The sequence below is a fragment of the Oreochromis aureus genome, linkage group 7 (assembly GCF_013358895.1).
Source record: "Oreochromis aureus strain Israel breed Guangdong linkage group 7, ZZ_aureus, whole genome shotgun sequence".
Lineage (NCBI taxonomy): Eukaryota > Metazoa > Chordata > Actinopteri > Cichliformes > Cichlidae > Oreochromis > Oreochromis aureus.
Window position 1 is genome coordinate 11,738,734 of NC_052948.1, and position 144,179 is coordinate 11,882,912.

At 39.8% G+C, this 144,179-nt stretch overlaps 5 protein-coding genes across 12 annotated transcripts; 2 read left to right on the top strand and 3 right to left on the bottom strand.

The window, feature by feature from the left end:
- Positions 1–1,655: 1,655 nt before the first annotated feature.
- On the bottom strand, positions 1,656–29,259 carry chd2 (chromodomain helicase DNA binding protein 2). Of its 3 annotated transcripts, XM_031731232.2 has the most exons (42): positions 29,062–29,259; positions 27,569–27,635; positions 27,368–27,428; positions 25,221–25,279; positions 22,172–24,031; positions 18,331–18,565; positions 17,534–17,620; positions 16,242–16,303; positions 15,685–15,807; positions 15,153–15,326; positions 14,390–14,529; positions 14,073–14,298; positions 13,881–13,981; positions 13,592–13,633; positions 13,324–13,502; positions 11,855–11,979; positions 11,550–11,766; positions 11,376–11,465; positions 11,065–11,255; positions 10,773–10,961; positions 10,492–10,654; positions 10,190–10,342; positions 9,439–9,510; positions 8,936–9,085; positions 8,690–8,838; positions 8,508–8,604; positions 8,328–8,420; positions 8,016–8,189; positions 7,211–7,380; positions 7,053–7,094; positions 6,796–6,935; positions 6,538–6,676; positions 6,282–6,432; positions 5,883–6,005; positions 5,659–5,781; positions 5,380–5,520; positions 5,142–5,258; positions 4,853–5,031; positions 4,639–4,738; positions 4,370–4,559; positions 4,033–4,279; positions 1,656–3,486 (listed from the first exon to the last, which is right to left on the bottom strand). In XM_031731232.2, exons 5-42 carry the CDS (start codon positions 22,231–22,233, stop codon positions 3,201–3,203), a joined length of 5,442 nt encoding a protein of 1,813 aa, XP_031587092.1. In that variant the 5' UTR covers positions 22,234–24,031; positions 25,221–25,279; positions 27,368–27,428; positions 27,569–27,635; positions 29,062–29,259; the 3' UTR covers positions 1,656–3,200. The 3 variants fall into 3 exon arrangements, with proteins under 3 accessions (XP_031587092.1, XP_039470745.1, XP_031587093.1); XM_039614811.1 differs by lacking the exon at positions 18,331–18,565 and having other exon boundaries at positions 3,201–3,486; XM_031731233.2 differs by lacking the exon at positions 17,534–17,620 and having other exon boundaries at positions 3,201–3,486.
- A 4,447-nt stretch (positions 29,260–33,706) lies between these two features.
- Positions 33,707–38,086, top strand: fam174b (family with sequence similarity 174 member B). The gene is made up of 3 exons (XM_031731235.2): positions 33,707–34,338; positions 35,029–35,160; positions 35,938–38,086. Exons 1-3 carry the CDS (start codon positions 34,061–34,063, stop codon positions 35,939–35,941), a joined length of 414 nt encoding a protein of 137 aa, XP_031587095.1. The 5' UTR covers positions 33,707–34,060; the 3' UTR covers positions 35,942–38,086.
- A 136-nt stretch (positions 38,087–38,222) lies between these two features.
- st8sia2 (ST8 alpha-N-acetyl-neuraminide alpha-2,8-sialyltransferase 2) lies at positions 38,223–52,766 on the bottom strand. Its single transcript, XM_031731257.2, has 6 exons — positions 52,366–52,766; positions 50,887–50,943; positions 48,454–48,594; positions 48,102–48,359; positions 45,369–45,662; positions 38,223–41,421 (listed from the first exon to the last, which is right to left on the bottom strand). The coding sequence occupies exons 1-6, from the start codon at positions 52,461–52,463 to the stop codon at positions 41,109–41,111; spliced, it is 1,161 nt and encodes a 386-aa protein (XP_031587117.1). The 5' UTR covers positions 52,464–52,766; the 3' UTR covers positions 38,223–41,108.
- A 13,252-nt stretch (positions 52,767–66,018) lies between these two features.
- On the bottom strand, positions 66,019–102,217 carry slco3a1 (solute carrier organic anion transporter family, member 3A1). Of its 6 annotated transcripts, none has more exons than XM_039615367.1 (11): positions 102,070–102,217; positions 100,717–100,900; positions 95,220–95,676; positions 75,934–76,032; positions 75,570–75,842; positions 74,414–74,578; positions 74,117–74,315; positions 68,808–68,970; positions 68,194–68,366; positions 68,035–68,099; positions 66,019–67,644 (listed from the first exon to the last, which is right to left on the bottom strand). In XM_039615367.1, exons 2-11 carry the CDS (start codon positions 100,873–100,875, stop codon positions 67,292–67,294), a joined length of 2,106 nt encoding a protein of 701 aa, XP_039471301.1. In that variant the 5' UTR covers positions 100,876–100,900; positions 102,070–102,217; the 3' UTR covers positions 66,019–67,291. The 6 variants fall into 6 exon arrangements, with proteins under 6 accessions (XP_039471301.1, XP_031587097.1, XP_039471302.1 ...); XM_031731237.2 differs by having other exon boundaries at positions 101,969–102,080; XM_039615368.1 differs by lacking the exon at positions 102,070–102,217 and adding an exon at positions 101,910–101,933.
- A 24,262-nt stretch (positions 102,218–126,479) lies between these two features.
- On the top strand, positions 126,480–128,631 carry si:dkeyp-59c12.1. The gene is made up of 5 exons (XM_031731249.2): positions 126,480–126,582; positions 126,969–127,233; positions 127,321–127,374; positions 127,483–127,559; positions 127,995–128,631. The coding sequence occupies exons 2-5, from the start codon at positions 127,185–127,187 to the stop codon at positions 128,418–128,420; spliced, it is 606 nt and encodes a 201-aa protein (XP_031587109.1). The 5' UTR covers positions 126,480–126,582; positions 126,969–127,184; the 3' UTR covers positions 128,421–128,631.
- The last annotated feature ends 15,548 nt before the right edge of the window (positions 128,632–144,179 follow it).

Sequence of the window (144,179 nt, forward strand, 5' to 3'; positions counted from 1 at the left end):
TAAAATGCTCTTGAAATGCAGGCAGTTTGTTTTTATCATGTTTTTCATCATATAGAGAATACAGAGCCTTAAACAGTGCTTCTCAAAGGTTTGATGACTGTGTGCTATTATGAGCACCCAGCATGTGATTGAGGACCACACACGACAAATACAGAGATCCAGCATTTGTTGTTTGTGTTATATGTGTGATCAGAAGACGATGGTTTGTATCGGTAATTCACCTTTTTGCTTTTAACCACTTGTGAGATGGCCGTTATATTTCCTTACAGCAGTTTCATCACTGGTGAAGAGCAACTTCACAGAGCTCCGCTCCAAATGCTCCAAATGAATGTATGAGATAGGACAGGGACCCCCTGTGGGTGGTTATGGAGCAAGGTTATGAGCTTGTTATGAGCAGCCTGTTGCAAAACACATGATTTATTCCCATTTCTTTAGCTGAATCTATGACAAATATCAACAATAACACAGTTTGGCAGGCATAAAATAGTATTATTGCACCAACAAGGTGATTCTGAAAGAGCTATTACCCCAAAATTTGGCACATCTTGGCATGGTGTGCAGTGTGTCCTTAAAAGTTTGAAACTGGATAAATGGAGGTCGAAAGAAGTAGTGGCGGGCCTAAAAAATATCTGCTGGAAAAGGGTGAGGTATGCCTAATTACATGGTTTGGTAGTGACCAGATGCAGTGACCGCTACTCAGTAAAAGGCACATGAGGGCCCGCCTGGAGTTTGCTGAAAGGCACCTATAGGACTCTCAAACTATGAGAAACAAAATGCAAAAGGAGTGGTGAAACAAAGATTGAACTCATTGGCCTGAATGCCAAACATTTCATGCAGGAAACCAGGCACCAATAATCACCTGGCCAAAATCATTCCTACAGTGAAGCATGGTGGCGGCAGCATCATGCTGTGGGGATGCTTTTCAGCAGCAGGAAAGATGAACGCTCCAATGTACTTTATGTTAACCTGCCCCAGAGCGCTCTGGATCCTTAGACTGGAGCAAATGTTCATCTTCCGACACGATGACGACCCTAATCACACAAGAATACAAAGGAGTGTCCTTGAGTGGTCCAGCCAGAGCCCAGATCTTTGGTTATCTGAAAATGGCTGTACATCGATGCTCCCCATCCAACCTGATTGAGCTTGAGAGGTTCTGCAGAGAACAATGGGAAGAAGTGCTCAAAAATCGGCATGCCAAGCTCATAGCATCATACTCAGAAAGACCTGAAGCTGTAATTGCTGCCAAAAGTACTTCGACAAAGTATTAAGCAAAGGCTGTGAATACTTGTACACATCTATTTTGAAATGGCTGTAACGTGGCAAAATTTGGAACAAGTGTCCAGCTGCACTGCAGATGTGGTTCCTGTGAACATTTAGTTGAACTGATGCTGAAGCCACCGTGTCATGTTGGAGACGAGGTTAGGTATTAGGACAAACTTTGTATTCCTTTCACTCCTCTGACAGCATGATTAGCATTTTAGCTCCTGCCTCTCCTGCAGTGCTTTTACACTTTAGAAACTCAACACCTTCATATACACGAGCAGAGAAACTTCAGAGCATTTTGAGCACTTCTCATGTTTGTAGAGCAAAAGACGAAGCGGTTCTAATAGATCAGTTTCATCAGGCATAATTTTATGAAGACAGCGGAGATGAAAGTCATTGTGTAACAAAGTTTATTACATATGTCCAAACATATGTACAACACATTTCTCACTAAGAGTGGTTTTTTTTGTCACAAATATAAATTATTTAGACTTTCTTAAAGAACATATGATACAGGAACTGTAGCTTGCTTGATGTGGAAGAAAACATGGGCTGGCTGCTCACTGTAACAAATCGGTTAAGTACCCCTGGACAGAAGACGCTTGATTTTCCTTTATATTCTTGTTTAAATATTTCTCAAATCATTAACTCTTTTGGAAAAAGCACACAAATTACCAGAGTGGGTCCCTTCACCAGTTTGCAAAGAATTAAAAATGTGCCTGCGTGAGCTCTCCGTATTGTCATGAGCTGATATACAGTTTGATAATACAGACATAAATAAGGCACAAACGGAGAAGCAAAGAAAAAGGGAGGAAAAAACCAAAAATGGGGGTGGAGCAGGGTCAGATTTGGCACAGGAAGAGTGACTAAAGACAATAAACACAAGGAAATTTCAACAGCAACTTCCTGATTATACCTCAAGAACAAAAATATTGCCAAACGATTAAGTACAGAGAGGAGAAAAAAAGAAGAAGCTTATATCGCTTAATCCCCCCCCCAAGAAATAACTGAGGATTTAACCATTGTAATACTGATAATCAGGGATCGATTGAAGTCATAGTGTTATAAACTTTCGTACAAGTTGTTGCAATAAATACTGCTTCCAAAGCTTTCAATTCATCGGGCCTACTAACAGTAAAGTGGTTAAAGTCAACAGAGCAGGAGGATTTCAATGATTTATACTACTACACAATAATGATTTTTTTTTTCCTTTTTAAACACGTGAGAAGTGTGACTTTGTTAAAAACCATTGCTGCGCTTGTAGAAGAAACAACTTGGCTTGTTTCGTCATTTAAGTGTCAACAGATCTCGTTTTAACCCCCATGGTGAGACTCCCATGGTTCGGTTCGGCTACATGTTCGACACAAAACATTTTGAAGGTGCAGGTGAGAACACGGTACACATTCTATCGTACGGAAACCTTCTTATGACATCATTTGCACTTAACGCTAAACGCAAAAATAAAAGTTCATGTCATGGTTCCTTTGGGAATTTTCCCATACACTTACCATTCAAAAAGGCCAAAACACCTTCAGGCACTTTTAGGATGGAGATCAGGCTTTAGTTCGTGTATCCTAAATTTTCTTTATATAATAATAGTCCATGGGACTAAGCATCCATGAGCGCGCCACTCAGTCTTACCGTGATTAACTGATGAGTTCGTTTAAATAAAGTTGCATGTTTTAGGTTCTTTGTTTTTCCATCTTTATGACAGAAAACAAACTCCTTCCTTCACGGCACAAAGCCACAGTCACTCTCAGGGGTGGGGAAGAGCAAAAAATAGTTTGGTTTTGCTGGTAAAGAGGGTACGTGTTGATTCCCTTTTCAACTGTGAGCTTATGTTTTGGCCAGTCCAGACTTGTCCATCAGCAGCAGCATGTGGCTTTGACCCTGGACTAAACACTTAAATGAGTTTTTTCAGCCTGCTCTGGGCAGACTTAAGTTTTCCTGTTGTTCCAGTTCGGATCTGCCATGGCATTCAGCTCTCCGGGCCTCTCCAGTGGAGAGCGGGAGTCCTGTGGCGACTTCTGAGCCTGCGGGGAACGAGGGTCTAGAAGTGGAGGAGGTTTTTCAGGGTGGAACGGCCTGTTGTAATGATCTGGCCCTGAAGGACCTGCAGGTCTGTGGTCCGGCATCCTCCTGAAATCCTGAAGAGGACCGTCTCTTCCCTGGTGGTAGTTAGGGCGGAAGTCATCAGGACGTCTTCTTTTGGGGTCTGGATGCCTGAAATATAGTTGAAAGATCGTTAAACTAAAGAAACAATGGTTCTCCTTGCAGTGTAGTATTGTAGGGTCTTTACCTTAAAATATTAAGCACCTTGAGGCAACTGTGTTGTGATTTAGTATAGTATTAATCTAATTTATTTATCACTAAAAATAAATTTGTTCCGGTAATAATAATGGAGCTAACATCTCTGTAACTTGGGTGAGAAAAGAGCTTATTATGCACAGTGAACACACCTGCATTAAAACAGAGAACTCTCTCTAAAATGTTGCCCCATTATCTCCTAATGAGCCTAAATAGACATCCCTTCACAGATGTTGGTGTTACCATCGAGCCTGACGCTTTTTACATTTCCTCCTGTTGTCTGTTAATTATTCGGGTTTTTCCTGAATAGAGGAATTTTTGGTGCCACCTTATTTTTGTATTCAAAACCTGAAATAGCTACATAGTTTGACTTCTCGCAACAAAGTGAATTTTTTTTTACTTGAGTATAGTTTCCGGCTAATCTACTCGCCTCTGAAGGTCACCATGTTCGCGTTAACTCACCTGTCATAGTAGGGTCGGTGACCCCTGTGGTCCCGGTCGTTGCTGTACTGCTCGTATGGTCTTTTTCGAGGAGAGGAGTTGTTGCGGTAACCGCCCGAGCTGCGATAGGGGTCTCCGTGCGGCCGTCGATCACCGTAGTGGTCCTTATAGCGATGAGGGTCATAGGGATGATGCCGATCTCCCTGCCATGATGAGTTGCTGTTACCTGGGTAGCTGTATTTACGGTCCCTCTGCCAGTCCCCTCGATCTGTAAAAAAAAGAAAAAAACCCATTAACTGACATTAACTGATCGATGTCTGATTTTTTTTCCTTTTAATAATGATCAACACACACATACCGTCGTTGCTAAAGTGCCGCTTGTTAGCATTGTACGGTTCTCTGTGGTGTCCGTGGGGTCCTGGCTGAGTGGAGTGCGATGCAGGTCTGGAGGACGGCTGAGTCCCCGTGGAGTCTCGACTGGAACCAGACGGCTCTGGCCTGAATGACTTTACTCTCCCTGAAACGTCCTCCTTCTTCTTCTGCTCCTTCTGCAAATGTCACGGGATAATTTCAGCGCTGCTTAGCCACAGCATAACAGGTCAGGTTTAATCCCAAACAGTTCCTCACCTCTTCCTCGTGCGATCGCTTCTTCTGTGCCATTTTGTAAAGCTTGTGTAGCTTCCTCGCACCAAACTCTGTAAACTTGGACACGAAAATCCAGAGGTTTCTGTCCGACCCCCCCAAAAAAGTAACATAAATAAATAAATAAACGATCGGCAGAATTCAAGAGACAATCGTCACGTTCAGTTACACACAGAAAATTCCCATTTTAATTTCTCACCTTCGCCATATTTTGACGTGTTCGGGATCGCTGTAAGCTTTAAGGCACTCTGTGATGCGGTCTCCAATCTTCAGTAGGCATGTGCGTGTGTGCTGGAGCTGCTCCTGGTCGCTTAGACCCTCATCTGGTTTGTCCAGCTGCTTTAGGGCCTTTTTCACAGGCCTCATGCGTTCCTTACACTACAAACAAACACACACACAATGATTAATGCAATGCTTTGTTTTGGGGCATTCAAAAAAAAAAAATACATAAATGTGTTTTGTTCACAAGAGCTAATGAAGAAACTCACAATACTGAAAGTCTCCTGGTCAAGTTCATCGTCCTCCTTTTCTTCAATGGGAATTGGTTCAGATCCAGCTGTAATATGAACTGGACCTTGAGTCTTCTTCCCTTTGGCTCCTTTAGCCTGAAAGAGCAGACATCAAAATATCCTTCAGCTGCACGTTATAGCACAAATCCTGTCCAATTTAACCTGTGTAAATGTGAGGAAGGCACTTAAATTCAGGTTATCAGCATCTCTGAAATACCTTTTCTTTTCTGGGCTTGGCACCCTTCTTATCTTTGTCCCCATCTTTTTCCTTTTTGGGAGTTCCCTGTTTTTCTTTGTTCTCTTTGTTGTCCTTTTTCTTCTGTCTCTTCTTCACAGTGGACTTTTCTGTTCCATCCTCCTGATTAAAAACATATATAACAGCAGGTCATTAGTCATTATTTATTTACTTTTACTACCATTACATGTACTGTAGGTAGGGTTGCATCTATATGCAGCCTCTAACATCCATAAAGTAGTATGATTCAGTCTGACCGACCTTGACCTCGCCCTCTTCTGACGGGTTGTCTGACAGGCGGGGGGAGGAGATGTCGTTTCCCTGCTCGTCTTTAAGAATCTTGTTTTCCTTCTTCACCCGGGGCTTCCTCTTCTTCACTTTGACCTTGAAAGAAAAGACAACGAGTGAGGCCGAGGTACCGAAAGTCCCTTTGTGTACATGCAAATCCAAGTTAATGAGACACTCAGTGAGTAATAGTAGCATACCTCCTCCCCAGTTTTAGCCTGATCTGTGCTGTCTTGTTCTTTTTTAAGCAGCTTGAGAAGATACTCTGCCCTCGCCTGCAGCTGCTTGGCCTGAGGCTTCTTGCTTGGATCATCTGGAAGAATCTGTACAGACAGATTTTATTGTTAGACTCTTTAATTAATCTGTAAATTTTGTATATCCATAAGGAGTGCAGTGAATATGAAGACAGAAATAAAACTGGAAAGAACTTAAAACAGCATTTTCGAAAGCTTTTACAATAGCTCCATGAAGCCATTTTTCTTTAAATGCTTATAATAAAACAATTTCTTTAACATCGTGTGTTTTTGTCATTTTTGCTGTCTTCTACACTGAAGCTCTAGTTTTCAGCTTAGCAGTAAAAGTAAGCATGCAATGCTTGCCTTATCGGCGAGTTTAAGGTCAGAATCGGTCTTGATCAGATCCCAGTTGCCAAAGCCGTGCTCGTAGATGCCGAGCAAGAGCTGAATGTCATCCTGCAGATCCCAGTCTACATCAAAGTGAGCCACTTTCACCCTGCACGTCAGTTTAAACCTGGATGAAGCAAAGTGTTGCCAGTTTTAATCCACAACAGAACATCAAATCTTCAACATGATACAAGACACTGTGTTCCTTCTTATTTCTACAGTGATATCTTACTTATTTCTCTCAGCCGGGTTGGAGGGCACCACTTTGTGCAGCGGCTCGAACTCTTCCTCGTGCTGGATGATGGACTTTGCATTGACTTGCACTCCTGAGATCTTGATATTAATTCCTCGTCGCTTCCCAGGACCTTTAGCTGGAATAATAATAATAAAAATAAAAATAAAAATAATAACAATAATAATGATGCTGCCTCATTTTTTGCCACTCAAAAAACCGTTTTCTTTATTAGTTAAATGACTAAAAGCGACATACCTTCGACTGGGTTCTCTTTAAGGTGCTCCTCGTGCTCCTGCACTGCAGTCACGCAGCTAGAATGAATCAGTTCACCGAGCCTCTTCAGGTCTGCGATGGATTTGTCCACCAGTTCAGAGTCTCGGGCAATGGCTTCCAACCTGGACACACAAAAATAAATAAATAAATAAATAAATAAGCAGCATTTAAAAATAAATAAATACATTTAAAAAAAAATCAGCTTACTGCTACCCTAACGTCTCTGACAATAGGCTTACCTTTCAAGTGGACATCCAAACTTCTTGTATGCCTTGATGAACCTGTTGATGAGATTATGAATACGTTTTTATTGCACTGATGAAAAGATGCTTTCAAACAAAACCGAACGTCACTTTAACAACAATATAAGAGAAACAACACACGGGAGAAGTTTTACCTGCGAATCTCCGCATCAGTGAAACCCTCCACGTTGTTTTTGCGAGCTCTCGGCCTTCCTCGCTTCTTTGGCTTCTTGTCATCATCGCTATCATCAGTCTCACTTTCAGAGCCTGATGAACGGTGCTTCAGCTTGGAGCCCACATCACTGTCACTGTCATTGGCCTGAGCCTGAAAGCCAAAAGAGCCACATATTGAGCAGCTGCCTTTTTTTCAGTTTTCTGTAACTCTTATGTGTAATAGTGACATAATCCATAATATATACTCAGTCACGAGGCTATGGGTTCATACAATTAAGGGTGATGCAGGAAAAATAATGGAAATGGACAAAATAATGCAAAGAAAATGTCGACATAAAGCCAATCACTCAAATGAACATTTACATCAATTCCAGCTTTTCTTTTCAATCGATGCTACACTGGATCAGCTGGGAGGTACTCAGTGGGAAAAGCACTGTGCAAAGCCTGAAAGCTGGGAGCTTAACCTCCACCTCACATCAACACCCAGACGAGGAGCATCTTGCTCCAATAAACTTCAGCTGAACTTTTAATAAAACCAAACTGATGAGCTTTGTATGCTCACTATTCAGAGGCCCTCGTGGAGGCTGGATGAATAATGAGAGGGCTCTTCCATTTGGCCATGCAGTAAGGGAGATTAAATTGTCTTGTGGGAGTTAACAATTGCATAGTCTTGCAAGCTTTCAAGGCTTAAGCTTGTTAGGTAGATGCTGTCATTCATCTCTTTCTTGTGTATGTGTGCAACATGAAACAGAGACCAGTGCTGCTTTCACAAATAACCTTTCCTACCCGCTTATTAGAGCTTCTGCTTCGAGGCAGCATGAAGATGTCCTCCATCTCCCGCTGCTTCTCCTCCTCTTCAATTTTGCGACGTTGCTCCTCGGGAATTATGTCATCCCATTCTGGAATGGGCTTCTCCTCAAACTCTGGAGTGCTCTCTTCCATACTGGAGAAATTGGCCACCTGCATTGACACATCGATGAGAGAGAAAGAAAAGAGAGGGGGAGGGAAAAAAAAGAGAGACAATTTTGATCAGTATTTTATAAAAAAATTAAATAAATTGGGTTGGTCTTTGAGGATGCCGTAACAGCTTGCAGATACCTTAAACTGCGACAGAAGTTCATCTGTAGCACTTGAGCCTTGATCACTTTCTCTGGTTTCGGCCAACCTCAAAATCTCATCAATGTCCATTTCCTACAGAAACAAAGAACGTCTGTTTTAACTCCAAAATACGTGAAAACAATTTTTAGCACACACAAGCTTATTCACCCATTTTGGTACCTGTGGTTCAGACTCCTCGCCTTCAGCCTCTTTGAAAAGATCTTCTGCACCAAACTTGAGAATAGCGGTCAGTTCTTCTTTATTGAATGGGTTTGAACTGTTAAAACGAATTAAAAGTGTTAATCACACAAAGAACGTCCATATCCCCTAAAACCCTCACTACTAAATTCTCAAAGTCTTACTTTGTGTTTCCTGAGTTGCTGTCCAGAACAGTTCGACCAGTGGTGTCCATTCTCTGAATGACAAGATGGTCCAAAACCATCTTCTTCTTCGCCCTCTCGATGATGTCCTCCTCCACTGTTCCCTTCGTAACAAGTCGGTATATATTCACCTATGAGGGAAGAGCGCAGATACATTTTTATACAACAATCTCACTAGTTACAAAGCACACCTACAATTACAGGTGTGAACCTGAGCGTTAAGATTACCTGTTTCTTTTGACCAATCCTGTGAGCCCTCGCCTGCGCCTGCAGGTCGTTCTGAGGGTTCCAGTCAGAGTCAAAGATGACGACGGTGTCTGCCGAGGCCAAGTTAATACCTAAACCTCCAGCTCTGGTGGATAAAAGGAAGCAGAAGTCCTAGAAAACAAAGAAAAACAACAGAAACAATTATGTGAGCAACTGGAAACTAACTAATGGCGCTATTTGGGCCTTACTGCATAATTCATAAACTATATCCTTCACCAAATTTGCCATATTCTGTGTGTGCAATAAAGAGCAGCCCAGGAAACGTGAGGACATGCAGGCAACGGTCCAGCTGGCCAGGGTGCACTTGAGGACTCTGCTATTAAGGGCATTAGAGCCCACATGGCTTGTGCCCCAAACATTTGGTCATCGAAGAGCAATCGAGCCAATAATAAAGAAATTGCTCTAAGTGTATTCTATGTTGTTAAAATATTAGAATAAAAACTGAAACTCTTTTATTTACATACCTCTGAGCCTTCTGCGTTAAAGTGGTCAAGTGCTTGCTTTCGGATTTCTCCCTTTATGGAGCCGTCCAGCCGCTGAAGAGGAGACAAGCAAAGAGAGATTTACCCTTTGAAGATTTTCCCGCTAACCTCTGCATTACTCGTCCTTACATGCCACGCATTGCACTGACTCTATATGTTTAGACTGATCACAACAGCCTAAGACTAAGACCGTAAGCAAAAACAACCCGAGTCGAGTGACTTGCAGGAGTCCGGCTGGTCTTCGGTAGAAAATAACTTGTTGATATAAATAAACACATGAACTCTAAGGCCGGGAGAAGTATGCGTGCAACAACACTGACATCTGATGCCGAGTCTAATCTGCCCAGTGCAGCCATCCCCAAAGGCGCTTTCGCTGTAAACACCAATAAAAGCAACAGTCAAAGCCTGAGGCCTGCCTCTATTCACTGATGTTCCCATGATGGTGGCGTAGTTATCATGAACAGGAGGCAAGGCGACAGCACCAAATGTATGGTGAAGGTTATGACCAACAATTCTTCAGAAAATGCTAAATTCATTTCACTGTGTTTATATTCCATCAGGTCCTCCTGATCTCTAACAACTTATCAAGCAAGAAATTGCATCTCACAGGAGGTGCATCACCGCCCTCCTAACCCTGGAGAAATCACAAAACTGAACACCACAGCCTGAATAACCACACCAATTAATCCTTAGTGAAATCTAACATTAGCCTCCTATTTTTTTCAAATCTTACCTGAAACGGATATCGTTTCTTAGACAGGTATTCAGCCAGAATGTCCAACATCCTGACCATCTGGGAGAAGATTAGGACCCTGTTGCCTCTTTCTCTGAGCCTGGTCAGCAGCTTGTCCAACAGTACCAGCTTCCCACTGCCCCTCACCAGAGCCTAGAAGGCACAAAAGTCGATGCAAAATATCAGTGAGCAGGAAGAGCCGTGTTTTCTTTCTGTGTTAAGCTGCAGCTAGTCTCTTTTGCAGAGCAGAGCTATCCTGGGGTGACGCTCGGAGCTAAATCGGGTTCAAACTGAGACATTACCTGCAGGTGTTCCTGTTGCGTTTCAGCGTCTCCATCCTCGGGCTGTTTAATGAGGAAACTATGGTTGCAGCACTTTTTAAGCTCCATTACGATGTTCAGGAAGCCGGTGGAGCTGCCTCGGGTGCCTTTGGCAAGAGCTTTGTAATTCCTCGTTAAAATCCACCTGGAAATATTCAGGAACAAATCAAGTTAATGGAAAAGAGAAATGCAGCCGCTGCGAATGCCATTTATAAGAAAGACAGAAGCTATAAATGTTACAGAAGGAAGAAATAGAATCATACTTGTAAAATTGCTTCTGCTGTGCGGACATTTCTACACGGAGGATTTGCTCCACCTTGGCTGGGAGTGATTTTTCCACATCTTTTTTGACACGCCGGAGCAGGAAAGGCTCAAGGACTTTGTGAAGACTCTGATAGCCGTTTTCCCTTCCCTTCCCATGCTCATCCTCAAAATCCTCCCAGGAGTCAAACCTACGACGCACAGCAGATACAGCAAATGCCACTCGAGTCACACAGGATGCCATTTTCCCCGCTTTTGTTCAGTAAAATGCTAAAAGTGTGAATCGGGACGTACTTGTCAGGCATGAGGAAGTGTAAGAGTGACCAGAGCTCTTTGAGCGAGTTCTGTAGCGGCGTGCCGGTAATGAGGAGCCTGTGATTAGACCTGAACTCCATTAATGTTTTGTAGAGTAGGGAGTCATCATTCTTCAGCCTGTGAGCTTCATCAACGCCCAGGAATGCCCAGTTGATGTTTCCGAGCACCCCCTAAAGTTAAATTTTAAGTTGCCATCAGTGACTGACTAACCTCATGCACACAAGCACAATACAATAAAAGTATAAACGTTCATATATTTATTTTTTTTTTTTTAAAAAGAAGCAGCCTACCTTGTCTTTAAGTAGAATCTCATAAGTGGTTAGTAGTGCACTGAAACGGATTCTTTTGGTTTGATGGTTCACCCACTCATAATCACGGATCTGCACAACACAGAAGCACCAGTTTAAAGTACGCAACTATTTGTAGAGCCAGCAGGTAGACAGACGCATTCGAATTCAACCTACTATTTTCCTGCTCATGACGTCGCCAAGGTAGACCACCACATTCATGTCGGGGGCCCAGGTGTCGAACTCCCGCTGCCAGGAAGTGAGCGTGGACAGAGGCACCACCAGTAAAAAGGGACCATAGAGCTGATGCTGGTGAAACAGGTAAGACAGGAAGGAGATTGTCTGGATGGTTTTTCCCAGCCCCATCTCATCAGCGAGGATAACACTATTGCACCTACGGAGGGGGACAAAAAGATAGTTATGGAGGCTTTGTAAAATCATATTTGGAGGGGAAGGGGGCGGCCTTTGTTATATTTATTTACCTGCACCAGGAGTGAGCCAGCCAGTTCAACCCATCCAGCTGATAATCTCTCAGTTCAAGGTTGGAGTCGCCAATATATGACGGCTGCTTCTTCAGAGCAACAAATCTTGGCCTTTGCTTTAATACCTGAAATGATAGAAACACACTCCTTCACTCATGAGGAGCAAAACATGCTCACGTAAAATAAAAAAAAGACAAAACAAACAAAGAAACAGACCTGTAATTACTGGGCTTTTACAAGCAGTTACTCATAGCACTCAGTATGATCCACGTTCTTCTGTTAGATATGCATAATTGGGCTGCAGCTATTGATTATTTTAGCAATCAAGTAATCTATCGATTATTCCATCGATTAATTGGATAGGAAATACTTTTCCATTTCAGAAATTGCAGTGTTTTTATGCAAACATCTGTAAAAAAAAAAATAAAATAAAACTTAACTCTTTTTAAATTGTATTAAGATGCCATATTAAATTTCATTTTTAAAGAAAACATTAATTTTTTCTAAATTTTTTAAATGCAAAAATATATAAATAATCTCAAGTACAATCAAAAGGTCAAAGTCAATAAAATCAGATGTATATGAAATCATAAGGCATAAAAAAGTAACCCAAGTACATTTCTCTCGGCTTACGAAAAAAGCTTTTATTTTAATATTTTCAAATATTAACGCAGTTTAATTAATACAATATTTTATATTATTTCACTTTCAGTCTGAAAAATGTTCAATTTAATCTGATCTAGTACACCCCATGCCCCCCTTTAGACTCACCCCTGTTTGCTGGAGGCATCGCCTCCATGTAAAATAGGACAGCTGCCGTTAACTTATACAGCAAGTTGTATGATTTAAACGTGTCAGACTAAGTTGACAGATCATCTGCATGTTTTAAAAAACATGCACTTCTGGAGGCTTAGTGAAGATTTTCTTTGCGTAAAACAAACGGCGGTGGATAGAACAACTACAAAGTTCGCTTTTCTTCACATCAGAGTTTGTTGATCAGGTGCTTGATGAAGGATTCCTGCTAACTGCTTCCCACAAGGTTTTAATGGCGTTTACAGAAACAGCCGTTTTGGACGCTTGATACATGTTTTTTTTTTTTACTCTACCTGGGCTCAACGTTTCGGTAACGGCTCCGCCTCTGTGCTCTCCGGCTGTCACAGTTTAACAGCCCCGCGTTAAACTGTGACAGCGTTATCATCACTGCTGCTGTTGTGTTACGTGTTGTGTTAGTGTTGCGTGTGCTTAATGTCATCAGACTTTTTATTCGTACCTTTGCATTGCAGGTCTGTTTTTAGTCACAAATGTGGCTTGCAATTCCACATTGACAGTGGCTTGCTACAAAGCCATGTGTTAAACGACAAAGTGCTTGTCACATGAGTGGGAGTATCCTACGCTTTCCTTGAACTGTTTCGCCCTAATGCGTGGGGTCTGATTTAACTGTGCTTTGATTGGACTCCCTGCAGTCTTACCTTGCAGTCTTTAGAGGGAACTGTTTTGCTGGAGTTTCGGTTCATGAAGCTGTCTATGCAGTGCTGAAACTTCTTTCTAACCAAAGCTCCATCTTCCCAGCTGCACTCGGAATAGGGCAGACCCATCCACTTGCACAGGAACTCTGGTTCATTGGAGGATGGAGTCTTATGACTATGAGCTGTTCATTGAATGAGAAAAATATTAGAAAGATGATTGCACCAAGAACGGTTTTAACAGAGATGGTAGAAAAAAAAATTATCAACTTACAGGGGAAGTCAGAGGATCCTGGTGTCTTTCCTGTTTTTGTTGCTGTTAATAACAAAAATATTTTTATGGTAAATGAACTGGTTCTTATTCTTATATTCATACATCCACCCATGCACAAACACTTTCATACAAGCACCATCTATCTAACAGTCACACACCAAGACCGGAGCAGCCAGGGATTAAACCTCTAACTACCTCCTGAGCCACAGTCGCCCCTAAAATATAGTCTGCCCACAACTTACGTCGAAACTTTATTTTCTGCAAAAGGGAGAACATAATGATTTCTTACCGATGATACGCTCCACAATCTGAAACTGCTTGTTCAAGTCAGAGGTGAGCTCTTGTTGGCAGTTATGAAACTCAATGTCCTCAGGGGACGCCTTCCTCAACCTACAAACACGGACAAAATTGATGGTGAATTTCAGGGGTGGTGCACACTTGAAAAGAAATTCTGTCTAAATGCGAGGGCCAGGATTTTCACCATGAGTTTAGTTCATCATTTTTCTTCTTAAAGTTCTCCAGTTTCTTCATCCCCTTGACCTTCTGCTGTGTCAGAGAGTCCATGCTCTCCCACGTGTTGTGGATGTAGGACCAGCCCTTCCATTTAATCAGGTAATGAGTCTCCCCTTCATCCTTCTCGGGGTCAAAGCCTTCGCACGGGTCCCCATTTTCCTCCACGGCATACACGGTAGTGCAAGCCCCGGTGGCTACAAGAGACAACGCTGACCTTTAGACTCCACAGAAAGCATTTGAGTGAATATAGGTTTAAAAATAATGAGACGAGTGAAAAATTATCACCTCCTTTTTTGCCAGTCCTGGCGTCCATAACTTTCTCGATGGTTTCGCTGTCGTCGTCCTGCTGTTCCTCACATGCATCCCCCGTCATTTCAATGAGGTCATCGGAGTCCGTTTCAAAGTCATGTTGGTCCTCTTTATAACTAGAGCACAAGAGAAAGACGTGATGAAGATTAGGTGGTGCATGTGAGGTAAAAATGTTACTGCACTTGAACCCGCCAGAGTTTTAACGCCAGGCATGCTGCAGTACCATTTTTGGAGCATTTAAACTTGCTATAGGTCAATGAAAATAAAATGCATATATAGCTGTGATCGGACTTAGAGGAAGCGGGGGGGGGGGGGATGGGGGGATTCCCAGGAAAATGATGTCACTTCCTTCATAGCTCATACAGCAAGAGTGACGACACATATTCCATCCTTGGAAGTGCTAAGAACAGCTGATCATATCAATAAATAAAGCACCTGGGTATGGATTATAATTCTATTTGATTGTGTGCACTTTTTGTTGATATCTACAAACCCATTAGTGAAAGTAAAAGGTGCTCTGGGATATGTTGAATTCCTGATATGTAAGTGTAACTCATCTGGCTCTATATGCAAAAAAAAAAAAAAAAAAAAAATACTGCTTGATCTCATTTGGCTGAAATTTTACTGCCATTGAAAAACAGATACCCAAATGGGAGTGCGGACACTCATAAAGGGTTAATAACACCGGTCATAGCGAAAACTCAATATTACTGGTAAGCAAATATCCTCAGCAATTCACCTTTTGACTTTTGTGGCACCCCTTCGTCGCGTCTGCCTCTTTGGAGTGTCTTCCTCATCGTCATCATCGTCGTCATCATCATCGTCGTCCTCTTCTGCCGATGACTCCTGTTTCCGGGACTTCCTCGTCTTCTGAGAGAGCTGCTTTTTGGCTGCTGATGATTTACCCTGAGGCCTGTAAAATACAGAGTTAAACACAAAGACAAGAGAAAGACAAAAGCAACTTAGACACGCTAAACCAAAATTCCAGGCTCATTTGTTTCACACTTTTTTTTGGTTTCTGGTTGTTTCATACGTGAATCTAAAAGCCTGAAGCAGCCAATAGCATTTCACACAGACCACAGCTGTAGCCAATTTTAGCAAAAACAAATGAGATGTTCGGACATGTCACAGTTCTATCAGGCTGGAGTGTTAAAACATTTTTACTCAAACCAAAGAAAAGTCAAACCAATCAGCTCGCTCACACAGTATGAAATGATTTAGAGATGACCAGTGGGTAGCTGTCTGATGGCCAGGCTTCACTTCACTCTTACCTTCTAGCAGGAAGTCGTCTGGATCTAACTTTTTTCTCTTCCTGCTCACTGTCTGTACTGTCGGAAGCCTCCTCCTCCTCCTCCTCCTCTTCATCATTTGAGTCATCATCTTTCCAGATATTTCTTACAACAAAGAAATGCCACAAGTTCACCCTCAAGGCCCATGACTTTGCCATTTTACCGATTTTAATTGAAAAAATAATGGCCGTAGGGTGTTCATCACAGCCCAATTTTTTAAAACCAGGGTTAAGCCACTAATTGGATTTTAATGTAGAACAGCACCTGGCTGGCTAAAACTAACTGAGCCCATTCTGAGACAAACAGATACCCATTTTAAAATAAGCTTTAAATGATAAGGTTCACAATATGAACACAGGCTGGCAGCAGAATGACACAAACTGACATGAACTCTAAAAACATGGGTTGAGTTCAGTGCACGTGTCATGAAAATTCAAAAATATTGAAAACAATATTGTGCTGTACTGACAAATTATAAATAAATGAAATAATGGTGAGATTATAGTCCTCAATAAGGTATTGACAGTCTCTATACTTACTCCTTTTTCTTAGCCCGGGAGGTTTTCCTTTTGGGGCTTTCGCTCTCAGACTCACTGCTGCCCTGCAAGAACAGCCAGCAGAAAAACATTTCAATAACAAGAAGCACTTCGACAGCGCAAACCTCCACCAAGGCAGCTTATTCTCTCCCTCTCTTAACAATACTTTCTTTAAAGAAATAAAGCATTCTGGGGTCAACTTGAAAGAAAAGCAGATGTGAAATGTAGAAGTGAAATCAGAGGTCAAATGTTACATGATATTGGGATGAAAATTTGAAATGTGATATTTAGAATCCTCATTTACCAGAATCGCTTCATAAATGTTGCCAATACAAACAAAGGCAGCAGAATTTTAAGCATAGTTTTAAAGATAAGACATCTTATGCATGTTTCACCTTATTTGACCTTGAAGAAGAGGTCAAAGGTCCACAGCAAAATGACATTTACAATCCCCATAAAACATATTCTATGCCTTCATGATATAATCAATCATTTTGATTGGAACGAGACAAAATTGGGAACGGACAGTTTCAGAAAGACGGAAAGACGAGTTTTACAGGGATATTCGGTGTGTCGCGCTAACACAAGGCATTCACAAACTGCTGTGCTAGTGCTACCCATCAGCCTACTAGCTGATAGGTGTGTGGTATGAATTCTTCTTCGTTCTTGAGTTATGAAATTCACAAGATTTTCAGAAATCTTTATTTCTCTCCTCAAGTTCAAGGTCACTAAAATTCAAACTCGTCCAAAATTTTTAGCAGATCGACCTGTTGTATGTTGAATTTTAAAATCCAACATCGTCTTGTTCTCGAGTTGTCGGTTTCACAAACTTGGGTGTCCGCCTGCCCAGCTGGGCGATGACAATACCCACAAAAAACCCCGCTCGACCATGGATTTTATCAAGCGTTCTTCACATTACCAGAAGTTTTCAATAATTCTGGGCTAGAGAGGTAATTCAAATGCTGCCTGAAAGATGAGCCAAAATGACAATATAAGTTCATTAGGCCTGCATGCAACTTGGGTGATAAAGGGTTAAGTTGACCTTAAAGATCTTGGCGGATGTAAGGCAAATCTGTATGGATCGCTAACATGACGCCACTTTACAACTGTATAAAATGTTATCAGAATTCACTGCAATCTTTAAAGCTACAGGCAAACACGCTTGGCGGAGGGAATAAGTGTCAAACAGACCAACACTACAAAACATCCACTAGATGGCGTGCATGGCTTGTTTATAGCAGCTGATGTCAATGCAGATAACTGCAAACCAGTACTGCTCATTCACAACTGCTTACCCCAGCTCCAATGTTTAATCGAGCTGGCTCCTGCCTGCTCCGATTGGACCGCCGGACACCGTACACATCTGGATGTTCTTCCCACATCTTTGAAAGAAAACAATCAGATGCTATAAAAGAAGCCACGGGTTTTCTGTTTTTCTTTTTGTAAATGTAACATGTCGTCTTTTCTAAGCTTGCACTACAGGGCTGAAAGTAACGATGAGTGTGTCGATTTTTGCCTCCGCTCATTTCGTCATTACTGCAAACCATCCACATTTCTCAGCAAGCCACCGTGACACGTCAAAATGCATAGCTCTGTCAGACGAACGACGACTGTATAAATATATTCAGTTTACGATTAGCTGAGAAAAGAAAAGCAGCAAATCTTCACTCACGAGTTAAACATTAACTGTGATTTTTCAGAACATCAATTGTTCTGTTGACTCTTAATTGTTACTGTAACCTTTTATGGCCTTTATCAAGGATTTATATCATTAAAGAACAGCCTTTATCCAGCTCCACCTAAAATTCAAATAATCTTTGCGGCTGAGTGTCTGTATCACCTCTATGGGAGAGTAATGTGAGCACATTGCATAATCACGTTGACCTAGGACACAGCAAGAGCCTGACACAGATAGAAGGACAGTCTGGATAAAGAAAAGCTTTTACTGCAGAGAGCTAAAGTCCAGGTTTCCTGCACGTCACACCTTCATGATCAGATTACCACGCTCACGAATTAAGTCATTTCCATCACCACAGTGAGAGGGCAGGAAGTACAATCTGGTTCAACACAGAAAGTCTCCGATGACCTTTACCTTCTTCACATCAGCCAGGCGCTCCTTCTTTCTAACTGGCTTGTCTTTGACCTCTGCTGCGGTTTGCTGTGACTTGGACTCTGCAGATTCGCTCTCTGACTCTGAGTGACTCTCTGACTCTGAGGAGCTGTTTGACTCGGAGTTGTGCGATCTCCTCCTTTCACTGCCATGTTCGCTCTCTGACTGACTTCCCGACTCCGACGCAGAGTGGTTGGATTCCTCTGAAGCCGAAATGCTACAGGAAAAAGAATATGTTCATTTGACTTTGCGGTCAATGATGGGCTATTGCTCAAAGAGCTATGTGCAGCATCATGGCAGTAACAGGAGTTGTCGGTGGCAGCAATAAAAAGAATAAATATATATATATATATAAATAAAAAAGAAAATCTTAAATTTCAGAGCACACCCCCACATGAAGGGCACAGCGAAACTGCAAAAGCTGGATGGCATCAGTAATTCGTGACTTGGCCGAGAGGAAGCAGAAGCCTCATTACATCATGCTCCATGTTCCTTACTCAGCTAACCGTCTTATAATAACCTCTTTCTCTCCAAGGCTCACAAATCCTCTTACAGGCATTTTAAACAGGCCTGCAGTGAACAGACCTGGTTTCATACATTAAAACTGGGTCAAACACATTTAGCAGCATCAGTCTTTTCCACTCTGCTATCCTCTAAATGCTTGTGGCATAACGCAAGGCTATGAATTACCACAAGAAATATATAATCAGAAAATGCACTAAATAGGTGAATTTCATCCATAGAAAAGATTAAAAACAACCAAAGAATTTACAGAAGCACCGCACCCATCTGCAAGATTGGTCACTGTTCAGTGTTTATTGATCACTCACTCCTAATCTTTTAACTCAATCCCTTAAAACCACATGAAGGGCCACAAGGAAGGTCATTATAGTTGGGAAACCAACAAAAATACTAGTACTAGTTAATCTGGTAAGAATATGTTATCATGATATTGCTGATGAGCCTTTGATACTTTGGAATTCTACAAGACTTAAAGTCAACTGCTTCCAGAAAGTTGTCAGTTTTTATTGTAATGCGCTTACTCATTTTTTCCTCTGGCATGGGTCCTTCAAACAATGAAAGAGTAACTAACACTGAAACAAATCAAAACTAAACTGAAACAAGCAAAATTACTCTGGAAAGTAATTTAAATCATTTACAAAAAATCCAAAACTATAACTAATAAGCTCTGGCCACAAGTACACATTTCTTCAGTTTAAAATGTTTTAAGGGCAGCTTGGGCTGTGAGCAGTTTAATAAAGTTCTTCTATGCTGTACTTCATATGAAAGTTTTATAGAGGCCTGAAGAAGTATAAGGATTCAATGAAATTAAAAAAAAAGACATTTCATAAGCCAAAAGGAGATAAAACTATAATGCATAAAGCAATAAGAATTTTAACCATCTCATCAGATTAATATTTTTTCTGACACTTTCAACTTTGATTCAAGTGAACTGGCCTTGTGCGTAAACATATAGGTTTTGGCTGGAAGTTTCAGTGGATTATCAGTGGGTTATCAGCAGATAAATATCTTATTTGGTATGGGGAGACTGTTGCCTTTCTGTGTGCAGTTATCTTTTTGGACACAAGGTGTCACCAGAGCCCAGCATGGCTGGGCATAAATCTCAAGCAATCACTGCCTTTTACAACGGATCACACTTTAAACCATGAAAAGGGCATCGTGTCCCATAAATGTTTTCATTAAAAACATTTGGTGTCATTTCATCTAATGAGCACCATTACTTTTATTTTGAAAATGGAGAAAGTGCTTATAATAACCATCTTCTGCCGTTTTATAAACGAGGGGAATTATGCTAAAGACAAAAATAAATTACAATGGTTAAAAGTACGTTGTTACAGCATAAACATAAAATAAACTGTGTTTCTATTTTGCGGTCCTTCAAAGACCAAACTCGGAAGTAGATGGCTCCTTCCGCTTTAAGTGAGGTCAGGAGTGGGCGGGTCATAGAGACATTCTCGAATTATTATTGGCTGGCGTGTTGCTAGGTGGCCACCTAGCCTATCACAGCCCCGCATGCAGTCTCCCTAGCATCTGAGGTCTTCCTGTTCCTCCTCTGTGTAGTTCTGAGCTGAGTTTTAATACTGGTAAGTGAGCAAGCTGGGTACACAAAGCAAGGGCCATTTTGTGACTCAGGAGAGTATGTAAATGCTACTTTCGTGTCATTTAATTACACAAACCGAATAGATTTCCCTCATGTTGTTATTTTGGTTGCTCTGAATGCTCATAGTGCTCACCTCTCTGTGTAACAAAGTCAGGCTGTCAACACTGCAGAGGACACGTTTCAGTCACACTAGAGGAAAATACTAAAATGGCTGCCACAGGATCACACACATAAAGACTACAAGTGTGATGTAACCTAACTGCAGTGTACAGCCAGTGTAATGCTGTGAGGGTGCTTGCAAACTGCTGTGTGTCTTTTTCTAAAAACAGTCTATTGAGGTCAGGTCGCAGTATTTGCTCTGACAACATGGCAGCTATTCTAATACTGTTAGAAAACAGCATTTATGCAATGAGAACAAACAGGTCCTCCTCTTTTCGAGAAAGAAAAAGAGCAGCTAGTCACCCCAGCATTGTCCTCGCACCATGCAAGATTATTTGATGACATCTTTATTGATCAACAGATGTTTCCACTGATTTTGATATGAAGATTTGGTGTACCTGAGGACCACAGGGCCTTGCAGACATCAACAAAACACAATAATAAAAGTGGACAATAGTGCAAGAAAATGCCACTGTGTTAAAGTATTCAGACTCCGGGCCAGAGGCCTTTACAATCAGCCTAGCAGGAAATACAAATAAAGCCAGATTTAAGTAAAAATTACCACTGTTTAGCTTCAAACATTCAAAATATACATGTTCAAAAATTACATTTACATCCATATACCCAAAATAAAATGAGCACCATAATCATTTAAATGTATGTGGACATGAGGATAAGAGAGAAAAGGTTCCAACTGAAAATGTTCTTACAGGAAAGTAAAAATAACACCTTACAAACATGTTGAAATTCTGTTACATAATGTAAGAACGTGAACACTGACAACCTCTTTTTTTTTTTTTTTTTAACTTTTAGCAGCTGTAAAGAAAACAAAACAAAACAAAAAAAACAACACAAAAATTGTTTACAACCATTGAGCTTTAATGGCTTTTTAATAAACAGAAATAATCCAGTATTAAAAAGTAGATTTGCTAAAACTTTAAAATATTTGGCCAAAACTTTAAATACAGATTAAAATAAAAAAAATAAAAAAAAGTAGAGACTGGCATAAAGTGAGAACTGTGAGCACTTGTAAGGTCCAGAAACTATCTGGTAAAGTATGTTACATATAAAACAGTTGTAACACTGTATATATTAGTGTCCATGTCAAACCAGTGCACTGTTTCAGAAATAAATCAAACCCCAAAATCAACAACGTTAGTTTAAAAAAAAAAAATGGTGCAATGCAGTACTAACTCCTAAGACAAGGTCATATAACATTATAGCGAACGGACATTAAGACATCTGTGACAAATCTTTTGCAGAATAATACAGGAGGAAAGGCTTTCCCAGTGGTCTAACACATGCATCTTGTGGGCAAAGATCCATAACACAGGCCTGAAACCTCAGTATTGAGTGTAAGATATGGTAAGGGGGAAAAAAAAAATCAGGGTGTGGCTATTAAACAATAGCAAGGTCATTCAAGACACTAGTGCACGTCTTCAAAACCACGTCGCATATCTAACACAGGTGATCAACCATGCTTGACAACGTAAACAATCAAAGCAGAAACGAAAAAAAAGGTAAAAAGTATAAGGCTCATACCTTGATGCATTGCTTTGAGTCGATCCTTCATCCTCTTGTTTTTTACTTTTACTCTTCATCATTGTTGTATCCTGAAAATCTGAATGGATGTTGCTTTTGTCCTGGTATTTACTGCCAAAAAGTTAAGAGGAAGCATGAACTATCATACAAGTCCCACAAGATTGCTTTTGCTCAGGTGGCAGCTAAAACCTCGGCGGTGCGACACGAGCAGGGGAAAAAGCATTAAATCGAAGAAATTAAGGACCATTATTTACATCGCTGGGTTAAATAGATCCCACAAAAACGACAGGTGCTCTCACAATAAGTTAAATGCCTTTGAATGTCTTTCAATATAGTTCACAGATCGAGCCGCATGCCGTTAATTCTAACTGCGTCATCAGACGAAGCAGTAGAAAAATAATACTTAAACATGAAGAAAAACAGTAAATTAAGCTTGACACAGTGTAAACATGTCAATTCAACGTGGAGAAAGGTACTAGTCCATAAATGAACTATTAGAATCTCGTTCGCCCTGTAACACTTTAAATATGCCTCCGACTCGAATAAAAATAAAGATGTAAATATAATTACTTAATAAATTACAAAACAGCCTTGTTTCTATAAAGCTCGTAGGCCCCTTGCAGTTTTCATCTACTGAGAGAGCGACAGAGGAGAGGCAGCAGCACACTAAAAATGGAGGCGCGCCATGGCTGCCAGAGACCAGTATGGAAAACAACGACGAGCACTTCGCCGGAGCAGACGGCTCCTACGGCTCGATAAAACAGCCCTAAAACGGCACAAATCGCGTAGATTTTCGTTAAAAACACGAGCGCACGATCGTAGCCCTCAAAATTTCATCAAAAATCGAGCAGTCTCGGTCGAAAAACAGGCAAAAGAAACGGTCTAACGAAAGCCCATGGCACCCTTCCCAAGGCTCAGCCGCCATCTAGAGCTCCTTCCCTGCTCTGAAAGCTTTGCCTTTGATTGACGTTATTTCCATTTACCCCACACTCAGGTGATGTTTAAGTCCCTCCCCTTTTATTATGTTTTTAAAATTCGTTTATATGAACTTACATACATTTTCTGCCCCAGGACACAAGCCTCAAAGTGAAACCTTTCTTGCCCTTTGATAAAAGGTAAGAATACTGAGAGGCTGTAAAAGTATATATTTTGCACCAATTACATCACTTCCTGCGCAGGCAGGAAGAAGGACGACCAGTAGCCATTTTAGAGAGCCTTTGGAAACCATTTGGGCTCTGACCAGAAAGCCTTCAAGTGAAGTGTATTTTCAGGTGTTTTAGGATTAGTTAAGCTTCACCAGTGGGGCTAATTAAATGGAAAAAGGGGAATTTTAATCACTCCTTTCTCTTTTATCTTATAAATCAACTTGATAAATTCCAACACGAGTCTGAAGCTCAATTTCTATGGCCATACCTTGATAATTATTGACACGAAGCCAATGAAAAGCAACGTGATATTTTGTATGTATTAACAAATACAAAAACGAACTTCCGACTTTAGGTACTTCAGCGTTGTCAAATTTTTTCGGCAAATGTGCCCTTGTTATTTCTCTGCTAATGAAACAAAGCCAGGAAAAAATATACGAGGTCACATACTTTATTTAAAACAACATTTGAATATCAAATGTACAAAAGGCTGATTTTCCAAAATCAAATGTTAATTTTTCAACGAGTCCACTACATAGCCAGCAAAGGTGTTCCAGAGTCCATGTTGTAGGTAAAAAAAAATAAAAATCCAAATGTCAAAGTCCAGTCAGAAAAAGGTTTCATCTTGTCAAAATTTGGCTAACCGCCAAATAACTTGCCATCTTCACGTTAAACAACGTAGTCTCCACTTCAGCAATATCCAGTTGAATGGGGTCTTGATAGGATAAAAAAGAAGGAAGAATTGTAAGCCCACAGTGCAATGTCCAGCAGTTAAAACCAGGTATCCTAAACTAGATTACAATTATGCCAGTCAAGCAACATACGTAGCTAGCTTTCAGCTGCGCTAGCGATCACTGTGCAGGTGTATTTGGTTTTTTGAGAGTTAAGTGTTCCTATGAATACGGAATTGATTAAAAAGGATACAAATAGTAAGTGAACTGTAATAAAATGGCATAGCGATGTACTGAATGCGAATTTAAATTCGATAGGGTTCGCAACTGAACTTTGTAACTCTTGATATGTTTACAATGAAACCCAAGACAATGTTGTGTTGGTCCCAAGCTTTAATGACTGTAGTACTTTTTTGTAGTGCTTTAAAAAAAAAATTGTGTGGGGTTTTTAAGTAATTAGCACAATGAAATATGGGCTGAATAGGTCTTCCAGCAATTTGCGAAAAGCATTTCCTCAACTGACCACCAGGAGTAAAATGAGTCTAGAGTTGCACCTAAAGTCACATCAATCCGTTACGTATGCAATCTATTCACGCAACAGCTTTGATGTTCACACAAATTAGGAGTAAAACAGCACAACACAGGTCTGTAAGCAAATAATACTATATGAAAAATATGATCCACTTCATCAATTACCAGACTAACCAATTACATGAGCAACAGATGAACAACACATTAGCATCCAATAACTGTTAAAGCAACAGTTCAAACTATGGTCATTTTCAGTTGTCCACTATTCAGCAACAAGTAACTGTGGCTTGGTATTGGTCTTGTTTTATCAGGTTTTCAGCACTATGAAAATCTATAAGATTTGGCAAAATGAAGTATATAGGTAAATATGGCTTTTTTACAAAATGCCTATAGGAGGCAATACAGGCAACATCCCCCAAAATTGCTTGTAGCCACATGAAATTGTTGTGTGTATCCTACAATGAAATTTATCATCCCAAACTTCCCCTTTGTTAATTCACTTTCACAGCTGTTTTTAGCTAGCCTCTTAGAACTAAAAGTGAATGTCAGTCATAAAACATGGACAAACTCTACTTAAAGAAAACCTAGTTGAACTGGATCTAAATGTAAATATTCTGTTGAAACTTAAATTTGCCAATCAAAAAGCACATGACAAACGCAACCAGGTCCAAAAAAAAGAAAAAAAAAAAGAAAGAAACTTACAGAGCTGTCTTCTTTTTCTTCACAAATTGAAATCTTCTCCACAGTGTCTTCTGTCTCCACTATAGAAAAAATGAGGAACAATGAATGACACCCATTTAAAATATTCACACAGAAAGATTTCCAGTTTTACAGGCTTTAATGAGCTTTAAGTGCTTGGACCTTTTAATTCTATAAATGCTAATGCTAACTGTCAAAGATGGCTGCCAAACACTCCCTTTACTTGTTTCCAGTTGAGAATGATTTGAATGTGAGGAACGCATTTCTGAGAAAACAAAACCAACCTTTACAGCAATAATGACTTGAAAGATAATGTTATTTAACATAAAGGTTAAGGAGAAATGGTCATATTTAAACTCATACTGACTTCAACCTTTGATGTTAATGTAAAATCAGTATTTTGTGCTTTAAAATATCTTATACATATATAAATATATATAAATATATATATATATATACACACACACAAGTACATATTATATGGTAGATGTACTGGACTGAATGACAATTAGAGTTGACAGGATCTTCTTAATCATTTTACAGACTTGTCTAATGCAGATAAAAAAATACTTGGCAATTTATAAGTCACTGTCGAGACACTCAGGTTTTGGTGTATGATACATTTATGTGCTGTGTAACTCAAGTCGCTTCGCAAGTTAAAACTATTGCAGTTCTTTCTTTTCAAATTTATTCTATCAAATGAAACACTTTGTATTGCTCACTAGAGAGTGTTTCCTTTATGTTCTGTGTGTGGGGCTATCTAACCTGTGGATTTATTTTAGGATTTTTACAGTTACTTCTTACGATTAGAAGACAAGATTAATAAATGAATACTTTTTTTTTTTTTTTTTTTAAATGACACCTGAAAAGGACACCGAAAGACTTGAATTTCTGTGCGGAGAGCAAATTGCGGTTGCCACTTTATTTGGTTTGGCAACATGTATGGAAAATAATCTGTTTTTTCCATTTTGAGAAAATTCTTAGTTACTTATACTTTTTAACCATCTGTGCAAGAAATTTTCAAAATGGTCACATTCTTGGCTCCAAGTACTTCTACAAGACCCAAAAGAAGCATGTAGGTTACATTTGACTTTTAAAAGAAAACCCATATTCGTTCATTCCCACAATCCAGGGACTATAACAATTTTTAAGTTATAGTTAGTGACTTTCTAGTTGAATTTTGCTTCCCAAATCTTATCAAACATTTTAAAATGTAAGATGTAATTGAATGTGGAGCATTTGCAAAATTTGTCAACTGCTTCCAGACACAAATGTTCAGAGGACGAAAAAAAAGGTTCAGTGACACTTTAGGTATAAATGATTAACAATTCTGCCCCAGAGGAGTTGCATTGTGGTTTTTAACACTTCAAGTTTTAGTACACCTGCAAATGAGATGCAACAAAAGTTCTTAAGTGGTAAATCATTAAAATCTGAAACGTTAATGATGATGTGCTAAAGTTTTCAAAGCCTGTCGTTTACACATCGGTTACGAAAACCTTGTCGTAAGAATAATTTACGATCACACATGAAACGCATTTCTTGCCCATGTACTACAATTAGTGTCATCTTTTAAAATCTGATACAAGAGTTATGAAAAGAACAAATCTTAAGATTATTCACAGGTTAGCTAGTCAATTGTAAAATTATCTTCAACGTGTTACAAATAGAGATGTTCTCTTAAAACGATACAATAGCAGTTTAATATTAAGCAATTTAAATATTAATGTGCTGTAAGCTATAAAAATGTGCAAAGTGATCTTACGTGTCTGCAGTACACTTTATTCTAAGTCGAGGGAAAATTATTTCAAACTAACCGCGTAATGTTGCCATCCATAGTAAGTGAGCTCACTTCTATACATTTGGAATTTATATGTGTTACATCATACACTAGGGGGCAGAACTGTGTTTGTTCAGAAGCGTGGACGTAGCGGTACTTCCTAATAATGATTCTGATGTACAAGCAAAAAACATAAATGTGGACTTTACAGCGTTGTTTTTTAAAATCAAATTAGTAAGGTTATTTTTTTAAAAATTGTTATTGTGATTTTCTTGTTTAAATAATTCGGCACATTTTTTTTAAGAGTTCAAAGCTCAAACTGCTTATAAGAATTCTTCTAAAGACACTCAATCTGCCTTAAAATGATACTTACAGTGTCCACTTGCAGCACGGATCACTCAAATTCTTCAGTTCACGTTGGCTAAATGTCAACCCTTTGAAATAACAAAAAGCAAAAAAACTTTTTTCAGAAAGGAAATGTGACAACAGCACGCCCTACTGGCTGCAGGTATGCAACAGTAAAGACCAATAAACGGTAAGACTACGCACTGGTTGGTACAAATATAAAACATACCATTTAGATAAGGCGAAGCAATCTCCGCTCTTCTTTGACGTCATTTGGGAAACATCACACCTAATCCCTGCAAAAAACAAAACATTATTTTGATTATTCTAGCAGTCGCAATTAAGAAAATCAGAACTTACATAGGCATACAAGCCAGTCATAAGCAAGCCATCTGTTTTAATACCTTTTTTAAAGCAATATTTTAGGATTACCCAAGACCTCATTAACATATTACCATATTACAAAAATCCTAAATAAGTATTTACATATTTAGTCGTTACTTAGTAAAAATCATTTATCTTTGCGTGCTTTGTTGACTCGAAACACGACTAAATTTGTCTTAAACAGTAACATCCATTAGAGAATATCTTAAAGAGGACATTTTGTTATGTGTAGGGTGATACTAATCCGTTGGATTTAACGATATAGTCAAAGTTAGATGTATTATGCCATAAAAGACTAAATACCATCTGCTTTTATTATGTGTTGCATTTCCCTTTATATGTCCAGAAATCAACAACCTCATCCATGAGACTGAGATATTAACATGATTTTATGTCTTTATTTAATTTTATTACAGAATTTAGAATTTCCTTAAATTCACATACTTTTGGTGAAGCTTTGTAGCATAACTTTTTCTTTACATGATTTACAGATGTAAAGTGACTTAAAGAAGAAAATTTATGTGAATATTTAAATGACTTCTCTCTTCAGTACCTCAAAGGGTTAAAAGCCAACACCCTATTCTGTATTTCTAAGTATATCTTGGCTTTTATAAGGTACAGAACCTATATTTTCACAATCAAGTTATGTACTGTTTATGTATGGTGTCTAAAATGAAAGAATTTTAGTTAACAGTCATATTTTGGACATTTTAGCAACTTATCACAATTTATGTAAAGTATTTTTAATTAATAAGCAATGAGTATATAATACTTTATTACATCCTGCTACAAACTACATCTGCGCGGTCTGTGTTAATAAAATGTAAGAAATCATCGACTTTTACATATTTTTTTCATCTAAAACTCGATGAAAAACCTCAAAAACCGAATACTGTGAAAATAAACAAAAATGTACTTAAGGTTGTTGCGTTAATGTCAATCAGCTCCCGATACAACATTTTTAAAACGAAACTTTTTGCTTATTTTTGCTGGTTTTGTCGAACAAATTCAGACAAGGGCATTTGCCCTTTCAAGGACAAAGCAAATTTTAAATGCGTAGGTTGAAATAACTCCAAACAGGTCGAGAACAAATACACTTTCAAAAATCTAAACTAAGCTAACTCAAAACTGCCCTTACAAACATACAAAATCCACAAACTAAAAAACAAATACATGCAATTTACACTCTGCAGACCGTTTTCTTTTTTCCTCGCTAACAGCACACCATAGCCATTTTTACCAACACTGCGCCTATCTGTCGTTCTTTCCACCATATTGCTTTACACGCCTGGCTCGTATTTTTTAGCTATTAATGTATGAGTACTCGTAAGTTCTTACCAATTTCCCGGGCCGTGTCTATCCCCCGTCATCTGCCTCGGCCAGTGCCGCATTTTTGCGCGATTTTCGCCGTTTTGGTGGGTCTTTGAGCCGCATCGCGGAGCCCTTCCTTCTCTCTGTCATCGACGCCTTGCTCCTCTGCTGCGTGTGTCCTCCTCTCTGCCTCTGCCTGAGCTGATATCCTTCAACGGCTCTGCCCACTTTTGCTCTCAACGTAAGCCAAGCTCCACTTCCTCTACAGCCCCATCTAGCTAGCGCTAGCATCATACTGAACATAAAAGAAATGTCCTCCTTTTTTTTCTTTCTTCGGCTGACCTCATGCCACGTTAAAAGCAGCATATTTAAAACATTTTCGTCAGTGAAAGAAGTTAGCAAAATATTATCTTGGCTAACTGCAGCTGTATATTTGTCAGATAGAGCTACATTACGACGCTAGCTAGAAGTCCAAGTGAACTGCTGGTATATGAGAAAATTTTGTACAAATATTGTTATTAACATTGGCCACGAAGCTACAGTTAGCTTATTGAGGGTATACCAACACTTGAATCTAGTGTGTGCTTTCAGGCTACCCTTTTTTCTTTTCTTTTCTCACAAATTAAATGTAAAATAGTGTTTTTGTTTTTTTGTTTTTTACCATAATGCTGGCCTCCTTTGACCCCCTTCCTTTTTATGGCCTTAAAGGCTTGCCGGGGACCTTAATAACACTTTATTAAGTTATAATACATTTTATTTTGCTACCATGTGAACTCAGCTTCATTGAGGCCTTGCACACAGTCTTCCTTAGCCTAAGATGATGCCATGCTAGATGTGCTATGAAATGAACTTTTTGTTTGTTAGTTTTGAACAGAAAATTCAAATATTTAACTGCATAATTTCCCAAAAAAGATGAACTGAATGGACTGGAAAGATCAATTCTATTTCAGAGTTAAGACATACATGAGGATGTAGCCGGATATAAGCACAGATGTGAAATAGATAACAGAGGTCCACACTGCTTGTGACAACCTGGCAAAAATCAATTGATTTCAGCCCATCATTAACCTTAACTGCAAATAAACAAAAAGAAATAGAAAGGAAAAATCGAACTCAAAGAATAATGTGATGGATGCATTGAGAAATCTAATGAGAACAGCCAAACATGGCAAGCTTGGCTTGTTCAGTGAATGCAGCCTTTGTTGGACACTATTTGTTGAAGACTCTGGTATGCATGCACTCCACCCCCATCGTGGGCCAATGAGATGCTCCACACAGCAGCGCATGCTCTTTCCAGTGGAAAATTTCTATAAAAAGATCATCAGCCTAGCAACAGGAGTGCCATGCTGAGGTATTACAAATTCAGACGCCTCAAGTGAAGTGATCATGGCCTTATTTTAAATGACTGGTTGGATGGATGGTCCTTCCTGAATGCTGAAATCTAAATATTGTGCTCTGAGAGACTGGCAGGGAGAAGCTGTACCCCAATTGTACAAGTGCCACTCCTATTTGGTTCTTAAATGTGTTTATTGTAATGTTGCTTTATGTAACGTCCTTAATGTGGTGTAGTTACAGTCATGTAAGGACTTAGGAGCTAAGATTTTATATTTATGTATAGATTCCAGTTTTAATGAAATTAATAAATGCATTTTGGTAAGAAAATAGCGTGTAGAAGAGGTTTTTAAAACCTCTACACACAACTTCACAAGAGATTTGTGTCTCCTCCTGGGGCCATACTGAGGCTCGTTAAACGGGCAAATGTATGAACAACACTAAACTATAGAGCCAGTAAACAAGTGGAAAACTCACTCCCCTTAATGTAAATAGGGAAAAGTATGATACATTTAGTACATTTTATTGACAAAATGACCCGTAAAATAAAGATAATGGAGGATGTATTTGTGCGTAGTTTGGTAGGAAAATGGTAGGAAATTATAAATTAATCACTAGAATCGCATTTCTATGGAAAATAGTGTGATTGGAATACTTTAAACACATGTGTTAGCATATGAAGGACTACCGCTTATATATGTGAGTAAATGTATGGATAAATGATATATAGAGTGTCCGACCTACCTTTTTTATACTGTTATTTGTGGTGTTTTTTATGTGTATGCCTTGCAACTTCTTTTCTTCATCCTTTCTTAACAATTCTTTAAAAAATTGTAGTTTTGGGGAAATTACGCTTATAATGGTAGCTTTAGAGATGAAAAAAGTAAAGTGTAAAGTGTTAACATTTATCTTGAAACACGTGTTCTCAGAATTGAAACCTGTAAATGTAGCACTGTTGTAGAAAGGTGTGGATGTTGTCGGTTCTAGCAAAGACTGACCCAACAATGGTGTGTATTTACACGGAGGCTGCTATCTATAGTGCAAATAGGCTTTAAGTTGACATAAGAACAGGTTCTTAGGTTTGATTTTTCACTTCGAAAGATGTGAATACACACAAAATGTGACAGTCAGACAAGGAAATTAATGCTTAAACCATCTTTGAAGGTAAAGAGAAATAAGATTCAAAATAAACACCATGGATTATAATGAGCATATTTCATAGCACAGGTAATATAGAGCCTATAGAGTATAGATGTGTTTCAATCTAGTTTAAGGAAATGCATGACATGATCGCCTCATAACCTGAGCTGTTTTTCTGTGCAAAGTTCAAGCCCTGTTCTCAGGATGTGACAATATCCTCGTCAGCTAAAGATTTGTATCCTCCCTTTTGAAACAAACTGTTGCCCCACATGGGGAAAACCACAATAAGCAAATACATCTGACCAAAAATGATTATACGTAATATACATCCAGCCTTTGGACAGTTTATAATGGTTGTTTTGTGTGTCTGTCTGGTATTTGTGCTTCACTTAAGCTCCTCTGACATTATTGTAATTTGCGTACACATCCGTGTTAGATCATACGTCATAAAATACCTCTTCAAATATGAAAAAAGAGTCGACCACTAAATGGATTGTTTGCTTAAAAATGCCTCTGATTCTGGAAGTTTTCACTAAACACACAGTGTTTGCTGCATGTTGAAACCTCATCTGAGGAGAAAAATGCTTGCTCTATTATTATTTGGTGCTGCCATCTGGTGGACCTTGTTCAGATTAAAGAGATCTAGTAAGGGAAATTTACAAAAATACAGAAATAATTAAACACACCACACACACAAACACACACACACACACACACACACACACAATCAGACCACCTTTTGTCTTTGTTTTCATACACAGGGAGTCCCCACAGTTTGTCTGTGGTCTGATGTCTACATCTACTGTAGTTTTAAGTTCCTCCCTCTACTCTCAGTTACAGGCAACCCTTGTAAAAATAACTTGTAAATATCCCTTCTTCGTTGTTTTTTGTTGTTGTTGGGTTTTTTTTGTTTTGTTTTTTTTTACAATAATTCTGGTTAAAGTCGTAATTTTTAAAAAAAATCATTATTTTCATGCATTTTAAGACAGACCCAAAGACACTGATTTAGTTTTTTAATCCTTACTGATGTGGTTGTCAGTGGTTATCACTGACCCACTGACTTCTAGGTATTTTCTGGTCAAGATTCCCAGGAATCTGCGGTCGTGACCCCGGTGTCTGCTGCCCTTGCTACGGCCCACCGTTAGAAGGGAAAAGGGCTGCCTTCAATACAGTCGGAAATTTGGGAACTACTAATCGACCTTTAAATGTGCTTGAAGTTCATAGGTTCATAGGTTGAAGAGTATCCTGACGTCTGCTTGAAGACGTCAGGATACTCTTCAACCTATGAACTTTGTCAGAGAGTAATGATAAAGTAAAAGTGTCCAGGACTTTACGTTGACTACATACCTGCAGACAAGTTGAGATTGCGTTTATTCTTAGACTAATTTTTCTACTATATACATAATGTTGAATTTTGATTACAGCTATCGGGATAATTTCACTGTGAGGAAATTATGGTATGTGTTTTTGCTTAAACTTGGACATAAATGTTGACCGCACCCTATTTAACTGTTTGTGTACAGGTGGTCTGATAACAATGAAAACCACATTTCATGGAGCCATAAACGTGTACACATGAACAGAAATTCATATGTTGTTCTAAAATCACATATAAATAAATGAAAACACTGTAAAATACCAAGAAAAGTAGCTTTTAGACTGGACAGAAAAAACTGTTTTTTAATTTCCTTCAACATCTCTTTAAAGGCTGGTGACTAAAAATGACAATTTTCTAAAAAATTAAATAAATTTAAAAGCTGTTATCTATTAAGACTGAAACCATATCAGTACCCAGTATCTTGAACTGTGAAGTAGATGGGCACAGCAACATAAACCGACATCAGGCGTTGTGTCTGTCAGCTAAGGAAAGTCTCATCCAGACATCCACACACTTCTAATAACTTCTAATAATTCAAAATATGAGCCCTGTTGAAAGGAAATACATGAAATTGGACCTGCACATTTCTGTGATATGTCTCTTGTATTTTATGAGCTTCAGCATTTCTACAGGATTATAGGCCTGTCTTTGAAAGCAGCATATTTATGGCTATATTGCTTATCTAAACTTTTTTTTTTTTTTTTGTAATTAAGCCAAGCTACTAACAGGTCAAACTAAAGTTGCCAGCATAATTTTCCCCCAATCGCACGAAGTTGTAGAAATTACACGATTAGCTTGAACGCAGCACAAGCCCACATAATGCTCTTCTTCAGCACCGGGAACAGTGGGTCAGCCTGCAGAGCTCTTCCGGAGGCGGATAATCCCCATCTCTGCGCGAAGTCCTCGTACAGTCAGGAAGGGATCGCTGTAGCTCCCCTCGAGGGGAACACGTTTTGGGATCAAATGCAAGTTACGACGGGGGAAGCGCAGCTTTGAGGACAGCTTGGACGTGTAGAGAAATGTCTGCGCACCTCTCCCTCTGGCTTAATTGTGTAAACAACCAAATCTGACACCGATAAGCGGATTCTCTATAATGTGACAGCTGCTGTCGCCTCTCATCTATTTCGGGAGCAACTACGGGCAGTATCCCGCTTGCGTTTTTATTATTTCAGGACAATGGTGGCACATAACCTGGCCTTAACTTTCATTGCAGCGGCTCTTTGGGGGGTCAGCGGCGAACTACTGCTCACTCCTTCATCTGCGACGCACTTAAATTCAACATCATCATCATCCGTCATCAGTCAAGATTCACTGACTAACAACGCCACGGATGCTGCCGTGGGATCCCGGATTTCATCTCTAATGACGTATCTTCCGACCCTGAAAAACATTGTTATTTTCATCTGCGTGTTAACAGCTGCTCTCATCACGTGCCTGGTCATCAAAGTGGTCAGGTAGGCAGGTTGGCGCAGAAAAAAACAAATCAATCATTGCAACGGTTGTGAAGCTGTAAAAGTCATGCAGACGTTATGAGAGCAGGATCGGCACATCTCAGTAGTGTCCTGGTGAATTTATCGATGAGGAGCGTGTGGTTGTTTTGTCCCCGTGTGATGTGATGGAGAAGGGTCTGGGCCTGTTGATTTTCATCTTACGGGGATTTCTAGGCACTGATAAGTTTAACTTCATACTGCCTTATGTAGTCGTTTTATGTGCCTGTAACCCTTGAATCTAGTTTATCTGTTTACATTTCTCTGATTGCACAGTTTATTTTCGGGCTCATCCAGGTCAGATTTAATTCTGCTAGTTGGTATTTTCCCTTGCAGTTAGACTGTTGATCATATTTCTGATTAATCAGTGAGTTTTTTTTAAAGTCCCTAGCATTTAAGAAGTTGATGTAAATAAAAACAATGTAACATTGAATAAACTGGGACTTCTTATTTGGGAGGTTGGCGCTTAATTATCACCATTTTCTACCATTCAAATAATAGTTGCCCCACTTTTTGGGCCAGTCTGAGCACTTTAACAAACTCCATATGGCAGGACTTAAAGAAGATTACAACTTCAGGTTGTAGGCTTTGCGATCCAAAAGGCGAAGTTTTAATTCTCTTGCTCGTCTCATGTGTGTCGGTTGTCTTTTCTCGCAGATCTGGCAGAAGAATCAGGAAGACGCGGAAGTATGATATTATCACTACACCTGCAGAGCGCGTCGAGATGGCGCCTCTCAATGAAGAAAACGATGATGAGGATGACTCAACCCTTTTCGATGTCAAATACAGGTTGGTTTGTTTTGTTTTTATTTCTTTTGGATCACTTAAGCAATGACAAGTTCATTATGTTACATTCATCATATTCCAAGCAGAATCAGAGGAAAAACTCCTTTTCTTCCATTTCTACTGGTCACATAAGCAGATAAGAAAGAAAACATGCGAGCCTCATGACACTGAGAATGTTCTACGTGTATCAGAGAAGATGGGCTGGCATGTAGATGTGGATGAGATGCTGACCATGAGAAGCAAAGTGCTATGAGTACTAAAAATGATGGCCTTGAAGATGGATCATAAGTTTCTTTGTACAGGTTTAGCTCTTACACAGCAAACGTAAGGTTAAAGCAGGTTAAATTTTAAAACACTGATCCGTTTTCCTCAGGCGCCTTAATCTTTACTATTACAGCCATAAAATGCTGAAACCCTGATTTGCTTATGCAAAGCAGATTGCACTTTGGTTTTGACTGTGAAATTTTGCACAACGGCAAATTTACCAGCCATCCTGGAAAAAAAAATGTTTTTAAAGTACAAAGCTTGACTGTGTTTGGCCAGCTTTGGTCATCCTAAAGAAACACACTACTTTAAGGAAAGACTACTTTAATTCTAATGCACTGTTGACTTTAGGTCTCACCCTTCCGTGCTTTCCATTGTTCACACAGTCACTTCCTCAAAGGGACGCCTTGTTTGGTTGACATTCCTGACTTCCAAGTCAGACAGGACTCTTGACAAGCAAACATACTTCCTCCTCGCTGTGTGCTCGTTAAGTAACTCTAATTTTCTGCTTTGCAGGTGAATACCGGCGTGGACGTCAGCGTGTTTGAGCTGATGACTCCCACTTGGCCTGGGACAAGTACAAGTGATTTCCTGTACTTTTTTTTTTTTGGTGTGTGTGTTTCCAAGTCTTACCATATCAGCAACTTAATGCTGTCTGTGCATGGCTTGTATCTGTGGTTAATTAGTGTTTTGACATCACTGTTCGCTGCTTTGCTAAAGCTTCTATCACGTGAGCCAAATAATCTCACTGGTTATTTCTAATGTTAGAGATAAGGAGGCTCCAAAAGTCTTTCAGGAATTCTCGGTCTGGAGTTGAGTCATTTCCAAATCACTTTATCACTCAGAAGTGATGTTTTCTTTTTTTTTTTTAATATATATATATATATATAAGATAAAAGATATATATGAGTTTATAATCAGCGAATGTCTGCTTTGAAGCCATGTCTGTAATCCAGGGTTAATCACACTTTAAATAACTAAATAAATACATGGTGGTCACTACAGATCATCGCCTAATGTGTAAAATATTCATTTACCAAGAGTACTTTCTTCAACTGTAAAATTTAATTGATATTTTTTTAACCAAAACCAAATATTACCTATATGTACTAACCACTTCGTTGTGCGTATATACTGTTAAATGCTTTCCGGTCAGGAGTGAGCGTACGCTATATATATTTTTTTACCGTGTGTTCTTTCAGACATTCCTGTTTCGCTGCTATCACAGCTGACATTGACCTTTAAGGTTATCAGATTTGACTCGACGCGCAAAGACTGTTTGTACGATATTTATGGAGTATATACCAGTTTGCTATGAATGTGAATCTGCTGTTATCGAGTGTGCTGAAACATGCTTAATCCTTAAAAAAGGAACCGCTGAGCAGGATCGGCGCCGCGTGTGGAGACTGCGGTCATGCCGCCACAGTGATTAACATGCGCCCAGTATCTTATTTTCAAGGCCAAGTTAAAGTTTGACTTTTCAGGGTCAAAGTCCAGTTACTCGCTTTAAAAATATCCCCAAATTTGATATTCTTTATACGAGCTAACAAATTAAAGTCCCTCACTGTAATATCCACTAATGGCTAACTGACTTCTTCTCATAAAAGGCAATTTTCCTGGGCTATGATTGTATTAAAGGCCACTTTTGACATTTGGGGAAAAGCGATTGTTACTTTTTATAAATACTAAGCCACTATATTAAAAACTCATATTAAAAAATTACGATTATCTATCTAAAGTTTTATTCAAAGTGAATGAAAGGAAAAGCAGAGGAGATCACAAGCCTCTCACGTCTCCGTCTGCCCAATAACGATAATTACATTGTTTGAGGAGCGAGGCAGAACAGACACAGATGAGCTTTTCTGCAGCACACGGTCACGCGGCTGCCATCTGTGACCTTCTCTTTTAATCCAAACTGTTATCTGATAGTGCACCGTGGCCTGCAGGTGCAGCTGTTTCCAAATGACCTCCATCCCCGGTTTAATAAGAAAATAAAAAGAAAAGCGATTGCCGTGACCAAACTTGAACAATCAATTTATCATTTTCTTTCCGGGAAAAAGATTTTCTTTCTCTCCCCAAGCCTGTCTGACATAAAGTGTTTGACATTTTGGGTAAAACTGGATGTGTTTATTGTCTTGACAGAATCATTTATTGAATCATATGTGAATAAAACTTGTAAACATACTGTATTTTTTTTTTTAATATGATGTTCTGTAATATTCCTCAAGCTGGCTGCTGTTATTTACTGTTTTCCACTTTTTCTCTTCTGTCCCGTGTCTTTAACTGTTTGTGCAGAAAGCTGCCGATCAATGTGTTTGTGCCTGCTCAGACAAAGATACCAACCTTTGGCAAAGTTTTTTTTTTCTTTTTCTTGTCTGGAGTTGTGTGAAATCATGGAAAAACTTCACCGAATCATCTGCTGCAGATGGTCGCTCTCGTAAAGAGAAATTAAAGCTGTAGCGGTGAAACTAATTTCCATGATTCCGCATTTTACCCAAAAACAAAAAAGACAAAAAAAATTACAAGTGGAACTGTTTTAAAAGTTTATAGTAAACAAGCCCCTGCTTGGTTTCTGACACAGATGTGCGTGTAGCCCTGTCTGTTTCCTCAGTTTCCATTTATTTGAAAAACCACTGAAATAAACCCGCTTCCTTTGAAGTGTCAAGGAAAAATTTTGTGTATTTTTTGCCACAGAAAAGTACATTCACGTTGTCATAAATGCACACGTTAAGCATCAGTGAGTCACACTGAGGATCATAAAAACAAACAAAAAGACTGGAATATGCTCAAACTGTATCCATTAACACAAGACAAACATGCAAAAGCGAGTATTAGTTTGCTGTAATTTGCACATTAAACAGATGTTAACAGGGTACGTGGGGGGGAAAAGCAAGATAAAAACTGTACAATCTTCAGAGCGGGGAACATGTGTGAGAAAGTTTTTCTCATCTGTGGCAAACTCCACATTCTGGGTTAATTAACTTAATAGCGTTGGTCACAAACCATTTCTATTTTTGCCAAAGTCAGACAAGCTCACACAAATAAACCTTTCATTGCTTCAGACTGCTGACGTCTCTAGTACAACTTTCATGTCTATTCTTAACTTAATTGGCGGTGTAATAAGGCCGACATGCAAGTCAACAGGCGCATCCTGTCAAAACAACACTTTTTGTGGACAAATCACATGGCTGAGAGCGCATGAGAGGCTATTTGTTTAGCTATGGAGCTCTTGGAATATTTCAAATGCTTCCTTTAATTTTCTATAACAGAAGCATATTGTTACAGAAAAATACCCAGAGCTTTTTGGCTAAAATCTCAACATCGAGATAACTCCAAAAAAAAGCCCAAAACAAAACCCCTTTTGATGAGGTGGATCCTCGAAGTACAAAAATATAATTTAATCTTGCGTTAAGATGCTCCAGTTTGAAAAGACAGTCTACTACTGGCCTTAAAATGTACATAGAAAGGAGTTTCTATCCTGACTGCAGGCCTACGACGAGACATTTTTTGCATACTCTGTTTTTATTTTAAATTGATAACTAGGTTAAAGAACTCACACTCGAATAAACCTTTTATAGTGTCTGGGCATGGGGATGGTCCACTTAGGGACTGGTGGAATTTCTTTATTATAGGCACAATACTATGTATCAAACTATTATATTGGTTTAATACTAATTCCAAACATGCTCTACAAGAAAAATGAACACATCACTCTACCTCCGTATTTCTTAAAGTGTGACCTGTGAGCCTGAGGCAGCTCTTGGTAACATGTTACGAGGTCTTTCAGTGCAACAAAGAAAGAAATGCACTAGTTTATATTTAACTAATCCACACATCAAACTATCCTTTACACTCACTGGCCTCTTCATTAGGTTACCTTGCTAGTAATGGGTTGTAGATGTTTTGCCTTCAGAGCTGCCTAAATGCTTTATGGGATATGTGCTGGAAACATTCCACGACCACCCATTGTGGTCTCCTGTCCCTGTGCCTTGTCTGCTTCAAGCTGCAACGTGTTGTGTGTTCACAGATGCTCTTCTGCATACCTGGGTTGTAACAATAATTTGAGTCAGCTTAAAGCAGTCTAGCCATGCTCCTCTGACCTCTGATATCAGCAGGGCATATCCACCCAGAGAACCGGTGCTCACGATCCAGTGAGCTCTTCTCTTTATCAGGCCATTCTCTGTAAACCCTACAGATGGTTGTGTGGGAAAATCCGAGCAGATCAGCAGATTCTGAAATACTCAGACCAGCCTGTCTGACACCAAGAAGCATGAAACAATCATCTTTCTTCCTATTCTGATGCTCAGTTCAAACCTAAGCAGGTCATCTTGACCACATTTGCCAACATTCCCAAATGCACTGCTGCCTCATGATTGGCTGATGAGATATTTGTGTTAACAACCAGTTGAACAGCTGTGCCTAACAAAGTGGCCAGTGAGTGTAGCAGCACATATCTGTGTTACAGCCATTATAGCAGACTAAACCTTTCTACCACTGACATATATAGCTGGTGTCAAGAAATGTAACACTGAACATATTAAATGTCACAAAAAGTCAATTAAAAACACAAATAACGGACACGTCACACACATTTCCAGTGTTTGTGATGTGTGCAGCCCTCCTCTCCCTACATTGGTCATAAAAACCTTGAGAACCCTTGCTCCACATGAATAAAGGCATACAGATGTCCAGCTCGGGGTCCTCTCAGTGATATTTCACTGAAATAGCTGCTAATTGCGACTTAATGTTAATTTAAAAGCACATTATGGGGCCTGCTTGTTCCCACGTTTGTAAGGAAGCCAACGAATACATTCATCTCAAAAAGTAAACCTCTTCTTACTACAAACATCCAGCTACCGTCTCGCCCTCCGGTGAGGAAACAGGGCTGGTGCTCTTTGAGGAAAGTTTACAAAGTGGGTTTACCGTTGGCAAAGTCTAAGTAAACATTCGTATGTGAACAGCTGGTACACTCCTCCATTATGCTCACGCCTTCCTTTCTTGATTTGCTTCTCAAGGTAACCTGACTTTATTAGACGGTGGCTCTGGTTTATTGGAGGTTTGAGTTTTTGCATGTTATTAACCTTCTAACATTAAAGTAAGGTTATGTCATAGAAAGCGTTTAAGAGATTCCACTTCAAAGTGTTTTAAACAGAAATGTTGGTCCCCTTTTTTTCCTCTATCATCATTCTTCCTGATTATTAAGTGCTTCCATCTTGTGGCTCAACAAGCGAACCAGTAATTTAACAGCTCACACAACACCTCTAAATTGAGTCTTATCATAACAAAGTTGGAATATGAATTTCAGAGCCAGCCTTATTAACTTTTCACCCTTGTGGGATCTCAGCTACTTTTAATTTACTGGCATTCTGGAGCTATCGTTTTTCATCATAGCCCATGTTGTAATTTAGAATATAAAAAGGAAATTATATTTATTAATTTATTTAACCAACACACATACAGACACGCAAAAAAAAGATGTGCTTGCGTTTGCATTTCCTCAAAGTTGACAAAAGCTGTTCAAGATTGGAGAGACCTCAGGCCTGAGGGTGGAGTTGGTCACTCTTTGAGCTTGAAATAGAAAAACTGTTAATTCCAGCTGTTGAAAATAAGTTAATTCAAGTCTCATAAAAGTGCTAGCAACGAGAAAAACTGCTCGCATTCAAGTCTGCTTGCCGCAGAACCTTCTGCTATTTGCTCTGGAGATCTTTCTGTGGTCTCTGCTGGATGCCACAAACCCCAGTGTGGAGCCGTAGCGCCCCCTGTCTGTGCAATGTGCTCAGGGTCCTGAACTCCAAAGGCATGGTGTGAGGACTCGAGCTGGAGGTGTACTCATATTTGAGGGTGTCGTAGTAGTGGTATTTAACCGGTTTGCCTTGCGGGTCGAGTGGAAAGGGCCAAAAGCCGTAAAGGTGGATCTCCTCGCAGAAGCGAGTGGCCATTGTGTACATGAGGAGGCCGGTGGTCGGACGTTTGATGTGGACGTTGTTCGTCAGCCAGTACCTGCAGACAGAGACAGAGACAGAGCTGTAAAATAAGACATTCAGGGACAAAACAGGAGACACTCGGACAGAACCAGAACAAAAGGATGAGCGATTAAGGTGTCCATAACTCTTTTCTGGGTACACAGTGAGCTCAGCATTCAGTGGGAAGAACCACTTTTCTCCTTGAGTAAGAGGAGGAGTTCAAACCTGCGTGACACAAGCAAAAATAGAGAGTTTGACCGACACCTTTCTGATGTAAATACCAACACACTGGCCTCACAACTGTCTCACATATTCCTAAAGTCTTCTGTAGGTCAGTTGGTTTAATATTTTCGGTCTTTCAAACATGATGACTGGCTGCTTTCTTCTCTCTCTCTTGTTTTTTACCTTTGAGTTTTCCACTGGTGATTGGTTGAAGCTGTAGGAAATGGGATCTTTAATTTTGTGACCCTTTTAAAAACAGTGGTTTACAATTATTGCAGTTCTATTGTTAAGAACATTTGCAAGGCTGGTAGCATCTACAGGGTAAAGAAAATTACTTCTATCTGTCGAGAGTTGGATTTTTTCACTGCGGTTGCAGAACTGCAGTAACTCCTGGCTGCTGAATTTGACATTAAATCAAAATATTTAGGTGGATGATTTTTTTATGTTTTACCTTTTTGCAGAGTGTTGCTGAGCAGCACAGACTGTATGTTCTTTTCACTGCGTGAGCCTTTTTAGCAAAAGCTCCAGACGCTACAGCTGCTCCGCACGACTATTTTCTCTACCTGAGGTGACTAGCAGCTCCTGTGACAGTGACGTGCCCCACGCTCCCCTTGGGAGCAGCTTCGGGGACAGATGGTCACACGTTCGCTTGCATCAGCTTCATTTTCCTTTCCAGTCACTGGCCCATTTGCCCAGCCTTGAGGCCACAACAGCCTCTCCTCTAACACCGTCTATAGTTAATGTGGAAGCTCGTGTTGAGATGCAGCAGCAGTAACCTCCCACTCTAATCAGCTCATGAGCCGTGCGGGACAAACAGTGGGCAGGAGAAGAGGGTTTAATTATCAGTGGCATCATCCGAGGTGAGATTTGAGATTTGGTTGCGGTGAATATGAGCACATAAGATTTATTCTCTACTGCAAACTACCACGATTTAAAGTTCAGCTTTTCCGAGGAAAGGTCAGGGGAGCATTTATCAGGCATGACTATTGATCTAGGGCAAAGACTGTTTCTTACGGTCTGTAAACAAGAAAAATCATGGCCGGTTGTACCTCTTTGCAATACTGAGAGTGAGTTGGAGCATAGAAAATGGCATAATTTGGTCACCGACCAGCGGTGGTTGTTAGGCTTTTAACGAGGCAGGAAAGAACCAGGGCACAGTGTGCTTGTGATAACAGAGGCGAGGACAGCAGAAACAATAGCAGAGAGGGATTTTTAGAAATTTCCAAATGCACTTTAGGACGTTTGACAGCAGTGTAAAGAGGACTTCTTAAAAAAATCACTGACAAGCTATTAAATAAAAAAAGATAACAGTAATGATGATAAATGGAATTTATAACATCATTAACCAAATACACTAAACACACTACATTAAACCACAGCGTACCAGCTTTTCCTATTATCTGAGCTATTCAGGAGCTCCGAAAAAAGCAGCAGAGGGAACAAATCAACAACATTTGCAAATAATTAAGGCAAAGTGATCTTTTCACAAGCTTGTATAAATCAGGCTAAAGAGCTGACGGTGAACACGTGATCACCGAGATTTTGACTTCATCAGTGAAGCCTCAGCGTGATGCTGAATTGTGAAATGTGTGTATTTGCTTTCTTGCAGAGAATCAAGTCAAAAGATTGACTTTATGAACACCATGAGGTCAGTCCACACAGCTTTTTAATGCAGCATCTCTGCTGGTTGCCTGGCAATGTCACTGTGTCGGGTGCAGGACTCGTTGCTCCCTGCTTTTTTTAAAAACCAAGATAGAGTCAAATGGTGGGAGTGCTGTGACTCAATGGAAATGTTATATTGTATTTTGGTCTAGCACCACCTCTGACCCCTGACTTTTCTTTTGATTTCACCATGAGGATGATATTTTGGTTTCATTTTGGAGTGATGATGCAGGTTAACCTATCCCAGCTGTAACTGGGCAGGGCTATCAGATCAAACCACACAGGGCTCCTGTGGATGAGTACGAAATGCTGGGTGACTGTAACACTTCTCAGCCACAGTATCTTTGCTGTGAAGTACAGCAGCTGCTTAAAGACTGGTCTGCTGCACCAAGTTGATTACCGTGCGTGCTAAGCACTATGGAAAAGCCTTTCCCAAGCATGGTGGGCAGACACACAATGAATTTCTGGAGAATTTTTAACTTCCCTCTGCACTCAGGCAGCTTCAGTGGAAAGTGTGCACAAGGAGATGGACTTAAACACTGTGTATGTGTCCTTGTAGACTTGTACTGAATCCTCTCATGCACCCTCCCCTCAAAGCAAGCACTCAGCATTGTGCGGGTGCAGCACTGTTGGACAGAACTAAGCAGCATATGCAAACATTCAACTTGAACAGACACGCAGAAAGCATGAGCTGGACCCAAGATGGTGCAAAACTCTACACATCTCCATGTTTTCATTAATTTAAGCAGGCATATATTCCTGCCTACATCTCATTATGCTCTGCTTGTGTTTACATTAAACAAACAGAGGTACAAATGTTACTAATTTATTACAAATTATTACTAATTTACAAATTAGTAAAGGTGCAAAGAGACCAGGCTAGTAGTTTTCCTTTCCTTTACTCAAGATAGTCACACTATGCCATTATATCCAGGGTTAAATGGCTATATTATATATAAAGTGGGCCTATTTTATATTTTCCTTATTTTTTTGTCACAGTGCTCATTTTGGGAAAAAGAAACCCATTCCTTTTCCTCTCTTTTTTTCCGAGTTTCCAGAATTTACAAGTGTCCCATAAATGTGTCACAAGCAGGCAATCCTAAAGCTGCAGACTTGAAAAGAGGACAGCTATAAAAGGAGACAGCGACCAAACAAATGAGTGTGATCGTGCCTGTTTAAAACAGCCCTGTGCAGAACAGACAGACCGTCTCAGGAAAGCAAACACAATGAGATAAAAGTGCAAACAAAGAAATGTCGTTCATACTTGTTCAGCTGTCTTCGTGAGATTTTTTTAAATTACATTTTTTAAAAGTTGGTACTTTTCTGTCATGCTTTCAAATTTCAAGGCCCTTTTTGAGGGTTAAGACTAAGTTTAAGGTTAAAATTAGAATTAGGTTCAGGTTAGTGTTTGGCAATTAGCTGTGATTCTAAACTTAGGGGTAAGAGGCAAAAGTAAAGCACAGAACGATAACGGTACAGCACGGCAGTCACTCTTTTAGTCAAACTCTTGTGAGCCATTCATTCAAATGACGTCAAACTAGGCACTGCACTCCCCACTAGGCCCCACTAATACCCCTGCAAAATTTGAAGTGGATTGAAAGAACAGTTGGAGAACAGATGGACGGACAGACAGAGATTCCTTAAATTATTAGAAAGAAGTTATTGTCCAAAATAATACACAATTTGGCTTTCCCAAAGACAAAAGCACTGACAGTTTCAGCAGTAAGTTGGCTTAAATGGAGGCAGAAGTGAGCTAAAATGGCTTGTTACAAATAGAAGATCAAATAAAGGCTGCACAGTGGGGAGGGACGTTTAACCAAAATAAGTCATTTTTGGAACTGTGAGTCATGCAAAGCTACTCAGGCAGAGACCCAGAATAAAACTATAGAGCTGAAAAATGAGCATAACAGTTTCCCTTTTAGGTAAATTTGATAGGTGGGCCCTTGAGTGGAGAAAGGCAGAGTAGCTTTATCTCACCGACTGCCCCCGGTGATCAGCTGTGCTTAAAAATAGCCACCTGGGCTGCAGATTAGGATTCGTCAGCCCCTTTGAGTGTGCTGCTCACAGGTGTTCTTATAAGTCTGTGCTTGAGCATCTTACCCTCTGACGGCATGGAGAAGGCGCAGCGATGGAAAGGCGGTGCGTATGTCTACGGTGTGCAGCAGGATGAGACGCAGTGCCCACTCCACGCGTTCCTCTCCCCCCTTGGCCATGAAGGCTGGGATCCACAACACGCTGCCGCTGAGGCTTCGAAGACGCCGCAAGAAGCGCTCCTTCCACTCATCGGTGACCAGGTCCTGGAAGGCTCGCTGCACTACTGATGGGTTCATGGTCACCAAGTTGGTCCGCCATCCCACGTCCTGAAAGTATTCCTCCACCGGTGCCAGGTTACACCTTTAAGCAAAGAGCGTTCAGTTTTAACATGGGGAAATGCTCTATTAAACACCTAAAATTTACGCAAATGAATCAAATATATGGTTTGCTAATAATGTGTTAGGCTTTTACAAGTATACAAAAGTAAAGAAAGTCAAAACTTTCCACCTTTATGTTACAGTTAAAGCTCTGATATCCTCTATGAAGGCAACTTTTACGTAACTTTCACCTCCCTATGTGGTTCTGATTAATGAAACACTGGTGGATAACTGACGGGTTACATTAAGCCAGCAATCGTGGAAGCTGTTCTATCATCTCGTCGTGAAACCTTGACGAGAAACTTTTGTTTATTAATTTACTTTTTCCAAGTAATTTATCAACCATCTGTTTCCACCCGCCGCCCGAAGTCTGAAGAGTGAAACAGAGCAGAAGTAAAGGTGAAATTCAGCAGGAAAGCAGGGTGGCATTTTCTTCATTGATGTTAGTCTCTGCCTGAAAGTAAATGTCAGAAAAACACAAAGCTGGTAATTATCCTCACAGCGAAACATCTCCATTCGGTACAGCGGGGCCGGGAGGAGACATCAGGAGGTCTTGTTGTTAATACGTTTTTATTCTCTTATCTACACACTGATTACAGTGTTTGTTTAGTCTGAGCACTTCAGATCTGCGGGGTTCGTTCATATTTTCACTGATAAATTACCAGGACTTCTTTACTTTCAGGCAAACTTTCATCATCTGAAACATCACTGTAAAAAGAATCAAAATTCAGTGCAGTGACTCTTAACTAAAAATTAATGGCAAGCTTTATATAAAAGCCATAGGTTATCTAGAGCTGCCTGTCCCAGCTTTTGCTTATCTTTTAAAATTTTAATTCAGTTGTTTCACTTAGTATCCACTGTGACTTTGCTTGTTTCCATTCAGTTTCAGTCTTAGATTTAGTCTTTACTAATTATTGTTGTATGGAGGGAATATGTCAGAGGCATGATTTAGTAAAATCAGTAAAGGTATTAGAATAAAAACACAGAACCTCTTGAAAGCACAGTCTTGTAGAAATCCAGAATCTCAATAAATACATACATCAAGCCTCATAAGGCAATTTTGGATTAAACAAAAATTACTTTGTTCTGTAAGCCTCATGTTTAATTAATTGCTCCCTTTTTGTGACTGGTCAGGTGCCGCCAACGCCATGCCATCTCTTTCATAATCTATTTTTTAAACCATAATTATAAAGTGAATCACATCTGCCAAATTTGCTAAAACTTCACCAGTCTTTGGAATTAAAACTTTAATTGCCACAGATTTTATATTTTTTTAATTAATTAATTAATTTTTTTGAACAAATGAACCCTGGATCTTTTATCTGTGTGGGTGTTCTCCGCTCTGGGGTGTTGTGTTTTACATCTTAATGGTTGCTGTCACTGTCCACAGCAGCTAATGTACCCACTGCAGAGAACAGCTGGTGCATGATGAGCTGAAGCAATCTATGTACCTCGAACGCTGTCAACCTACTTTGTGGGAACCGAGCGAAGGGCAGGGAACTATATTTAGCTGCGACATTATCTGCCGATCGGATATGTGAGCACAGAAGCAAATTCCTCCGCTTCTCAAAATGACACATTTCCTGTTCTGTGACTTCAGCCGACCATTACTGCCATCGCCGGCATTATTATGATGCTGAGGGAGTCTAGAAATCATGACCTCTTCTCATCAGGGTAACACGGCAGCACAAGATACAAGACAAGATAGGCATACAACAGAATCCACTCGTGAAAGGTGTGCAAGACTTTGAGCTATCGATCAACCACCGCAGTGAGGTGCTGCTTTAATTCTAACAACACTGATTTATGAGAGGGTGCAGGTTGGGCAGTTCTGTTCAATCATGCCTAACTCCAAAGATAATTTAAACCAGAACACTTTTCTTTTTTTTCCATCTGCCAAATATAATACAGCCTTGACAGGGTTTTTTTTTACCTCTGGTGGCAGGTATGAATGGTGATACATAACCCACTCAGGGACTCGCGAGCTTGCACCCAAACACAAACAGACCTGGCTGATGGCTTCGCAAACAGCACGCTCTGCTAAATGAGAGCAGGGCCCAGGAGAGCACTGGTGTTTCTCTGAAAAGCACAACGTGTTACCACTGGATGCAAAGGCTGTTCAAAATGTCAATTTCATGTATAATCGTGTATCTAACAGCTCTCAGCTTGACAGTTGGCTCCCAACTTTAAGTCATCAGAGAACCTTTGACAGCTTTTTCAAATGCGCAATTAAAATATTTCCAGCCGTGTGGCCACCAGCTATCGGTTATCGTACCAATATGAATTATACACTCAGTGCAGGAGATAAGACAAGCCTAAAACCTAATGCACCAATCTATTTCAATTACAGTCCATTTTAACTGCTGTGTTTTATGATTTATTTCAAGCAAAAGGCTTCTATGGCTTAAATCACCCATGCTACCTGATAACAAAGTCATGAGAGTCGATCTCAGGCCCACAGCTGCTGTTCAGAAGGATCCCGGAGTTGCCCACGATGGCACAGCGCCTGTAATGCTGGTTTTTCATGGGGGATACGGTTGGCAAGAGACGGTAGAGATTTTCTGAGATGTTTGTGGTACTGTGGCGATCAAAAACATAGTGGATGATATCTCCCGGTTTCAGCGTGCCCTTCAGAATCGAGATGTCTCTCTCCGGGTCGAGGAATCTCAGAATGTTTTTCCTGTGAAAAGAGAAAATATGCGCCAATTATGACCGCCCGTCTACAGCGAAGTGTAAAACCTTGTGGAGATAATTGTGGAGGCCGATAAAAATACCTGATGAGGTGGGAGAGGGTCTTATTGAAAGTCCAGCTGTTTGACGAGTGTTTGGCAGTGTTATTGTAGATTGGACGGTGACGATATGTCTCCGCGCTCGCTGTTGTCAAAGCAGTGGGGTTTACGTGTACTGCAGCCTTTCTAAATGACAAGAAAAAGTCGTCCCAAAAAAGACGCCTGTTATCTCCTCCATGTATTGTTAGAATTTGCCCCATCCATTTCTAAATCTAAAGGCTGTTATGTCAAGCTTTTCGTTCTCCTAACAGACCTAAACAGAGATGCTGTACAGAATGTAACCAAGAAAAATATGTGAATCTGAGTGTACCAAGGTAGAGTTACAGTACAAGAAAACTAGATTTAACAAATTACTCTATACGGCATTATGATTTATTACTTTGTTTATTACTGGTTTTGCTCTTTTCCAGTCACTTGGTTCATCTTCTGTGTGAAATTTAGTTTCACTTCCTCTTCCTTTAGCGCAACTTATGTCTGATTGGTTGCCACTTGCAAACAGAAGGCTTAAACAGCAGATGGCCGATTAGGGCTATCCCCTCTTTGTGACCTAATACAGAGCCAGTAGTAGGAGATAAAATATGAATGGGAGCTTTTTTAGCACCCTGAAGCCTGAATTTTTCACTTATGGCATTTTTAGTTATTGCCATGCTGGCTCCATTATTTGAAAATTTGGCCATTTTTAATAGGAGCATCTACCATCAGTAAGCCCAGAAAATGAGGAAAAGTAAGATAGGTCCAACTTAAGATTTAAATTTGAACTGCAACATGACATCTGATGGGGCTGCTCTATCACTATATAGACTCACTGGCCATTTTGATAGGAACACCTGTTCAACTTCTCATTAATGCAAATCTAAACAGGCAATCACATGGTATCCATTTAGGCACCCAGACAAGACACCCTGCTGAAGTTCAAACGTAGCATCAGAATAAGGAAAAAATCTCATTTAAGTTATTTTGAAAGAAGCGTAGTTATTGGTGCCAGATGGGATCTGAGTATTTCAGAATCTGCTGATCTACTAGGATTTTCCCATGCAACCACCTTTAGGGTTTATAGAGGATGGTCCAAAAAAGAGAAAAAGCATTGTTGATGTCAAAGGACAAAGAACAATGGTCTGTTGCCTTCCTGTCGGCTCCCAGCTGACAGGGAGGCAAAAGTAAATCAAATAACCACCTTTAAAAGCAAGGTACAAACAAGAGCATCTCTGAATATTAAACATGTTGAACCTTAAAATTGATGGCCTATGGCAGCAGAAGACCACACCTGTGGGACTCCTCTCAGCCAATAACAGAAAACTGAAGCTACAGTTCATATGGAATCAACAGAAGACTGGGCGAACGTTGATGAGTCTGATGAGTGTGATGAGTCTTGATTTGCTTCGACATTTGGACGGTAGGGTCAGAATTTGGCACGAACAACACAAAAACATGGATCGATCCTGCCTTGTATTAATGGTTCAGGCAGCCAGTGGTGGTGAAATGGTGTGGGGGATTATTTCTTGGCATACTCTGGACTAATATGTACCAACAATACTAATGGCTGAGTATTGTTGGTAAGCATGTGAATCCCTTTACAACCACAGTGGACCCATCTGTTGATGACTGCTTCCAGCAGGATAACATCACAAAGCTCAAATCATCTCAGACTGTTTTTTTGAACATGTCAGTGAGTTCAATGTATACACACAGCCCCCACAGTCACTCGATCCCAATCCAATACAGCACCTTTGGGATGTGGAGGAACAGGAGATTTGCAACATGGATGTGCAGCTGACAAGTCTGCAGCTAATATGTGATGTTATCAAGTCAATATGGACCAAAATCTCTCAGGAATGTTTCCAGCATATTGCTGAATCTGTGCTACAAAGAGTTAAGTCGCTCTTGAAGCAAGAGAGTGGTCCAACCCAATGCTAAAAAGGTGTACCTAATGAAGTGTCTGGTGAGCACAAATGCTGCTTCTGATTCTTAAGGACTTGCGGCAGGCTATATGTAAGTACAGATAATATTACTTCTACTTAAGTATCTGATTCATTCAGCCACTGCTCTAAAAAAGGACCTCCTTGACATGAACAATAACTTAAATGCAATATAGTGATGTTCTGCGAAATACTGCAGTTTCTTTAAAGTTAAATCCAGCTTTGCTCACATGGCAGATGTTTGCATTGTCACATGGATACCACACAAACGCACATACACACACATACTTTGATGGGTATTTATAGCGGCTGTGTCTCGCCTTAAAAAAACTAATGAGACGCTCACTGTGACTGACTCACTGTGGCATCATAGCTGTAAAGGATTCAGTGACCAATAGCAAGCGAAAATTACCCAGAGAGACCATTTAGCTACTCACTGGTGTTCTACAGCTGTGTGTGTGTGTGTGTGTTTGTGTGTGTCTGAGTAGATAAGATTTCAGACCTGTGTGGTTTGGGGATGAGCCGGTGCAAGTTCATCTTCTTTGAATGTCCAATATTTCTGAGTGGGGAAAAAAAAGGTTTAGATTGAATTATGAATCACTTACTGCGGTGTAGATTCTTACACTGAGCTGTATCCAGCAGCAGGCTTACTGTACATCACTCTTTCAAGACAGAATAAAGGTGAAACGCACACATCAAGGCATTTTTAGAGAGCTCCACTGTGGACCCATTTGCTGATGTAATGAGGGGAAATGTGGCCTTAATGGGGCCCCATTATACTGAAAGGAAGATTTTCTTTTCATGGGGGAAAAGAGCGATCGCTTTACAAGGTTGTTGAATGCATCAGCCAAAATGCATTTACAGTAAATATACTGTATACGCAGTCAGATTGTTAAGCTTCGGGCAATTTTGCAATCGTGACCTTGGTCACATCTAACAGACGAGTTTAAATATAGGAGTGAAGAAGTGAAACACCGGAGTGCTACCGGGGCTCCTTTCATTCGTTTTACAATCCCGGTGGCCTTTAAATATATTGTTATAATCATATTAGCCTGAATTTTATGCAGGAGTGGAATTGGTTCTGGTGCTTCTCCCACGGCAAATCACAAACCAATGTGACCTCATTACAATGTGAGCCACAGCCGGGTAATTGCTTTCAAAACAAAATGTTCTTGCTCAAAGGGGAGAAATGCAAGAAGACAAGCTGCATAGAGAGGTAGATTTTTTTCTTTAAAAGTGAGTTTTTGTTTTTTGGGGGGTTTTGCCATTCAGGTAACAGGACATCTTTACATCTCTGTGACGATTACGGAGCGAAGCAGAGGAGGATGTAGCCCTGCTGAGGTCTGGTTGGATTTCTTTTCTTTTCTTTTTTGGAGCTTGCATGTTTTTCGTGCTAAATTAAGAATGGATCTTCTTGCAGGTCAAACGCGAGTGTGTGACTTGGAGGAAAAGAAGAAAAATATATAGAGGAGACCCTCTTTTTGTTCCCATTCTGTTGCCCCTTCACCCCTTTTGTCTCTCTTACACACACACACACACACACACACACACACACACACACACACACGCTTCCCCCTTCTCGCTTTCTCTCCCCTCTCTCTCTTATAGTGTAAATGTATCCTATCCCGCATGCAGCCTGCTGCAAGACAAATAGCCTAATCCTTGGAGACCCAGGCAGGCGGGCTGCTGTAGGAACAGCTGCTCCTGCTGCACCCAAGTGTTACAAATGTAGAAAACAAACCGCGCACACTCCGGCATCCCAAACTCCGAACTTCATTTCAATTCAAATAAACTCATTTATTTCACTCAGTCAGCCCCCTTTTCCCTCCCCTCACATCACACATCGCACCTCAAATCTTCTGAGAAAGCCTGAAGGAAATAACCTGCTGGGTAAGAAAACAATGGGCATCATGTCTCTCTACCCCTCTCTCTCTCACACACACACACTCGCTGCGTGGATAAATCACGGCGGGATACTTACGCAGTTTCTTCCTCCACTTCTGCAATATCATCAATTATCAAAAGCACAACCAGCAGCGTTACAAAGCCGAACAACAGTGTGCGGAATACAAGCGGCATGGCTGAGAGGGGGGGGGGGGGCTGCAACCGCCGGGGGGGGCCGGGGGGAGTCCCTCCGTTCAGCGAACACTGACTTAAATGAACCTCCTTGTGTTTTCCATTTAGGAAGCGAAAATCCGCTCAGTCATCTGTGCCTTTGTTCTTTTCGCCGGAGTCGGACACTCCCCGGCGAGCTGCGGTCCTTCCTCTCTCCTCTCTCTCCTCTCAGATGTTCAGTTGTGTGTGTTTCTGTTTCCCGACGGGGCGATGCTGCTGCTGCCGCCGCTGCTGCCGTCTCCGCTCTTCCCTCTATTCCCCAGTCAAACTTTGAACGCGTGCACCTACAGAGCCTGCCATGGGAGCAGCGAGATGTGGACCACATGCAGTCTTAAAGGCGCAGGGGCCAAACTCTCCCATCTTCACTCCCCCCCCACCCACATCCACCATCCACTCAGCCGGTTTGATCTCACTCTCCAGGTTGCTGCTCCAGGTGTTGCTGGCGCACGGAGTGAGGAGAGGTGAGAGACTGCAGCAGTGTGGAGCCAGCTTGCACAGGTGTACGAGGCAAGTGGTTAAAAAAAAGGGAAAAAAAGAGAAAAAATCAGGCATGCATGAATCATCTGAGTGCAGTATTCAAGCAGGCATGTGTGGTCTAAAAACCCACGTTATCAAAATAAAGGTCAAAGCCGCGCACAAGCAGATCTGACTCCCACTGAAGGTGATGGGGACATCTTTCTGTAGCCGTGCTCACCACTGTTGGAAACTACTTGTTTGCATTTCATAGTCAGCTTTAGTCATCAGTTTTAGCTTGTTTAAAGCAGCAGGGAGCCCTTTATGTATCTTTTTTTTCTTCAGATTTCCACTTAAAAATGAATCCCAAATTTTGTCAGTAACAAGAGTGAAATGCACATCTTTGGAAAGGAGATGCGGCACATCTTCTCTTTATCACCAGACTGAATTGGCATTTGAAAAAATCTTCTATCTAATCAAAAAACTGTAAATAGCCTTGCAGCAGTGAGTCAGTGGACAGCGATGTCACTGAAAATGTTCACAGATCCAACAAGAAAAGAAGCTAAAATGGATCCCACGTCTATCTGCGTCACAGTAGCATTGGAGTGCACCCTGTATGGCAAATTTCAACAAATGGTATGAAGGGCACCAGGGTGGAAGGAGGTCTGTCAAGTGCATAAAAGACAATCTGTTGTTAACAATTAAACTTCTACTTGCTTCACTGGTTGTGAGTCTGCAGGAAAAAGCAGCGTATTGTCATTTTTTAGTCGATTCAGTGAGTGTTGATCATTTCAGCAGTCATTTCCCTCCACTGCACTTTATAAATGGGCCAAATATGCAAGAAATCAAAGCTATTACCTCACAAACAGCAAAGATTACACACAAATAAAAATAAAATACACTGCATTGTAAAAAAACACATTTACTTTTATCTTTTACACACATATTTTCTTTTTGTGTTATACAATATCTTATATCTAAAAGTGAAATTGATTAGAAACAGTTCACATTACAGGGCTGTTACAAGAAAGAAGCAGAAGAGCATCTCTGAAGCAGACGCAGAAGCCCACACGGCTGCTGCTGCTTCTGCTGCTGCTGCTGGCGTCTTCAGTCTCTTAGTACCAGCTGAGCATTGTTTAAACACCACAGCCTACCTGAGTGCCATGATGACCAAAGTGTCACAAAAAGATGTCACAAAGTTCAGATCATATCAAACTAGAACATCACTGTGAGTTCACTGTGCTCAAATGGACTCCACAGACACCAGATCTCAATCTAACAGAGCATATTTGGCATGTAGTGGAACGGGACACCAGCATCATCCATGTACAGCCAACAAATCTGCAGCTACTGTGTGATGCTGTCCTGTCAATATGGACTGAGGAGTGTTTTCGGCAACTTGTTTAAGCAACTTGTGAGCGACTGGACTAGTGTACTTCGTGTTATCACTTATGTAGTCTTGTTTGTGCTATCAAAATGCCCCTCAGAGACACTGTCCTCTGACACTCATCAGAGCAGTGTTGTTCCAAAAAAATTAGAAGATTTTGATTTTGGGAAACTGCCAAAAACTGAAGTTGTCATCAGGCATTGTGAACTACTACTTTCTACACTGAGGACCATGTTGAGACTACAATTTGAGTTTCAAACCTAGATAGGCGTAGACGCTTGACTAGCTAACTATATAACTTGTTAATGGGATTTCAAATCCACAAAAACAACTGGAAGGAGTTTTTTTCTTTTTGCTTGTAGCTATAGATAAAACGCTGCATGTTTACAGTGTGGAAGGGATGGTTTGGCTTTTGTGTGACTGTGTAGATACCAGAAAATATTTAGGATTTAGGATGAACCATTCTGTTGATCATTAGATGTGACCTGGGGTTTAGCTGAGGCTTTGGACGTCCAACCCCAGGATACTCTGAGTTTGAAGCGCTTCTTTTCCTTTATTGTGTGAATCTAACACACAGAGTCGCAACTTTTTTGGGAGAATGCCTGCTGACTTTTACTGGAGTAAAATGCACTTTGCTTTCAAATAATCATCCTCATCTTTCGCCATTTAAATTTCTCCCTGCTGAGTCAACGCGCCTCCAGGCATGATTTAGTCTTCTGTCATCTTTTTGTGTTTGCTCGAATTTAATGTGAGAGTCAGATTATAACACACTGACAGCTCTATTCGACGTCAGGCCGCTTTTGTGTCATTTGTTTGGGGAAGCAGACGTGCAGGTAAACGTGCCACCTGATCGTGCCGGGGAATTTATTTTAATTTAATCACCCCTGGAATTCAACTCACGTCGAAAACATGTCACACAAACTTTTGTTTTGAAGTCATACTGTCCATCTAAGAACAAGATTCATTTGCAGACTAAAACCCTTGTAACATAAAGTTCTGACAGCAGTTTTCACATTTTTCTTGGTTGTCAGACAATTTCAGGAAAAATCTTCTGCTGATGTTAAAACCAGGAAAAAAAAAAAATCAAAAACCTCCCCCATTCTCTTTCCTACTGGCTCCTCCATGTTTTATCAACCTGTCTGCTTGTACATGGCACCAGAAGAGAGGCTGTGCAGCCGCTGGCTGAGATCACAACACCGTGTGTGTGTTTGTGAGCAGCAGGGATATTTCAGTTAACCACAAAAGATTCAGTCGTGATATGAGCACACAAATCATTCACTGGAAGGAAAAAAAGGACCTTTAGCTAAAGAAAAAACGTCTCTATCCCCTCCATAAACATTTGAGCTGCAGTGTAAAGTGTTAATGATATACATAATAATCAGCCACAGAGCTCATTCTTCTGCAGATAAGGCTAAACTATCGACATGTTTGTGTTTTGAATTAGGTTCTGAATACAACTCTGCCCCTTAAACAAAGCATTTTTAAAGCCAATATTATCGGCACTTCATCCTGTTTTTGTAAAAGTCGACCTTTTGCTTTTATTGACTGGGAGGATGGCTGAGATGAAAGCAATTCAGCCTCCTTTCTTTCTTTCTTTCTGCCCTGAACTTTTCCCTCCCGGCTTCACAGAGTGATAAATGTTGGACTGTTCTGTGATTTCCAAACACATTTTTAAAAATTTTCTCAATTATTTTGCTTTGCTCAGGGAATTCCTGCACTTTTCGTGCATAAAATAACGAGAGTGCTGATGTTGGAAAAGAAATGAATCTTATCACGCATCCCTGCGTTACTGTTATGCTGTGTCAAGATTTTTCCTTTGAATATATTTGTGTTTATCCCAGAATGCTAACTGAGCATGTTTGCTTTTTTATTTTCTTGCAGTTCCTTTAGCAGATGAGTTTGGCGTTAGAGCAAAGGCACATTTTACTTGGAGCAGCAATTAAAACTCAATTAGCACTCTATCATCTTCTGTAATTAAAGTGATTAAAGTATTTACTTCTTCATAAGTACAAACGTTTGAATAGTCGCCATCGATACTTTATTCCTTTGTAATTAAAAGTCATTTATTGAAAATGTGTTACCCTTCCATTATACATTTCCTATCATTAGCATCATTTTCGCCCTCAGTCAGTCTTTAGCTAGTTAGTTAGTTGATATATAATGAAAGTAAATTAGGGATTATGCAGTCAAAGCAAATCTAAAGGGAAAGTGCTATCTGTTTTCATATTCCAGGCATACATTATCTACACGATTGCGATTCATAGACATGAATAAAGGTCTAATTTACATAAATTGAAAAGTGCAGCTGGAGCCCTGAGATTGTGCATAATGACTCATAATGATATTTACACATATGATGTCTGGTTTTACATCCAGTGCTAATTCACAGTTCACTCTCAGTGTATTTAGTGGAACATGTATGTCGCATTTCCACTCTGGGATGAAAATCCAAATGAGAGCAGGCTGAATTCAGTCACTCTATCAGATTAACAGTCACTGAAAGTGTATCAGCAATTTGAGAAGGATGCAAGTCAAGGCACCCCAGAGAGGATTTACTGCTTTATTTTCTCCACTCGAGCTGTTGTGTAACGCTTTGTCTTACTAAAGCAGCCATTAGGTTAATTGACACTTCTTGACTAAGAGAGAAAACTCTTGCCTGCAGCAGCGTCTGTTTCCTGCTGGTGGATTGTTGTTGTTGTTGGCTTTTTTTTTTCTTTTTTTTTTGCTCTGCCTTTCAACAAGGACACCTTCCCGGGGAATCGCAGTTGTTGTATTTTGTGCATCTTTGTTGTGACGAGTATCAGGAGTGAGGTGTATATCAGAGGCTGTTGAGACAGATGCAGTGATACTGATACTGCTGCTGTCATGCACAAGCTTTTTCTTTTTCTTTCTGTGTGTGTGTGTGTGTGTCTTGTTCAGGAGTGTCATTGAGCTATTATTAGACTTTACAACCACCTGACAACGGCACTCGCACAAAGACAGGCAGAAACACACTGCGCCCTCATTTCTTAAAGCGCATTATAGCCACATTTGCAAGTGCTGAGGTGTCATTGTAATTATGAGATGTTGTTTTCAGAAGCAACAAATATGAGGAGGTCATTAATTTTGCATGTAAGCTCGGTGAGATCTGTGACATAACATAGCATAACTGCTCCAGCAGACTGTATTTCCTTAAATTTGATAAGACTAAGGAGATGAGGGAATAGTACCTTGATGCCTCTATGGGTGCTTTGCATGTGTCATAAGATCCATTCATCTATTTTCTTCTGCTTATCCTTGTCAGGGTCGCGTGGGACACCGGAGCCTATCCCAGCTACCACAGGGCGAGAGGCGCAGGGCTAACTCAGACAGACAGACATCACAGTCACGTACACACCTATGGGTAATTTAGAATCATTAATTAACCTAACCTCATTAACTGCACAGAAGAGAACCCACGCAAACACGGGGAGAACACGCAAACTCCACACAGAAAACTCAGGACCTTCTTGGTGTGAGGCAACAGAGATAATTATGCCACCGTGCTGAACTGAAGAAAGCAGAGGTGGGCTGATCAATCCAAAGATAATATCGATAAGAATGCTGGTATTGGTATTGGATCGATACTAATGCAATAGGATCGATACTTTGTTGCCTCTTACTTCAGTATGTAGCCCACTTCATTGTGTTGAACCTTTTTTTATTATTATTATTTTACTAAAAAAGAAGAAATAGTTTTGAAATATGTGAAAATTTTTTAGTGTTTTTCATTAATACAACAAAGCACACTTTGACATTTAAGTTAATACAACTAATTATTGTGAAAAGTAAAAATCTGTGAATTACTGAGTTGCAAATTGATGATGGTTCATCTCAAACCATGACACATAAGCCTTTATAGGTAAAAAAAAAGTATCGGTATTAGTACTGGTATTGGTGATACTTGGTATCTAAACTATACCAAAAGTATAAGTATCCCACAGTACCCGCAGACAGGCTTCAGCTCTGCAACACTGTTTTTAGTGTAATGTCCAACTGTCACAGGCTCAGGTCAGCTTCTCACTGACAGGGTTAGGGTTTTTTGTTGATACCTGGAAGGTATATTATTGACACTTTTTCAAATTTTTCTTCTTATTTCTCATTTGGTTACATTTTAATGACACCCAAACAGTGGGACTAAATCTTGCACCTTAAATATTTGTTAAGGCTGAAACTAGGAATTTATTCCAGTGTGTTTGTTTTTGCCTAGATAGGATAACTGGTATAATCATTAGGATGTTGTTTTTTTTACATATGGGTTAATATTAGTTTGTTATATGGGATTTCACTACCGTATTTTCTACCATAGTTATTTACAGAAATCGGCACAGCGGTATGACAAGGATGAGAAATGTCTTAATTTGTGACATAGATTCACCGAGGTTGATTTTAGCGAGATTGACAGGTTATTGATCAGAGATGCTCTTCTGTTCTTCAGCCGGTGTGGTCTTCTGCTGCTGTAGCCCATCTGCTGCTCTTCTGCATAGCTTGGCTGTGAAAAAAAATGCTAATTTGACTTTTTGTTGCCTTCCTATCTGCTCGAAGCAGTCTTGCCATTCTCCTCTAATTGTTAATTTATTTCAAACATGTAAACAATATACAAGTACATGTAGTAAAGAAATTAAGAGAGAAAAAAATACTATACAAAAGTCAATACATTTCAATATTGCTACCATTTGGATTCATTTACATGTTGAAAGGGAGTGGGAAGAATATGCCTGGTCCTCTGACATCAACCAGGCATTTTCACCCAGAGAACTGATGCTAACTGAATATTTTCTCTTTTTCAGACCATTTTCTGTAAACCCTGATGGCTGCGAGGGAAAATCCCAGTAGATCAGACCAGCCTGTCTGCCACAACAACCATGCCACATTCAAAGTCACTTAAATCATTTTTTTTCTCTCGGTTTGAACTTCCAAAAGTTAACTTGACCATGTCTGCTTGCTTAAATTCCATGGATTACTGTCAGGCGACTGGATGATTTAACATTTGGGTTAATGACTAGTTAAACAGCTGTACCTAATGAAGTGACTAGTATGGGCAGAAATCTGTGCCATCAGAAACTGAATTTGAATAAGTTAAATTTGAATCTGAATTGTAACTTGAATAAATGCTTTTGAAAACTGAATTTGAATTAGTCGTATTTGAAATTGAATTTATGGTTTGAAAATGATCATCACTAAATTGAAATTGAATTTTATATATTGAAAATGAATTCATTTGCTTTGAAACTGCATTTCATCCTTTAAAAATTCAGCTCTCCAATAATTTCAGTTTCACTCCCACCATTCAGTTTCAGTTCTACAATTCAATTTCAGTTCCAAAATTCAGTTTTTTGGGACTTACATCCGGTTCCGGTTCAAGCGCAGATTAATAGAACTACATTTTACTAGCGCACCGAACGTGTTACTGACGGGAATCCACAGCGTCTTGGGCTGAATTAAGACTTCAGAAGTCATTCGTCATGTCGAATGACCAGCGGATAAACTCTCAGGTTGGTAATAAATGTATTACATGTATAAAAACAAGCGTCATGTTAACAATTGATAGCCGTACAGTAACTTTTATGCTTATTGTAGCTGGTAGCTAAAAACGCTAATTTAGCCTAGTTTGCCCTGGATTCAGCTTTGACAAACAAATATGATCGACTGTTTCTAGTAGAATTCCAAAGTTGTCATCTTGTACCCTGTCAGAGCCCTGTATGCTTGCAGAGACCCCTACAGTAGGGAAACATGCAAAACGCTGTCCAAACCTTTGTATTTGAGCTTTATTTATGTCTTACACAGCATCCCAACTCTTTAGCTAACTTAATAACTTTAGCTAAAGTGAATAGTTAGTCTAATTCATTAGTGCAGCATTACTGGATCACCTCTGTTTGAAGTGATATAATATGATATACAACTATCACTGAAACAGCAAACTTTGTAAATAAACGAACAACACTTCTCATTCTCTGAACGTTTGGCCACAGCTGTAGATTGCACTATCAGTGCTTTTTCACTCTTGACAATAATTACATTTCTAAATTCTCTTTGTGCATTTACAGGTAAACAATATCTAATATTTTATCTAAATGACAGCTTTGTCTTTGAAAAGGTGAAGAGCCTGAGGCCGGTGACAGTCCAGTTCTACTCCAAGTACATCCTTACGGTAGCTCACAGGACAAGGCTACATTCCTGTCCTGCCAGAAGAGAAGAGAAACTTCAGAGTCTTCATGCAGTTCAACCACACCTGTCATATTCCGTATGACAGGGGTCTCAAACTCCAGTCCTCGAGGGTCGGTGTCATGCAACCTTTCCATGTGTCCCTGGTGCAACACACCTGAATACAATTAGTAGGTTATTAGCAAGAGTATAGAACTTGACTGCATGCTGAGGTGGCAACCCCTAACCCTACCTACTCAAGTAAATGTATTTGGAAACATGTACTTCTAAAATAGTTTTATTGCACCATGTTCATTCACTCATGAGCTGCTGTAACGTGAATCAAATGGCTGAATTGCCAACTCAGCATGCATTCAAGTTCTATACTCTTGCTAATGATCTACTAGGTGTGTTGCAAAAGTTGCAGGACAGCGGCCCTCGAGGACTGGAGTTTGAGACCCCTGCCGTATGGTGTTCATGCAGTTTTCTACTCCACAGTTACAGCATGTCTGACTGCCTGTTCAGCATATGCAAAAATATATGATGAGTTTAAGCATGTGATGACAAAGGCCTTCCATTATGGTGTTTGTCATCAAATGTCACAGACATCTGGATGATCATTTGGAATAAACAAAAAACTAAAAACTTGTTACTTCATCTTTTATCTTTATTATTATTATTGTTCTTATTTTACATTTTTCATTGTTAGGCATTAGGTTTATTTATAGTAGTCCTTTCCAACTTCTTTCCCTCTTCCATGTTACTGTGTCAGCATCTATTTGGGGTTGGGAGTGGAACAGAAAGTAAGGAAATCCAAAGTGCCATTAAAACCAGGAGAGGTTCTTTTATTTTATATATATATATATATATATATATATATATATATAGATAGATAGATAGATAGATAGATAGATATACACACACACACACACACAGATAGATAGATAGATATTTCAGAAGAAGGGATTAATTCAAAAGAAATGACCTCAATGCCATATTTTATTTAGGAACCCTAGAGAGCACTTTGCAAAATAACACATTCTTATAATTTCACCTTCAGACGAGCCAAGCTACGACTGTTAGGGAAGGTGATGTAGGTACAGAGCATGTGAGAGTGGTTATGTCTCTTGTCTAGATGAAGGCACAAGAGGGATCAATGGCAAGGTGTAGAGATTCAGTATCTTCAGTCTTCAGTGGACACTCCATTTCTGGCACAAAACACCTGTAAAAGATGGTCGATTTAGGAGGTGACCCGACAACTTCAGCCTGTCAAACATAGCAATGGAGCAGTATGTTTAAAAAAAACAACTAATTAAGCATGCACTCAGTACCCTAAGAATTATTATGATAGTTAAACAGTGATTGTTGTATCACTGTTGTATCATATCACTTCAAACAGAGGTGATCCAGTAATGCTGCACTAATGAATTAGACTAACTATTCACTTTAGCTAAAGTTATTAAGTTAGCTAAAGAGTTGGGATGCTGTGTAAGACATAAATAAAGCTCAAATACAAAGGTTTGGACAGCGTTTTGCATGTTTCCCTACTGTAGGGGTCTCTGCAAGCATACAGGGCTCTGACAGGGTACAAGATGACAACTTTGGAATTCTACTAGAAACAGTCGATCATATTTGTTTGTCAAAGCTAAATCCAGGGCAAACTAGGCTAAATTAGCGTTTTTAGCTACCAGCTACAATAAGCATAAAAGTTACTGTACGGCTATCAATTGTTAACATGACGCTTGTTTTTATACATGTAATACATTTATTACCAACCTGAGAGTTTATCCGCTGGTCATTCGACATGACGAATGACTTCTGAAGTCTTAATTCAGCCCAAGACGCTGTGGATTCCCGTCAGTAACACGTTCGGTGCGCTAGTAAAATGTAGTTCTATTAATCTGCGCTTGAACCGGAACCGGATGTAAGTCCCAAAAAACTGAATTTTGGAACTGAAATTGAATTGTAGAACTGAAACTGAATGGTGGGAGTGAAACTGAAATTATTGGAGAGCTGAATTTTTAAAGGATGAAATGCAGTTTCAAAGCAAATGAATTCATTTTCAATATATAAAATTCAATTTCAATTTAGTGATGATCATTTTCAAACCATAAATTCAATTTCAAATACGACTAATTCAAATTCAGTTTTCAAAAGCATTTATTCAAGTTACAATTCAGATTCAAATTTAACTTATTCAAATTCAGTTTCTGATGGCACAGATTTCCCCCAAGAGGAGGACCACATCAGTCAGCTAGCACCAGCTCCCTGTGTGTCAGTAAAGTGACTTTTATATTCTTTTGTTGGTTTATAAGGGACTGAATCTACTTCACTTTTCATATGTCATATATCAGGAATGAAAGTCTTAGAAAACTTGAGGTCTGATTGAACTCTCACTTCTATTAATGTGGTGAAGTGAAGAACTTTGAATTGTGCTGCTTTTGAAAGCCTCTATTATACAAAAGAAAAATCTCATTGTACATTTTGTCCTTAACTCAGCAGCATTTGCTGTTAGAGAGCCTTATAGACGTCCTCATGTAACATTAGGAATAAGCATGCTTATTTGACTTCAAAAGGCAAAAAATCTTCTGTGATTTATTTATTGTTTTAATACAGTAAAAATATTAAGTAGCACTTAGAAGCACATTTTACAAACTCTCAGTGGTTCTGTGGTACTCAAACTGTGAGAGCTAAAATCTAACGGCTAAACTAAGCCTCCAGTCCACTGTGCAAATCAAAATATGGAAAGTCTCTGTTCTCATGTGGTACCATTAATTTCTCGTGTCTATATAAAGCATCTCGCCGGGCGAGGACTTAGTACAATATTGGGAATGTGTGCTGAGCCATGAATATAAACTGGCAGCTGAGCTCGAGCTTTTATTTTAACGGTGCCTCAACACTTAAATTAGAATTTTTAAAAAGCCTATCTGAAAGATAAAACCGTGATTACACACACACACACACACACACACACACACACACACACACACACACACACACACACACACACACACACACACACACATACTCCATCAATTCCATGTTTTCAGCCCTTGCATATCTTGTTCCAGTAGCCTACTTCTAGACCTCATTAAGCCAGGTGACATCTGAGCCGGTGTGGTAAGTGCAGCAATTTATTGAAATATGTGCAAACATGAATAGAAATACAGTATACAGGGCAAAAACAGTTTGTACAATTCTAAAAAGCTTGAAAATCAATATTTTGTTTGACCAGCACAGCCTGAACTCTCATGATCCTGCATGTTTTTCTATCCAGCTATGCTATTACTGCATTGGCTGTTTGTTTGGGATCATTGTCATGCTGAAAAAAGAAGTTGTGGCCAACAGCATTCGGTCACATTATATTTTTCAGTGGCGCAGTTACTGCACTAAATTCATTAATAAATTACCGTTGCAATTGTGTCGTTACTTGCGGGAGGAAGACCGATATGGACATTACTTTTATGTTTATTGTTTGAAAGGACAAGAGTATGATGGTAAAGCTGAAACTACATCCACGACAGAATCAGTCGCATTCTGCTGATAACACAACTTCAGCTCTTTGCAAGTATCTGCACAGACAGCATCCTAACACAAAGCTAGCCAAAACCCCAAAGTGACATTAAAGCTGAATGCATGCTGACCCCCAGCCCAGCAGTCAGAGCCTGAGCTTCAGCAGGTAACAAAGGCAGTGATGAGCCGTCAGCCTTGTAGCTTCTGTTTCTACTTGTTCATGTTTCTAAAGTTGAATCACTGTGGCAATCGCTTTGAAGCCTCTTTGTGCTTGTTTTCAGCTTTGCTTCAAGTTGTTAACTTTCTGTTCATAAATAAATACTAAAATATTGCATCTGTGTTCTAAATAGAATATGTTATGTGTTGGTGTGTGGAACTGCCTCAGGTTTATATTGTTGGTCATTTTAACAAAGTTTAGTACCTAGTAGTGTAACAATTACCTCATCCACTTAGTAATTAAGTAAAATACAGCATTACTTGAAAGAAAAGTAATGAGTAATGTGTAATATATCAGAGGTGGGCAGATCAATCCAAATATTGATAGTATTGATACCGATGCTGGTATTGTTATCGGATAGATACTTTGCTCTATCCTGTAAATATGCATTATTATATTATTTGATGTAATATAATAATGTTAAATAAATTATTTTTTTTCAGAAATGAAAAAAAAAATGCATTAAACACAGACTATGAAACATGTCTGAAACTTTTTGTATTGACTCTCATGTCAATTTTACTTATAGCACATTTAAACAACAGAAGTTGATCCAAAGTGCTTTAGAGACAGACATGTTTAAATTAAACTAAATTGATTTTAATTTTACTTACACAACAACAGCCACCCATATGGGCGCTTAATATTGTAAGGTAAATACCCCTACAATAATACAGAGAAACCCCAACAATCAACCCCCTATGATCAAGCACTTTGGCGACAGCGGGAAGGAAAAACTCCCTTTTAACAGGAAGAAACCTCTGGCAGAACCTGGTGCAGGGAGGGGCAGCCATCTGGCGAGACCTGTTGGAGAGTGGGCATTCCAGGTCTCCAGAAAATCCAGTTTTAAAATACATGAAAAGTTTTGTTATGTCAGCTAATTATTGTATAAAGTAAAAACAGTGATTTAGTAGCCATTAAAATGTATCCAGGTTTAGCAAATTGATTCATCTCATAAATCATGACACACTGCTCTCTCCTACCCAACCTGCCTTTAAAGGTTAAAAGTATCATTAAAGGCATCGGTGTTGTATTTACTCGATCGATACCAAAATCTGCAGTACTGCACATCACCATAATACATTCCTTCTTTTGAGTTAAGACCACAACACTTTACAGGTTATATTTTGTTGTGGATGAAAATATGACCGTACTTTTCTCTATAATTTTATCAACTCAACTGAAATGCAGCCCCAAACCATGACCGAGCCTCCACCATGTTTTACGGATGGCTGTACCAGGGGTGTCGAACTCTGTCCTGCAGGTTTTAGATCTCACCCTGGGTCAACACACCTGAATCAAATGATTAGTTCATTACCAGGCCTCTGGAGAACTTCAAGACATGTTGAGGTACATTTAGCCATTTAAATCAGCTGGGCACGTCTAAAACCTGCAGGACACCGGCCCTCGAGGCCTGGAGTTCGACACCTGTGCTGTAGACAGTCCTCCACACTTTGTGACAATTTGCCCCTTGAGTCGCCCTCTGCTGGCCAGCAGAAACAGTGGTTGTTTATAAAAACAGAACAACTCAGCTCTATACACATCCAAAATAAAGCTTCTTTTGGCTGCTCCCATATTCACAAGGGGTCACCACAGGATGGCTCTGCATATTTGATTTGGCAGATTTTCACGCCTGATGTCCCTCCTGATCCAAACCCCAAGGGACTCGTGCCTCCTCCTGGGACCTAGCTGGCAAGCTTTGACTTGTTAGGCGAATGTGTAAACGACTACACTATGGAGCCACTTACACACAAACAGAACTCAAAAGAAAAGAACTCAAATTTGTATGAATTTTCTGAAAAATAATTTATTTCCAGAGTAAAATAAACAATATGCTGCCATACAAAAAGTGTAAGAAAAGGGACAATGTCAAAACTGTAACTGCAGAGAGCTCAGCTGAGTAACAGGTCACATGTGCAGTGAGTCACACCTGGATATGAATTCAGTGCCCTTTAACTTTATTTGACCTTGTACACAGTCTCCTTTAGCATATCTGTAACCTCTGTATCTTATTACAGGCCTAGTTCAAAGACACAGGCAACACACCATAGATATGAACTGTCCCAGATCTTTTGTAACATCAGACACACACATCCCAGACAATTAGATTACATATAATTTATACTCGATAACAATCTAATAAAAACATTCTGGGCCAAATGAAAACAAATATATAGCCCCCTTCCACTTGAAGGATGAACAACATAAAAATACTACTTTTGATTTCCTTTGCTTTTACACTAGGTGCAAAAGCCAAAAGAAAACATAGAAATTTCTTATTCAAATTATCCCTTATTAAGACATATTAGGCTGAAAAGAAGTAAAAACAACATGGAAATGCTATCATGAAGAAACATTGCACATTTCAACCTATAAGACAAGACCTCAACGTCTAGTCTAAGAAGTATCAAAAAACAGTGTCTACGATCCAGCAAGAGAACAGGAAACCGAGCAGTCAAGAGATCCAACAGGCCACTAAAATAACCCAGTGAGGGTGTTTCTGTTCTCTCTTTTTTAAATTTTTCAATAGGAACATTTCCTGCAGTGAAATAAAAACGCATTAACTAGCAGTTTGTAAACACTTGGCAACTTTTATAAATATGAATAACTGAAAAACAAACCAAACTTTTTTCTTTAACCATAAAAATGTCATTTTGAAGAGTGACGGAACAAAAACACACAGTGCTGACTGAAAGGAAGCCGTCACTGGAATCGTGACGGACCTAAAACAATATGGCAACTATAGTTTGTAGTAGCATTGTGTCCACTCGCTAATAACAGACTAGGACTGAGTGGTACTGCGCTCGTCTTCTACCTCCGAGTCAACAAGGGAATTCACTGGCAACACTTGACAACACCTCGCTCAGACGTAAACAACTACAATGGACCCTTTCGAGTTTACCGAGGACGTGTAGCGCAGTCGAGAGCGACCGAGGACCTCAATGGGCCGTAAAATAGATCGCCTTAATCAAAACCTCTTGGATTTAACAAAGAAGAAAAAACTAAATTCCTAAAATAGTCATTTAAATGTCCATATTGTCCTTTTTTTTGCTTTACAAATTATAAAACAGACTCCATATTTTCACAAAACTCGTGGTCCTCGAGGTTGTATATAAACTTCGTCCTGTCGACAACTTTGGGGCCGTCGGTGAGGGACGGGTAAAACTCAGTTGGCGTCAAATAGCCCTCGTGACTTTTGATGTACTTCCTGTAGTTCCGCCGCAAGCAATACCACGTGGTGGTGTAAAGGAGGAAGGCGACACCCTTGAGAACGATGGCCAGGCTGACGTAGAGATGCCTGTAATTCGCGTTGTCGTACAACAGGCAGGCACCCTTCTTGTCGCAGTCCGAACTCCAGAAAAGGCAAGTTGAGTCGATCCCAGCACCGAAGATCAGAGGAGGGGGGATGAATCCTGCAAGAGAGAAACATGCACTGAGCTAAGGTTTGCTGGCTGTAAGAGGAGAATCATAAATCTTCAAACTATCACTCCGTAAGCACTGAAATGATTTAAAAATCACATTTTGTCTCTCTTATGTTCCATTTCTTCCCTTGCCTCCTGAACGCGAGTTTGTTTTTACACTCTCGTGATCTGATTTATTTGTTTTCCATCTGAAAACGTGAAGTCGGTGCAGCCCTGCGCATCAGCGATTGACGGGTTGCCGTCATTAACAGAGTACGTCACTGGAGGCATTGGTAAAACGCCACACGCTCGCAGCCTCAACAGGATTTGTGCTGCGAGTGAGAGAAATGAGACGGAGCGATTGTATGTGAAAGTGATGTGTTATCTGGAAACGGTTCCTACCGAGGAGTCGCAGCAGAAGGAACAGCACACCGAGCGCGTATGATTTCAGCTCAGGGCTCACAGTCCTTCAAGAGAAACAGACAGAACAAACAAAGTTTTATTTCTCAAATTAAAGCATTGAGAGTCTCTTCACAAAATAAAATAAAAACACAACGATACCTGATTAGGATGATGACAGAGGGAGTCTGAGCCATGGCTCCGACCAGGCTGCAGACACAAATCACGCACAGGAAGATGAGGAAAGACTGCTGGCATCCTGGCATCGGGCATTTCCCGGAAACCGCCGTGGCACTTTCGCTGTTGTTGGATATACAGGAGCAGCTGGTCAGGTTCTGTCAACAGAAACAGAGGAGAGAGGCGTTTGTACAACAACAAGCCATTCATCCTGCAGGGAACACACATGCTACACCTGCTCCTCACGTTTGGATCAAAATCTTCAGTAGAAATAAGCAATGTGTGTTTTTTTTAGTAGCACTTAAAAACTGAAAAAAGAAAAGCAAAAAAAATCAGCAGCAGTCCATTGCTGATATTTTGTGCTGCTGAGCTGATGTGATTTGAATATAGAAGACATTATCTGCAGTCAGCATCTGATCTTGAAACAAGCACGTTACCACCTGACTGCCCAGCATGTGCATGCTGATGACAGAGCTGTGAAATACTGGGACTTCATATCTGTGAACACTTTAAAGGTTTCTGGTGGCTTTTCTGTGCTACAGTCCTCATCAACATTGCTGGTACTCATCATAATCAGAGGGCAAAAGCAAAATGACAACCTGAGAAATGTTGGATGTGGGGATCCCAGTTCGGCTGCAGCCGGCGAAGCAGGCGGACAGGTAGGTGATGCCGTTGGAGCCGCACACAGGGCTGATGGAGGAGGTGAAGCAGCTGCAGTGACTGTTGCACTGAGCATCTGGTTTCCTGCTCTCCTGCAGTGTCCTAAACAGAGAGAAACAGCTGTAAGCTACATCTGTAAAACTAGAAGGAGCCCTTTATCAGATATTATGGACACTGTTTCACTTTCAACATCTCCATGGAAACGGCGCAGCTCTCCTAACCCGCTCTGGAACAAGTTGGTTTTAGGCTACCAATTTCAAAAGTCGCCCAAAAATTCAGTATTTCTACAGGACGAGCAAACAGACTAAATCACTGAGTTCACACTATTAAAGAGATAAAAGCAACACCAAGGCTGAAGATTGAGCCTGAATGCTTTTATTTTAACTGAAAAAGAAGCAACCTTGGACTCATGGAGGTCTCAAAGTGCGCTGCAAATAAAAGGAGGTGAATAATATTCATCTGAACACATGAATATCTTTTACTAGCACAATGGTAAAAAGATAGAGAAGGAGCTCAATGCCAAACCCCCCGAAAAATACCGTGCTATCGGTCTCAAAGTGATCCAAACAGGTACGCTGTTCTTGAGGAACCTCTACACCTCTGTTCACATCACACAGCTGGATTTCTGCGTATGTATGTGTGAGTGTAAAATCTGCCCCTCCTTAAGAACAGCCGCTGTGTGAAAGATCAATTATCCTCCTCTTAATCTACTTCCTGCCCCCTGTTTATATCGCACACTTACATTAACATCACTTTAATAAACACCATCATCATTTGTAATAATTAGCTTCATTAGGGCTAAATGTAATGTATTGATTACCTGATTTAAAGGCTATTTAAAGGCTGTTTGACACATAAAAGGAGACAGCAACCAAAAGTAATCATTTTTAGCTAAAATATGACGATTGACTGATTAAACAAATATTTGCTGCTGTTGCAGGTTTAGCTGTGGTACAATGACAAGATTAAAGCATTGAAAACAGTGGAGCAGTGAAAGCTGGCATTATTTTTATTTTTATTTCTTTTTACCTGGGCTTTGCACTATGAAGCGAGCATACTCCTGATATCTGTTAATTATCTGTATTCATTTACCCAAACATCGAAAATCATGATAAGCAGCCACACGAAGCTGCTTACCAACTCACCAAGGTAACCCAGGATTTCTCAATCACACATTCACATGAAAGGTTTGATGTTGGCACAACAATCACAATGAAAGGTTTAGATAAGTATACTGGCAGCAGAGTGGGTGACTTTGCCAAGGAAGATAAAATCATGAGGAAAGTATGGGGAAAATATAAAGAGGTTAAACGCACAATACAGACTGAAAGCAGCATTTCTGCTGCTGACTAAGCAGCGGTATGTGAGGAGAAGCGTTGCACAGCGGATTAGTATTAAAAGGCCTGAATGAATGCAGGGGCACTTTAAGTGCTTTGGTCAATAAGACTGGAAAAGAGCTGCTATAATAATAAAATTTAGCTTATTTGAAGCCAGGAAAGAAAACCAGCAAAACGCTGACTGTGCTAACAGTAAACAGAATGATCAATATCACAGCTGTATCCAGTGTATTAGGACACAGGAGAATCTGAAAGCAAGTAAGGAATACATTAAAAACAGAATTAAAATTTAGGTTTAGACTATGTGCAAATTTCATGTAAAAGGGAAGAAAAAATGAAGGAATAAGCTTGCATCTAAGAATTTATACTTCTTAATGGTCATTTGCGTATTGCATCAGAAATTAGACATCATTAAAAAGTAAGACCCTTCTACTATCTGTGCAGAAGTCAGAGGGTTTTTTCAGCTGTGGTGACACTGTTTTCTGGAGAAGTTGATGTCTAACCTTACTATGGTGATGCACCCCAGTAAGAAGTGACTGAGTTACTAAGATGATAAATAAGGTCTTTGTTCTGTGGCAGGTAGTACAATTGAAGATGCCACTGGCAGGATTACTAAGAAGTTAAGGGTAGATTTGCATGAAAACTGTCAGGCTTGGTGCAAGATTGAAGCAATTACATATGGAGTCTATCTAGATCTGAATCCAGGGATTTTTTGAAAGGACTCCTTATCATTCTGAGAGGCTATCATTGATTATTCCCTCTAAATTCAAATCCAATATAAAAATAAAAAGAGAGACTTTCGATTGTGAAAAACAAAACAAAACAAAAGAGCACTCGCAGTAAAGCTACATTTCTACCAGAGAGAAAAAAAAAAAAAGGTGTTAGACTCGGCCCTGCTGGGGGGGTTAACAGAGCAATAACCACCTACAATACCACATACTGTGTGTGTCCACGTCAGATGAGCTGTGTGGTGTAAACCTAGGTGTAGCTCTGTCTCACTCTCACTCTCTGCCGCTACATCCTGATTTTTTTTAAACAGAACTATTCAGACACAGGTCAAAATGGGGGCATTTTACTTCATGCTGTCACAAATGGTTATAAAACATGAAATGAGAAAAGGGAGGATTCTTGATATCAAGAATTAATCCACAGGCTGATATCCTTGGATTCAATATACATGCATAATGTGAAGGAATTTTTTTAAACCTCTGCAGAGGAATGCAATCTGTCTGTTCTGATTTGAGTTGTTTGTTTCTATTATAGAGAAGAATCCAAACACCATATTTGTTTTATTATCATATCATTTGTTTTGTGCAGTAAAATTAAGAGTTTATCCTCATGTACTTCTGTAGGTTATGTAACAACAATCTGTCTTTTCACCTTTGAAGTAAAGAATTTAAGTTAAAAAGTGTGCGCATGAGACAGTGATTCATGCTAATTTATGACAAACAACATAATAAATACAAAGTCCCTTCTAACAACAGAGCTTCACTTGAACGCTTTATCAATATGAAAGTGAATAACGTGTCCTGCTGCATAATAGCTTTGCTTTAAAGCTCTTTTTATTGGTGTCTGATTCAGTGAAGTCTGTCACATTCATATTCAGCTCATGCAGCCCTCGAGGCCACTTTCCAAACAGAAAATCTTTTTATAGACTCGACAAGATGACACAAAGTTGTTTGAATAAAAAGTAAGCCCTCTGTCCCATCTTTGCCCCAATGTCCAGCAGTGATAAGAATTTTTATTTACACATTTATAGTCCCTACAGTTCACCTGCAAAAAAGTCCTCCAGCCTTGGCAGCAGCACCGCTTTTCACTGCTAGAGTTTGTTAACTGCTTGTATTCATCGTTTGATAAACTGGGTTTTAAATGTTAACAGTGCATTTCGTTCCTTCTCAATCTATTGGATGAAAACACGCTGAAGTGAGGACAACAGAAATATATCATTAGATATCTGCCGTTCCTCCACTGATGAGTTCATCTCATCTTACATTAAGGACACTGTTTCTGGCGACGTGTGAATGAAGCTTCTATGCAAGTTCAACAAGGAAGATCTAGTATGAACTCGTTTGCCTGCATTCCTGCAGGTTTGGGCTGCTAGTCTACTGTTAGATCACTTCTTTCATCATTATCTCTGGTCCAGTAACTTTATTTCCTTATTCAGCCTCTGTTCCCTGCGCTTTAAATCTTGGTGCTCACTGTGGCCCGCCTCCACTACATCTCGATTTCATTTTGTTCGCTCAGAGACCCTCGTCTGAGTCCATCTGCTTTATCTCCATCACCACCAGCAGCGTCTAGACTCCAGGGTGGTCCTGTCCTATTTCCCACCACTGGTGGGACTCTGCTCTGCTATGTAGCTTCATCTGAGTTTAATCATCAAATAGTTTATTACCCAAGCTCTGCGCTTCAACACATTGTGTTCAATCCTTTCAAATACTTACTGAATTGGATTGTAATCAAAATGGATGGCTTCCCAAACTTTATGTAACCACAGGCAGTTTTAAGAAGGGTTATCCAGGAAGTAAACATAGGCCAGAAGTAGGGCTGCCACAAACGATTATTTTGATAGTCGACTAGTCACCGATTATTTTTGCGATTAGTCGACTAATCGGATCATGCATCCATTGGACGTAAAACGTACAGCTTATTGCACCAGCAGCATCTGCTCTTATATAACATTAGCTTACAGTTTTAAGTGTTTAGGGTATGTGCTAACTAAAAATAAAGACAAGATGATAGTTTATTAAATTTAATGAGATTTACAGATTGTTTCGGTAAAGTTTAATAAACTCCTTGCTATCTAAAATATAACGGGACACCGGAGTATATTCTCGAACATCTCACACTTCTGATAATCAGTTGTCTGCTTGACGTTTATTCGGCCGTGTATAAACTATAACTTTAATCTCAGCCAAACCGATTTACTCAGGAACAAATAAAATACTCAAAAAAAAGGCCAAACAATAACATTTTTAAGTTATCTAACTGAGTTATATATGTTTAACCTGAGTAGCGAAAGACAGTGGTGGGTTTGAAAACGATTTGCCGGGAGTCCGGTGTTCTCACGGGCTCTAGTGAGCCTTGCCCCGGCTAGCTATCGAGCTAGTGGGTAACAGACGTCTCCAAAACGTCGGAGCGCTTTTGAAAATATGCAGTGTCTTGATAAACTGAGCAAATATTTGAGGTTTACACAGCTACATTCTCGCCTGACAATATGTTAAACGTTTATTTTGTGACCCAGAAAGATTAATAAGAGTAATATTAAAACTAACTAGCTGCCGCCATTGTTGAAAACTGAGCAAGGCCGCGCTATGAATTCTGGGACACTGCTGCTTCTTCTTCTTCGGAGTGTAACGGCAGCTGGCATCCTTGTACATGCAGTGCTGCCATCTTCTGTTTCAGTCCGTTATTACACTCTTAAATCCTACTACTTATTCCTGCGTCTTTTGTGATCTTACAAAGCTTCAAACGATGCGTCGACTATTAAATCAGTCGTCGACGATTTTGATAGTCGACGTAATCGTGACTAGTCGACTAATCGTGGCAGCCCTAGCCAGAAGCCTGAAGATCAGAATGCCACACTGAGCAACAGTGCTCTAACTTGTCCCCCTTTCACACGTAAAAGATAATCTCAACTTGCACCTCTCCACATGATCTTGGCTGACAGCTACTTCAACTGCTTTATTTATTGTGTTACATCAGTCTGCAGCCCCTACTCGCCTTGGATCAAGGCACGGCTGAGGTTGGCGTGTGGAATATGCCACTGCACTTTTTAGTTGTGGTTATTAAGTAATTTAAAACCAGTGTTTCTACACCCTCTGGTGTCAGTCTCCACTTTTTACTGATGCTTTTAAGCAGAGGATGTAACAAGTGATAAATACAAATGCTACATATTGAATATTTTTTCTTACACGTTGCCGTACGGGATGGTCACTCCTGCGACGGGACCCGTATCACAGCCAAGGAACAGAAAGGAGATGTAGCAGGCGGTGGACAGCAGGTTGACCAGCATGGCCATTCGGATTGCTCCCAGCGCTGATAGATTCAGCTTCTTCACCAGCAGACCACCCATGAAGATCCCCAGACACGCACATGGAATAGCTGTCATACCTTAAAAACAAAATAGGCCCAAATCTGTTTATTATACTCCTGTCCGGAAGACAAAAAAAAAGTGTGCATACGTGCGACTTTTTGCACAGAATACAAACCTAACAACTGATTTGCAGAGGTGGTGGTGAGGTTGAACTGCTGCTCAAGATATTTCCCCAGAAAGGCTGCAAAGCCGGCTACGACGGCGATCTCCATACAGGCCGCCAGGACGATGCAGGTGAACACAGGGTTCGACAGGAGTTGCTTGGTCACCTTGGGGATCACTGGTCATAAAAGGAAAGAGGAAAGATGAGCATTGAGGGTTTAGCACACCAGTGTGCACGAGGGACAAGATTCTCTTGATGCTTTTTTTGTTATTTCAGCACTTGCTCTGACTGATTACATGTGTTTAGAAATGAAACAACACCACTTATCATTCAGTCACTTAAAAAAGCTTTGCCGTTTCTGCAGCTGTGTAATAAAGGACACTTTTGAGCCAACTCTACTGATCCAAAACTAGAGTTCAAGTTCTTCTAGTAGTTCATTTTACTTTTAAAAGTTGCATACTCTTTCACGTGTATCTTATTTCCCCTTAATGAGACATATTTCAAATTTTACAAACTTGTTGTTAATTAAAATATATATACAAGTACAACTTGCAATGGTGCATTGTGGGGACTAGACTCCAGTAGCTAGAGTAGATTTACAGTTCAATTCTTATGTATTATATAGTGGGCCTTGAAGGAGCTCCTAAGTTTATCTTTTGTCTCATACAAGCCTCCTTTTCTTTGAGTCAGCTTTACTCTGATTGGCTGCCCCTTGAAAACAGCAAGTTTGAACATAAGATGAGATGACCATACTAATGATAGATGTGTGAAACAGAGCATTTAGAGCAGTCTGAAACGGAGCTTTTGGTTTACAGGGATTATATACGTATATGTTGACCTCACCATCTGACCATGTTTAACATGAGCACTCGTCACTATAACAGTAAAAAATAAGAAAAAGAATCATAGATTATCTTTAACGACACATAATACTACAAAGGATGATATTATAACGAATCTAGTACCATTTATACTAACAGACTAACAGATTTTATTTAAAGAGGACTGTAGCACTTCTGTTTTGTCAGTACTTCATAGCGTTTGGCAAATATAACAAATGAAAAAATAAAATGTTGTGTGTTTTTGTTTCATACATGATCGCATTAAAAAAAACACAACACCAACAACCAAAAAAACTGCAGTACCACACTGGATGCTGCATGCTCACCCCTGAGTTGCTGACAGCAGGTGGGGCTATTGGCAGGCTCATGGTTAACTACGACTCCGTTGCTGGGCTTAGGAGTCTCACAGTCTGAGCTCAGAGAGGGAGGAAGCATAACCTGCTCGCTGTCTGCTCCCTCCTCCCGCTCCCTTGCTGGCAGCGACTGAGGGAAGCCAAACATCAAGACAGCAGAGCAGAAGAGTAAGGCACCACACAGGAGGAAGCCTGCCCACCAGGCCCCGATCCACCGCGGGTCTTCTGGTGTGATGTTCAGTTTACCTGCGGAGAGGCATGGTGTCGGTCAATAAACTGTGCATGCCAAAAAAAGAACACACGTGAGGATCACAGAGTAGGGACACATTCAACTCACTGGTGTCAATGAAGATGGCGTCCACATAGAATTTAGTGCACAGCGATCCAAGGATGAAGCCGCAGGCAGGTCCGAACACCAGTGTAGAGAAGAGGATTCCTGCAAAGAAACATTGATTAAGTTTAATGTTTGAGTTCTACGCATCCAGTACTCTAGGATATATTTTTACACTGGGAAAAAGTACCTAAAGTAACCTACATGCTTTCTTTCTCAAAGTCTTGTTAATATGTTCTGGGTAAAGTTAAACATTTATGGTAAACAGATATATAGTATGAGAAAGCATCAAGCAGTTTTAATTAATTTAATTTGCTCATTTGAGTTTGTATTCATTAAAAATCATTAGATTTAACTTATTTTTAAGTAGCTACAGAGTTAGTTTTAGACTTTGTAAGATGGAGGGTGTTCTTCCCGAGGAGCAAGATTTAGGAAAATCAGAATACAGTACAAACAACACCTCACGAGGGCACTTGATTCCCTGTACTCTATTCGTTTGTTTATCAAATGAGTAGTGGCCCCACCACTCACCCTATGACAGCTGGGATGAACTCCAGCCTAGTTGGAGAAGCAGTTAAGAAAACAGATGGATGGAAACTGATTTAATATTTAGCCCATAAAAGGTCTGAAAATAGTACAAAAGGCTCAAGTTCTAAGAGCCTAAAAGTGACACCTGCAATTGTCCTACTTTTTCTGGGCAGCTACACGAAGATATTCAATTTCAAAACGTATCAAAATAGAATGACAGCAAATCTTCCACAGTATTCTGTTCGTTTTCAGCGGCCCTATCCAGTAGGTACACTGTGAAGCATGACGGCAAACACAGAAGCAATTCAGCTGTCATGAAAGATCAAGTCAGTTAAAAACCACAATCCTACTGGTGGCAGCACACAGTGACTGCGTTCGTTATGCTCACATGGCTCAGCCCTATCAAACTCACAGCTTAACACACACACCTGACAATGGAAAACAGTGGTTCTGTCCCAGTCTTATAGTGGGCAGCTTGAAGCTTGATCTAAAAATCCTCATTAGAGCATTGTCAGCGGGGTGGAAGTCTGGCACTATGACTCAGACTGCAGGGAGATAATGAAGACTCAAAGCTCAATTTAGGAGACAAATATCCCCCCGACAGTCTGTCCTGTGATCTGCGGTATTATTAGACCTGAGTGTGGAGAGCTGTACTGCGACAAACCAGATCCGAGTTTAAGTTTGACTACTGCTGCGCACAAGAAATGCAGTTTCGAATTACCGTCAAAATGAAATGAAAACATCCCTGCTAATTCTGCTTCCTTCTCTTAAGGGGCATTAAAAATATTTCTGCTACCAGGACGATGTTGTTTGCATGCCAAAAGCAGCCACTTAACAAAAACAAAACAAAACAAACAAACAAAAAAAAAACATGGAAACTGTGACTAAGTTGTGTTTTTGCTTGTGCTGAGAGCAAATGCATCAGGCCTGCTTCCTGCCTTGACCACCCACATAGGAAGGGAGTCAACACATGAGCCTCATTCACATCATAGTTTATTCTTCGCATAAAGGAAATGGCTCACAGATTTGCTAGGTGGGGTTTACTACCTATACCCTTTTCTCCATTTTCATGTGGTATAAACAGGCTCATTTAAGCAAGACAAGGAGTGAAACAAAACAGAAAGAGCCTTTCAAGTCGTGATGGGAACATTTGGCTGTTGTTCTGAAGAATACAAGTGAAACATATTTGTGGTTGACAGTCAGACCAGCACGGAAATGAACAAAGACCCAGATGTAGTCATGAGGCACTGGATCATGACAGGTTTTCACCTATTCCTTCTGCTATTTTCTGAGATTTTGGCAGGTGGCTGACAAATTTCCTTTGCTGTGTCTGAATGCAAGATTTCCAAATGTGAGAAGTTTTTTTTTTTTTTTTTTTAAACTGTTAACTCACACACACACACACACACACACACACACACACACACACACACACACACACACACACACACACACACACACAGAGAGGAAGTTGTTGTATCTCATTAGGAAGTGTTTACTATATACCTAACAAAGAGTTTAGCTTAAAGCACTTAAAAAACAGAAGAGGACTGCAGCCACCAGTACGTGACTACCAAATTTGCCTGTGGGGTTGCAAATGAGGCCTATGCACTATTTCTCTCGCGTTTCCTTAGAAACTAAGTGTTGCTTTCACATAGCAACATCACAATTGCTTTCACCACAGGAAACCCCAGAGAGGAAATTCAGTTAGTGAAATCACCTTCCAGGAGATGATAGCTCAGTAGTCCACGAATCAGCAACCACTGAGAGGATAAATGTCTCTGCCTACCCTTGGTTGCTCTCAGAAACGCTGTATCTTGATGATAACATTTAAGCCACAGGCTCGCATGAAGAAAAAAAAAAAAAAAAAAAAAAAGGTTAGTAATCTAGCGTGGCCTCTTATCAATCTGCTGCTTCTGGAGGAGAAACAAGGGCAGTGCAATTTGAAAGTCAGAGATAATCCCCACCTGAAATGGTAGGGTTTTACATTTTTTATATGTTAGGGGTCAATAACAACAGAGGCAGGCATGTCATGAGTTGGCCTGCATAATAGCATTAAAAAATGTTTTGTGTGCCAGTTTATTTCTTGTACTTCTTGACATGGTGACTAATTGTTCCCACATTGGAGCCGCTGTTAGAGACACGGTCGTTTGTATATCTACAAAATCTAGCTGTTTCCCGCCTTAATGAGCGTCACCACTAAGTCAGCAAATATCTGTGTTGTGTACCGCTTTAATGCTTTTATCTAAAGATTCCTCAGAGCTGCACCACAAACAATGACAATGCAACCATTTTATATGTCACAGTGTGTAAGATGGCTCAAAACTGTGTAGACTATAGAGTATTCACTGCAGTGAGCACTGGGTGAATTGCAACAAAACGATCCAAAAAAAAAAAAAAAAAAAAAGTTCATCTCATCAGTTTGTGCACGGCTCTGATGTTTTGATGCATCTTTGTATGCTTTCATCTTTGGAAAAGTCACTTTTTTTTTTTTTTTTTCCAGTTTTAGGATCCTAAATTCCTGAGCAACTCTTTTTGTCTTTGGTCACCAAAGATCAACGGTCAGAAGACTTTTTCCCAAATCAAAGAGTCTCTCTTGATTGTCAATTCTTGTTTTAGACAGCCAAAAATCATGCCCTCAACTCCCTCCAAATCCCCCAAAATCCATCTGTTTTCTTCAGTTCTTCTGTGTACAAAAAGTAGCAGACTAAATGGGAATAATGATGCATTAAGAGAACAACTTGGTTACTTTTACAGCTGAATGGAGACCCTGGCTCTTTGGTCAAAAAAACAAAAAAAATATAATAATTTATAGTCAGTGTAGCTGCACTGACTATAAATTATTATATTTTTTCCACAATATGATTCAGCAGGAGTAAAAACTAAAACCCAAGTTAAGCACATTAAACCTGCATGAAGGACAATACATAACCGCAGCGTAATCTCTCTTATCCCTTCTAGCTGTCCCGTTACAAGATAAGTACAAAACAAACCAATTTGTTCATGTTGTACTTCACTCAAGCCTTTTAGTACCCTGTGAATTATACTCTCTGGGGAGCATGTTTGATGTAATTTAATAACAAAGCTTGGGTCTAGTGTTTTTGTCTCCATGTAATTGACTTAGAGACCAATGGAAAAAGCCAGAAAAGCCACGTCCATATTAATTAACCCACAGATGCATCCCAAACCAGGGTTGAATATAAAAATACTCACGCAAAAACAGGAGGCATCATTCAAACTGTAGATCAGAATCACCATTTCATATGCAACTCTTGTGGTTTAGCAATCTCCTGATGCAAACTAACTGAACACTTTGATAGTGTTTCCGTTCAAACAACAATGTATTAGTGCCTCTGTCTTACAGATGCTTATAATGATGTATCTAAAACACCAAGCACAGATTAAACCATAACAAAAATGATGAAGGTAGTGACAGGCTCTTGATAACAATCACTCAGGTTAATGTCAGATGAAACCCAGAGCAATAGATATAATGCATCCGTTCACATAGACAAAATGCCATATAAAAGCCCATAGCTGCAAAGTTTAGTTTAAGACCACACAAATCTGGGTATTGAAATTATAAGCCAGCACACTGTGAGGTTAAACACACACAGAGTAATCGAAATGTCAGATCCATGACAAGTGCACCATCCTTGGTTCATTTCCTCCTCTCACTGTACAAAGAGAGTTCCTTCGACTCCTCCATTAATCCCGCTCAAGTAGGCTCAGTAATCTCATGAGCTAAATAACAGCAGAGGGACACTGTAGTGTGGGAAGCCAAACAACAGCTTGTCACACTTTTACAAGAGACCAGACTGAACCTGAATGAGCTGAATGACCAGTAAAGATGAAACCAGCATCCCAACTCGTCACATCTGAAACCTAAACATGCGTTCAACCCCAAGGTTTGGTCGAGATGGGGAAAAGAAAAGGCACAAGATTCCAAGGTCACATCAAAGTGACTGCAACATTTACACACTAGAAGATGTAAGAGCCTTCACACCAAAATGTCTGTGAAGGTTCTCAGTCATCCAGGTCATCGTAGTCAAAGGAGTTTGCAAAGAAAAGCGTCTGGACTTCTTTAAAGAAGTCCAGACGCTTTTCTTTGCAAACTCCTTTGCCTTCACACCAAAACCTCTCCTCCTCTTCTGCTCTGTCAGGTCATGAAATCCTCTGGGTAGGAGGGTAAAGACATTTTTAAGATTAGAGAACATTGAGAAATGCTCAAATAGGCCAGACGTGTCAGAGGAGCATGGACAATTTCCTCCACAGAAGTGAGATGGCATCAGTCACTCTGACATAGATTCAGACAAATACGACATTTTAACTAAGAAAAGTCACACACTACACCCAAGAAAAGGTATGTGCTTCAGCTACAACACAAAACTTGTAAAAATTGAATTTTTAAACCGTTTCGAAATGAAATTTCCTACTGTGCAATGGACTGAAGTACTTCTAGGAGCAAGTCTTCATGAAATACATCTAAGGGCTTAGTTTGTGCAGCATTATCTAATTTAACTTTAGTTTTCAGCTGTCACCAGTAGAATGTTTGCTGACCAAGGTTATTTTAGTTATTTTCACCTAAAGTGAAAATGACCCCTAGTTGTAGTTTAAGTGTGAACACAACTAGCCTGAGTATGCACTGATGCATGTGTAGACTGGGACATCTATGTGACAGAGTCAACTAAAAGCATTGTAATACCCATTTTGGATTTTGTAATTTTTCCCCATTTGCCCTTAAAAATACCATCCATATTTGAAAGATTAAAAGACTACAACTAAACTGAAACCAAACACTGTAAAAATAACAAAAAAAAGGGGAAATGAGCAAAAGAATAAAAAATGAACTAGAAAAATTTTTTTAAAAAGCAAAAAAAGAAAATAGCCCAATAAGATAGAAATTACACCAAATATTTTTTCTACTTACTGACCTTCTAAAAGTAAAATAAAAGAGTTCAGTAAATAAAATTCTAAATAAAGTACAATGATAAGTAAAATAAATAAATAAAAGAAACACAACAAAACACTATGTAAGAAATTGAATATGTATAACGAAGAGGCTCTACGAAGAAAAAAATGCCTTAATAGATTCAATAAAGCAAGATAACACAATAAAAATGGCTGCATGAAAAACAAGCAGAGCTAATGTCAGATGGAATTAAAGTGGTTGAGTATAACAGAGAGCAGTAGATGGTGTAATAAAGTGACTTGGTGTACACAGAGTGCTAAGTGTTGTGACAGTCCAGGGCTGAAGTAAACTATTAATGAGATAACAGTTGTATAGTTGTGTGGTACAAAGTTCCCGTATATGAATTCCATTTTAAAATCATCTAACTAAGCAGCAGCGGAGGTAGATCGAATCGTCTACTAATCAGTGGGTTAGTGGTTTGATCCCAAGCAACCTCGGAAAAGATAGTGAATCTTAAATTGCTTCTGATGCATCCCTCTGAGTTTGAGTGTGTGAGATAGTTAGAAAGCACTTAAAGGCATAGAGCAAAGTGCTGTTTGAATGGCTGAATGTGGCTTTAGTAGATATATACACTCACTGGACATTTTATTAGGTACACCTGTTCAACTGACTTAATGCAATTATCTAATCAGCCAATTACATGACAGATCTTCAGTGCATTTAGATATGTAGACTTGACCTGCCATACTTAAAACCACACTTTAGAATGTGGAAGAAAGATGAGTTAAGTGGCTCTGAATGCTGCATAGTTATTGGTACCAGGTGGACAGGTCTCAGTACTTCAGAAACTGCTGATCTGCTGGCTTTACAGTAGAATGGCTGGATTTAAATTGAAATGTAAATATAAATCCTGCAGCAGTTTCTAGCAGGAAAATGCCTTGATGATGCCAGAGGTGAGATGATCGGACTACCTTCAGCTGACAGGAAGTCAACTCAAATAACCACTCATTAATATCAGGGTATGCAGAAGAGCATCTCTGAATGTAACACTTGAACCTTTGAAGCAGATAGGATACAGCAGCAGAAGACCACACTGGGTGCCACGCCTGAAAGCTGAGAACAGGAAACTGTGGTTAGCACCTAGCTGAATCTATCGTATGAAGAACTGAGGCATTTCTGAAAGGAAAAGGGGGGTCCAACCTGCTACAAGCGGTGGAGGATTGTTTGGCCTGGGATACATGCTAGTTAATCATAGCTAGCTGGCTGAGGTTAGCTGTTATTGTTGTAATAGGCAAAATCATAAAATACAGTTCGCTTTAAAGGGCTGTGATAGACAAATTTAAGAAACTTTCAGCACACTTCACCAGGGGTCTTGATAATCCTGTGCCCTTTTGTCCCACCTCATTCACAAATTGATGGCCCTTCTTCTTGCCTGGTCAGACAGCTGACTACAAGCTAGACAGGAAGTAAGTTAGGGGCAGCTACTGCACACAGTCTGCTTTGTGTCTTTTCGTGAGTCCTCATAATCTTTTATCTAGTACATTGGTTAAATGCCAGTTAAAATCTTTCAAACTTTGGAAAAGCCAAGAGTTACAACCTCAACGTACTCAATTTAAGAATGATGATAGCAACAACGAGGACTCAATGCTGTCGCCTGCCCTAAACACAGGTGTTACTAATTATATTAATGAAGACTGTGCCCAAGCTGAACAGAGCCTAATTAATGTCATTAGTAACACCTGAGTTCACCCTTCATACCATGGCTGCTGTGAAATACACGTACTGTGTATCTCCAGATAAATGTGTGGGATGTGCATCAGTGTGTTGTTCCAACTTTGACCTCAGAGCAGAATCATGTCTCTAGTTGGTGTGTGGCTTCAGTTTGTCATTACTAAATACAGACTTTTTCAACCACCATCTAGACATGAGCTGTAATAAAAACAGACATTTTACGCAATTCACAAGACGTTGCAATTTTCCTGTAATACTTTGAAAGCAAGCACATCCAGAAATCAGGTCCTGAATCATTTAGGAGTAAAAAGTTACTCAAGCGTTTTCATGTAACAACGTTTCTGGTTCTTGTTTTACTGCGTCATATCTCTGCCAATAACACAGACAGCCATGCTGTACCAGCGCCTGCAGGATGTTTTTTTTGTTTTTGTTTGTTTTTATGATAATGACTCATTACGGTACCAATTTTCTGAAAATATAAATAAATAATTAAAAGATAAGGAAAACTTTAAACACAAAGGAGCTCGCAGTGTCTTATCTGTTTGACCAGAATTTTTTTTTCCTTCCGTGTTCTTCTTCTTAAAAAAAAAAAAAAAAAAAAAAAAAAAAAGTCACATCTGATCTCAATCAGCTATCCATTTTCAGGCACTCTGAGGGGAACTAAATTCTTATTGTTCATTTCTCACAGATTATGTGTGTGAAGCAACATTCCACTAGCATCTTTAAAATGATACCACTAACACTTGACAGAGAGGAACATTTCTAATTTAGGCAAAATAAATTGTGTTAAGACACAAGTTAAGGTTTAAACATTAAGTATGAAACATGTTACAAAGATGCAAAGAGAGGGACACCACCTTATACTGATCGCTGTTATGTAAACCCAGCCTCCCTCATGCCAACAGGATTACTACTAACAGGTAAGTCATGCCATAGTCGCCTCTGAGGTGAAGCCTATTTTGATGAGGTACAAAGGCGATTAATGGTCACCAAATCTTTAGCTATCCGTAAGTAAGTACTAACAGAATTAGAAGACAGCTTTCCCCACAGGAAGCGAAGCTTCTACCCACCCAGCTTTTAGTATCGACGTCAGCATCACTTCTCAAAGCATTTGCTATAAGCAGGAAGTCTCACTAACTTTCCAAAATCCAGACAGTTACAAACTTTCAAATGTCTATTAATTATTTTCTAGTTATCCCAGAGGATATTTAGATGGTTTATTCAAGAGGAAGGAGAATTTAAAAAAAAAAAAAAATCACTAAAGTTGAACTTGAACTTAATCAATTTTCTGATCAACTGACTTCAACTTTCCGTTAAAGCTGGAGGAGAGAAACAGAGTCAGTTTGTTAGTCAGCTGTACCCAATAATAACCTGTTAACTCTACACAGCGATGACCTAAATAAAAAGCCTCAGCTCAAAGTAGGCTCTCAACTCACATTCAAATGCCATTACATCAGGATCATCCTACTTTAACTTCTGCTTACGTCAAATCATGTCAAATTTGAGGCCAACCCTTTGCGCACAACTCAGCTGGGATCTGATATAAAAACAGCTGCTTGTGTGTGTAAATGGTTTCACTGACTGACATATGGTTGCTACACAGAAACTGCAGCTTGAGGACACGTTTAATACTATTAGCATTCTGACCCTGAGGATGAGTGGGGAGGTTACTGCAGAGCACCGCTAGACCTTCACCCGGCTGACACACTAGCTTTCCAGCAGGTCTTTTTCCCTCAACACCCCGTCACGTTAATCCGGACTCTGGCTCAATTTAAGCCCAGATAGGTCGTGGCCTAAATAGGGCCTCGCGAAAGGCTACACATCCTCGCGTTATCACTCTATTGTCTCCTGATATTTCAGACAGCTGATGAGTCTGATGGTCCAGAAACAAATTAACATTTCCCTCCATGCCACAGGAACGCTTCTCCTCCACCTTTGGTGTACTACGTCATACTACATGTGAGCGGTCTCACCGTGAGCCACATATATAAAACATAATTAGGCGAAATACTGATGTCCATCTCGGCCACTGTATTCAAGTTGGCAAGGCAACTTTTGGCAGCTTCCACAAACCAGCGCACACACCTGCATATTTTTAATGGATGAATTATAAGTTTGTTAGATATAATTACACACTAATCAGTGTATATGAGTAAAATAATCTTTATATAATATAGGAGGACCACCAAAAAAACCAAAAAACAAAACAAAACAAAAAAACCCCCAACTAACTGTACCTTCAACCAAAACCCTCAAATATTCAGGCAACTCAAATGTGCTTCTTTTCTCTTGTATAAACTAAAATTGAATATCACTGAGCTTGAGGTTGCTGGTCAGATAGGCTCACTGATATATTGTAAACTAAAAAAAATAATCACCACTTATAGCTGTCCTGCTTATATTCTATATTGTTTTACTATGTTCATACAAACCGTTACATGTCTAAGAGGTATAAAAACTATATACTATATGATATATTATCCGTGTCAGACAGATCTTTATCCTCTTTTATAATTCAGAGGCTGGCACAGCTGAGCTGCCACTTCCCTTCGGATGACAATACAGAGAAAAATCATTTAAGTAAAACGCTGTGCAGCAGGATGGTAAAAGAAAAAAAGAAAAAGAAAAAGCCTTTTATCGAGTGAGATACAAGACAGAGCTGGAACAGTGTAGTCCTGTCATGGAAATAAATGCGTTTTTAATCTAAAAAAAAAAAAAAAAATCCTCATCTGGACCTCATACATTATATAAAACGGAGTGAGGCCATCATATTAAACCTTTCGGGAGAGAAAAAAACTGTGTTCATAGCCTCTGTGTCTCCTTACAGATACATGTTGGACTATGGAAAATACATTTTTAAAAAGGCCTAGCCAGAGGTGAAAGAAGTTAAAAATGGGAATGATTGTTTTTAAAAGTTGTATTTCATTTCACCACTGAGGCTTCAAGAGTACATTGGTAAAAGTTCACAAACCAATGTCTTTACATGGAGCTTTCATTTTCATATTTTAGCCCCATTTTGAAGATTTGATGCATTCATTTTTTGATTCTAGAGGGCAAATTTCCAAACCTACAGCCAACACTGATGAGAAGTCCTCCCACATACAGTTCTACTTCATAATCCAGGAGGCTTGCTCTCAGTGTGTCTATAATCTGTCTTTTCTTTCACCTCGCAGGTCAATGACAGTACGCTACTTTAGCCTGAAATGCAGTAACTTAATCTTTGAGTCCAATTAACCTTATGTCATTAAACTGTTCCAGGAAGCAGTGAAAGCCCTCATTAACCTAAATGGCACCAGTATTAGCTGGATCTGACCAAGGTGCATTTGTTTTTGTTTCATGTCCTATGGATTTAAATCCACACTCCCAATTAGTTAAACAATGTTATTAACCATGCCATTATCAGCATAATGATCAGTAAGGCCTTTTCTGGAAATTGCAGGATAGCAATTTCCAAATATTTGGGTAATGGATGCTTTGAATGCTATTACAACAATAATGATGGTGTTTCTGTGCTGTAAGATTACATAAGCAGACTGGGCATGCTTTCAAACATACTACTGATGTGACGCTAGAAGCTCAGAGGACTCGGCCAGACTGCAAAGTCTGTGAACGCAGGGTCAGCAGAGGAGGAGAGACACAAAGAGACAGAGGGAGAGAATGACGGGTAGATGGTGTGTAGGAGTTAATGTAACAGAGTGACGCCCGGTCATACAGTGATCTGTTTGTAATCAGCTTTTAGACGCTGGAGCTGAGACGTTGCTAGACACAGTCTCCACTGTTGGGCTGTGGGCTGCTTGGATCAAGGCAAGGGGCAAAAAGACCAGCGCATATACGGTCTGCGCTGGAGAGCTGCAGCTGCTCTATTGAAGACGAGGAGCACAGAGAGGTTCTGGACTCTCTGACAGCAGCTGGTAACAGCTTCTTCAGCAGGTGGTTTGGCCTAATTATTAGAATAAAGATGCCAGCAGCCCATCTCTCCTTTTTTCCCCGGGAAGATGGGAGAAGCAGGCACATAAAAACACAGCCAAGTGTACAACATCATGTCCGCCACCAAATAAAATGGAGCACTAATTGTGCTGCATCCTGAGGAAAAGGAGAACTGATGCGGAAGATATGATGAGTGAAGTGTTTTGAGGACAAATAAAAGGCAGAAAGCATTCGGGCAATGGCTAAAATCAGCAACAGACAAACAGTTGTTTAGGAAAACGTGTGTGTACTGTGTTTGGTGATGCATTAAAAATTACATATTTCTATCCAGACTCTAAACTCTGTCCCAGCTCTCTTATTCTTAATTTTAGAGTTAGTACAACGCACTGTGAGGAACTCATCTGTGACCTCATCTTTAGGTGGGATTTGACTACTTACTGAAGGAATTTACCGTAAGTGATAATAGACTGTCTGAACAAACTACTATTTTAGCTCTTATACTAATGTCTCAGATCAGTGTAATTACAGTCTGAGTCAAAATGAAACCTTAGAGGGGCGAGGTCATCTTAGACATGTGCAACTAGGAAACAGCATTAACAAACAAAGTCTACTCAAACTTTTAATCTTTCTGCTAGTACTGATGTTGTTTATTATTAATAAATGTTTAGTCATTTGGTGTGTGAAATATTACATAACAGTGTTACATAACACTAACGACATTTTTTCAAAGCCTCAAACGTGTGTTTCTTGTTTTTAAAACAGGAAGTCCAAAAACCGAAAGACATTCAATTTGTAATGACAAAAAGTATTTTTTTTAACTTTCCTTTTAAATTAATTTTAAGTACTTAACACAGAAATCAATCATACAATACACTCTGGACTCTTACTTTGGAGAAGGATATGAGCAATTCATCAGCCATTTTGCTGACTCAGCCTCTGAGGACAACGGCCAAAATCTCACCATAGCCAGCAGATATCTGGGCCAAGAAGTCTTCATGGTCATTGTTAATGAATGGAGAAGCTAAATTGCAAATAGCAAATGGTTTAAGGAGTGCAACTTGCGCAGATAAAAATTATGCAATCCCTATTTTGCTCTAGGGAGAGCAACAGGAAACCAAAGCCTGTTCAAATTTGATCAGAAACAGACACCAGAAAGCTAAATCAAAACCTTGTCCCTTTCAGATTCTGGATATTTCTATGCAGATATTAATACAGATTAATGCAGTGTCACAGAAAGCCTTCTGATTCAACACCTATTGAAAGGAGGATAACATGGTGGGACTGGAGAAATAAATAAAGGCTGACTGAGTCAAACAGTCACTTATGATTAATGCCTACTTATTGATCAGAGTCCATTTAATTAGGCACTGTTATCCTTCAGTCTCTGCGATCACTGATATGGGGATTAAGTGCTGAACATGCTTCTGTGTAATCCTAGGAGCCCACAGAGCAACCACTTACGCACCACTCAATCAATGAGGTTTGGGATTTGTGGTAAAGCCATGTGAATCCATGTAAGACCTTGTCCAAGGAGAGGACTTGCTATAAAGTTTTTAAAAAGGACAGTTACAGGTATGGAAAGTCAAAGGTGTATCTGTGTGGGATTTTGTTTTTAAGATCAGACTAGTGGCTGTATCCATCACTGCAGCAGGATAGGAAAAATTCCACATCCTCTCCCCCCCAAAAAAAACAGAAGCCTAACAACTGGACATTTCTGTGGCAACAGTCTGTTGATGCTGCTGTGTTTATGATCTGTCTCATCCCACCTCTTATCCCAGTGCTCCTCCCTCAATGGATGACAAAAAAATCCCCTTTTTAATCAGCAGTGACGGTGCCTGACCCAGATTGCCTCTAGAAGACTGCCTGGCAGCAGAGTCGGCAGGGATTCGTGATGAAGAGGAAAAGGTGTCACAAGCATGTTCAGACCAAAACAGTGGCTGTGAATACAGCAGGGTGCTAAAAATACAATAGAGATAATAATGAAAAAATGAATAATAAGATCAGATGGGTTACAGCCAGGAGTGTCGGTGTATGACTGTAGGTTTCAGTGACAGAGGATAAGGCTTTCATATCATGCAATCCTGTGATGATCCATATCATCTGACCTATTTTTTAAAGGCCAAATGTACACTTTTTTTCACTCCTTGATGGTGCAATTGCAGACTGTAAAAGGTCTTTCGCCATCAGCAGAACTATTAAAAAAAAAACAGTCACAGATTGGTCAAACTCTGCAGATGTGTGTTGCATGACTGTGTCGGGAACAAGCAGCTAGAAGGGTGAACCTACTGTCTTGCCCATTTGTTCAGTTTTGTATGACAATCTCTCTTGAAACCTTAATCTTAAAGGTTAAGGATGGGACTCACGTTAGCGTGATAGAGTTGCTCTGAAGGTGCACAGCACTGTAAAGGAGCCTCGTGGAGAATCAATATAGTAACTGTCTATTGAATGCTCATTAACTGCCTAATTGTTTCTTCTCTCAATAACTCTACTTACAGTATTTTTCACACATTTTAAGGTGTTTATCCTTTGTTTTATTTTTTTATTTGATTCCTTTTAAACTTTGTAAATGTAATTAAATTACAACAATTTAGTTGTTAACAAGTGAAACTGTTTATCTTTACATCTGATCGGCCCAGCCAGACATAAAGTGGAATAATCACAGTATGAGTGCAATATTAAACACAAAAACAACAGATTGACAGGGAGGTGATTCACTTTAGATGACGAGTGCTCCTACTACACAGCAGAAATATGGAATTTTACAAATCACCCCTTGTGCCAAATTCACACCAGTGTGAGGTTAATGAAACATTATGAGAAAATTTTTCAAACTGGCCTCATTTGATTCCTCTAGATAAACAAACTCTTTAATCAGCTCTCATTGTCTGCAAACAGCAGCTCATACAAAATCTAAAACTATTAACTGATCAGTATGTCTTGTCTTGTCGCTGCACGGGCCTGAGAAATGACCTCATTAGAGGCAGGAATGGCAGAAGACTTGCATCAAACAACTCCTTTTACACAAATTTAATGAACCTTTCACTCAGGGCAAGTTGCTAATCAATTATAGTGATTTCCCCATTTACCAAAACTGGAGCACTGTTAAGGATGCAGATTCCCTCTGCTCTGCACTATGTCTGCTTGCTTCCTCTCTGACTCTTACTTGACGTGCCACTCGGAGTATTCAGGGATAATTAGTGATTAGCTCTAGGACCGCATGTTGTTGACCGGTTGGATACAAGATAATCTCGTGTTCATTGCCCTCTCTAGCCTCTAGAACCAGACTAGAAGTAACTGAGCAGGGGGTGTACACTGTATCAGGGCCTGCAACTCAATGCACTGTAAACTCCTCTATGCCAATCAGCCTGTAGAGCAGCAGACGGTTGCATGCTGTCACATATGGCGGACAGATAGTGTTCATTACAGTGATGCAGGGAAGCAGCAGCTCATTGATGAAAGGTTACTGCAACCCTATTTATCGTCTTGAGATAAACCAAACTAGTGTTGCTAGGCAAACTTTGCATGCAGCTTATAGCATGGATGGAAAAACCCATTTAGGATCTAATCCTTCAAGATGACATTACCATGCGACTTTAAGTAGCTTATATAAACGCCCTACCACAGCAGTGGTTTGGATTCAAAGCATTTTAGGAGGAATGTTGACAAGTTTCTCGAGGATCCCTCTGAGACCGTTGTCACTGCAACCACTCAGTTTTCTTAACAAACCTGAAGCTAAATTTATCTCTGAGGGGCTAAAGTAAACAAAAATTGTAAAATTGTAATGATAAAATATATAGGTTTGAATAAATTAGCACTACATTTTGCCCTAGATAGTAATGAGGTCTGAAGATAAAGTACAAAAAAGTGATTGGAAGGAAAGTACAAAGTCAGGAAACACATTTTTTTTAAGACTTTCCAGGTAGAAGTCTCTTTTGTATGATGTGGCTGTAAAAGTTTGCCACAGCTCTTTGTCAAAAGGAGATAGAAACACCTCTCTGTGTGAAAGGAAGTTGTACACAAGCAACAAGTGGAAAATAAAACAGGTGACAGCCACACAGACCACCACAGTTTAGCGGTATAGAATAAGATAGAATTGATCTAGTGATGGAAAGTTTGTATGTAGGCTGTAAGAAACCCAACCCCCAAAACCTATAATCACTACAGTAATGCGTAAACACTTTCTATACGGGTGCGAGGAAGCTTTCCAGCAGGGAAAGAAGGATGTTTGTGGCAGCCATATAATCTATGGTGCTAGCACTGCCAATTAACCACACTCAGCGAACTAATCTATTACTGTGTCTGTGATTATACATGGAATATTTGTATGAACAATTTTTAACCATACATGTTCAACTGAACTCCATTTTGACTATTTGTAACTTTTAGACTTGTAGATTTGTTCTGACTTTTTTCCCTCCCATTTACTCAATTAGGAAATTAGTCACCAGGAACTTCCCTATCCACAGCTTAGACTGAGAACAAATTTGTGCTTATAACTGTATGAATCACAGACTGTGATGTTTGTTAGCAGATTAAAATCACAGAGACCACAGATTGCTAGCTAACAAACCGCTATTCCTAATAGTGTTTTCATAATGTTTTCAGTGATGACTGTGGCCAATAGGGCATACACAAACGTTCTCTCACTATGCCGACAGACAAAGACATTTGAACTGCAAAGACAATGAGCACTGAATGAAATAAATAATTTTAACCTACAAATTTCTTCCTGAATGTGCCATATTAGTTGTCTAGCTCCAGAAATGATAGAAGTGGAAGTTTGATTCACTATCCTAAAATAACTACATCATTTGTTTTTAGATCCATTTCATACTTCCACTCAACCCTTGTGTGTACTATACGGCAGGCACTGCTTGCTTTACATTATGATGACGTAATAAGAGGCTGTTTAAAACTTCTGACACCTAAATAGACAGCTGTGTGAAGTCAGTAAGACACAACATCAGCTCTAGAGGCTTCTGTGTGACTGTCCTGGACAGTGGATTTATGCAGTTGGGGGTCCTGTGGGAAGAGCCAAATTTAGAAGTGAATAGTAAAAGGTCATGGAGCAGTGGGAATAGAGATCCTGTTGACGCAATCTGTCCAATCATATTTATTTCCTTTGGCCAGCGACCAGTGGCTACATCTAGGCTGGAAAACAAACCAAGACAACAGCATCCAATAAAATACCTGATGATGCTTGATTCTGCGGTGGCAACGTGATTCAAATTGACTTCTTCAGAACACTTAGGTACTTTCTTTTAAGTAGAACATGTAGCCTACCACTTACGAATGGAGGCTTAGCAAAAGAAAATCTATTAAAAATGACAGAAAACATATCATAATCAGAAAGAGACCAAAAAGCTCTCTGAAGAGTCACAACAGACCAGCCTTTAGTGTGTTTTACAGTTGTTAAAAGAGTAGAGACACATGTCTGCTGCAGTGTACACAGTAAAAGGAGGAAGACAGAGCCTCTCGAGGAGTTGTTTTTCATAGGCCTGTGTGGTATGCGTGTGCGTCCCGGCCCAGTCAGACCCACCTCACTGCTGGCTGGTTGGCATTCCTGCCTAACTCTGTAATTATGGCTCCTCTCCAGGCCTCTATGCTACGCTCTCCCTGAACCACTGTACTGTTACATGGCGTGATCCCTGCCCTCTTCAAAGGCATGTGCTCGTCACCTGGCTGTTTAGTTCAGACTCTAATCTTAACAATAACTCATCACTGGGTGGAAATATGCTTTGACAACCGTGACAGGTAACAGCTGTGCTGAGATAAAAACACCATCACTTACAGATTAGGATCATTAATTGTACCGATATTTTTCAAACCGGTGCTGAGCTTAAAATGATATGATAGTGAATTAAACAATACATAAAAACATATTTCTTCTGCTTTAAATCCTGACTATTTGTTAACACTTGCAAGTGTGAAAGTGTCCAAGTCTACACAGCATGTTAATGTATCATCATTCTGCTGAAAATGAGACAGCAGTGGTTGCAGAGGAAGCTTTACTGTGTGTGCTAACATATCTGCCTGCCACTGCTGTGAGAACTACGTGTTAAAAGTAAGGTTTTATTGTTCCAGACTTGAAAGGCGTGCTCTTTATGTTGTGATCATTTCCTAAAAACCAAGCCTAAACTCCCCATCAAAACTTCAACAAAACACTCTCTGCAAACCTTTCTGCAGAGGTTAAATAGCCTGAAAAAGATTAGAATTGGAAAGGTGTTAAAGTATTAAATAAAGCATTTTTTTATTAAATAATCTTGCAATGTTCACTTGATGGTCTATGATCCATATGATCCAGCTTTGAAGAAGCTGGAAGTTAAATTGCTAAACCATTTTTTCATTAATTATTTCACAAAGTGATGGATCCTTGCCATCTTTACTTCTCTACTTTGTTTTTTCTTGTTGCCAATTAGTTTTGTCAATAGTTTTTATCTATTAAACCAAGTGATTGATTATGTATGTATATGTGTCAATAAAAGAAACTAAAGAATCTTTTGTTTCTACTATTGCCAATTTAAGGTATAGTATGTATTCTGCTTTTGTTCGTTTTCTACACAGATGATCTTCACTGGTGTGTAAGGAGCTGACTGAAGCTAAACTGAAGCTAAAGACATTGGCCACAGAACCTGTTTAAAATTAATTAATTTGCAGTAAATAACCAAACACAGTGGAAGAACAACAAAGACTTATGAAACACAACTTGGTGGGTTTCTCAACAATGTTATTGCTGAAGTAAACTGAATGAATAATCCAAAAAATGTTACAAAATATGAAAGGAAATTCAGACAATATACACCATTCATGGAGCTGGGGGCACATGACAAGCCTGCAGCAGAAGGATTAGGACAATCAGCTGAGCACGACTCAATACCACATTGTTCCTCGCTGCTCACCGCTTGTTTTTCCTCCAGCTCTCCTAGCAGCTTATCAGAGGAAGGCAGGACCAAATCTCTCCCCCCTGTGCCTCCCAAACTTCAATCACTCACAGTCCACTTCCCACTATAAACCGATTACATGCACCGACACTGTGGTGCGAAAATGTCAAAGCCTTTTGTGATACTCTGAGCTTTGTTTGAAATCATAGAGATCCTGACAATGTGCTTTTTAAAAAAAAAAATATATAAAAACATGTTGAAATAAACACAATGACTGGAAATCAAGAACATCAGCTTTGGCCATGAGATTACAAAGCACACTGCTGGCTTTGTCCACAGGTCACATCTGTATTGGAGTGACACAGCACGCTGCTGTGCAAATGTATCAGGAAGGGTGTGTACCAGCCTGAACTCATCCTACATTCAGGCTCTCATTGTCTCTGCTGCACACTGATAACAAACATTGCCTGCTATTCAGACACATCTCATGCACTCTATCAAAGGTTGATGTTTCAATCTGGATAACAAATTACAGGCCCAGTCAAAACAGAGACAGACTGATTGGGATTTTTGCCTGTGGTTCACATGTAAAGGGAAAGATTAATCATAACTATTAGTCAATGAAACCTTTTTTTTTTTAATGAATACACTGACAAACTTATTTTCAATTCTGTATGATATATATGTACACATACATATATATATATATATATATATATATATATATATATATATATATATATATATATATATATATATATATATATATATATATATATATATATATATATATATATATATATATATATATATATATATATATAGCAAGAACCTCACTAGTCAAATTTAAAAATTGTAAGGCCTCAGATTTAGTTGTTCTCTAATCTCTGAACAGCTACTGTGAATTCAAACTTTTGCACAGAAAGCACTCTGAATTCACCTTAAACCTAGCCACATCAGCAGCATCCTGGATTTGAGAGAGGAGCGCAAACACAGCAGACCGACACATTTCACCCATTTCTGGCCTCTTTACCACTTAAACCACTGCAATGGAGCTTAAACAGCTCCAAGATGCGCTCACCTGGCACTCGCATGAACAGGCCTGTGTTGGGAACAAAGGGAGATGGTGTGCAGCAGAAGTGCACATGCATAATATGTTGACTTAAGCTATGTAAACATTAGACCTGATGGCGATGAACAAACACACGAGGTTGCATTTCCTAGGGAAATCAATGTGTTGCTCAAAAAGAGCATCCATTCAGCCACATGTTTCTTCCTTTCATAAGACACTAAGAATTTTTAATATGGCTCACCTATATAAAGTGAGGAGTCTTTCTTCTTTACGTGATCATCGATATAGGAGACCCCCAGGGGCTGCACTGGCGTGGCTCCAATCCCCAGCAGGACCTGGGCTCCGATCAGCAGCAGGTACATCATGTTGGTGTTGGCCTTGTTGTCGCATATTTTTTTCTCAGCTTGCTGAGCCACTGAACTGCTACTGTTGGAGCAAAAATCCCGACCCTCATTAGTCCTCCACACTTCCCCTATCTCATACTGATTTGTTAGAAACTCGGGTAAAGCTGAGAGCAGAGCGCCAAGTGCCATGACGATGCCACCGCAGCCGATCAGACGGGGCCGGTGTGCTTTGGCCCCAAAATAGCTGACAAACAGGATAAGTGCCAGGTTGCCTATCTCAAAGCTGCTGGCTATCACTCCGACGTCGGCACTCTGTAGGTTGAACCGCCGCTCCAGGGTGGTCAACACACTCACCTAAAAAAAAGGACAAAAAAAAGGAACAAATAAGTAAAATGTGGGGCCATGTGAATAATCTGGAATGAACAAAAAAATGTGGAATACATATCTAGATTTTAAAACAAAAGCCATTAAGGAAGCATGATTATTCAAACATAAAACACACATTAACTATTAGTGGATCTAAATGGGGCCTGTGCTTGATTGTTTCATGTGCTCTGGTACAAATCACGTGTTTCCATCATCATCAGTCACATTGCTTTAAAGTGTGCCTTTCTACTGGAACATCCTGAATAACGAGCTGTTCAGATGTTCCACGCTGTGGCTCCTCCCAGGCAACAGGCCTCTGTTTCTGATTAGCTGGGCACAGCAACATTTACTTCCATTGCTTCTCTCGTTCACCAGCTGTCATCCAGAGCAAGAGTTAGAGCTTACCAGTAACTTCTAAACTAAGCAAACACAACAGAAAGGTTGTATAGGATAGTTTTTTGGCAACCCTGTTTGTCAGATGCGATTCAGAGGTCAGGGAATAAGTACTGTGAGGCCACATTTATAGTCAGGATATACAGAGACGGACAAATAACACTTTAAATTTAGTTAGACATGTGCATGCCATGATATTTCAGTAAAGACGGATCTGTGGGAACAGTCTCTCTGAGCAATGTGAACCACAGTGGCACATTTTACAGAGTATAAAATGCTATTTATATATTTGGCTCAAACTGTCCTTTAAAGGGCACAACTACTTCCCTTTTCCCAACTGCCACTATGAAGGAGTTTTGATTGAGTTACTAAAAAAAAAAGAAAGAAAAGATCTTACTAACACAAACATCCTCTTCTGAAAAGAGGGCCCCACCAGCCAACTTGTGGTTTCTGCTCCCGGAGCATTTTACACATTTTTTTCCCCAATTATGGTGATTTAATGTACACAGTTGATTTAGGTTTATAAGCAGTTTTAATGCAGACATAATCTTTGTGGCTCCAAGAGGCTCTGTGCTTAAGGCTTAAATGTGGAAATGATTGAACAAAACTGCTCTTTTCTTCCGTGATGCAAACACACTTGAATGTTTTCTTTACCTTGATGCTGTACATTTTAAGTGTTTGGTTTGCAGGAGGAATCAGAGTGAAGCATCAGCTTTATTTTTTTTTTATTTTTTTTAAACAGTAGAACATAGAATATATTTTCAGCTTTTCTTGTATTTAGCACCTACACTTCCTCCACAGCTGTCCTTTCAGTGACAGCTCAACACACTGTGTCCTCCTAAAAGTGAACTGAAATCTGTATCTGTGGGTTTACAGGGTGCATTATCTTTACTTTATTTACCTGTGCACAATACTTACTACACAACAGGTGCGTAGACTGTCACTGCAAACAAAACACAATGCTATACAGTCTATCTGTTTTGCCATTTGGGTTTAAAATAAGCTGTCTTCTGTGACTTTTAGAAGTTAGATGTGACAGCAGGTCATTTTTGCACTTCTCTGAACACAACTGCAGTGACTCTTTCACTACTTATCAAAGTGCGGAGAAGATGATTGTTGGGAGCGGCTCATGCCGGAGTCCTTCAGTGAAGTTTGTTGGATTGAAAACTTCAGAATGAGTCATGACGTTTCTGCCCCTTGGGTGGCTCTTTCTCGGGAATGCAAACACACTAGATGGGCTGCATTTATGCCTGGCTGGCTCTGCCCAGCTGGGATCTGAGCTCAATCCTGTTTTACCCAGCTGTTAGAAACAATGGTGAGCCCCAACAACCTGTTAACATAACAGCTGCAGCTCTACGCAGACATTAACATTGAAACAGAGGGAATAAAGCCACCACATCATCTCATCCCATTATGGAGAGCCTGCAGTCAGCACCTGTGACTGACAGTTTGAGCAGTGGAAACCCTCTGGATGAGTCATACTCTGGTCTGCAGGTTCAACACGTTTCTGACTTAAACAGCCAGCTTTCCATCACTACAAGCATAAAATACACAGGAAAAACTGAGAGGAATGCTTAATGGTCAGTGGTCAAAGCCACATTTTCACCGCATCACAACTCAGACTGTGGAAATGTTTAATCTGTCTCACAGCAACAAAACAAACCTCGTCATCCTGACAACCCATCAAATACGAGAAGAGCAAGCCTTATGTGAGCATGAGGAGACAACTTTTCTAAGGATGTACTGACAAGGCTTTTAATTATCAGCATGCAGAAGGAAGCTGCTCACTGCTGACAGTCACTTCTGCACAGTGAGGTTTAGCATTGATGTAAAAGTGCTGAAATTGTGCTATTTGTGATGGGAGAGCAACTGTTTATAACTAAGCTTCTGCTATTAGAATGGAATCCACTCTGTTTTATGAGGTGTGGCTTACTGCAGGTTGAAGGTTATCTAAAGGTATTCGAACAGGACTGCATAGGTTATTTTTAAGAGCTCTGTTAGTGGCATCCAAAAGAAGCTGCCTCCACAGTTTAGGCCACGGGCATAGAGATGAACTTTTTTCTATAGTACTTTGTCTTTTTAAATAACTCAGCATAATTTGAACACTTCTTTAGAAATTTACTGCAGTTTTCAAAACAACATTTTACACTTTCACAGAATCTGATATCTGACAGGTCCGTTAATGGTTATACTCGTGCTCCAATCAACAAAAATGGCCTATGGCTGAAGTAAAACCAAAAAATGTCTGGTAAGTTACTAAACAAATCAGATTCCACCTAAAACCTTATGTTAAAAGATTATAGTGGTATAAGTACTGAGATTTCAAAAGGACAGCCATGTTTGGGCCTCCTCCGTGTTTGAACACACTTGGTGTGACAGGCCTGCAGCGCCAAGACAAATACTGTTGAGGTTCAGTTGTTGCACTTTGTAGCTCAAGCTTTCAAGTGTCAGATTTGGTGTTTTTGTGAGAAGTGATAACATAAGCATTAGATTTTGCACTCTTGGGTTCTGGATACAAAAACTGACCAATGCTTTCTATTTATATATTTACATATAACTCCACACCCTAAGTTTAAAATCTTAATCAGACATCACAAGTTAAGGGATGTTTGAATATATTCATGCATGTGATATATTGATATCAAAAAGCAGCAACAAAATACCTTTTTAACCTTGGCAAAGTAGAACAGCTTGAGATGAGTTGCTGTTTGTTTACCTATTGAAAGCCCATATCCTGAGTGCACATACATTATGTTAAAAAGCTTTGGCGTGATTGTAAGCCAGGACTTTAGTTTCCTGTAATACTGTGATTCACACTCTATGTCCACCAAACTGAAATGATTAGTCAATCAATCCAGTGAATCAAAACATTTAATTCACTTTTCAGCTATTTTAGCAATTGATAATTCAGTTCTGTCGTTTTACCAAGCAGAAGGAATGGAAATATTCTGGTTTTAGCCTTTTAAATGTCTTTATAATATCTCATCATAAACTGAATATCTTTGGGTCTGTACTATTAGTCTAGTATTGTAACATACCTAGTAATGACAGGGAAAAAAAAGAAAAAGTTACAGCCCTAATGTGCATTAGACCATTGAACTCAACTGCCTAGAACAATCTTTCATTATTTGCTTCAGACTCAAAGCCGTTAATTCCTTCTTTTCACTTGCACAACTAAAAAGAACAGGCCTAATAAATCACGAACTGCAGACATACATGTGTGCTCTCATGTGTTTGTGCAGGTTAACCGTTCCCCTGTAGTCAAGGTGCTAAATCAAGAGGCACAGCGTGCTGTTACTGTAAGTGTCTTGTGCTGTAAGCAGCTCACAGAAATCAGAGGGGGCCGTGATAGTTGAATTTTGCCCCTTTGCTGCCAGCAAACACTCCTAAGCACCTTCATCCAATCAGAGACACCGCATTAGCTCATACAGGTCAACACCAGTTCATTAGACTGTCACTAAGCCAGGTACCTCAGTCCTGTCTGTGTAAATGATATTCCATGTAAATAATCTCGGTGGGTTTTACAAACAAAAACAAGCCCAAAGCTTGGCATGTTTGACTAAGTGAATGATTGCAAACCTCACCTGCAGGTCTCTCTTTCCTTTCCTGTTTAAACAGGTGTCCAGTGCCAATATGCTACAAAAAAAACTGCAACTGCCTGATTAATTTGAAATAAACAGTAAAGAAAAAGACCCCCGTAAGTGACTCCCGCGTGGCACAACTGTGCTCTGTTGTTGCTGGGCCACAGGATGCTTGATGCTCAGCAGGTTCAGTAAGAGTTAAGATAAGATGTTCCACTCCAAATATGGACAAGATATTTAGGGTTTTACTCTAATAATTGAACAAGCAAGCAGAGGAATCAGTGTGATTCCTGGAGAATAAACACTGCTAATGTTGAAACTAAATGTTCAGAGTGGTTCGCCCGAGGTTGTGAAAGATCCTCTGGGACCCTTTGAGGAACAATTTGAAGCACTTCAGGGAGCTTTGTTTGACAAAATCTATATTAGGCATTCCTGTGTTCAAATTTTACTATAACACTCCATCATCATCATCATCATCATCACCAAAACACATTTCGAAGATTCATCAGAAGAGAGCAGATGTTAATTATATTATTTCTGATACTAACGGTTTATTTGTATGAGTAATAGTAAATGTGAAAGAGTAAGTAATGGAGGGGATTTTTGACCTTGAATGTCATTTGGGGTCAAAACAGCCAAATTCTGCCATCATAAATATGTTTAGGCTATTATTACTAAATCTAACCAGAGTTTTAAAGTCACCCTCTGGTAAATGGATGGTAAATGATGATTTAGTTTGAGTTGTGACACATTAGAGATAAATTAGACATGAGTGAAAAGTAGCTATAGATGTTTTCCTCACAATAAAAACACAAGCAAAAGAGTGGTAAAGGGCGTACTATCCTAAATGGCAGACTTTACTGAGAAGAAGGCAGGTTTCTGTCCTGTCACTGCTCTGCTGCATTAGTCAAAAGCATGCAGAGCAGGAAAAACCCCAAATGCAAAAGCCTAGTCCCAGTAAACACAAATCTGAGCAGCCCCCACTGCAGTGGGGTCTCAGTTCACACTGCAGGCACTCCGAGTCCTGCGTGAGCTCGGGTTGTGTTGCACTCACCAGGTATGCTCCGACGGTGCCCTGTGCCAACATCAGGGCGCATTCCGATATTAAGAATATCTTGATATTTGAGAAGCACGAGGAGTTTTTGCGGGGGCCATCTGCTTCCAGCATGTCCCCGCCGCTCCGGTCCGGGTCCCTTTGCTTCTTCACCTGCATCCTCTCCTACGTTAGCCTCACAGAACTACGAGAAATCGAAACACACAGCAGGGTGACCAAAGGAAGACACTGGCAGGTACAGTGTTTCGCTTTTCGCTTCCCCCGGAGGCTACATTCGGGGTGCTCCCTGGCGCTGTTTCTCTCGATTCAACAAACTGTACTCTTTCATCTGACAAGCTACCAAACACACATCCAAACTCCGCGGGGCTCCGTCGCTCGTCTGCGTCTAAACATTGCCTCCTTGTCGACGCGCAGAAACATGTGAACTCCCTGAAGGTGTTAGCAAAGGCACAAGTGAGACGCGGACACGTAGATTTCTGTCAGGTCGCATGTTTCCGCCGCGGACTTCAGTGGATTTTCGCGGCGGCTCTGGATTTTGCTCACCAGGTTCTTATTTTTCTGCTAAACTCCGGCCGTACCGGTCTGTCATTATCCCTCACTTACACAGAGCTTGCCCTGCCTCCGCGCTCCCACCTCCCTGTACTACTCTCCTCCTCTGCGAGCACAAGCCCGGCCCTAGAGGCGCTGCAGAGAAGCGTCGACTCCGCTCAACTTGCATCTACTACAGTAGTCCTGTGGGGCCTCGTGTTTGTACTGTCCACACGTGTTTAAGAAATACTTAAATATAACAAACTGCCATCTTCTCACACCATAAACTCTTATGTGGTTTTTGCTGGTTTGAGGCTAGCTGCTAAACCGATTAGTTTGTCAACTACAGTTTAAAGTAATTTACCTAAGAAAAAATGCAAATGAAGTGAAGCATACAATATGGTTGATACACCATACTTTATACTAGTACTATTAAAATATAGAAATAGAATATAAAGACAAAAAACGGACCAGGACTTTAACGGGCTTCAGAGTTAAGCATTTTAGCTACCGCCATCTTGTGCCCTTTTTCTAAACCAGACGCAACAAGTTAACTCTAGCTGGCTAGCTAAATTGAGTAGCAAGAATCGCTAATTTACTTCAATAATACAGTTAATTTTCGATCATATAAAATAGGCTAAAAATTATATACAAGTTGGACAAACCTAGCAGCCAGCTTCTTAGACTATCTTTTAGTATAAGAGAAGACAGAAATGGAACCCACCTGTCTCTAACCTACACTTGTAATAGGTTTAAAACAAATATCCTTACAGTTGCCACAAACAAATAATTAGCTAAAGTGAGCAGACTGTAGGAAGGGATTACCAAAGTGCTAGCAGGGGCTCCATAGTGGGCGGCAAAGGTATTGCAGGTGGCCCAAAGTAATAATAATTTACAGTTACATATTTATATAAAATCGAGATAAAACTGGCAATATAAGGGGGTTAGCTTGTGCTATTAATCAATACTCTGACCTAAATTTACAACTCATGTATTGACCATTGTGTCTAATTTGCAGGTGGCTCATGTATTGGGCTTAACACTTAACACAAAAATTTCAAGGAAATTTACCAATTTCTCTTGTATTTTAATTAGAGTGAAAATGTAAGATTGAAAGTTTCTGTTTTTTAAGTGTGCCACTGCACTGGTGAGCTGTTCCATTTTAAATTTGGGGATGGATTTACTTTAGGAGCCTTCCTCTAGTGGCCATGCGAGGAACTGTAGTTTTATGACACACTTCCTACATGTTTGTAGTCCTTATGGAAAGCTAGCAGTCAGATGTTTGCTTTAAGAATTTTGCTCTTAAGAAGTTTGCTCTAAGAATTACCCTTTAAGTAGTTATCCAATCATTAAAATAGTTGTAGATTAAAGAAGTTGCATGAATAATAAAACTAAAAATCATCTTGTAATGACATCACAGCAAGTGTGACACTACTGCATTCTTGGACCACATCCATTTCTAAAATGAAAGACAAAGATACAACTTATTGGGAATTTACAAATACATTATAAATTAAGAAAATTGCTGGACATGAGTGTATGTGCTATGGGCAGGCTATAAATGTATGCATATATGGTTTAAAATAGCCAAAGTCAAATGTATATCTTGTGAATCGGAATCAATTAGCATATGCTCTACTACCAACCCTGAGCTTACATTTTCAAATTTGACCATCCATCTTTTTCTGTGTAACCAACTCAGGGTTGTGGGTTGGCTGGAACAAGCTGTCAAAGGAGTGAGAGGTGATGGTACATCCTGGACAGGTCACATATCTTTCCAGGACCAACAAATAGACAACCATTCATAATCATATTGGCATTTATTGCTAATTTAGAATCACCAGTTAACCCAATACAACAAGTATTTGGCATGTGTTAGAAAGCCAGCATACTGGGAGAAAACCCACACACACATAGAGTGAACATGTAAACTCCACACAGAAAGGCCCAGATTGGATTCAAACTCATAACCTTCACCCAAGTGATAGTGCTAACCACCGCACCACTGTGACTTTATGAACTTTCATGTTATACCGAGAAAAAAAAATTCCACTGACACACAAAGAGGTATTCAAACACTACTTCAAATCATCATTTTGGTATTTCTTACTATAGTAGATGTTTCGAGGACCACATTTTGGCAGGATAACACACACAAACACACACACACACACACAGCCAGATTGTAAGTGCAAAAACAGCAGCAGCCACGGTGTTGCATGTGGTAATAATCGGCTAAACCTTGCAGTTGCATCACTTTAACACTGCTTTGCTAAAACATATAGCAGAAGTTGTGATGTTTGCACAGCCTTTTCTAACCTTTATCACTGGATTACTATGCTCAACATTTCTGGCACGAGGTACTGGAGTGGCTATGATGTAATGTAACCACATAATGTGATGATGATGGTGTGGAAGTAAACAGGACGATAAACAAAATATCGTGTAAAGGCTGTCAGGATTTTCTGCACGGGTCTACGCACAGTTTTAGATACAGCAGCAATAGATGGAACAGCAGCACATGTAAAGGTCATGGAGATGAGTTGGTAATCGATCAACTGTGAAATATGTTTATTACTTTCATTCAGTATGTGTCACTGTCCTTTTTAATGGGAAAAATATGGGAAACTGTCACCAATAATACATATTTTTAAACCAGTGACAGAGTAAAAAATAAAAAAGCAACCTAAAAATGAAGTTGATCTCACATTATTCACAACATTCACCTACAGTTCCACTCGTATGTCAAACCCAGAAGACCTGAAACAGACTCTTTCTCACTTCCTTTGGACAAACGAGGAGCCAAAGCACAATGAAAACAATAAATGATCACTGTGTTTCAGGCCACCAGCCCCCTCATTTTCAGAAACTTTTGGCAGGTGTCCAAAGCGAGATGATCATGAATAGTAGACGTTCCCTCACTCTTGACCGGCACACTCCCACACAAAAATTCTTCCCACCCTGCTTCCTACGTTCAGCCTGCCGGGAAAAGCAAAACACAGAGCGTGAAGATGACAGTTTTAGTGTCAGATGGTTCAATTATACAAACTGTGGCATAGCCTTGAAGTTCCGACTGAGCAACGATGTGGCAAAACCGAGACATGTATGTAAATATTGAAACGAGCAGTGTAGTGAGAAATGGAAATCTAAGGTACAGCAGAGTGCTTTGTTAGTTTCAAATTGTTCACAGACCCTACACAGCTGAAGCACAGCGTGTGTCTGTGACACTTGGGGAGTATCAATGATATTCAGTGACTCCATCACCACTGATGCTTTTCTCAGAAGGCTCCCACCCTCTTTAGCCTGCTGCCTTCTGCCTGCTTTAACCAATGGGGGATGTTGATCAATTTATAAACAAGTGTGCTGGTATTTGTTCATACATAGCTGACAATTTCTGTGACTTTGCAACACCAAAATTTTTATGCTCACATTACTTCCGTACTTTAAATATTAGTGGTGAACAAGGTCTCCAGTCTACCGCCTTCTTTAATGGCCGCACACATCTGTGTGAAAAAGCCCATGTGCTGTGAGTACAGCACATGATTCAGTAGCTAGTAGAACTACCTTTGACATGAATGACTTAAAGTGTTTCTCTGTGAATTATTTTATCAGTCTCTCACAGTGTTGTGGGGGAATTCTAACCCACTCTTTAAAAAAAAAAAAAAAACACTCACTGAGGTTTGTGGGCATTCGTTTTTGCATGTCTGTCTTAAGGTCCTGCCACAGCACTTTGATCTCAGCCGTCCAAAGCACAGCAAGTGCTCTAGAATTCTTGCATTTTGTTCATATGCAACTTTGAATACCTAAGATGTGCTTTTCTTTCCTCTATCTATCGATCTATCTTTAACACAATGCTTCTGTATTTTGTAATAGATTTTGCACAATGTAATAAGTCATGTGTAGTTCTCATCTGAGGTGGTATTTACATCATTTTAGAATGTGGTAAGGGCTAGATGGGTTTTTATTACGCCCTAACACATAGAACCTTAGAACTAAAACAGGGTGTACTTTCACTTGTTGATAGGTGCTTTAAGGTACTCAGGACTGATTTGATCTCCAGTCATTTTGAAGGAGGGTGTAGCTACGGTATGCTGCAGGATGTCATCAAGACACTGAACTAAAAGCAGTTATTAAAACAGAAGAATTTAGCATTCCCCCCACTCCACCTCACCCACTCAGTTTTTTTTTTTTTTAACAATGCTTTAAGCACTCTAAAGCATTTTTACACAATATCCAAAATTTTGGGAGAATGAAATCTGTTTACCTTGATTCAACATCGTACGTAACACACACACAAGAAGTAGTCCGCTTCAGAACTGTTTCAGTGCTGGAAATGTTTAAATTAGCCGAGGACAGAGAGCTTCCAGGACAGAGAGTGCAGGACACATATCGCCAACTGGCTCAACATGGCTGCAATTTGACCTCATACAGACTTCTATGGAGCCAACAAGTTAGCAAACACTGTGAGACATTTGCTTTTTCACTGCTCTGCAGTGGGCTGCAGTGCTTTCATGAAAAATTAGAGTTCCTTTTAGGGATATGTTACAATTATAAAACATGCCATTTATGTATTATGTGAAGAGAAAATATATTAAAAAGCTCATGTTTCATACCATTCTGATGAATCGGTCTGAGCAATAGCAAAAGTAAAGGAGGAAACAGGAAGAAGGAGAGGGGGATTTTTGATCCTAAATTACATTTTGTGCCAAAATCAGCAAACCACCATGATACTACAATCAGGAGGCAGGCATCTGAACCGTCTGTGATGTTCTGCATTGGTCAAAAGCAAAGCAGGCAAAGAAAACAAATCTACTTCTTAAATTCAATGTTGTTTTCACTGAAGATTGTAGAGCTTTAGGTATTTTAGTGAGATAAGGCTTTGCATGCGAAGTTGAGTCTTGCAGCGTTTCTTTAGAAACAAATAAGATGGAAATTAAGATAAGAACAGATGCTAAATCCATGGACAAATCTGCCAGAGAGAAAATATGTTTATACAGTTTATTTTAGTATTTTAAATACATTACATCAGTCTGTACTTTGTGATTCACATTAGTTTTAACAAGAGCCATTTGTAAAGCAGATATGTGTGTGGTTCTGATAAGTTCTTTCCTGCTCTGTGCGTGTGTGTGTGCACCACTGTTTACATACAGTAGACGTGCAGAGACATGAGTCAGGTAACCAGCAGAGGGTGGAGACAGCTTGGTCCAGTGCCAGGAATGTATGAATGGAGAAGTCTGCAGAGTATTGTTCTGCCTTCTGAAACAGCTGCTATTTATAGGATTTGGAAAAGGGTGGACTGCGGGAAAAAAGCCCAGCCCATTTGGGAGACAGTGGGGAAAACTAAAGGAGTCTGAGGAATGACTGGGAGTACAAACAGTCGTGTACTTTAACTTTTCCTGTTTAAATTTCAAAGGAAAGCATGCTGGCCAAAGAAAAGCTACATGTGTTTTGTTTTGTTTTTTTGTCATTTAAAGTACTACTTATTGAAATATATCTTTTTCTGTCACCATTATCTTTATGTCATGTAGAAAGCTTACTTTATCTCTTGGATATTTAATTACGGCACACTTCTAGGTCTCTATGTTACTATAGCAGAAGCTACAGTGGCCTCTGCTATAGTAATTTGCAATTAAAATTACAATTAGAAAAGCAAAGCAGAACATTTTAGATGTTGAAACTTTAAACATCAAATGAACGACCAGCGAAAAAAACAGTGTTTTTTCAGTTCTCAGAACCTTTTTGATCAGCTCATATCGGCCTTCGGCGCAGCCCTTGGTGCAGCTTTCTGACACAAGCTCTTTTAGCTGATGCCTCTTTAATGCCACCCTCCCTTTAATATAACTTTCCTCTGATTGGCTGTCATTCACAGACAGAACTTTCAGGCTTTTCTGCTCACAGAGACTCTATCATGACCATATTAGGGAGATCCCCTCTTACTGACATCATACAGAGCCAAGAAGAGAAAAAAGAAATTGAATATTAAATGTTTTGAGCATTCTGAAGCCTAGATTTTTGACTCTCAATTAATATTTTCGCATTGGCCTCATGGCTTTAAACTTTAATATGAGCATCCACATTACATATGATATATAATAACAAGGAAAAGCACAACTGGCCAGTTAGGCTTGAACACTAACACTGTGTTGTAGTAGAAGCTACTACAGTGGAGACTCTAATCTAATCTTTTCTGTGTAAATATTTCCTTTATGAACTATATTTCTTACACAGGGCCAGTGTGGAAAAAGCTATAAAACATTACTCTCACACACCAGCAGTGTCTCTGACTTTTCACGGCTCACCTCACTTTGAGTCCCGCAGAGGGTTTCACCTCTGGTAAAGGGCTCGGGGCAGTTTTTCCTTGCCCGTCTGCTACCTGCAGCTGTCAGTTTTTGTCTCCTTGTTACAACTGAAACATCAAATGCAAATTTAGACAGGGCCCACAATTTGAGCACCTGCAGCTCTCTCTTTCTATATATATATTCAGCGCAGTGCTGATCTTAGAGTTATGTAATAGTTTGCACAGAACATAGAACCAATCATTTTACAGTCTTCATTTCATTAGGCCTCAGCAATCGTCCAAAAAATCTCTTCATCCTTCTCTTACGCCACTGTGGTTGCTATGGAAACAGCTCCCGGAGGATATGGGCAGCAGGCTCCGCAGAGGGACTTTATTTTTATGTTGTGAACTTATCACCAGATTAATTGGAAATGTGATGTGACTCGCTATAAAACCCCAGTGGTCATTTTGGGCAACCGCTAATGCCAAATTGGCTTTATAAAGACTGCATTTATTTTTTATAAATATTTTTGTTTCATAAGAATCCTTTTATAGCTTTAATATTTAGTTAAGTAAACTGTATAAAACAGTTTTCATCTGACTGACTGATGTAGAGTTGGTCTAATAAGATAAGAAAAGATAAGACAGAAATTACCCAGTATAATAGTACAATGAAATTGGAAACTGTCCCACGTCAGCACTAAGTACAACTAAACAGAACAAAACACAACACAACAAAACACAGAAGACTTTAAAGTGGATTTTTTAAAGCCCAAAAAAGGTATGAGCAAAAAAGAAATGACTTTAAATAAATAAAAGAATGAGTCAGTGTTTACTGCACATTATTATTGCCCTCCCAAAATGTTCAGGGAGGTGGCTAATCAGGTCAGCTAAGGCAGGGATGTCGAACACTTTTTAAATCACAGGTCACATACGGCCCACTTTGATCTTACCCACTAAACATTAGATGTCAGATAGACATGCAGATCATGTTTTTACATATATATCACTTCTGGACATCTGTATGACATCCGAACTTGGTCCACAATTTGGATGCCCAACCATGACCCAACCTGGACGTCAATATCAGTGATGGGAATAACAGTGTGATGCCATTAGTAACGCTGTTACTTTTTTCAGTAACAAGTAATCTGACTAATTACTATTTCTATCGTTACAACGCCATTACCGTTACTAACAAGACCACCCACTTGAAACGTAAAGGCAAATAGGCGGAGCGGTTAGTGCTACGTTTGTGCAGATTTGTGCAGGTCTGTACAAAATGTCTTTTTCAGCAAAAATTTCTGGCACAACTTCACGTACTTCCAAGGTGCATGAAGAGGATGAAAAAGTCACAATACAGGAACTCCGGTAACACTTGAAGGGAAGAGGAACAACTTTATTGCCTGACCAACGCGTTTCGGCTTGTGGCCTTCATCATGGACCCTGATGAAGGCCACATGTCTTTTTCAAATGACTTTTCGTTTTGTGTGTTCATTTGTTCAATAAAGTTCTGTTAAAAAACATTTGTTATTGTATTTAATCAGCTAAATTTGTAATGAGTGTAGTTTTTTTTTACTTCAATTTCTTTACTTCAATCACTTTTCGTTCATAAAACTATGATGCAAATGCTTGAGGATTTATTTTTTTTTAGAGTGGATTAAAAAAAAACTTTATTGAAAACTACATTTGAACATTTTACACACCCATGAACACTCATGGGAGTGTAAATCGTTATATCTCAGAAACCGTAGCAGCACAAATGATAATTTTACCTGCACAAATCTGCACAAACGAAGCAATATAAAAGTAGACCATTTTGGTCTGTTTTGAATCAGTCTGGGGGGATGGTGACCTTTGAATGACTTATAAAATAAAGTTTAATATCTCAGAAACTGGAGCAGCACAAACGCTAATTTTACCTGCACAAGTCTGCACAAACGTAGCACTAAAAAAGTAGACCATTTTGGTCTGTTTTGAGGCAGTCTGGGGGGATGGTGAACTTTGAATGACCTATAAAATAAAGTTTAATATCTCAAAACTCGTAGCAGCACAAATCTGCACAAACGTAGCACTAACTGCTCTGCCTATTTGCCTTTACGTTTCAAGTGGGTGGGGGGTCAGCCTCACTCTGCTGTAACTAGGGGACAAAACAATCGCATGAGTGCTGCTGTTTGACTGAAGGAGAATAAAGAAGTCATGGTAAGCCAATCACATGACCACTTCAAGACGACAAGGCAACAAGGTGATATATACCAGTTTTTAAATTGTGCAGATAGGCCACGTAAAACCAGAGTCATGATGAACAATATATACGCGGCGTTTTTTCCTGAATTGTTTCGTCATGTTTACTGTCTAAGTTCAGCGCTAGCAAGCACTCTCTGCTTATGACCAAAAAATTAAAAAAACAAAACAAAAAACTGCCCTTTCGTGTTGGTGGAAAAATTTACCATGTCGACCAATCAAAAATGATATGGCAACATGACATTTGGTTGTTTAGGAAGAGGGGGGAGTTTTAGGAGTGACAGCAAGAGAGAGAGAGAGAGAGAGAGAGAGAGAAAGAAAGACAGAAAAAGAGAGAGAGCGAGTTTTGAGATGTGAGAGATTTGTGATGTTTGGTGTGTTTGGAGTGTGTAGTTAATGTGTTGACTTGTATAGTTAGTGTGTGTAGTGTTGTGGATAGTTTTCTGTTGTGTGTCAAAACAATGACATGACTGGTGTCTCCAGGTAGAAAACAGGAGTGATACATCTGCTGCTGTCAGGCCTGCAGGTATCAGGCCTGTGATGTTCTCCTTTATAGTGGACAGAAATTTTTGGAGTGTCACAAATAATTTGTGTGGCATCTTATTGAATGCAGAACACCTGACTGTTATGTAATGTATAATGTATAATAATAATGTATTTAGAAAAATGTTAATTCCTTTTAAAAGGAGTACAATGTGTTTAATAAGTTTAAAAGAGCTTTGTAAGAGGAAGTCAGTGTGTTTGTGATCGGTAGCAGGATTGAAAGAAGTTGCAACCAACAGTATGAGAAGTTTGTGCAAGTGTGTGTGTATGAACTGGACACATTTTGCAAACTGTCTGTCAATGACCACAGTTGGACTATAAATAGCCCGTACACTAAAGTCCTATGGATGTCAACACTAGAAGTACAGTATAATAGACGTAAAAAAAAAAGAAAAGACGTCAAAACAAAAAATTGTAGTGAACCAAAATTGCACCAAAAAAAATGACTTATAAAAGACATCACTCCGACGTCACTTTGCGCAGTGGGTATGTGGGGCGGACCAGTGAAACTCCAATTTCTGTCAGTGTAAAAAGTTGAACTATGTATTGAGATATCTTAATATGACACAAATAAGAGCAATTTAAACATTATGTGTCAGTTTTTCCACATGGTAAAGAACTGCTGCTGTAGTAAATGAAAGAAATCATTCAGTCTCATCATCATTTGAGCTTCGATTGTAAGAATGTTTGTAAAATTACAGAAACCTATAATTCAGTTACTTTGGTGTATTATGAATGATCATGAGAAAGGTTTTTATGGGTAAGAAAATCTGTAAAACTGTAAAAGTACAGTTAAAAGAAATTTTTTTTTATAAATGGGGTCTTTAGCGGCCGATTCTGGCACCCGGGCCTTATGTTTGACATCCCTGGTCTAACACAAGAAGGCTTTAAACCTGTATTCTTTTTATTGGCTAGCAGGGGGCAAGTTTCTAATTTCAAGAATTAATTCATCTGATATGGTCCGACTTTAAATAAATAATGGACAATAAAAGCCGGGTACCCTTTAAGTCTTAGCAAGCTCACGACCAATTCAGAAACTCCTCCTGAACACATCTCAGTGGATCAAAATGACAAGTTGAGGTTTTTTTGTAGTTAGATGTTGTAAATATTTCTAAAAACAAAATGCAGTTGTTTATGATATCCTGTGATCACTAGATGTTTATTATTATTAAACAATACAATATATTTAATTAAGATATATGAATGACAATGCAAGTTTAGCAGTTTAAAAAATTCTACATAGGAAGAAGTTATTTAGATGTATCATCACTTTGCCAGGGTCTGGAAGAAGACCCAAATTGCCAACCTCAGAGGAAATTACTTAGGATATTTAGGAACAACCAAGGAACCACTCAGGCTCAAGCCTGCCATGAACTGGAAACTGCTGGAAGACCACAGCGTCACTGTCCACAGTGAAGTGAGTTTCACATCATCGTAAACTGAGAGGTTGCTGACTAAGACAGAGGAACCTGCTCCAAAACTGACACCTTTTGGCTTTACTGAAATTTGCAGCTGTCCACATGGACAAGCAAAATGCCTTCTTGAGAAGAATTTTATGGTCAGACGAGACAAAGATTGAGGTATTTGGCATGACAAGAGGTATGTTTGGAGGAGTAAAGGTGAGGCTTTCAAGTCTTAAGAACACTGTATCAACTGTTAAGCATGTTGGTGGTAGCATCATGCTCTGGGGCTGTTTTGCTTCAAGTAGTACTGCTACAGAGTGGTCAAAAATCCAACCAGAATTATACCAGAAGGTTTGTGATGCTACCAAAAGCTTCTGGTTGAGGTGCAACTTGCTAAGGGACATTTAACCAAATATTAACAGCGGTGTATCTATACTTTTGAGCCTGTATGTATACTTTGACCCTGTGTGGGATAAAGAAAATCTAAAACAAATTAAAACGTGTGCATCCAATTCTTTAAAAAAAACCTGTATACTATGCAATCGTTACACACTGGAAAAAGAACAGTTAAAAAAATGTCATTTAAAGTCCAAAATTACTATGACATGACGTGTGCATAAACTTTTTGCCAGAAGAACTGCTATAGGTAACATAATGACACAGGCAACTTTTTCCCCTTATATTTGCAATTTACACTCATCATACACATATCAACTTATAATTCCTTATCTTTTTAAGCTGACTTCTCAGAATAAAGCTGTAACTATCTCTACTAGTGCTACCATTGTTGCAGCTTGAACCGGTTGGTGGTTGTAGCTTGTACGGGTTTCTTATTTCAACAACATTAGATTGGTGGATATTCTCGCTGAAGTTCATTGCATGTTCTTCTTCTTTGAGTGTGGAGCGTTTTCAACGTGACATCCTGAGACTCTGGGTGCCAATCAGTGCTGCTGAGCTTAAATTTCACTTGGAGGGAGCTGCCTCTGCAGAGGATGTGCTCACTTAAAACGTGCATGGCTGAAGGAATGTTTTCGCTGGAGAACCCCCAACATGTTTCCCGTGGTGTCAAATCCCGCTGTCCGCATTCATACCACTCAGTGGCTTCAGCGTTTTTTTTTTATGTTTAATCGTGTGCCAAGCACAATAACAAAGACACAAATTTAAAACTCAACTTTAGCTGCTGGAACTGAGCTATGTAAGCCAGTGATATGCTTAACTATTAAATATGTGACTATAGTTCTCTCAACATTGATCCCCAATTTCTTACGACACAGATAAGATGAGAAAGAGAGTGAGACTCAAATGGTGCAACAATATCTAATGTCATAATCTGTGAGTGCGGACAAATGAAGTTTAATCACTAACTCAATTTTACTCCCTTTTAGACTTTAGTAGAGATCTTAAGGGCGTATAAAAACTGCATGAAAGTAAGGACAGCCAAATGGCATTCAGTAGGGAGTTGGTGAAATGTCACCAGGCACTTATTGTGATTGTGTCCATTCTAAATATAGCCTCCTGCTGTCTGTTCTACATTTCAAACTGTTTCGTGCTGCTGCACTGATCTCTATTTTTACACCAGTATCAAAAGAGAGGGCAGCATGTGATTTTAAAATAGCGTAATATTATCTGTGCCACTGGAGAGAGGGTTTCAAGCATGACACACATAAAGCAACATGGTCTGGTTTCCTTTCCACGGCAAAGTAAAGCCAGTGGATATATTTACTTATTTCCAAATGCAAAATGGCATTTGGTAAGCCTGCTGTTTTCCTGACTTTGTGCCAAATTGTTGTTTCTGAACACAATTCACAGCTGCCAAACGTGGCGTTCTCATATTTGATGATATCTTTGAACAATAGCTAAGGATTCTTCATGGGAGAATTCCAGGCAATGTGCGACTCACCTCGAATGAATTCACAAGCATACAAAATGTAACTGCTTAAACCAGTCCAGCGAGTTGGATGGTGCACATGAAAAAAGTCACCTAAGGAAAATGACTTTTGAGCCAGCTGAGCATGGGAAAAATGCACTGGAAAGTTTTGAGTTACAAGTGAGGTAAGATGGAAACAATGGCAGGACAGATCGAGGAGATCGCCAATGGAAGCTTCCGAGAGGACATTTGAGTCAGACTATTTTTTTTTTCTTGCGTTGCCCTTTATTTGCCTGTCAAAACAATATATGCAAAATGAGTTTGCTTCACTCAGACAGCAAGTAAATAGACTGGTTCTTATATAGCGCTTTTCTACTTGAACACTCAAATCAAAACAAAACAAAAGAAAATGCCACAGTTAACAATATTCATAGAAGCTTTTTCATAGAAGCTGTTTTTCTACACCTAAAGTGCTTTCTATCTAATATTCACACTCCACTGAATGTATCACACAGCAAGGTGGGGTTTATTTTCATGTCCAAGGCTACTTTGGCATGCAGACTGGAGGAGCCAGAGATCAAACCAATCTTTTAACTAGTGGATGATGTGCTCCACCTCCTGAGCTACAGCCACCGACAGCAAGAAAGAGTCAAGGCCCTGTGATCTCATCTTCATGTATGACCTGGGTGAACTGCATGGGGACTCATATTATCCCAAAGTGCTGTTTAAGTGTTGTGGGATAATCCCACGGTTGCACTTGAAATTGAAACGTCCTTAAGGTCATGGCAAACAGATTGGAACACTAAAATTCAGAGTTAGTTAAAGAGCTTACTGCAAGAATTTTTATATACTGTGTAGCTTGTGCTAAGAAGTTTAGAAAAAACACCTTATGTAACCAGCAACCACAGGCCTCTGAACCATCTTACCACAATGTGCTGAAGCTGAACTTAAACTCATTTAGTCTGCGCGCATGAGATATTCACTGTATGCAAAATGCATGTTTGGACTTGGTTTATGTGTTTGGAGACAATCATATTATCTATTCATATAATTGCAGGTGCTGTTGAGTTTCTTCTTCACAGTTGCTTCATCATCATTTTTCCAGACCTGATATCACCTCAAATTACACCTCACCCGACAGCAAGGCACGTTTTGGCTACTGTTCTGGATATTTTGAAAATCATGCATTATACATCTAATTTCAAATCTGGGTATGATATTTAAACGATATAGAAAAGTTGCTTTTTTTTTTTTTTAAAAATGTAAGAATGTTTTTTTGATTCCAGTAAGACATGAGAGTTTATGCTATGCCTGTTTATGCCCTGTCCTTATCTTCAACGTCATGCTGCTGTGTTGTATCTTAATTGTCCCTTGGGGATAAATAAAGTCTTTCTGATTCTGATTCTATATCCTCTCAGTTGCTACTTCATTAGTTAAATCTTGTTAGTACTGGGTGGAGCCACCTTTTGCCAGATCCAACAAGGTGCTGGGAACTTAGAGGTTTTGGTCCAGATTGACAAAATAGCATCACACAGTTGATGGAGTGGCACCTGGTTTTGTCTTCTGCTGCTGAAGACCATCTGATTCAAGGTTCAGCATGACTGAAGCAGTCTGACCATTCTTCTCTGACCTCTGACATCAATGAGGCATTTTCTCAGAAACAACCACGTCACACACAGAGTTACTTACATCACCTTTCTCCTCTACTTTGTTTTCAGCTCCAGCATGTCATCTTGAACACATCTACAGGTCTAAATGTCTTGAGCTGCTGTAATATGAATGATTAGATATTTATATTAACAAACAAGTGGAAAAGGTGTTTTTATTAGAAACAACAAAAAACGACATTCAACTCCAAACAAACCATTTAGAGAGTGCTGAACCATATAAATGTTGAACTATGGAAAAGAACTTCAGTACTCCCAATTACATGTGAATGCTGAAGATAATTTCTTTGAATTTCAGGAGTGGGACCAAACCTCCATACACGCCCCTTTGTGTTCTATATTTATATACGACACTCCTGCCTCTACAACCAGTTCGTTCTCATTTTTGTGCCCCACCCTCCCTCCACTTTTTCAAGTAATTCCCTTGCCCGGTCCAGGAGCCACCACCAGTCCCCTCTGAAGCCTTCCCCAAACTGCAGCCTCAGTTTATGTTCAAGCCATCTGCCGTTACCTACTAGAAATGCTGTCAAACCTAAAATGAGGATGTGGTTCCAGCTAGTGAATGTATGTATAAAAAGTATTTCATATTACAAGACAGTAAGAAAAAACCAAATTCCTTTCAGCACATAGGCTTTCTTCAGATACACATTTGGGTATAGCCCTTGATAAAATGTCACCAGGACCTTATTTTTAGTCAGCTAGTATACACAGATACCCCCAAGATCTTGCTTTATATCTAAAATCTGTGTGTATTTTATTGTAAGATCTAGATGAAATAGATAGGCGTAGATAAATAATAAATGCATATGAACTAAAACCCTTAATCAGAAATACAGTGAGCACTCCTCCAGTGGAAGAACTGTATTGGATGAGGATGTAGTGCTGTGAGTGCAAGAACTATACATTTAGTCATGCGAACTTTAAAAAAAAAAGTAAATTACCACATTGCCTGTAATCCCTTTAATTAAAGACTTCTAGTCTTTGCTACGACTGGCAATTATGGAGGAATAGATCCATAAATCCAGTATCACCACTCTGCACTCTCAGGGAAAGTTAAAACGAAGCATTGTTTAAGATCAGCTACATTATCCACATAGTTAGATTTGACAGCTGCCCTTATTAGACACAGTAACGGCACTCTGCAGTACAGCCTTAAGCATGAAAGAACTGAAACAGTTCTGTAGGCTTCACTCAGCACATTTCATTGCTCATTTTGCAGGGAAGATATTTTAGTCAGTGACATTTTGATTGTCAACGTTTGGCAAGTGGTGGGCTGATAATTCACATTGGAAAGCTGACTAATTGGGCACCATGTCCAAAAGACTCGCTGTCACTGGAGGCTGGCCAGAGTTAAGATGATTTCATGCAACTGAAGAGATAATTCACTTGCAAATTTCCCTCGGCAAAGCACGAGATGTGCGTATGAGTTCTCTGGCCTCGATAGTAATCCTGGTCACAAAGCAGATCTTTGCTGTTTTTTCCTCACATTCTTAGTTTTAGTTCAAATTTCTCATTATTTCAATACTTCCTGGTATCCTCAACACAGACATGAAGTCTGATGGCACTGCTGGGGCAGACAGTTTGAGCTCAATCTACATAAAGTAAATCTATGCAAATAAAGAGGAATCTCATGTGGACCAACCTTCCTGTCTGCAAAAGGTATGCAAACATGCAAGTTATCTGACCGACCTCTGTTCTACGACAAATTTGCAATATAATGTGTATACATATTAAATAGCAGCAGTTTTTAATGACAAGAAAAAATATATATTCTTCCTAGCCATTTTTACACATATATAGAACTTTGGTAAACAAGAACAAATGTCTGTTTTTATCCTTAGCTAACTATAAAATCTATGTAATGTCTGATTGTGTCCATCTGAAAATAGTGCAGGGATAATCTGTCCTGCCTTTACCAGGGCACCATCCCTGCACCTAAAACCAAATTAAATAATTCAAGTAGTAAGAAAAGTCCTAGAAAGTTGATTGTGTTCATTTGGATGTAAAGTTTTCACTGTTAAACCATTCAACCAAGTGACTTCTTCAGTAGCTTTTCATGAGTAAAACCTTCATCTTTTGAAGTTTTCATGATCAACTGATGTAAAATGACCTCAACGCTACATACTAGTTTAAGTTTTTGAACAACATCAACTTAGTTCTATAGTCTAACCCTATAATGCAGCTAACTGATGATCACATAAAATGGTTTTAATACAGTTAACAATGGACGCTTTCAGTCTTACAGACTACATGGAACAGCATTCATTTGGAGTAGTTTCTGGTCACCTAAATACTCTGAGCTCATGCTTTTAATTGTTTTGCTTTTCTATGTTCCCTCATCAGCTGGTATCTGTGTGCCAAATTTCATTGACTAATTACTAACTATGTGTATCTGGTGCTGGACAGTTTTGAAAATTGGATATATAGGCGTTCTCTAAGAATCAGGCATATATATACATGATTTACCAAATATTGTTTCTATCCAAATAATTTTAGATACTTCTTTGTGCTTTTGCAAAATAATGGTTAGAACAGTGGAGAATTTACTAAAAAGTGTGTGTTTAATTGTATAACTTTCTTTATGTGTTGAAAATATCCTGTGGCACAAGCTAAGACCAAACATTGAAATGATAGGAGAGGACTTTATGTAAAATTCTGACGAGCTCTCAGGGGCCATTACAAACCACTTACCATATTTATACAATGAAATATTCAAGCAGCACTTTTCCCAGCAAGCACATAACCATTCTTGAAAGTCAAATGCAACCAAACTAAATGCAACATGTGAACATATGGTCGCTTTGCAGTGGGACAGCAGCCTGGAAGAGGTGCTTTTAGGTAAAGTCAAGTCAAGCAATGTGCAGTTAAATCACATTTTTATATGTCAAATAGGGGAATTAAATATTTGCAAAAATAGCAACTTAAACAAGTTATATTTCAAATTAGATGCAAGCTAAAAACAGAATTTAAATGACGACACTGTAAAGCATTGTAGTTGTTTAGTAGGCACTCTCCATTTTTGCTGGGCTTTGTTTTGAGCAGGCACTCTGGTTGTCTTTTCCTGCCAATACTGGAAAGGATAGAGGTGGAAGAATTGTCTCAGTAATTCTAATGGTGCAAGTCTGAAAGCTTCCTTCCTGTATGGGAAATGATATGCTAATGGCCTGCTCTTCCCTCTTCTATAGTCCTGTATCACAGCTGTCTGATGAGAGCATCGGCCTATAAGTGCCTGCTAATGATGGATGCTTTCAGCTTTATCAGCTGCAAGCAACTGGCTTCAGTAGTCCTGGTGAAATTATCCCTTTGCTTTGGCCTGAAAAGATCCATCTGTCTTTGTCTTCAGACATCCAGATAATGAGTTCTGTTAGGCATCGTTTCATGATTTGCAAATTTCTGCTGTTACCATAATACATGTATTCAAAGCTGATCAATTCACAGTTTAAGCTAAATGAATGGAGCAGAACATTGGTTGAACCTATATTTCAGCAACTGTTAATGTAGAGTTAGGAAGGGCACAGATGACATTAGCTATAGTTGGAGTGATATATTGTTATGGTGAACAACGCTGTAGTTCTGAAGTTTTTATTTTCTTTTTTTATTATTCTCATCTGCTCAATCAGCAAGCAATAAAGCTTGAATAAGAACGACAATTCACTTTACTTCCATTGCCCAGTACCAAAATAATTTACAGCAAAATAGCTGGATAGTTCTCTCATGGGATTGCTGTAAACAAAATGCTAAAAGGAGGCTGAATATTGCACTTGCGTCACAGAATGATTCCACTGAATATGTAAATAGGTAGTCACCACAGTAATGTTTTCCTTCTTAGGGAGGTGAAGATGGTGCAACATGACTTCTTCACAGCAGCAACTGTAACTGTAAGCTACATGGAAAGATATAAACCAGTAAGACGGTGATTAAAAACAAAAATCTGTGCCGACCCAGAGCACACGTCCACAAATGCCGGCACTAAAAGCTGGGAAATTCCAGCTATCACAATATGATGACATTTCATATGCTCAGGCTCTATACACTTTGACTGACTGTGTTACATCTGCCTGCCTTCCTCACTGGCCACTCTATTAGTTGCACCTTGCTAGTACTTGGTTGGTCATCACAACTGTCTTAATTCTTCACAGCACACATTCAACAAGGTATTCCAAGCACTTCTTAGAGATTTTGGTCCATACTGACATGTTAATATTTTTTTCAGTGATGCAAATCTCCTGTTCCAGCACATCCCTAAGGGGCTCTATTGGATTTAGATCTGGTGACCATGGAGGGCATTTTAATACAGTGAACTCATTGTTAAGTTCAAGAAAAACAAGTCTGTGATAAGTTGAGCTGCGTAACATGTGCATTATCCTGTTGGAAGCAGCCATCAGAAGATGGCAATGCAAAGGGATGAACATGGTCGGCAACAAAACCCACATCAGTTGTGGCATTTAATAATGTTCCATTGGTACTAAGGGTACCTTAAGTATGGTTAAAAAAAAAAAAATTATATCTATATATATATATAGAATTAGAATTAGAATTAAAATTCAACTTTATTGTCATTGCACATGTCACAGGTACAAGGCAACGAAATGCAGTTTGCATCCATCCAGAAGTGCTTTAGCCATGATATAGATATATTACAATATATATTAGCAATAATATAGATATGTAAATATATACAGAAATGAGTCTATTATGGTATGTTATAATGTACACGGTATGAAGGTATGTTATGAATATGCTATAACTATAAGTATGTACAGGCTGTAGTGAGTACAAGCTATGTACAGGCTATGAACAGGAAATAAATATGAAAAATATACAGAATATGAAATTTAAAAAAAACTATACAGAAATGTGAGATATACAGCTATACAGAAATGGGAACTATGCAAGTTATAAACAGTTGTAGAATTATAAATTATCGTATTGTACAGAATGATTATTTACACAGAATTATACAGTAGTGCAGTTAAGATAAGTGAGATATGTGGATAATTTCTACAGAGGCTATATAAAGTGCTAGTGGTTGTGAGTGGTGGTTCAGTCCATGTTATTATTGTGTGTATGAGGGTACACTTGTCCATTGTGTGTGTGTGTAGGTGGTTGTGGGTGTGTGTATGTTCAGTCCATGAGTTTAATGTGGGTCAGATGTCAGGAGGCAGAGTTCAGGAGTCTGACAGCTGTGGGGAAGAAGCTGTTCCGGTACCTGGTGGTCTTAGTCCGGAGGCTCCTGTAGCACCTCCCAGAGGGCAGGAGGGTGAAGAGTCCATGTGATGGGTGACTGGGGTCTTTGATGATTTTCCCAGCCCTTTTCAGACACCGCTTCCTATAGATGTCCTTTATGGCAGGAAGTGGTGCTCTGGCGATGCGCTGGGCAGTTTTCACGACCCTCTGCAACGCCTTCCGGTCCAAGGCAGAGCAGTTCCCGTACCAGACTGTTATACAGTTGGTCAGGATGCTCTCGATGGTGCAGTGATAGAAGTTCACCAGGATGTCTGAGGACAGGTGCTTCTTCCTCAGAGTCCTCAAGAAGAAGAGGCACTGGTGAGCCTTCTTGACCAGCTTGGAGCAGTTGGTCATCCAGATGAGATCCTCGGAGATGTGGACTCCCAGAAACTTGAAGCTGCTCACACGCTCCACAGCCGTCCCCTTAATGTAGATGTGTGGATGTGGGTCAGCATTCCTCCTGTAGTCCACGATGAGCTCCTTGGTCTTCTCGGTGTTAAGCAGCAGGTTGTTTGTGTCGCACCACTCAGCCAGACGATCCACCTGCTCCCTGTAGGCGGCCTCATCGTTGTCACTGATGAGGCCAATCACCGTGGTGTCATCTGCAAACTTAATGATGGTGTTAGAACCATCGGCAGGTCTGCAGTCGTGGGTGAAGAGGGAGTAGAGGAAAGGGCTCATCACACAGCCTTGTGGTACACCGGTGTTCATTGTGATTGTAGATGAGCAGTGGTTATCCAGCCGGACATGTTGGGGGCGGTTGGTCAGGAAGTCCAGTAACCATTTGCACATGAACTGATGCCCAGGTCTGTCAGTTTCCTGATGAGTTGTGAGGGGAGGATTGTATTGAACGCTGAATTGAAGTCTATGAACAACATTCTGGCGTAGGTGTTGTTATTGTCCAGGTGTGAGAGGACAGAGTGCAGTGTGATGGAGACTGCATCCTCTGTGCTCCTGTTCTGGCGGTATGTGAATTGGTGGGGGTCCAGGGTGGGGGGGAGACAGGATTTGAAGTGTGCTAGGACCAGCTGCTCTAAGCACTTTGTGATGATGGGGGTGAATGCTACTGGGCGGTAGTCATTGAGGCAAGATGGGTTGGAGTTTTTGGGTATCGGGACGATGGAGGTGGATTTGAAGCAGGTCGGTACCACAGCGTGGGCCAAGGACAGGTTGAATATGTCTGTCAGCACTGAAGGGGTTACATGAATAGGATGAGGGACCTATGGATTCTTCGATACCCAACATCCACAATGACGGCGAAACAACTAGTAGCTCAGTGTTCCAACATTCGAAAGAAGGGACTGCTCTCACAGCTAGAGACGTTGGCATACAACACTAGAGGCCAACTCCAAGCCCATAGCACAAGTCACCATCAAGTGTGGGATCTACCAAGGAGATGCTCTGTCCCCACTGCTGTTCTGCATAGGCCTGAACCCCCTCAGTGAGATCATTAACAAGACTGGCTACGGATACCGACTACGGAACAGAGCAGTTGTCAGCCACCTCCTGTACATGGATGACATCAAGCTGTATGCCAAGAGTGAATGAGACATCGATTCACTGATCCACACTACCAGGCTATACAGCAATGACATTGGGATGTCATTCGGGCTGGAGAAGTGTAGTCGGATGGTAACAAAGAGAGGGAAGGTAGTCAGAACTGAGGGGATCGAACTACCAGAAGGCAACATTGCAGACATAGAGGACAGTTACAAGTACCTGGGAATCCCGCAGGCGAATGGGAACCATGAAGAGGCCGCTAGGAAAGCTGCAACCACCAAGTACCTGCAGAGGGTCAGGCAAGTCCTGAGGAGTCAGCTGAACGGTAAGAACAAGATCCGGGCCATCAACACCAACGCCCTGCCCGTGATCAGGTACCCTGCTGGGGTAATAGGCTGGCCAAAGGAGGAGATAGAAGCCACTGACATAAAGACAAGAAAGCTCCTTACCATGCATGGAGGGTTTCACCCCAAGTCCAGCACCCTGAGGCTGTACGCTAAGCACCACAGTCCAGGATGAGACAAGAAACATCCACGAATACATCACGAAGATGGCCCCAACTGACAGCATGCTCAGTGAATACCTCAGGCAGCAGAAACCCAAGAAAGAGGAGGAAGGCGAGGAACCATCATGGAAGGACAGGCCCCTACACGGTATGTACCACCGGCAGATAGTGGAGGTGGCTGATCCAGAAATCCTACCAGTGGCTGGACAAAGCTGGACTGAAAGACAGCACGGAGGCACTAATCATGGCAGCACAGGAACAAGCTTTGAGCACAAGATCCATAGAGGCTGGGGTCTATCACACCAGGCAAGACCCCAGGTGCAGGCTGTGTAAAGATGCCCCTGAGACAATCCAGCACATAACAGCAGGGTGCAAGATGCTAGCAGGCAGGGCATACATGGAACGCCATAACCAAGTGGCCGGCATAGTGTACAGGAACATCTGTGCCGAGTATGGCCTGGAAGTTCCGAGGTCAAAATGGGAGACGCCCCCAAGGGTGGTGGAGAATGACCGAGCTAAGATCCTGTGGGACTTCCAGATACAGACGGACAAAATGGTGGTGGCTAACCAACCGGACATAGTGGTGGTAGACAAACAGAAGAAGATGGCGGTAGTGATTGATGTAGCGGTTCCGAATGACAGCAACATCAGAAAGAAGGAACACGAGAAGCTGGAGAAATACCAAGGGCTCAGAGAAGAGCCCGAGAGGATGTGGAGGGTGAAGGTAACGGTGGTCCCCGTGGTAATCAGAGCACTAGGTGCGGTGACTCCCAAGCTAGGCGAGTGGCTCCAGCAGATCCCGGGAACAACATCGGAGATCTCTGTCCAGAAGAGCGCAGTCCTGGGAACAGCTAAGATACTGCGCAGGACCCTCAAGCTCCCAGGCCTCTGGTAGAGGACCCGAGCTTGAAGGATAAAACCGCCCGCAGGGGCGAGATGGGTGTTTTCTTATATACCATTATACAACCACCAGCAACCTGAACCATTAAACTGCGACAGGATTGATCCATTCTTCTGTTGTCCGGTTTTGGTGAGCCTGTGTGAATTTTAGCCGCAGTTTCCTGTTCTTAGCTGACATGAGTGTCACCCAGTGTGGCCTACTGCTGCTAACTGGCTATTTTCTCTATTTGGAACCATACACCAATCTTTTCCATTCTGATGCTCAGTTGAACTTCAGCAGGCTTTCTTGACTCTGTCTACATGTCTAAATGTATTGTGCTGCTGCCATGTAAATGGCTGGATAGACATTTGTGTTAATGAGCAATACAGGTGTACAAAACAAAGTGGATGGTGCATGTTTATGCTGTAACAAAATAGCATGTCACTGAGCTGAACTTAAACATTAATTTAAAATGTTCATATCTCTGATGTACTCACCTCAGTTCAGTTTTATACATTTTTATATAGAGTGGGAAATTTCATGGAATTGCAAATAGGGTGTGGATATAAATAAGGAATGCTTTCCAGTGTTTCCATTGCTTTTCCATTCATTGTGAGGATAGTTTTTACCACATTTCCTTATCATATCCCCAGAAGAAGGAAAGGTAGAATTATCACACACATAAAACGAGTGTGAGTTAAGTCAGTAAGAAGATTTATTTGCTTAAGCACATACAGATATGAAGCAGGTTCCTGTGAAACATCCTTTAATGAGAGGACGTTGTTGAAGTTATTACATAAGTATCCAATGAAGGTTGCAGAGGTCCATATTTTAATCAATTTCTTTTATCTTTCAACATCTTTTCAATGTTATTAGTACAATTTTTAGCATTATCCTAAATATCTTCTTTACCTTTTATTTCATCTTGGGCATTAAAACTCTGAGCAATGTGCACACATAAGATTAAAACAATGTCTAGCGTCATTAAGTCCTTAAAAACCTCCTTTCCTTAGTTGTGGATGGCTGCATGGTTAACTGCACGAACATTTAGCAATATGCGTCACATGAGAAAGAGTGAAACATGCACGTCAGTCTGGCACATTGATGAAATTAAAGCTGAGTCTGCGTTGCTGTCACTTGCACACCATGAAAGATGTGTGAATAAACTCTTAGCACATTAGCACAGAGACACATCTGTTTATGGTTTAGTCTGTACAGTGACTGAAATAAATGTTCTATCACAAAAGTTTGTAGTTTAACAACTAGCTATAGATTAGCTATAAAGCTAAAGATTTTTTGTGTTGTTGCACCTATTACAGCAAACAAAAGCACAACACATCAGTTATGACTTTGACTTACTTTTGCTTACACGTATTTAATGTTTTGTTGGTAATGTACAATTTAACAGGCAATTAAGGTCAGCAATGTATGATGATATTAATCTAGATGTCCTCTAAGCACTGTAAGGCAATTTCTTTCAAAATAAACCGATTTCCTTATTTTTGGTTATCATATATTTTACTTTTTGTTGTGTACCTTCTTTATTTATTCCATATTACATGTAGCAACTCCATGGATTTCATAAATGTTGCACCTGCACCAGCCAGGAAATTTAAAAATCCTCTGAAGTATGTGCTGTATTTCACACAGATATGCTACAATGACAAAAGCCATTGCAGCTGACAGCCTGGGAAAATATGAGTTTATTATTAATCTGATTTATTAAAATCACTGTGGGAGCAACTTAACTTGACACCTTCAGCTGTGAATAGTTTCTGATCCACTAATTAATGTGTTTTTTGCCTCAAAGTTATGTGCCTGGTATTTTATAAATTGCATGAGCACATATTTTAATTATGATGAATTTGTTTTAGATGAGCACATGCTTTATGAAGGTCATACGTTTGGCTTCATTTATTAGTATTAAGAAGCCAATGCCGCAATTGCTAAAACCTCCTATAATGATAAATGAAGGCATTTAAATGCAAAATTAAGCAGTCTTTCCAACATAACGAAAGCCTATTATACCTTTATTTTTTTATAATCACAGTTAATTCACAGTCAATGCACCAGTAAACAAAGGTTAGTGAGGATTACTATAAATAGCAGCTATGAAATCACATAAATGCTATAATATTACAGGTACATGGTTAGCATACAAATATTTTAATACTTGTGTTTTTGGAGCTTTGGTCGGGTTAATCTCATTGATAAAAGGTAAGAAAAAGGAAATTATAAAAATTATAAATTATAAAAACAAAACAACCCCCCCCAACAACAAGCAGTTGACACAAAACATTTTATAGTAATGGGGAACTTTAAATTATTTTGAACTAAGAATGATTTGGTCCTGCTTGATTTACATAGAGTAACTTTTCCCTCTATGAACTAAGCTACACAAGAAACCAGGTTAGAGAAGAAATCAGATTAAAGCAGGAAATTGCGGCATGCAGAGGGGAGAAACTAAAGCTGATAAGATAAAATCAAACACACACAGGATGTGTTTCCAACACTTGAGAGGATAATATATTGTATCTTATTTTTTGTTGACTTAACCTAACTGCTGCTCATCTCACTGTAACTTTGACCAGAAGTGACTCATTAACCAAAGTCTAAAATTCCTTTCAGACTTAGGTCATATACCTTCTGGGAACTTGTAGTTTGTCCCCATAAGGAGGTAAAGTTGCAGATGCATGTTCCCAAAATAATAGTAATACAAGGACACACACAAATACACATGCGTGTCTTTCTTAGCTATCACTACAAACTTAAATCTAAATCTAACCTTAGGCTCTAAGACCAACTATTAACCCCTGATCAACACTTCAAAGGTCACTAAGTGCAGTGTCCTCAGACGTGTCCTCATTCCCAAGATTTAAAACTCAGGCTGGACCTCACAAACACAGCTATACAAGTACACATCCCACCTCACACACACACAAGAAGGCATGCGTTACAGCGTGTCTGTGCAAACAGCCAATTATCTGAGAGTCTTTTTCTGGTCAACCAATCGGTGATCAGCAGCAGCATCCGCTCTGTCTTTTCTGGTTCCAGGAAGCAAAATAAAGTAGTGTGCAGTGGAAGAAAACATGAACTCTTGTTCCACCTTGTGGCTGTTTTAAATATCCCCCCCAAAACAAAGATTTTCTTCTTCTTCTTCTTAAAGAGTGGACACGCAACAGATACTGTTTATACCACGTTGTTTAGTTTCTCAGGTTCTCAGGTAGGATTTATTATACTTCATTACGATGCATTAGTTGTAGCTCAATGAACTCGAGTAAACCCTTTCTGAGGTTAAAATACTTATTTTGGCTTTGATCTGTATTTTAGAGTGTCAGAATGCTGTCCACGTCAATCTTCAATCATAAACAAAAATCCAGCATTACAACTTTACTAATTAATCGATTACAGAATTATTTTTTCTATCCTTTATAGTTTTTAACACTGTAGCAGTCGTGTAGATTGTTTAGGAAAAGCTGTATTTGCCTGTTTAAAGCTTAGTTTCCTCTCAGATGATATAACAGAATTAAGATCATGTGGCATACAGTGGAAATGAGGTTATCTGACGTAATGACAGAACCATTTTGGACTTTATTCCCTCTGCTTCAGCGCACTCCACAGGAGAGACGCAAGCGAGGGACCACGTGAGGGAGACATCATTAAGTTACTGCTGTTGTTGTTGATGGTGGTGGTGTGGGGGGGTGGAAGTGGTTGGGGTTTGTTTACCCCGCCCACCTGTCTGCCGTATAATAACTGATGTGAGACGGCAGCAGTGGCACAGCAGCAGCCTCCTCAGAGAGGCACAACACAGCTGTTTCACTGAATATGGATGCCAATATTGTTGTTATGGGGATGGAGAGCGTTGGGAAATCAGGTAAAAAAAAACACATTTTCAGTGGAGATGAGAGGTTACACTTAGGTCTCTTTTTCACACAGTGAACTAAAGTTTGTGTCTTTTTAGCGCTGACTGTCCGCCTGTTAACTCGGAGATTCATTGGAGAGTATGGAGATATTGGTAAGTGCCCACTTTTTATTTTATTTTATTTATTTATTGCTAACTTTGATGCATTGATGCCTTTCCTGGCAATTAAACATCTCCTAAACTCTCTGTTGTGTCTTGCAGAATCAATCTACAGTCACAGCTTCATAGTAGATGGGAGGGCGGTCACTCTCAATATTTGGGATTCACATTATTCTCAGGTAAGAACTTCAATATGATGTTACTAATTCTGTTTTGTTCTATTTAAAAACTCCCGTTTCTTGTTTTACAGTGTTTAAAAATCTAAAAGAAATCTAAGTAAGAGCAAAGATATTATTGCTGCTATAAGTTAAATATATTAAAAGTAAAAGTAGGCTGCTCCTTTTATTCTAATATTATTTTTAAAATTATGTTAAAGTTCAAAGAACATTTTGAATGTGTATTTATTTACTTAAAAAAAAACTAAATAATGCTGACTTTTTATATCTATAAGCTCGTGTCTGTAAGTACTAGAAATGGAGTATCACAAAATAAACATTTAAAATGATTAACTGTCTTGTTTTTGTACAAAGATATAAAATGCTAGGGCGAATGTACTTTTTTGCTTTCTGCCTCTACCTGTTGCTGAATATGAACTTCAATGTGTGGTTTTGCAGGATTTCTCTGCAGACTCGTCACTCTTTGAGAAGAAGGTGCGGTGGGCCGATGGCTTTGTTCTGGTCTACAGCATCTGCGACAGGGCCAGTTTCAACACAGTTAGCTGGCTCATTCAGACTATCAAATCCAACAAGGACTGCCTGAGTACAGACAAAGTACCCATAGTGATTGTGGGTAACAAAAGGGACCTGCACCACAGACGGACAGTGACGAGCGAAGAGGGCCGGCTGCTGGCTCTCAACACACACTGCCAGTTCTATGAGGTGTCGGCCGCCGAGAACTACCACAGTGTGCTCATGGTCTTTCACGGCTTGGTGGACAGATTGAAGGATGCCAAGCTAACCACAAAGAAGCCTCTAAGGTTGAAGGGCATAGTGAAAAGCATGTCTGCAGTGTTTGCCAGGAGACGGACTGAGTCCTTTTAGTAGAAATGTGACAAAAGAAGAGGAGACTCCATCAGATGGATATCTGTCAGTGAAACATTACCACGTGTCGCATGTGTGTTAAAAAAAAAAAAAAAAACTCTAAAAAAGGTAAAAGCTGTTATGCTTCAGAGAACATGGGCACAAAACAATTTCACAGAGGTTACAGATGCTTTCTGCACTTTAACTACACTTAAGTTAACATAGTGTCATTCTTCATCCAGCCTCTTGCCATTTAAGATCCAAAAGTGTGCAGCGAGGTATGAGTCGTGTTTGCAGTGTACGTGTGTTTTACAAGATTTTTTCAGATGTGGCTTCAGATCCAAAGAAATTCTATGCACAAACTAAATGTGCCTTTATTTATTATGTATATGCCAAAGATGATTTCTCATGATTAGAGTGAAAGTTTGTACTGCAGGAAAAAGTGGCTGAAAAGTGCTAAATCCGTTAATTAATTTTGGGAGTGAGGCGTAATATTTCTATTTATTCAAGTCTAAACACTGTAAAAGAACAAGAGAATATTCAAAGTGTTTTATATCTTTATGTTTGGTTGTTTGACTGTGAGTCAGTCCCTGAAATATACTGTTTGTATGAAGTTATAAGAATTTTAAATAAATCATGTGCAGAAAGATTTTCTGTTGCGCTTGTTTGTTTTACAGTTATTGATTCCTGCTCACCCCAAAAGGAGTGTGGATCCTGTGTGTACTTGAGATCAGCAAAGTCTAATCTGGTGGATACTCGGCTAAAACATTCACACCCATGTCTCAAAACTGTCTCACAACTTAACAGCCAACAGACTTCGTGTTATGATTGTTTGAGGCCTGGATTGTTGCAGTTATTCAAGAATAGATTTGCAGTTTTATACAGTTTCCACATCCACATGAACACATCGACTTTCAATTTTTGCTAGATCCCACCAGTTCACTTTTCTCACACTGCACTAGCTATACCACTTTCAAATAATTGACCAATAGTGTGTATCAAAGCAGAGGCTCAACGAGTCACAATTACAGTCAAAATTACTGTCTAATGATGGCCTAAGAAGATATAGGCTGCTTGATATATTTATTCTTGGACCATTATTAGACCACTTAAACCACTGTTAGAAGTAGAACAAAGGAAAGTTTTTCATAATCTCTGAGGTCTCTCATATATGAAATGGACCAAAAAATATTTGTATTTATTTGCAAATGTATTAGACTGACAAATTTGTGAAAGCAAAATAACGCTAAGACTAATGGGAAATGCTACATGTAAACTTGAATAATATCATCCTGGAAGCCTGGATTCCTCCCAAACAGGGTGAGAAAGAGGGCATGGGTTTCCTATACATCTCTTAAGAAATAGACTGTGGATATCTTGATGCTTTAAGGAAATACAGGCACAAAAGTATGATGAATGGAAATTTCATGCAATGAATGGATGCATATACTTTTCAAAACCTTTTGTTGTATATTAAAGTCTATGATGTAGTGCAAGTAAAATCACCAGCAGTGAAAGGGTTGAAGCCAACAAATGATTCACCTCTATTATTTAACTTAAACACAGCCGACTCATTTCATGTCCCCTTGAAAGAATACTGGCAAAACATCTTTTACAAATCTATTTAGGACATAATACATTTAACTTCAAGCTAATAAAGCACATTCAAGTTTTAATTTGACCCATTCCTATAAACCACAATCTTTACAGATGTCTTGTCAAGGTAGGTCTTTGAAAATATTACATGATGTGAAAAATCCTTTGAAAATAGGCCTGATGTTACAAATCACATGCTTCTCTGACTCTTAGAACAAGGAACCTGCCAGTAACCCTTAAGAAGATCGAGCTTGCAGACATATTCAGCTCCACCTGAGGAACAGAGTCTGTCATCATTGGAAGAGAAAAGGAAGATTTCTTACTTCATAAAAAACAGGGAGAAGCCCAACTAGATGAAGAATTTATAGTAATACCGTCTTAGCATTTAGTATTATGCGCTTCCCTGGAGACTCCCTACAGAAACCCAGCGTGATAGGCTCAGCATCACCTATATCGACACCATGTTCTATTAAATTAGTGTGCCTGGAAACAAGCGTGCGCACCTTCAACTAAGTTCAACCAGTTGTTTACTCCCAGTGAACCACTGCCCCGATCGAAGCAAACACAAAAATAATCAGGAAGTAAGTGAGAAAGCCTGGAGGCTATCACACACCCGGCAACGTGTCTGAGAAAAGCTTGTCCAGAATAACATCCTCATTTGTGCAAGTATGTGGATTCTTTGTCTCTGACACAGAGAAGAAAACTGGCTTCAATCAGATTAAAATGTCCATCAGATGCATTTCTTTAGGCACGTTTGTTAACCGGGTGTTTAATAGAGTATCGTAAAAAGTATGCGTATCTAATCTACACAGATTATGTTGTTGTAGAAACACCCTTCCTCAATTCACACCCATTCGCTTTTTCCATGATAATCTGCAAATTCCACTCTGCAACCAGCAGACCACTTCCCCTGAAGAAATGCTCTAATTTGTTTCTAGCCTGCTCCAGTGAACTTGGTCTGACCCCAGAGATTAGGTAGCAGACATATGCATTCTCCTGCGCTCGCCTTTAGCCTCATCTGTCAGGTGCTGGGAAGATGTCCATCTTTGAGGCTATTAAGGGAGCAGCAGAGGAGGGCAAATGGCAGATAGCTGGTGCTGCTCTCCCTACTTTCTGTTCTTGTGTATGAAGAATTTGACAGGAACAAGGCAGAGGTTAACAAACCAAGACTGGGGCAGTCTGGGCCCTGCAGGACCTTGTCACAGTCTCTGACCCCTCAAGGTCTTTACAGCAGGGCTTAGACAGAACAGAAGCCTGACAAAATGTTTCACCTGTGAGAGCAGCTTGTAGCTTTACTCGGGCTGAAATGATGTGTCTCTTGAGCAATGACACTTAGAGGGAAGTGAAACTTTTACAAAAAGGATAAAAGTGTAGCTAAAAATCATGCACTGTGTAACCACTTTTCATGCCGTTGACTCAGGAAACAGCTTTGGAATATTTAAACAGCAACAAGTTCTTTGGATATGTGGCAAACATTTTGCATTTAAGTGTTTTTTGTTCCAAAAAAGCCACCAAAGGGGGTTTGAAGAGCCTTTTAATGCATTTCATGGTAAATGGCCTGCATTTGTATAGCGCTTTACTTAGTCCCTAAGGACCCCAAAGCACTTTACACTACATTCAGTCATTCACACACTGGTAATGGCAAGCTACATTGTAGCCACAGCTGCCCTGGGGCGCACTGACAGAGGCGAGGCTGCCGGACACTGGCACCACTGGGCCCTCTGAGCACCACCAGTAGTATCTTGCCCAAGGATATTTGGCATGCAGCCAGGAGGCAGCCTGGGAGCGAACCACCGACCTTCTGATTAGTGGTCTGATTAGTGGCTGACCTGCTCTGCCACCTGAGCTACAGCCGAGCTGACCATATATCATGAATATGCACTTTGGGTATCGGATTCTTGCTAAGTGCTACTTATACTGTCTTGCATGTTTTTGGATTAAAATTAGACCAACGTGCAGCTCGTGATACCCGATGCCACTTAAAGCAGTAGAGCTTCAACAACAGTAAAATCATAAACTGTTCTTATGAGTAAAGTGATTTTTTGTTGTTGTTCAGGGTCGTTGTAGTCTTTAGATGTTAGATATTTTGCAGCTGCTCATCAGATCTTTTTCTGCCTGTACATAAACCCAAAAGGTGCCAGAAGTGTTTCACAGCTTCACTTGATGCTATCACATCAGCTGCAGAAAACACTAATAATATCTGAGCCCATGCAACAGGACAGCATGAGGCTACCAGTGCACTGTGTGTGCATTTATACTGCAATTGTCCACGTTAATATATGTCCAATATTTGTGTTCTTTAGCAAATATATAAATATAGAAAAAAGTACACCATACTTCTAGTAACTCATTTTGCTAACTGAATGCACATACAATATATGTTCATCTGTGGTGTTTTAGTGTTTTATCCGGTACATATAGTTTATTTTTGACTTATTAAAGATTATACTATTATACTTTTGACTATTGTGACCATTTTCTGAACATAAGTAGCCTGATTATATGCTATTTTACTTGTGCTGAATTGCGTTTTCTAAATATTTCTGTGCAGAGACTGTCTGAATACATGAGTTTTAAGCTATTTTTTTAAGGATGCCACAGAGTCAAGGGTACAAAGAGAGAGCGGTTCCAAAGTTTTGGTGCCAAGGTTTTAAAAATGGATAGATTAGATCACAAGAAGATTTTTATCTGTGGACCTAAGGTTTCAGCTTGGAGAATAGGGGTGGAGTAGTTTGTGACGGATGCTGCAGGTTTAGTTAAATCACTGTCCTTAATTCAATATTTAATGTTCCTAAAACGGAATCATTCATTACCCTCCTTTATTTACTATTAAAGTAGAAGGTGGTCTAAAGTTGTTTACGGCCTGCATTAAAAACAGGCTCTGGAACCCGAAACCAGCCACTGACCTTGAATTGATACGACCGCCTTCAGCATGTTGCATTAGAAATTGTGATCACCTCATAAGGAGGCTCATGTTTACCCCTCTGCCTTCCAGGTTCAGTGATCACTGCTGGAGATCAAGCTAGTGTGGAGAAACTACTTCAAAGTTTGAGGAGGCGTTTATTCTGAGATGTACTTTTTCTACACATCAGTGACGCTGAGCTGATGACTGCGTACTGGTGTCGTGTCTACTTATATAAAAGGGAATTGCACAAATCACATATGTTAATCATATTTTTATCTAGAAGACTCCAGCTGTGATTCTTTATATCATTGTAGTAAAAGGTTTGTCCAGCTGCCCATAAGTTTGAGAGCTAATGGTCTCTGAAATCTCAAAAACTGCTTGGACTCTTGCCTTCTAGCATTTGGTCAAATAGTAGCTAAACCACTGAACCCTGACTGACTGCTTGAAGTCAAAGTCACACAGCCAACTCTGGAAGTGAGCATACCACAAAAATATGTTGAGCATGGTTTGAAATTCCTTTGCAAAAATTGCAGACCCCCCACCAAATAAAATTAAATGGACAGGTCTCTGTCACTGTGACAACAAAGAAAAAGAAACTACAAAATAAAATAAATAAATTGAGCATCTAATCCATACGTTTTTATTTTTAACTCCTAGTCACCCTCAGAAATCCAACACGTGTTTTTATTTTGGAGCTGGAGCTGGAGGCACATTTTGAAGAGACATACCTGATCAATGCAGTAACACAATGTAATTTTCTTTTGCCTTATTAAAGGCAAGGAGGTCTTATTTCATTACTGGGAAATCGACATGGACTAGGAGGTCAGCAAGTTCAGAGAATAAACAAAGAAATAAAATGTAAGGAGAAGGTGGACCCAGTTGTAAATGGTACAAAACCACACATGAATTCTGTGAGACAGTAATGCATTGAACCATTTGGATTCATTGGAAAAGAGCAAACAGTATCTGGCTGACTGCTCTCACAGAGACAAGGAAGGGTTTAGAGAGGCTTAAACTGCATTTTGATCACGTTTAGTTTACAGTGCTTGGAGGGCTTGGTATTTATATCAGTTTATTCTAGCAATATTCATATTGAAATGGAGATGGGGAAAAAATAGGCAGCAATTTAAAAGCCTGATTTAAAGGTGGCTGGAGCCATGAGAAGAAGAAGTAAATGGTTAGTTTTATAGCAGAAGTTTCCTTTATAATCTGATTGAGCTGCTATTCTGTTTATGTGGAATGACACTTATTAATTCAGCTAATGCTAGTCCAGGATTAAGTCTCCTCTCATAGTATCTAAAAAAGTGTATACCAGTATAGGCAAGTGTATGAAATGAGACAATTCTTGGCCATTTTTTTTTTTATAAAGGAAGAAAATAAACCATATAAAGCACCACAAGTTCAATGCCCCCTGTTTAGCTTAGAAAGGGTTTCACCTGGACTCTTGTGGCATTAAAGGCTTTGTAAATGTGAGAATACCTTTTAAATTCCTAATAAAATGTTTGCTCCGGGGGGTCTGGCATATATGGACTGTAAAACTGAAGTGCTCAATGAGCTTTTTTTGTTGTTGTTAAATATTAAATTTTTAAAAAAGTGTTAACTGTTCAAAAAATGCCAGCTATCCCTTTACTTGTGCCCTTTTGGATTCGCCAAGCTCTCCCACAAAGGTTTAAGGACCCCCTGCAGTGCTGCGCTGCTCGGCAGCTTTCCAAATAAGGCCTGGAAGTTTACACACACCAAGCATAATTCACCCCCAGCAGTGAAAGCAGAGAGAGCAGTGAAAGTTCAGAGTTCAGCAGCACTTTGTGCCTTTTCATGTTAGCATTTAGTGTCGTTCCTCACTGCAACCTCTGGAATCTGAAACCCAATGCACACAAATATTGTCTTTTACATGCTGTATCGCAGATTTTCAGAGCTTATTTGCTTGTTTTCAAGCTCATTCAAACAGCACAGCAGATTTTAATTGTGGCAAGTTGTGAAGTTGCTCTTTGATGTGTAAAATATGCTCATGAGAATAATGAGAGACAGTTACAGGACCCAATAGCCTCATCTGTCAGTTAACTGACACGAACATGGCAGATTTCACCAGCAGATAATTTATTAAAGTGACGTCTGCTTCACTCTCTCTATTATCTTATGACACAGAAGCAATCTTTACACAGCCATCTCCGCGCTTTGCTTTCAGCATCATAATGCATGATATCAAATTCAGTACAGGACTGTCCTGCAGCTCATAAAATGGCTCTTAGTTTGATTGAAAACAGTTTAATCTGCATGATTCTACAGCTCAAGAATATATTTGCTCATTTGAGCCTTTATTAACCTCATACTCCACAAAGGCTATTCATGTCTGGAGGACAGGGCTGATAACGCTTTGATCTAATATAAGATGGGTGATTGAGTTGAGTTGAGAAAATGTTTCCTCTCACATGAGAGGTTCACGTGGAAAGGAAATGAGAGTGATTTTCACACGTGAGCCAGTAAATGAAATCAGGCATGGGGTGTGAGTGACTCATTGCAGCATAATGGGTGGTGGAAGGTTGACTAGACAACGCCTGTGGCACACAATGCCTGCTGTAACTACCCATGATTGGTCTTCCACTGAGGCTCACACAAAACATATTCTGACCTCTCCATCACGACATTCCTTAAATTGAAAATTAATGAAAAGAGATCGAACACAGCAGGTCACCAGAGAGGATGTATGAAGGCTGAAATAACACTGATGCTGTTGTGGCCCTTTTTTCCTTTTTCCTCTCTCTTGTTGGAGTTTATAAAAGTACACTTTTGCTGTAAACACCCCTCCCTGAGCCTGGCTCTGCTGGAGGTTTCCTCTTGTTAAAAGGGAGTTTTTCCTTCTCGCTGTTGCCAAAGTGCTTGCTCATAGGGGGTCATATGATTGTTGGGTTTTTCTCTGTATACATTATTGTAGGGTCTACCTGTCAGGGGGTCGTATGTGGATATGAGGAAGGAAAAGACCCAAACGCAGGACTCGCAGGTAGGTGAGGACTGGTGATTTATTGCAGAGAACGAAGGAATGAACAGGACATGAGATGGCTGGCTGGCTGACCTGACCTGAACGGACTGGACTGGACACATGGGAACGACAACGTTAATGACAAGACCCTGAACTGATGAAACTGAGGAACTTAAATACAAGACTAACGATGATGACGATTGGAGACAGGTGCGTACAAGGCTGAACTTAGTCTAACTAATGACACATGGAATAAACTGGAACACAATACAGGTAGACAGGCTGACACAGAAAACAGGAAGGGAAAAACATGAATGTGGAAAATAAACTGAACACGACAAAACTGAAAACACTGGGTCAATGACCCAGGAACCCTGACACTACCTTACAATATAAAGCACCTTAAGGCAACTGTTGTTGTGATTTGGCGCTGTATAAATAAAATTACATTGAAGAATATGCCTACTTTTTATTTTTGCTACAATTAGAGAACATAGTATATGTACATCATTAGCTTAGGTTAGATTTAAAACAGTAAAAAACATATATTAATAATACATTTCTTGGTAGTGTCAAAAATTCATGTTTGTCTTTATGACAATGCCAGAAATTGTTATCACTCAAATCTTAGCTAATCTCTGAGTGGCTGGATTTGATTTGACTTGACTGGCATCATCCTCAAGTCAAGTCACTTTTATTATTATAGCACATTTAGGAACAGAATCACCCTTTAAACTAACAAGCATCCAAGAGCCACGGAGAGCTCTCAGGCACAAGTATTAACCGTAGTATACAAGTATACAAAAACGTATGTACTACGTATTGTAAAGCATGAAAACCACATAAAAATGATAATAGATCTAAAAATTACTGGAAGCTGCCTCTCAGGCTCCTAGTAGATACACCTATGGTGTCAGTTTCAGAATCCTACATCGCCTCACTCTCATATGATCACATTCACAAGATTTTCAGAAAACTTTGACCTTGACCTGGAGGTCGAGGTCAGTGAGATTTAAACTTGTTTAGGAGTTTTAGTTCTCATTCTGGAGTTATTGCACTCACAAACTTGCACAAACTGCCGCCCACTGGTCGCAGTATGTTGAGGACAATACCCCATCAGTGTTTTACGGCGTGGGCTAAAAACAATCTTAAAATGAAATAATGCAACGCAAAGCTCAGTGAAAGTAAAACAAACGTAACTGGATGACTTATAAATAAATAAATCAGTATAGAAAATACAGAAGGTCCTGGGTGTGACCCTACTGGCTGGTTGGCTTGCGTGCTTTCTTAGCATCTGCATCTGGCTTTCCGCTGTTTTCTTCCATAGTGCAGAGACATGCTTGTTAGTTTAAAGGGTGATTCTAAATTGAATGTCAGTGTGAATGTGAATTGTTATCTGTGTCTCTAAGTAAGCCCTGTCATGAACTGGCAGCTTATCCAGGGTGTACCCTGCCTCTCACTCAGCGCGAACTGGATAAGCTCTTCTAAATGCAGAAGTAAATAAAAATATGATGTGACATGAAATATGTGGAGCGATGGACTGAGATGACAGCTAGGGGTTGTAGGTGGGCCTTAAAATCTTATTAAATATTAGTGGTGGGACAGAAGACTATTTAAGAGTCTTAGGGTATCATAAGTGAAAGCCTGTTTGCCTTTTAGGGTGAGAGTTCAGGACTGAAAGCAAGACTGAAGTGAGCCTGAGGTTAAATATGGAGTTGAGAACAACACCACAGACTCTTAGTAACGGAGAGGTTGCGGCTCAGCATGCAGAGCTGGGTGCATCTTTAGGTACTGACGTGACAATGAACCCCAAACTGCTCCAGATGATCAAGCCATTAAATGAGCGAGTCTACATGAGAAGCAAATGATTAGAATTTGGCTAATGATTAGCAACAGGAATACCTGACATTTCTGTTATTACACAGATTTACATAAACATATTAGATTGATTTTATATAACTTTATGAGAACATTCAATTTTTGTCTGAGTCACTGACAGTTACATTTTATCCGTGCAGTAAAACTGCATTACATCATCCTCACTAACCTCATCTGGAGAAAAAGAATCCACTTCACTAAAAGTAGCTATGACCTTGAGTCTGAGAACATACTTTAAACTATTACAAACATTACTTAACCTGATTTTTGCCTTTTAACACTGGCTTTACTCAAACAGTTTTACCAATGTCTGCTTAACATACAGCACAGCATACTTCACACAGCATGTCCCCTCACAGTATGCTTGCAGACTTTAACAGCGTTGACTAACTGCCAAGATGACTTTACTGCAGGGGTCTGATGTTGTGTAACGGCTCTTTTGTGTGTGATATTCATCCTCTGACCTATGCTACAAACATGGGCTCGGCAGAGAGTGTGTGCTGAATGTGAAGAATGCTGTTGATTATGTTTTCAGAGAGCTAAATCCGGGGTCACACAGCAAGACTGCTGGGTCAAATATTATCTAGAACTTGAGCTGCTGATGGAGAACTAATAGTAGAATATGCACTTTTTCATTAGTAACTCGTGAAAGACGCGCAATCAATAAACATATATGCTAATAATAAGATTGTTTTGGACATCAGGTTGTCTGAAAGCAATCCACTGGGCTGGTTTTTCCTCAAAGTAGTAGCATTTGCATAGAAAATTAGTTTTGTATTCTTTGTTTTCTGTTGTTCGTCATGCCCGACAGGGATTGAATTAATCACTATGGGACAGTAAAGATAATTGAGCTGATATGCTGCACGCCTGCAGGCTGGAGGAAAACAAAGAGTCCCAATGCACACACACACACACACACGCAAAGGTTGGAGAAGACTATGCAAACTCCACAGTAGTGCAGTAAAAGCCACTGCTATACACTAATTAGAATCCAGTGCCTTCGTGTCTTGTGCTAATAGCATACTTCAATGTGAAAAGCATTTGAAAAGCATCACTCAAAGCCGATGGTGGTTAACAAAATCAAGCGCCCTCGACACTGAATTTCTCAAAAAGATTCAATAAATTTCAGAAGACATCAAGGAGAAATTTTCTGAGCAAATGATGAGCAAACCGCAATCAGAAATGTCAAAAGCGGGAAATGGTCTAACACATCAGTGAAACAGCAGAATCCTCTGTGTCAGGAGAAATTATTGACTCATTAGTCCTCTTGAAGTAGAGTTGACCTGAAAGAAGTTGGACAACTCCTGAAAAAAGTCAACAAGCATTATATCATTGATATATCATTATATCACAAAGCTGTAAACTATTAATTTGCCCAACCAGTCGGCATGTGTTGTGGACTTGGAAAAGGAATTTGACCATGTCCTTTGGACTATTATGTGGTAAGTGCTTCAGAAGTATGGGGTGTCTGGCCCATCATTACAAGCCATTTGATCCTTATACAATCATTCCAAGAGGTTGGTCCGCAATAAGTCAGGCTCATTCCTGGTGGGTGTTTGACTCTGCCAGGGCTGCACTGTGTCACTGATTATATTCATAATTTTTATGGACAGAATTTCTAGGTGTAGCCAAGAGGCGGAAGGTTTTCACTCCAGCAGTCTCAGAATCTCATCTCTGCTTCTGGCAGAAGTCTGAGGCCATGGTCCTCACACAGAAAAGAGTGGAGTGGCCACTCAGGGTCAGGGATGAGTAGCTGCTCCAAGTGGAGGAGTTTAAATATCTCAGGCTCTTGTTCACAAGTGAGGGGAGAAAGGAGTGGAAGATCAACAGACAGGATTGATGCTGCAGCTGCAGTGATGCGGACACTGTACCGGTCTGTTGTGGTGAAGAGAGAGCTGGGTGCAAAAGCAAAGCTCTCAATTTACCATTTGACACGTCCCCACCCTCACATATGGTCACGAGTTTTGGGTGGTGACTGAAAGAATAAGATCGCGGTTACAAGAGGCAAAAACGAACTTTCTCGGAAGGGTGGCTGGCCTCTAACTTAGAGATAGGGCGAGGAGTGGAGCCATTTGAGAGGGGCTCAGAGTATAGTCGTTACTCCTCCACATCAAAAGGAGCCAGTTGAGGCGGTACGGAAATCTCACAAGAATGCCTCTTGGGCGCCTCCTGGGTGAGGTGTTACAGCCATGTCCCACTGGGAGGAGCCCGCAGGGCAGGCCCAGGACACGCTGGAGGAGGTGGCTGGGCAGAGGGAGGTCTGGAATGCTCTGCTTGGGCTGCTGCCCACGTGACAGACTAGTGACCTGTCCAGGTGTAGCCTGCCTCACATTTTATGACAGCCAGGAATTATTAACATTTCTTGGGTATAAGCTAATTTTCAAATGGCCACTCTCTCTAAACTAGTCATCCAATTTTTATGAAATTGGGCCGAGGTGAACGGAAACTGTATCAAGTATGAACATCCCACCTAGATATGACATCTTAACCTGGTCTTGCAGACTGGGTTCTAAAAATGAATACATTCAGCAGAGTTTTTAGTTTTACTTTTGTTTATGTGAACTGAGCTTGAATATCCAGATAAGTGTTCAAATTAAGTCTGGGGTATATAGAGCTTTTTAACATTTTTACATAATGAAAAAAGGTGAAACGTGAAGAAACCTGAGCTTAGAATGTATGATTAAAACTCATCCATACAATGCTCAGCAGTGATAAATGACAAATGTCTTTACTTTCTTTTCAAAAGAAAATAAAGGTCAACTTAACTGACATATTGGGATTCAGCGCATCAAACTCCAAAAGAAATACCAGATTTTACTGCTAAAGCAGATGACTTCAGAAAAAATGCTCACATAGCATTAACATACATAAATATTCAAGACAGTGAAGATTAAATACTAAAAACTGAGGGAGTTATAAACACACTGTGGGGTTAGTCCAAAGCAAAGTTTATGTTAACAGAACAAATGTATTAATATTTATTAAAAACCAGCTCAGAGCAGCAAAAAACTGCAGCATTAACTTGTGTCTTACAACAAGTTGTATTACAAGACATTTTTAAGGGTATTATTTCATCTGCACAGACGCATTATGTTTTTACGAGTTCTAGTAAAGGTATGAACAGGTGTGTCAGTATCACACAAACTAATTTCTAAAAATAACCACAGGAGGGCACCTGAGTCCAAGAAACAGTCTGATCAGCTCCATTCAATTGTTGTGCTTTCTGCTGTTGTCTGCATGCATGTCTGTTACTTTTTTTCTCCTCAAACAAACACTTAATCCAGTTTATCAATATTTACACAATCTCAAAATATCCACATTTTTTTCACAAACACCAACAGTCAGCAAACGATAGCAGCACATTTACTTTGTTTGCGGTGGCATTGTGTCTAAAAAAGGATTAGTGACAACACAGGTTGCGTTTAAATTGCACCCATCTGAATTTGGGGGTTCATGCTGAAGAAAAACAGATTAATCTGTTTGTGGCTCAATTTCCAAATTGTCGTCGCAGCAGTCCAGAGCCAGCGTGCCACGTACGGTGAAGAATGCTGGCCTGCTGACAACAACTGACAATAAGTGGTGGAGAGTAATTGTGAAGAGAATTTGCACTGGATTGTTGCGATTCTACGTTTTCATGCACATAATCTGAGTTAGCAGTTTAGGCTTAATGGCAAAGACCACTTCCAACGTAAGTAGAATGGCATTCATGCAGTGGGTCATAGAGTAAAGGTGTTCGGTTCGTGCAGCCTGCTTAGTCACGCTTCCCACTGACATTTTTAGCCAGAAGCAAACTGACATTCAGTTTTATCCCTGAACTGCAAGTCGAATAAGTGCGCTTAAAGGTCGCCTGACCCGCTGAGGAAGCCAGACTGACTTAACAGCAGATACTGACTTTGGCACTAATCACTTAGTGAGTATTAACAAGCATTTTCCTTGTCTGACATTGTCTTTACCTGGTCAATAGTTTATGATGCCTAGGCCTCACTTCCATTGTGCCATGATGATAATTGTACACCAAATGATCGATACTAGCAAATCTTTTTCTCAGTCCCCGTCCTCTCACAACCCTGAAATTACTATTTCTGTAATTATTAAAGTGACAAGTAAAGAAGAAAAGAAGAAGAGTGTAAAGACAGAGTAAAAGTAAGTAAAAGGAGACTCTTAGTGATATAAACCTAAAAGCACTGGAGAGCAATGGGTCTAAATTCAGAAAATCAATGGAGCTATTTGGTGGCAGCAGAGAAAAGAGGGGCCGATCTGAAGATATCCATCAGCAAAGGGCGAGCAGATAAAGTCAAATAACTATCTTTAGCTGTTGTTAGAGCCATTTGGAGTTAAAAAGAAAAGACTACATCTGCAGAGGAAATTATGGCCCTTTCGAGTGGGCAGCTGCAGTAAAACCTTTTGCTTATGCAGCAGCACACATAAAGTGATCATGAGTGGCAGTTGGATTCAGGTGTTTTTAGTTTCATTTATGATTATTTTAGCATTTTTATTGGATGATGCAGAAGATGCTACAGGTATTAGAAATTTCTGCTTTTCATCCAAAAGCAGAAATTCAGCTTTAAATCTATGAACTTCACAGGGTAACAGCATTAAAATGAGTTGTTTCTCAGAGTATTCTCAAATGAGTACAGTCAGAGGGGAAACCATGGGAACCTGCAACTATACAGTTTGTAGGAAAAATTGCATTATTTACTCTAAAATTCATTAAATTATTTGGACCACCAATGATCAATAATCATTGTGTTTTAAGGCAGTATAAAAATGTCAGAGTACTTCTGCTTTAAAAAACACTTTAAAAAAGAACAAAAAGAAGAACATTTCTGGTTAGGTTTAGACACAAAAACAACTCTTCATGATTTAGTAAAAGATTGAAAGGAACACCCTGAAAGAATGCTTGTTCTTGAGTTTCTGTACAGAGAGCCTGATAATTACCTATGAATGCCAACCTGTGTGAAACTGGGTGCAATTTACCTAGCGTGTGCACAAGTAAATACAAGTAGAAGGAAGCTAAATGGGTAGAATTATGGCTTACACCTGTTTCTAGACAAAAAGCACAGATTCTATGTTAGTTTCCACAATTAGAGCATTGATTATACGGCTGAATCTACATGAAACAATACTAACATCCTCTAATTTTTCTTAAAGACAAGCCAGTCTTAAAATGCTAGCTTTATGCCTGTGCATGTCAATTGGTTTGTTATGGATCTGGGACAGGGAATTCTCCGTCATCCGCACCTGTTTCCAAACAATAAAGATGTTACACGTTCAAATCAGAAGAGGAACTTAACTTAACGGTGACTGCGAACATCTTTATGCATGAAATCGAGATGGCTTGTGTGGCTGAAGCATTCATATTTTACTACAAATGAAATCCTATGACAATTTTAAACATTGGGCTGTTTTTATTGTCTCTGTTATATTAAAAATATAATAAAAAGAACAAGATTGATCACATTTTTGAAAACATATTTCTATTTTGAAACATTTCTTCAGGGCTGACTCATGAGCAAACCCCAGGAAAAAACATGATAGTTCTCTTATTTACAAATTCTTCTGCTTTTCCCAACATGTTTTTGGATTTACATGACACACTGTAATTTCACACTTTACATCTAGCGCTACACTTCATTTACTAAAGGCAAGCTCTTAAACACTCTCCTGAGCTTAGCAGCCAAACCAGACTGTTGTTTTTATATATTAAAATAATCAAATGCAGTGATGGTGGCACACCATCACTGCCATGCATGGTTTTGCTATATATGAGATTTTTGTTGTGCCTAGAACTCTGATAGGATGCAAACCAGTGCAATAGGTCCAGGCATGAAATTTCCACAGTCAAATGTTAGTGGTGTAACAAAAGTGGAAGCGATTGGCAACTCATACAGGAAGTGGTAGACCACATAAAAATGCAGAGGTCTGCATAATGCGCAGAGGTCACCAACTTCCTCCATAGTTGATTGCCACAGCCTTCCAAAAGTCAGCTGGCTTTAAGAATACCTCAAGAACACTGTGTAGAGAGCTTTATGGAATGGGTCTCCATGGCTGAGCAGCTGCATCCAAGCCTTACATCACCAAGAACAATGCAAATCATCAGATGCAGTGGTGTAAAGCACGCCACCACTGGACTCTAGCGCAGTGGAGATGTGTTCTCTGGAGTGACGAATCACATTTCTCTGTCTGGCAATCTAATGGATGAGTCTGGGTTTGTTGGTTGCCAGGGGAACAGTATTTGTCTGACTGCATTGTGCTGAGTGTAAAGTTTGGTGGAGTGGAGATTAGAGTGTGAGGTTGTTTTTTAGGAGTTGGGTTTGGCCCCTTAATTCCAGTTAAATGAATTCTCACTGCTTCAGCATACCAAGATATTTTGGAACTTTGTGGGAACAGTTTGGGGCTGACCCCTTGCTCTTCCAACATGACT

Bases quoted from the DNA above. Each gene is read 5' to 3' on its own strand.
- chd2 (XM_031731232.2), bottom strand. From the start codon at position 22,233: ATGATGAAGAGTAAAAGTAAAAAACAAGAGGATGAAGGATCGACTCAA. The intron at 6,936-7,052 runs GTAAGCCTATTG...TTGTGTGTCCAG, and splicing joins TTTGGATGTCCACTTGAAAG to GTTGGAAGCCATTGCCCGAG. The intron at 5,032-5,141 runs GTGAGTTTCTTC...GTTTGTTTGTAG, and splicing joins ACCAGGAGACTTTCAGTATT to TGTAAGGAACGCATGAGGCC.
- fam174b (XM_031731235.2), top strand. From the start codon at position 34,061: ATGGTGGCACATAACCTGGCCTTAACTTTCATTGCAGCGGCTCTTTGG. The intron at 34,339-35,028 runs GTAGGCAGGTTG...CTTTTCTCGCAG, and splicing joins CTGGTCATCAAAGTGGTCAG to ATCTGGCAGAAGAATCAGGA.
- st8sia2 (XM_031731257.2), bottom strand. From the start codon at position 52,463: ATGCCGCTTGTATTCCGCACACTGTTGTTCGGCTTTGTAACGCTGCTG. The intron at 48,595-50,886 runs GTCTGAAATCTT...CTTGTCATTTAG, and splicing joins CTCATCCCCAAACCACACAG to AAAGGCTGCAGTACACGTAA. The intron at 41,422-45,368 runs GTAAGATGCTCA...CTCTGTCTGCAG, and splicing joins CTTCTCCATGCCGTCAGAGG to GTACTGGCTGACGAACAACG.
- slco3a1 (XM_039615367.1), bottom strand. From the start codon at position 100,875: ATGCAGGTGAAGAAGCAAAGGGACCCGGACCGGAGCGGCGGGGACATG. The intron at 76,033-95,219 runs GTGAGCCATATT...GTTTCTTTGCAG, and splicing joins AGACTCCTCACTTTATATAG to GAATCCTCTTCTCTACACTG. The intron at 75,843-75,933 runs GTGAGTTGAATG...GCCTCTCCGCAG, and splicing joins CGCCATCTTCATTGACACCA to GTAAACTGAACATCACACCA.
- si:dkeyp-59c12.1 (XM_031731249.2), top strand. From the start codon at position 127,185: ATGGATGCCAATATTGTTGTTATGGGGATGGAGAGCGTTGGGAAATCA. The intron at 127,234-127,320 runs GTAAAAAAAAAC...GTGTCTTTTTAG, and splicing joins GGAGAGCGTTGGGAAATCAG to CGCTGACTGTCCGCCTGTTA. The intron at 127,375-127,482 runs GTAAGTGCCCAC...TGTGTCTTGCAG, and splicing joins TGGAGAGTATGGAGATATTG to AATCAATCTACAGTCACAGC.